The sequence below is a fragment of the Artibeus jamaicensis genome, unplaced genomic scaffold, assembly GCF_021234435.1.
Source record: "Artibeus jamaicensis isolate MK-2021 breed Jamaican fruit bat unplaced genomic scaffold, CSHL_Jam_final contig_1998, whole genome shotgun sequence".
NCBI classification, from domain to species: domain Eukaryota; kingdom Metazoa; phylum Chordata; class Mammalia; order Chiroptera; family Phyllostomidae; genus Artibeus; species Artibeus jamaicensis.
The window spans coordinates 23,984,108-24,128,286 of NW_026521407.1; the positions used below are offsets into that span (position 1 = coordinate 23,984,108).

Sequence of the window (144,179 nt, forward strand, 5' to 3'; positions counted from 1 at the left end):
GAGAGGTGGGACAATGACGATTTAAGAGCCACCTGGTTTGAAATCCCCACTGCTTGACGTTGATTGCCCACTCTGTCCCTTAGCGTCCTCCTCTGAAAAACCGAGATACCGGGAGGCCAGAATGAGATAAAATGTGGGAAGCACTTCTTATCTTCCCATTAAGGTGGTGTTAGTTGTTACTAACCTTTCCCTGCCCCTTGCTTGTCCTGACGAGACGCCGCGGACCAGGCGCTGCACGCGAAACGGGAGGCGCAGCTACCGGCCAGTGAGCCGGGGGTTCTGGGATCCAGACGCCAGCGAGAGGAGAGCCCGCGCGCGGCTGTCAATCAAGGCCGCCCTGGGCGGGGCTGGGCGGCGCTTCCGCCTGCGCTGGGCCACGCCGGGCCGCTCTGCGGCGCCCGGGACAGTAGGGAACCGCGCCCGGACCCGGCGGCCGAGGTGGCGATGGAGCTGAATCCAGAGCTGCTGCTGCAGGAGGCCCGCGAGAACGTGGAGGCAGCGCAGAGCTACCGGCAGGAGCTGGGCCAGAGGCTACAGGGGCTGCGGGAGGCGCAGAGGCAGGTCGGACGGCCGCGCCCGGAGGGGCGCTGTGGGCCCCGGGGAGCCGGCCCCGGGGAGCCGGCCCCGGGGAGCCTGCCCCGCGGGTGGGCGAGGGCCAGGAAGGCTCCGAGGGGTGGTGGTGTCCGAAAACTGAGGGGAGAAGGGAAGAGGCTCTGAAGGTGCAGGGAGACTAAGCAGGCTCTGGGAACGGGTGCGGAAGGTGCGGGAGGTGCGGGAGAGAGGAAGAGACTGTTGGGGGCATCTAGGGGGCGTTCCCTAAATTGTGTTTGGTGGTGGTGTGGAATGGGGGGGGGCGGTCCGAGGTTGGGGAGAATGAGGGACCGGAGCAAAACCCGAGGACGTCACAGACAGTAATGAAGATTAAGGAGAGCTGGGGGAGGTTTTCTTGGGAAACCCTGCTATGGGGATGGAGGCTGATTTTAGAGAGCCTGACGAAAACGTGGGGTGGACACTTTGGGCAGGTAAAGGTGGGGGTAAACTGGGTATTGGAAGGGGAGGATTAGAGAGAGCCTGAGAGAGATCGAGAAGCAGCAGTAGAGTCAACACTAAAATGAATGGGATTAATGCTTGAGAATAGTACTTAATATCTCATGTGATCTTGAATGCATTAAAAAAAAAACCCATTTATCCTAGCCCCGTTCTAGGTAGTTTAGAATTTAAGGTGAAGTTGTGTGGGCAGGTCAGAAGAAGAATAATGATATACTTGAGGGATGGAATGCAAAGGTGTAGGGAAATGGAAAAACAGATTTAAAAAGAGTACTGAAAGAAGAAGCTAAATATACTTTCAAGGGATAGCAGTTATCTGTTCCCCATGGACATGGTTATCAACGATGTAGGAAAACCACATGGTTGCCCTACACCCTGGAACTTATACACAAAAAGATACAGCCCACTCCCAGTGTGTGATAGGACACATAATTCTCCAACTACTGTAAACATAGGTGCTTAATAAGTGCTTTTTTAAAAAAAGATTTTATTTTGTCTTTAGAGGGGAAGGGAAGGAGAGAGGGAGAGAAATATCAATGTGTGGTTGCTTCTCATGTGTCCAGTGCTGAGAACTGGCCTGCAACCCAGGCATGTGCCCTGACTGGGAATCGAACTGCTATTCTTTGGTTCCCAGGCCCGCGCTCAATCCACTGAGCTACGCCAGCCAGGGCTAATAAGTGCTTTTTGAGTGAGTGGAATCATTTGAGTGAGTGGGATTTCATCAATATTAATCTGTGTTGTCATCCTGGTACCTTCTGCGCTGCATAGAATCTGAAAATGTACAACTGGCAGAATAGTGGGCTGACAGCAGTGCCTTTGGCTGGTCTCATCATTAAGGATACTTAGCCTGCTTTAGTTTTATATATTTTAAAATCCTTTAGGTGGGCTACTCGTCATTTATCGCTTAGGAGCAAAACCTAGATGTGGTTTTCTTGATTTAGTGAATGCTTTTTAAGGCCTTCCAATGTCCTTATCTTGATTTCCATTTGAAAACATCTGCATTATTCCTTTTGCTATTTTGAAATAGAGGTTCTAAATCTAGGACATAGTTTAAAAAGAGATTAAAGCATCTCATTATATGACTGATGTTTCCACCAGTTCATACATCAACCTTATGTATGAACAGGACCATTGTTTAACTGCATCAGCAGTTAAGCAGGAGCATTGACACTAAATGACTGAGTTTAGCACCTGGGAGTAGTACTTAGTAGTTTCTGGTGTGATAGTGAATGCATTAAACATTTTTTGTATGGTCCCGTCCTGAAAGGTTTAGTATTCAATTTCCAAACTTATCTTCTTTTAAAAAGATTTTTATATCCAATAATTTAAATACAGGACATACTTTCTGATAATTTAGTGTAGTTTAGTACGGGTCTTTGTTTTGTTTTGTTTTTGAGGCCCATCCTCTCGGAATTGAGACTGAAAACACTAAGAACATCCATCACAGTGTGCCTTTTGATGACATTGCCTTCTGACTAGACTATAATTCTTTTGTAAACTGGAATCTGTTTTGTGCCTCTGCCAGTTACCACGGCGTTTCTCCTCAAAGCTAATTCTGGAGGATTGTATGTTTGGGTTTGTAGAATAAGCCCTCTGTCAACTTGCATTTTAAGGGAGGTCTGTGTTACAAAAATATTATCAAAATAAGCAACTGCTTTTGTTTGGTAGCTAGGATATTTTTACGGTCCCAGTCATTTTCAGAATAACTACATAAAATATATAGCTTTTTAGTTAAAGATTTTTCATGGGGGAAGGATTTGTATATTTCTTTTCTTGCTGATTTTATTTTGGAAGGATGATTAAAAATTTTTTTTGAGATAACTTGCATACTGTATAATTTGTGCCTTTAGCCCTGGCGGGTTGGCACACTTGGTTGGAACATCATCCTGTGCACCGAAAGTTTGTGATTTGATCCCCAGTCAGGTCACATAGGCTGCACATTCAATTCCTGGTCAGACAGGGTGCATACTGGAGGCATACTGGATTGATGTTTCTCTCTCACATTGATTTTTTTTTTCTCTTCCCTTCCTGGCTCTCTAAAATCAATGAACATATCCTCTGGCAAGAGTTGGAAAAAAAATTTTTTATGCCTTAAAATGTAAAAGTCAGCAGTTTTTAGAATATTCACAAAGATATGCAGCCATTATCACCCCCAAAAGAAATCCCTTACCCATTAGCTGTCATGTCTCCAACCCCTGGCAACCAGTAAACTAGTTTCATTCTCTACTTGGATTTGCTTATTCTGGACATTTCATATAAATGGCATCATATACTATGTGGCCCCTTGTGGCTGACTGACTTAGCATAATTGTTTTCAAGGTTCATATATGTGGTAGTGTCTATCAGTACATCTTTCCTTTTTATGGCTGAATGATATTCATTGGGTGGCTAGCCACATTTTATTTATCCATTCATTAATTGATAGACACCAGATTATTTTCACTTTTAGCTCTTATGAATAATGTTGCTAAGATTATTCATGTACAGGTTTTTATGTGAATGTGTTTTCAGTTTTTTAGTACGTATATACTTAGGAATGCTGGGTGGTATGGTAACTGTTTAACTTTTTCAAGGTCTCTTGGCATACGTTTTACCGTTGCTTTTGTTTCTTGCCCTTTATGTAATTTGAAGTTTGTCTCATGAAATTTATCTCATGTTAAGAAATTTGTCTCATGTTAAGAAATCACGTCTATGAAAGTCTAGAAGGAAGAGTAAAAATCCTTTAAGTATGCCGTCAAAAACAACTGCCAGCATGTAGCAGTTTCTCCTCTTGTGGTTAACTTTGTGCTCTACCATCTGTCTTAGAAAAGGAAGTGCTGTGTAGGAATGCAGGGGTAGTCTGTAACTCTTACTGTTTGAATAAAAAACTTGTGAGATGTTCGTTGTCTTCAGGAAATCAGATAATGTTTACAGCTAGTCTGGCCTAACTGGTGTTGAAATTATTAAGGATAGTTCTCTGTAGCTCCCTGGAGTCCTTGGTGCTAAAGTGTAAATACCAAAGAAATTAACTCCCACTCTCTGTAAATACTCATTTGTTCATTCACTCAGTATGTATTTATCGGGTGCCTGCTGCAGGTCAGAGATTCTCCTAGGTCCTAGGAATACTGTGGTCAGGGAAACAGACCACTGCCTTCATGGATTTACTCTTTCCCTTGGTGCTGATCAGTAGACTGTAACCACTAATATCAAAACAGATGAGAAAAAAACCTAAATTCTTATGTATTCATTTTTAGATTTTACTCCCATTGTGTTTTTTATCACTTGTTTATTTCTACAGGTTGGCTTTCCTGCTTCTTGTAAGTAGAGATAGCTGATCCAGATGTCACAGGGTGATGTCAGCTGGCCAGTCAGATACGTACGCCCTACAGAGTGGCATTATCCTGATGACATTGCCACTCTCCGGGTCTCATCCTCAGCTTTGCAGGTCTAGAAACTCCATCCTTGTACATTATTGAAGGGGAATTAGTTTGAGGCATTGGAGGTGCCTACGGTGGGAAATGTTGATATTCTAGACTGCGTACTGTTATATTTCACTTTATAAAATGAATGTGTTGTCCTTCATGGGCCTTTTAGTTGGTGTTGTTCAGTGTCTCTCAGGGCATTGACAAAAACAAGTCTCTGCTCTTTCAGAATAAAGCACCAGATCCTGGTACCTAATCAAGATACTGTTTGGTGAGGACCCTGCCCAACTCTAGCCACTGGTGTCCCTTTGATCCTTGCTACTACAAGGGTGGTGCGTGACCACAGCAGTGGCATCCTCACCTGAAAGCTTGTAAGAATGCAGGAGCTGGGCCCCACCCAGACCTGCTGAATTATAACCTACCCTTTAATGACATTGCTGGGAATAATATGTATGCAGGTTTAAGCTTGAGGTGCACTGTCTTACAGTGTAGCATTATCACTTCGTCAGCTCTCTACTGATTTCTATAATTTAATCTGAACCCCAGGTGTGTTGTCATAAATTGCTGTGGTTTATCTGTAAGATTAAAACATTCTTTGGGCCTGGCTGGTGTAGCTCAGTGGATTGAGCACAGGCCTGTGAACCAAAGGATCAAGGTTTGATTCCCAGTCAGGACACATGCCTGGGTTGCAGGCCAGTTTCCAGTGGGGGATGCAGCCATACATTGATATTTCTCTCCCTCTCTCCTTCCCTTCCCCTCTAAAGATAAATAAATAAAATCTTAAAAAAAACTCAAAAACGTTCTTTGGCATATCATAGGCTTGTTACATAATTATACAATGATATTCAAGTGAATAATTGACAGTCTCAAGCCTGTGTTTTCCTAGAGTGTCTTAATATCTGTAATGTGATTATTTATCTTTCACAGTATTTTGTTTTTAATTTTTAATAGTTGATTTCAGATAATTTCTGTAAGACTTAACTCCTAGTCTTGGTATTCCTAGTGTACAAGACCGGGTTTTCTATAGATTATTCTTCCCACAGGATTTGAAAACACATAGCATACTTGTTAAAGGCTAGGACAGATATAGAACTCAGCAGGAAAAAAAAGTTATTTCAGAGAACCGGGGCAGGAAGTCTTAGTAGCTAAGCAAAGAAAAGAAAGCTATTATTGCTCCTTTTATCTCCTACTTCCCCTTCTGTTACCTATTTTCAAAACAGTGCAGAAATATTTTTGAAATAATTTGTACTGCAGTAGTACTTAAAATGCCCCTATCAGAGTGTCCTAAGAAAAGGTCAAATATAGAGCTGGGGAAAACCAAGAATGGAATAAATAATTTAAAAATAACCCATAATTCTACCAGAGAAAAGCATTATTAATATTTTGGTTATCCTTTTAGACATTATTTTGCAAAATTGAGAGACTACTGTATATGCAGCTTTGTAGCAATTTCTTTCTTTTGGGTAATACTATATCAAAAGCATTTATTACGAAAAATTTCCCATGTACCATCTAATTTTTAACATAGAGGTAAGTTAGAGTACTTTACATAGGAACCTGTGGAGCATCGGTGGGTGGTAGGCTGAAATGCACTGACTTGGGGACACTGGGTACAGGAAGCAAAGCTCTAGAAGCAATACTGAACGACAACCAAGAAAAAGTCTGCACATGTTTGTATACAAAAGACGTGTATTTACATTGGCTTTCCGTCATCTTTTCTTGAATAAGTGTTTTCACAAATTGTCTTTAAACATGACACTGAAAGCTGCTTGTTGAATCCAACACTTACTTGCAGTATAGAAAAGTATATATATATATATATATATATATATATATATATATATATATATGTGTGTGTGTGTGTGAATGAAAACAAACATTCCGAGCCAATAATGTTTTTTAATTTTTTAACTGTTTTTCATTATTCAAGTACAGTTGTCTCCATTTCCCCCCACCACCACTCATCCCACCTCATGAATCAATAATGTTAAGATCAGTGGTGTTAATTAAAAATTGTGTAAATGTCAGTTTTTCTGTATAGCTTCCTTTTCAATAGAAATTGTAATATATGTATAGTTTTGATAAAGAACTAATCTTGTTACTACAAATCTGGTAAATAACATGGCTAATTTATGACCTAAAAAGCCAAACACATGTAAGACAGGCTTCCATTATTGAGAGGAATCAATAAACACTTATGTGTGCAGTTATTTCACTTTGTTAGTATTTGCCTCTATGAGCCACGAGACTTTGAGAAACTTAACTCTCCTGATCCTCACTTTCCTTATCTGTATAATGAGGATAAGGATTGTACCTACTTTACTTGGCTGATGTGGGAATTAAAATGAGAAATGTATTTAAAATGCTTAGTACGATGTCTGGGACATATGAAGTGCTTAATACTCGTATTAATTGTAATAATAATATCACTAAATATTATTGTTATTCAGAGCAGTGTCCCCTGATTCTCTCCTGGTCCCTTCCCCAACAGAATGCTCTTTTTGAGCTCTGATGGCAGATTGTGGCTGTCCCACTTACACAGGAACTTAATACTGCACTTTATCATAGTTACGTGTGCTTGCAACTATCTCCTTTAGCAGGATGACAGTTCTTTTAGGTCAGGCCCATGCCTTATTTATCTTTATAAGTCCAGTTCCGGGAACATACTAGATCTCATTAAATACTGAATGAGTGCCTTCATGAATGTTGTGGGTGTAATTTTGCAGACATTTAAAAAATATTTGTGGTCTTGATTATATGCATCCTATTCATGAATGCAGATAATCAAGAATTAAACATTTAGCCTTGGCTGGTGTAGCTCAGTGGATCGAGCACGGGCCTGTGAACCACACGATCGCGGTTCGATGCCCAGTCAGGGCACATGCCTGGGTCGCAGGCCAGTTCCCAGCGGGGGACACACAGGAGGCAACCATACATTGATGTTTCTCTCCCTCTCTCCTTCCCTTCCCCTCTAAAGAAAAATAAATAAAATCTTAAAAAAAAAAAAGAATTAAACATTTGTTTTATCATATGATTTGGTTATTTGTTGGTCCATAAACTATATCAAAGTGTAAAGGCTTAAAAGCAGTCATTTTATCTGCTTGCTGTTCGAGGGATTGATTGAAGCTCAATCAACCATTTCTCCTAAGTTTGCTGGTTAACACTCAGGTAATTGCAATTAGATGTCAGCTAAGGCTGGCATGTTCAAGATGGAGTGTGAAGCCTTAGTGGTAGCTGGAGTCAGTTGGGATTCTCGTGTGCGGGACCTCAGTGCCATCTCTCTCTCTTCCTCCCTCTCTTCATCCCTCCCATCCTTCCTACTCTCCTCTTCCTTCCACTTGCTCTCTTGAGAAAGGTAGACGTACTTCATATATGGTGACCCAGGACCCCCCAAGGCGCAAAAGCGTAAGTTGCCAGGTTTCCTTAAGGCAGAGGCCTATCCTTTCTAACTGCTTCGGCAGAGGATCAGTTCCACCCTGTAGCTGTGCGTGTGGACTGCCCTGCAGTCACAGGCCCAGCTTCTGTGCTTGGGGAGAGGACTGTATAGGGATGTGAGTACCGAGCTGTGGTTCACTGGGGGTCACTAAAATTAACATGACCTATCATGTAATAAAGATTTTCTTTCTGAAAGGTGTTAAATAAGCATTAGAAAATAGCTTAATCATAAGAGAGGTAAGAAGAAAATGCAGCAGCCCTTATGAGTCCATACATGAGTCAGACCATTAAAATTCTCTGCCACTTTATTAGCTCTGCAATATGGTCAGGTTCATCTCCCTGACTCATACGTTACTCATCTTCAGACGCTTTCTTCGTAGGGTTGTGGTAGAATTTAAGTAAAACCGTTGATGTAAGTACCTGGCACACAGTAGGTATTCAGTAACAATACAGTAGATCTGTATTGTTATTGCTGTAATTATTTTTAATGATTGATGTCTTGGTGTCAGTGCAAAGACAAATAGCTAATGTAGTATATGAATTGAGAAGAAACATTTTGGTTAGCTTCTTCAATTTCAGTTGACTGTTTGTATCTTTGTCTTTTATTTTTGATCATTATGTTCTAATGTTGGCTAATGGTGTTTAAAGCCAGTGTCTAATTTAAAAATTTTTCAGTTTCCTAGTTGCAAAACAATTGGGAAAATAAATTCTTAGATTAAACTTGGAAGATAAAAATTTCTTTTCTTCTGTAAAATCATGAAGATGCATGTTTTAGAGGAGGTAGAGAAGATTCCAGTTACTTAACTTCCTGAAATACACATTCTATTCTCTTCTGTCCTGTCCTAGCTTATCCTTTCTCTTGATATAGCAACTATATAAAAAATATGTTTTGGGGGGATTAAGCAACTACAGTGGAAACTTTGTAAATAAGTATTTTTTAAATTAAAAATTTTTTGTAAGTTTTGATGGTCTGTTATAGTAGAGGTTTTAGTGGGAAATTGATTCAGAATATTACCAATCAAGATAAACAACATATATTAGTTTCCTTTTTGAAACCTTGAGTTGTGCGTCATTTGTATTTGGAAGTCTGCTACAAACCATCTTGGGTTTTTGCCCCAGAATGGCTAGATAGCATTTGGGGCTGAGCGTTGACTACCGCAGGATTCTTCCTGCAAAGACAAGAAATACATGTTACATCAGGAAGTGACTCAATCAATACCTAATTTACAGGTCTACCTGGGAACTCCTTAGGATAGGATCTGTAAGAACTAAACAGCGTGGCTCATGGAAAGACTACCGTCCTTGGAGTCAGATTGTTTCTGGCACTGGGAAGCATTGGGGAAGTTATCTGATGTCTTTTAGCTTCACTTTCTTCAACATAAACCGTACAGACCCACCTCTCAGAGCTGTTATGAAGATTTAATGACCTAACCCTGAGTCCATTGGACCATGATACCACATCAAATAGGAAGAAATTCACTCAGTAGTGAAATCCATTTTTTTTTAAAGCTTCATAAAGCTAACTAAGCAAACATACTTGGTCACATGATTGGCTTGAAAGGTGACCAAGGCTTTAGATTATGAACTGTATCTCAGGGAGAAGAAAATGTTGCCAAAGTTGTATCAAGTTTGAAACAGCAGTGGTTGGGGTTCTATGAACAAAAGGGAACAATTTACACTGAAAGTACAGGGGGTGATTCTGGAAATGGATTCTCCCCGCCCTGGCCTTCTCACAGCTCTGTGTTCACATACTTCCTTTTTTTTCTGAGGTTCTGAAACAAAACAAAACATAGGCCCTGCAACAGCTTGAAGGAGCTTTTGAATTCTTTCTAAAGAGGAAATTGACTTTACCTAACCAATGCACTTCCTGTGTGTGCTGTATCCGTTAAAGAGCGAGATAGGCCCTGGTTGGTATAGTGTTCACTGCAGAATTTCCTCTTGGTGATGGGGGTGTGAACTATATTACAGTGTTCCCGCATGTTGTCCTCGCTCATTTCTGGTATGTGTAAGGTCTGAGTCACCTGGGGATCTTGTTATAAAATTCAGGGTCTGAGTCAGTAGCTCTGGTGGAGCCTGAGATTTTCTGCGTTTCTGACAATATTCCAGGTGATATATCAAAATCATAAGACACTCTCTCCCTGGTTCTTTCAATAAGGTCTTAAAAGCATACACAATGAACTTTATTTTTATTCAACAACATTTATTTGCTTAGTGCTAGAATGTTAGGGCCTTATTCTCAAGGATCTCACAGCCGAGTGATAAACCAAATCAAGCACATTTTGAGTATGGTTTTATTTATTTTGAGAGACAGAGAGAGAGAGAGAGATCTATTTGTTGTTTCACTTATTTATTCATTCACTGGTTGATTTTTGTATGTGACTGACTGGAAATAGAACCTACAACCTTGGTGTGTCAGGGCAATGCTCTAAAAAACTGAGCTACCTGGTCATGGCAAGTATGGGCCCTTTAAAAAACAAAAACAAAACAGTCCTGGCTGGTGTGGCTTAGTGGATTGAGTCCTGATGTGAACCAAAGGGTTGCTGGTTTGATTCCCAGTCAGGGCACATGCCTGGGTTGCAGGCCAGGTCCCGAGTGTGGGATGCATGAGAGGCAACCACACATTGATGTTTCTCTACCCCTCTTTCTCCCTCCCTTCCCTTGTCTCTCAAAATGAATAAGTAAAAACCTTTAAAAAATAAAAAATAAAAAAACAACTTTAACTTAGGTTTTTTTAATAGAAGTTCTTTAGTAACTTTACAGAGATAGTTTAATTATTAACTTAAATAAAGATTTCTCCCTTTGTGATTTAAGAAATTTTATTTTATTTTTTAAAGATTTTATTTATTTATTTTTTAGAGAGAAAGGGAAGGAGAAAAAGAGGGAGAGAAACTTTGTGTAGTTGCCTCTCGTGCGCCCTCTACTGGGGACCATGCCCACAACCCAGGCATATGCCCTGACTGGGAATTGAACTAGTGACCCCTTGCTTCACAGTCCTGCACTCAATCCACTGAGCCACACCAGCCACAGCTATGATTTAAGGAATTTTATTACTGCACACATAGCTTTCATTGTAACTTCCATTAACGTTAAAAGGAGAGAAAAATGTTGCTATAATCTGCCCATCCAAGCCAATCAAAGTGTTTCTTTTTTGGTATTTATTTGTTGTCCTTGGGCAGGGGTGTCTTTTGTTTTTATGTGGTTGTGAACATTTCTGTAAGATAATTTTGTATTCTGCAATTTAAATTTGGTATTAGAGAATAAATAGGAAGTTCTCTAAATTTCCCTATTAACTGTTGAGATATTGTGTTTTATCCATATTTTCATATATCCTTTCTTGGTGGGTTTTTCTTAGATTTCATATGCTCTTGTTAAAATAAAATTAGCAAAAGGGTTAGGGCAGTAAGCATAACGTCATATGAAACTAATAAGGTTTGCAGAGTAAAATATGTGTTTGCTTTAATTCAACTGAGTGTTTGGCTTATAGTTAGAGTTTCCTTTTTTTAAAAAGAGATTTTTATTTATCTTTAGAAGGGAAGAGAAGGAGAGAGGGAGAGAAATATCAGTGTATGGTTGCCTCTCGTGTGTCCCCCACTAGGAACTGGCCTGCAACCCAGGTACATGCCCTGACTGGGAATTGAACCTCCATCCTGTGGTTCACAGGCTGGAGCTCATATCAAGTTTCCTTTTTAAGTGAGAGAAAGTGAATTGTGTGTTATCTGTATTGTTTTAAAAATCTGGTGTCTGTATAGATAACTGGTTTTTCAAAACTTGTGTAACATGTAAAGACTTTCCTGCCCTAGCTCTGAGAACAGTTCTTAATCTGACTCGTGGGCCTCGGGCACTGTTCCTCAAAGTATGAGCTGCAGAATCACAGATGCACTTGTGAGCTGGGCAGGTCTGGGATGGAGCCCTGCACTCTGAGTGGTAACAGGCAGCCTGTGTGATTCCTCTGCAAACCAGCTTTCAGGATTACTGCCCCCAGCAAGCCGAGGTTGGGATATAAGGGAATTTATAACCTCTGAAATTGAATAAATTCATTTAGGGTATGGATTATTCATTTTTCTTGGAAGTGGATCTATAAATCTCTCATTGAGATTTGCAAAGAGGACCATGACTCAAAAAAGATTAAGTCATTGTCCCAGACGTGTGTTTTTCATGAACGTTTTCTGCCTCTTATGAGACTCTTGGGATTTTAAATAAATTCTTAGTTTTCTTTTGGCATAATAAGGGCATTTTATCCATGAATGGGTTTTTTTGTATTGTGGCTTTCTAATCTACCATTTCTTTACTTCTTTTCAGCAAAATGAATTTTAATCCTCTTCTAATTTAAAATTATTTCTTACTGAAATGTACTACTGCCAAGAACTACTTTGTGCAGATAATACTTTCTAACACTTATTTATTGAGAACAACAGTGTGCTGATTGTTTTACTGAGTGCAACGTATGTTATTTTTATTGATTCCTAACAGCAAACCCCAGGAGGTGAGCATTAGTACACTCATTTGAGAAATAAGGAAATTGAGGCATGGAGTGCTTAATCACCTGGACCCTGTGTCAGTCACCAATTGACACAGTTTGGGAATGATGGAACCAGGCTTTGAGCCCATTCTGTCTCACCCAAAGGCCGGTTCTATGCAAGTCCGCAAGTTCATGTCAATGAATCACATTTGGTTTTTCAGTGAATAGAAGATGATGGCTGTGTAGTACTTTGAAATTATTATAGGTGTTGCTTGTGGATTAGCCTTTTGTAGTGATTCTGATTCTCAGTTTTTATATTATTTCTTTTCAGATCAAAGACAGTGCATCACAGACAAGAGATGTCCTCAAGCAGCATTTTAATGATTTAAAGGGAACCCTTGGGAAGCTCCTGGATGAGCGATTGGTGACCCTTTTGCAAGAGGTGGATACCATTGAACAGGAGACCATTAAACCACTAGATGACTGCCAGAAGCTCATAGAGCATGGAGTTAGCACTGCAGAGGACTTGGTCCAAGAAGGTGGGAGTCCAGGGAGCCTATTAAATGTGGCAAATTCAGATTGACACTATGCTGATTTCTCAGGATACCAGCAGGCTTATTGCCATCTGTAGGGTGCTTAGAATGTTCCTACCTTGGGACAGTTTGTAATGTAGAATGATATATATACAGTGGGGTATCCCAGGGTAAGTGCAATTAAAGTCTTAATTATAATCATTTACAAAATAAGGAATAAATGATATTTCTCAAATGGTTCCATGATAGTATCACATACTCTGTTAAAGAGCAATTTAAAAGTAATTTTGAGCTTCAGATATTTTTTGTAGCCCTGGCTGGGTAGCTCAGTTGGTTAAAGCATTGTCCCCATTCACTAGGGTTGTGCGAGTTCAATCCCATGTCAGGGCACATACAAGAACCAACCAATGAATGCATAAATAAGTGGAACAACAAATCTCTTTCGTTGTCTACCACTAACCCTCCTCCCCTCTTGCCCTCTCTCCTTCCCTCCCCCTCCCTCAGGAAAAAAAATTTTTCAGAGTGTACATGGTTTATAGAATTTAATTCCATTATCATTTTTAGTAGGTGAAGAAATACAATTAATGTTTACTTCTGTAATTGTAGTTATATTTTTGTCTTTAGCCAATTATGTTGATTAAACCATGCCCAGATCTTGCCTTGCTACTTGCCCTCCTTTTTCCCTTCCTTCCTTGTTTCCATCCTTCCTTGCATCCTTCCTATGAGCCTTTGTCAGGTACATTAAATAAAATTTCTGTGCTTTATGGTTCACATGTGAGAGGCATACATGCTGAGAGACCTTGTAGGAGCACAGAAGGGAAGTGCTTAACTCTGGAGGAGTGTATGATAGCTTTCTGTAGGAGGAATTCTACAGAGGAGACAAGGAAGAAAAGAGGTAACAGCATGATTGGAAGCAGAAGTAACATCACGAGAGAAGTGAGTGGTGTATGAGGGATATTTTTGAAGTATTTTAGGCAGCAGAGTTACTCAGTCAGATTTACATTTTCAAAAATGATACTGCCCAGTCTGGAGACCAGATTCCAGGTTGTAAGACTGTACGTAAAAGAGACTAATTAGAAAGTTGCAGCAGTAATCCAGATAGTAAATAATGAGGACAGTGACAGGTGAAGAGAAGGTAGAGCTGATTTTAAGATTTTTTTCGGAGATAGCCCTGGCTCAGTGGATTGATGCTGGCCTGTAAACCAAAGGGTGGCCGGTTCGATTCCCAGTGAGAGCACATGCCTGGGTTGCAGGCCAGGTCCCCAGATGTGGGTGTGTGAGAGGCAACCACACATTGATGTTTCTCTCCCTCTCTTTACCCTTCCCTTTCTCTCTCTCTAAAAATAAATATACAAAGTCTTTTTTAAAAAATATTTTTCGGAGATAGAATTATTCATGATTTTACTGATCAATAAGTGTTGATGATTGGTGATTATTTGGATACATGAAATAGGTTGGAGGAGAAAGGAAGGGATTAAGGGTGACCAAAACCAGCCCGATTTTGTGTGTCAATAGATTGTGCTATTTACTGACATAGGAAATGAAGGAGGAGGGGTAGGTTTTGGAGGGCACTTAGGCATTTGGTTTGGGCCATGGTGACTTTGAAGTGCTTAAGATGCCAAGAGGTGGTTGGGAATGGTGAGTATGTTGCTTAGGAGAGAGAGAGAATACCTGGAGATGTCAGTGTGGCATCACTGATGTCAGGTAGTGGCATAGACATCAAGTTTGAATCTAGGGAAACAGGTAAAACCAGCTTGAAAAGAGGAGGCAGCAGGGGTAGAACTCTAAGGCCTGCCAACATTTAAAGGGCAGTTGGGGGAAAAGAGATCCAACGAAGGCAAGTGAATACCATCCATTCTGCAGATTGAATGCTGTCACTGCTATAGGAGAAAAAGTATGCATGGCTCACAAATCTGTCACTCCAAGGGGAGATCAAACGCCGTTTTGGTCCCACTTAGAAGATGGTACTAGTATTATCTTGACATACTAGTTATATTTTAGTCTTCTCTTCAATAAGAAGTGCTTATATGCTTTTGACCATCACAGTGCCTCTGAAAGAATTTTATTTTATTTATTTATTTTTAGAGAGAGGAGAAGGGAGGGAGAAAGAGAGGGAGAGAAACATCAATGTGTGGCTGCCTTTCACGTGCCCCCTACTGAGGACCTGGCCCGCAACCCAGGCATGTGCCCTGTCTGGGACTCAAACCAGCGACCCTTTGGTTTGCAAGCTGGTGCTCAATCCACTGAGCCACACCAGCCAGGGCTGAGGAAATGTTTTTAGCAGAACCACAGAATGTCTTTCCCTGGAGGCTTTGCTTTTGGAAGCAAACCCAGAAGCAGTTCGGCACAGGTCAGGAGTACACTCCATCACCCCGAGGACTGAGAAATGTTTTTAGTTTAGAAAATCCTGTGAGGCACATACATGTTTGTACAGCTTCTGATACTTCAGTTTTTTTTATACTTCAGAAATATTTTAAATCTCAAACTCTTTCCTGTCTTCCCCTCCCAAGGGACAAAGACTTATTTCTAGAAGTTTGAGGATTTTAAGGCCATGTTCAGTGTGTCTCTGTTTTCCCTCTGGTGAGGGAGAAGCTCCTGTTATGTGACCTCAAAAAACTTGAGTAACTCCAGGGTGCATTCAGATGGAAGAGAGTTCTGGTGGTGGTCTTCGGGCTGTGGAAGGACATAGAAGTTGGTCATATATATATATATACACATATATATATATATATTTTTTACCATCTTTATATAGCATTTTCTTTTTCTTATCCTGTTGAGTAATTTCTAATCTAATATATGATACCCTTTTAGGAAAACATGACTGTATCTTTTGGTTTTATGAGATCCCATGTTGGAGTTGGTAGAAGTTTCTGTAGGAGAGATGGAAAAAGTCCCTGGTTCTTCTGCTTTGCATGTAATTCGTTGACAAGCCACAATGCCTCGCATAGAACCAAGTAGACGTTTCTGGTGAGATGTCACCATTATGGACCCCTTTTCCTTTTGAGCTTAACTTTAGCGTCACTTCGAAAATAGTGTCCACTTTTAGTTTGGGGGGAATTTTTCTTTTAAAGAACTTTAAATTTTATTTTTCAATTACAGTTTACATTCAGTATTATTTTGTATTTGTTTAAAGTGTACAGCATAGTGGTTAGATAGTCATATGCTTTACAAAGTGTTTCCCCCGATAAGTCTAGTACGCATCTGGCATCATACATAGTTACTACAATATTTCTGACCTTATTCCCTATGCTGCACTTGACATCTCCAGGATGATTTTGTTAACTGCCAATCTGTATTTCTTAATCTCTTCTTTACCTCTTTACTCTTTGGGAATTTGTGGCATCACTTAAGAATTATTTGCAAGAAAACCAGAGACCTGCCCAGGCATGGGTTGTGTTGATTACTTACAGTGTGGCTGTTGTTCACTGTACTAGACCTGTTATTTCTGATTGTAGGTGAAATTGCCATTCTTGGCGGTATAGGAGAGCAGAATGAAAAACTGTGGAGCTTTACCAAAAAGGCCTCACACATTCAGTTGGACAGGTAAGAGAGTTGGTGCCTTTGGGGCTTATTTGTAAACATTTAGACTATCTGCCTTTTTCCTGCCCCTTGTTAAAGATTCTGATTAAGGGAGATAGACAATGTATTTTTCAGAGTTTCACTGCTCATTGCCAGTTTTATTAATCAAAAACAGTTGCGATTATAATCTTTGGTATAGCATTACTACAGATTTTCTTTAATTCTAATGTGTAAGATAATTGTTAAGTTTTTAAAAATTTGACCATAATATTGACATGGGGTCATATCTCAGTAAAACAGATCCTTTGGTATAAACCTGACAACTGTGACTCTGCCAGCTTTTCATCTTCTTGCTTAGATTTATTTGGGAAGAGAATCTTCGTGTAACGTCTTGCAAAGCCCCCACTGCCTTGACCATTATTCAGTGGGAGCTTCCCCATTCTAGTATGTGACTGATCTAAAATATTCCTTGTATTTTAAACTCAGTTAAAAGTCTCATAAACACATGAACTTTGTTTCCTCAGCTTACCAGAAGTGCCTTTGCTGGTTGATGTGCCTTGTTTATCTGCTCAGTTGGATGACTCGGTTCTTAACATAGTGAAAGACCACATTTTTAAGCACGGGACGGTAGCATCTCGCCCACCAGTACAGATAGAAGAACTGATAGAGAAACCGGGAGGCATCCTCGTGCGGTGGTGTAAGGTAGGAAATTCAGAACTGTAGAGTGGCTTCAACATTATGGATTTGAGACTTGGGGGCCTTAGTTTTTTTTTTTTATTAACTGCCTTTGAATATTTTCTAATCTTCATGGACAAAAATCTCTTTTGCTTTATAATTAAAATAAAGTCACGGGAAACTTGAACTGAGGTAGCTCCTCCAGTTTGAAATAAACAGTTTGAAAGTACTTATTAAAATCCCTGTATCACAACATTGTTTCCCAAACTTAAACTCTTGATGAGTTAACATCGTTCCCATTTCTGCTTATTAGAAAAGTCAAATGATGATAGTGAATATTGGGTATCAACAGACATCCCTGAAATAAAGGTCTGAAGAATGGTTTCTCCGCACTCTCAACGTTGCTGAGATTTTTTTTGTGTTAAATCAGTTATGTAGGTGAGCTACCATATTTTAGATAAAAACTATGTCCACATGAGTCATAGCGTTTTTGGCTGTTTGACAAATGCATCATTCGGAGGTCAGTGCTCAGCTTCTAGAAACTATTTTCTTCAATGGAATTTTTAAAAAATGAAGGCTTAATGTTGAGAAGTATAAACGTTTTCGTTGGTTCAAAACAAGGATTCTTATTCCAATTGTATTCTTTCACCTGTTGGTGGGTCTGCAGTTTCCAGTTTTGTTTTTGTTTGTTTCTGTGTTGTGTTTTTTTTGCTATAAGCATTATTGTTTCCTAGTATACACATGTAAGTTGTTTTTTTTTTGAAGTGTAGACCTACCTGTTAATTATGAGGACTTAGAGTATAAGGTGTGTGCTAGGTAGTGCTAAACCGTTTCCTAAGTGGTTGTACCAGCAGCAGTTCTGAGTTCCTCCACCTCTGCATACTGACCAATATTTGGCATTGTCACACTTTATATTTTTGCCAATATGATATCTCATTGTGGTTTTGGGTTGCATTTTCCATATTATAAATTTGGTTGACTATTTTAATGTATTTTTGGCATCTTATATTTTTTTCTATAGAATGCTTACTCATGCCTTTTGCTCATTTTTCTGTTAGGTGATTGGTGATCTATTAATTTTTAATGGTCCTTTAAATATTCTGGATATTAATTCTTTCTTGGTTATATGAATGATATAGTTTGGGATTCTTATCCTTGAACTTTAAATGTTTTATCTTTGGCATTCTTGTGTAGAAGACCTGCCATTTCATCAAAGAAAGCAGATTTTTTCCCTATCAAACTGGGAAGTTTAAAACACATGGTTCAGTAAAGAAAAGAAGAGAAATAATGGTGCAACATTCTCTACGACTTTAATGAGAATAGCCTATATTGAGCATAGTTAGCACACGGGCTTGCATGCCAGGCCCAAAATGCCCCCTTTCAAAGTTCTTAAACAATAATGCCAAGAGAAGTTATTCTCTGATTTTTACCTAACATGAAGCCTTTCTCCTTAGGTGGATGATGACTTTACAGCCCAAGATTACAGACTCCAGTTCCGTAAATGTTCTTCAAATCATTTTGAAGATGTATATGTGGGCTCCGAAACTGAATTCATAGTGTTACACATAGACCCCAATGTCGATTATCAGTTCAGAGTCTGCGCCCGCGGAGACGGCCGGCAGGAGTGGAGTCCTTGGAGTGTCCCGCAGATGGGCCACTCCACGTTGGTGCCCCACGGTATGCTGTTGCTTCTCACTCTCGAAGCGTCACTGCGCGTAAGAACACTTGTACTCTGTGCCGTAGGCAGCACGCTGGCAACCCTTTTTCCTAAGGGTAAACCCTGAATTGATGAGACCAACACGGGACATGTCTTTCACCCCCTGCTCAAATTATGTCATGTCAATTTTGCAAAATTTTCAGTACTTCTTATCTCCAGATAAGGAGATAAATAGTGCCACATAGGATTAGTAGCATCCCCTAACACCACAGATTTTAAATACTGTAACTGCAGTATTTGATCCAAACCTTCAATATATATCTAGATAGAGGCTTTTTCTCAAAAGTTGTATGCTGTGAAATTGATATCTTCTGTTGAACAGATTTTGATTCATTTGTTAATTAGTTCATAAGTTAGAATAAGCTCAAGCATGATTTTATTAGATAGGCAATAACACTTATTTGATCTTCCATGCCAAAATTGTATAAGAATAAACTAAAAGTTTTTTTTATTTGTAGGATTAACCATGCCTTATCATAGAAGAATCTTTTCTTTTATTGAGATTGCTTATGACTCCTAAGAGTAGTCTCTTCTACTTCCAAGTTTTATTTAATGTGTCTGTGATGATGATAGTCCTGAAAAGATTCTAATAATTGTCATGCCTGTGCTTTTTAAAGAGTGGACAGCTGGCTTTGAGGGGTACAGTCTGAGCAGTCGAAGGAACATAGCACTGCGGAATGATTCGGAATCCACGGGTGTTCTCTACTCCAGCGCTCCCACCTACTTCTGTGGGCAGACATTAACTTTCAGGCAAGTGGATATTAGACTGTCATGTGTAGGCAGTATAATGAAGGGTAGAGCATGTATGAGCTTTGGATTCAAGCTTGTCCCGACGTTATTCCATTATTCATAGGCGGTGGTACCTTGGGGGGATTTCTCTATTTCTCTTTGCTCCATTTTTCTTATACGCGTATGTATTCATAGGCTTACTGTGAAGATCAACTGAGATAATGTGTTTAAAAATGCCTTGTTTATGTTTGATACACAGTACATACTCACGTTTAGATCTTTTCTTCTTGGCACATAAAGGTAAATAGAATACCTCTCAAAAGTCAACCTTAAGAATTCAGAGGCCCAGAATTTTTTTCCTTTGTGGAATCAATAAGAGTGGTCTCTATGAGAGACAACTTATTAAATGCAAACATGCTAAATATGTAATTCTCTGTAAAATAAAACTGAAAACAAATCTCTGTAACCACCAATTAATTTTTATTTCTTTGTCAATTTCTACCTGTATGAGAAAAACTTTATTTTTGTGCTTTCAGGGTGTCTGAGAGATACTCTCTATGGTCATGCTTCTAATTAGCCCTTCCTGGAAACCACAGCCCAGTTTGATTTAGAAAAGTAGAGCTTACCTGATGTTCACCATGCTCACAGTGCAGCAAACTCGCTTCTGAGTGTCAATTCTTGAGTTCATGAGATTTTATTGTGAATGCTTGTCCCAAGTCCCTCTCGTTCTCAGTCCCTGGTCATCTAAGGCATGGACAGTATCCAAATATGTTATCTAAGCAAATGTTGCCGCATTCTTCGCCAGCGAAGGCATTTGAACTGTCAGCAGTTATCAGATATACTTTCTCTCATTTTTGATACTTCCTCTCACCCCTTACATTATAAATAATGATTTAATAATCAGAAAAATACCAACCGAGAAAGAGAAATAAGGAGTCTAGTGGCTAAAGCCTATTAAGTCATTCTCCAAATAATGAGTTTTCTATACTAATGTACTCCTTTGTTTATGTCCCTTCTTTACAAAAATGCTTCCATTAGTGAATCTCCTAAGAACAAGGTACTTCCATGTAACGATAGGGCTTCCTGAGTTGATAGATTTAGGCCAGATATCTCAGACCGTAATAAGAATAATAGCCCTGGCTGGTGTAGCTCAGTGGATTGAGCACAGGCCTGCGAACCAGAGGATCGCGGTTCAATTCCCAGTCAGGGCACATGTCTGGGTTGCAGGCCAGTTCCCAGCAGGGGATGCATGAAAGGCAACCATACATTGACGTTTCTCTCCCTCTCTCCTTCTCCTCTAAAGACAGATAAATAAATAATTTTTTAAAAAAAGAATAATAATCACAGTAATAATCATTGCAATTAATATTTAAAGAGTATTACTATGTGCCAGGTACTGGTCTAAACATTTTACTTGTATTGACTCATTTGATTCTCACAATCACCCAAGGAATTGGGTGCAGTTACTCATTTTAGGGATGAGGATGCCAAGGCACAGGGAAGTCACTGACCCACTGTCACGTAACTCATGAAGGCAAAATTAGGGTTTAAATCCTGGCAGTCTGGCTTCGGAATCTGTGATCTTAACGACTAGTCTGTATTGCTTCTTGTTTGTCTTCCTGGAACAGTAAACATGATTCTAATTAGTGCTGAAATCTGTAGTTTTTCTGCCACTGTAACCTAATTCTTTTACCTTTTTGTCTTCTATGACCTTTATCTGGTGGATGGTGACCTGATGCTCTACTGCTTTTAAATTCTCCCTCTGTGGCTCTGACCAGTGTGGCTGAGTTAGTTGGGCTGATTTGGTCCTGTAGAGCAAAATGTTGCTGGTTCAATTCCCGGTCAGGGCACATGCCTGGATTGTGGGTTTGTTTCCCTCCCTGGTCTGGGTGCGTAGTAGAGACAACTGATCATTGTTTCTCTCTTACGTTGAAGTTTCTCTCTCTCTCTCTCTCTCTCTCTCTCTCTTTCTCCCTCTTTCTCCATCCCTTTCTCTGTCTCTAAAAATAAATAAATAAAATCTTTAAATTCTTCCTCTGTGAACACAGGGAAGGTCTGATAAGATGGCATACTTAGGTTTGTTTCTTAAGTCATTCAGTAAATATTTATTGATTAAATTTAAATCCACTTGCTCTCTGTGGACAGTAGGCTTCAATAAATCATCAGTTCCCCCTGAGACCCTGGACTGGGCCCTGCTTGGCAGGGCAGTGAACTGAAACTTAGTTAAGCTCAGTATTGTCTTAGCCATACCTTTCCATTTTTCTTATTTTTTTTTCTCTGAATGTGGAATGAAAGTGTTTCCTCTCTTTATTTAAAAGCATTTCAAGTATCATCAATTAGGTCAGAAAATGTGAGTTGGGTGGGCACTTCCATGTATGAGGGAGGGACCGATGGGCCTACTTGAATAAAGGTAAACTTTAATCAGTCGTTTGAGAGGTGTTCCTTGTAGTTAAGAGGAAGGTTGTACTCCTGTAGGCACTGCCCTGTTGCTTAGCCCAGTCTGTTTCCTGCTGAAGTTTCTGGAATGCTTGGAGCTGCTGAAGTCAGAGAAGCCAGTTTCTGGCTGGCTCTTCACTGTCTGTAGAGCCCAGTTTCATTTGGTGCCCTGGTCTGCTAGCAGCCCCTCCTTCCAGGCCTCTCCCTGATTTCCTGTCTCAATATTCCTGCTTTCCCTTTCCTTGCTTCTGAGGTTCCCTGCTCTTACTATTTTTAAATCATATTTTTACTTTTTCTTCTCTGTTACCTCTTTTCTTTAAAATAGCTTCCTTTCAAACAGCCTTCCTTAATCCTAATAGCGTAGGAAGTTATTGTCTTCCTTTCACAGATAAAGAAACAAAAGCACAGGGAGACTAGTGAGTGTCAGTATTCAAAGCCTGGCCATCTGGCCCTGAAGTCTGTGCTCGTAACCATTGTGCTACCCTGCCTCTCACAGGTAACATGAGGTGGTAAATCAAGGGGCATTTGGCTGGCTATTTTTATTAACTTTTTCCTTCAAAGAACATAAAAAAATTAATGTTCCATTTATCTATTGTATAACAAACCATCCCTAAACTTAGAGGCTTAAGACAACAGTCATTTATTTTGCTTAGGAAACTACAGTTTGCAGAGCTTGGCAAGTTCAATCGTCCCTGCTTATGTGGTGTTAGCTGGGGTAGTTTGACCAGGGATGGTGCATCTGTTTCCAAGATAGCTCAATCACACGTCTGGCAGGTTGGTTCTGGTTCTTGGTGTCTCTACCTGTAGTCCTCCAGGAGCTTCTTGGGCTTCCCCTCAGCGTGGTGGCTGGGTTCCAACAATGAGCATCCCAAAAGATGGGAAATGGAGACTGTCAGTTCTTAAGATGAGTCTGGAAATTGCCGGTTTCACTTCTACTACATTCTGTTGCTCAGCCAGTCATAGAATCATGATCCCAGGGAAGGGATCCGCACTTCTGATGGGAGAAGTGTTAAAGAATTTGGGGGCTTTAATTTTAGAAATGCCATGATTGCATTTCTTAGAAATGCCAAGATTAAGTAACCTGCCTGAGGTTGTACAGATTGTTCATAGTGATGCTGAGATTCAAATCCTGGTAGTCTAGCCCGGTAGGACTCTGCTTTGACTTAGAGTAAGGCAGGAGGCCATTGAAGGACACTGAGCAAATGAATGACATGATCTGACAAATAAGTCATTTTGGCTGCTCTATGGAAGATAGTCTGTAAAGTGATATGGGTGGGGAGGGAGACCAATTAGAAAGATGTAAAAATAATCTTGGTGGGAGCTAGTGGGGGCTTGGACCAGGGAGAAGCAGTGGGGGTAATGGTAAGTGATCAGAATCCGGATGCATTTGGAAGGAAGAACTAGAATGATTGACCGAAGGATTGGTTGCAGGATGTCAGAAGGAGAGGAGTCAGGTATGGTTGCCAGGGGTTTTAGACTCAGTAACTGTTAGGGTAGAACTGCCATTTACTGAGGGAGAAGGAGCATATTTCTGGGTGAATATTATTTATTCTTTCACAAATTAAATGTACGTTTCCTATTAGACATACAAGGGAAGGTGGGGAGTAAACAGTTGGATGCGTAATTCTGGAGTTCAGTGAAACAGGCCAGGCTGGAGATATTAACTTGAGAATATTTAGCATATAGATAAGTATTTAAAGCTGTGGAACTGGATGAGAAGAGCCAGGAAATAAATGTAGATAAAAGACATAGTTGGGGAGAAAAGGAGGAACCAGCACAGGATTCTGAAGAGGAGTAGCAAATGAGGAGGGAGACAGGAGAAGTGGGAGCATGGGTGGCCTGGGGGCCAGGCAGAGGGCGTGTTCCAGAGAGTGATTGGTTGTGTCAGCTGCCGCAGATCCATCGGTGAAGGAAGGTCCGAGATCGACCTCTGGGTTTTCGAGGCGGTGACGGACACGAGCAGTTTCAGTGGAGTTGCAGAGGCGAAGCCTTTTCCCAGTGGGTTCAAAAGAGAGAAAGGGAACTTCTGGGACCAGTAGACTTGTGGTAGCACCTTAGCGCCGAATTTTTTCACTTTTTGAATTTTTGGAGTAATAACAAGAATACAGGTGAGAGGACCCATAAGTGGTTTTTCAACAAAACTGTGAGGTACAGAAAACTTACATTCCAAATTAGCTGTCAGTACTTCCTAAGCCACAGCTAGGCAGGAAATGCACTGAAGAAATCATTTTGCTGAGGAGAGAAGTGCTGAATGTGGAGGGGCCAGTGTCAGAAGTCTCCAAACACACAGTCCCAGAGCGAGGGGGCCCCGCCCGAAGCCTGTGAGCAGGACTGTGACTGGCAGCGCTCGAGCGCTCTGCGCGAGGAAACAGAAAAGTGGGGAATGCCCAGGGGAGTCCAGAGTGCATCATCTTCGAAAACGAGAGTTGGGTCTGTTGGTGCCAGTGGTCTGTGAAGCAGCCTTTTGAGAAATCACGCCAGGTCTGGCAATAGAAACTCTTGAACCAGATGGGGTTCCGAGTGTCAGGGGAGACATTGCCTCACAAGCGAGTCACGCCGTAAGGCAACGCGTTCCTGCAGCAGTGGGGGACAGCCGTGGAGCCGTACATCTGAAAGTTCCTCTGGTTTCCCACCCACTTCCTTACATCCCTCCCACTGTGACAAGAAAACCCTGTTAATTAATACAAATAACACAAAATGAATGCTTGTAGTTCTGTACAGTGATAGGATAAAAGGAAAACCTTAAAAAGAGAAGTGAATCTTTTCTACAGTTGATGAAAACATAACAGCAAAAATATTAGCAGAAATGAGGAACAAATTGTATTCCGTGTTCTAATATTAATTAAAAAAGAGAAAAGTTTAATGAGTTGACCAAACCGAAGGTTAAGAGCAGTCTTTTAAAAGATCATCCTCACTTCAGGTGCCACCTGCAAGGTCAGGGGTCCCCAGGGCCCACCCTCACTTCTAACTGTGCATACATGGCTTCAAATCTCTGGGAGTCCCACACCACCGTCAGGTTCCTGCAGTTCACTAAAATGATTCACAGAACTTAGGAGAGCAACTACATTTCTGATTAGTTTTTTTTTTTTTTTAAGATTTTATTTATCTTTAGAGGGGAAGGGACAGAGAGAGGGAGACAAACATCAATGTACGGTTGCCTGGGAACTGGCCTGCAGGGAACCAGCCTGCAACCCAGGCTTGTGCCCTGACTGGGAATCGAACTACAACTGTCTGGTTCGCAGGCCCGCGCTCAATCCACTGAGCTACACCAGCCAGGGCTGATTAGTTTTATTATAGCAAGAGGATACAAATCAGAACCCACCAAAGGAAGAGATGCAGAGGGAGAGGTGCAGTCTGGGAAGGTTCCAAACGAGACACTTTCCTTGTTCTCCCGGATGCATGGCCCTCTAGCATGCCATTACATAAAGAGCATTGAAACCAAGGCTGCTCACTCAAACTCTAGTGTCCAGGACTTTTATTGGGAATTTTTAAAAGGATTTTTAAAATTTATTTTTAGAGACAGGGGAAGGGAAGGGGAGAGGAAGAGAAACATCAGTGTGTGGTTGCCGCTTGCGCACACCCTAGTGGGGGCCTGGCCTGCAACCCAGTCATGTGCCCTGACTGGGAATGAACCGGCCACCCTTTGGTTCACAGGCTGGCACTCAGTCCACTGAGCCACACCGGCCAGGGCTACTGGGGAGTTTTTTTTTTATAGAGGCATGGTTGATTAAATCATTCCCTGCTTAACTCAGTGTTCATCTCCCCTGCCCTTCCAGGAGATTGGGCTGAAATTATGTAGCTCAAAGCCTCAAAACTCTAATCACATGATGGATCTTTCTGGGGTGACCTGCTCCCATTCCAAATCAGATTGTTAGCACCAACTATCTAGGGGCCCACCTGAGCACCTCATTAGCATAAAGTATCAGTCTGGTCTGGGGGCCCACCACAAATAGCAAAGATACTCCTATCACTTGGGAAATTCTAGCGGTTTAGAGGTTACTTCCCAGGATCAAGACAAGCCAGATTCTTCATTGCACAATAATGTAACAAATGTCTTCTATCCTCTATTCAGAATTAATATTAGCCTGTTTTAATTTTTCAGGGAAACGAAATATTAGACATATTAGGATAAAATTCATGTATCTTGTGTTCCTTATATCCCCCCCATATATATATTTATCCATATAGTATTTTGTGTGTTTTAAAAATCTTATGAAACATAATTTCAGGCTTAGAAAAATCGCAAGAATAATACAAGGAATTCCAAAACCCTTCACTCAGATTCCTCAATATTATATTTGCTTCATGATTTTCTCTACTTTTTCCTTCCAAATCATTTTCAGTATTTTTTAAATATGTTTTTTTGTTTTAATTTTATTTTTATTAAATGTTTTATTGATTATGACATTACAGTTGTCCCATTTTCCCCCTTCAATCCCCTCCCCCCTGCACACTCCCTCCCCCCTGCACACCCCTCCCCACTATTCCCCCCCTTTAGTTTATGTCCATGTGTCACAAGTTCTTTAGTTTCTACATTTCCCATACTATTCTTGCCCTCCCCCCTGTCTATTTTCTACCTACCATCTATGCTACTTATTCTCTGTAACTTCCTCTCCCTTCTCCTCCTCCCACTCCCCTGTTGCTAACCCGCCCTGTGATCTCCATTTCTATGGTTCTGTTCCTGATGTAGCTGTCCACTTAGTTTGCTATTGTTTTAGGTGTGGTTGTTAATAACTGTGAGTTTGCTGTCCTTCCACTGTTCATCTTTTTTATCTTCTTTTTCTTAGGTAAGTCTCTTTAACATTTCATGTAATAAGGGCTTGGTGATGATGAACTCCTTGAATTTGATCTTATCTGAGAAGCACTTTATCTGTCCTTCCATTCTAAATGAAAACTTTGCTGGATAGAGCAATCTTGGTTGTAAGTCTTTGGATTTCATGACTTGGAATACCTCTTTCCAGTCCCTTCTTACCTGTAAGGTTTCTTTTGAGAAATCTGCTGACAGTCTGATGGGAACTCCTTTGTAGGTGACTGTCCCCTTAGCTCTTGCTGCTTCTAGGATTCTCTCCTTCATTTTAATCTTGGCTAATGTAATGATGATGTGCCTTGGTGTGTTCCTCCTTGGGTTCAACTTCTTTGGGACTCTGAGCTTCTGGACTTCCTGGAAGTCTATTTCCTTTGCCAGATTGGGGAAGTTCTCCTTTATTACTTGTTCAAATAAGTTTTCCACTTGTGGCTGTTCCTCTTCCCTTTCTGGTACCCCTATAATTTGGATGTTGGAAGGTTTAAAGATATCCTGGAGGTTCCTAAGCCTCTCCTCATTTTTTTGAATTCTTGTGTCTTCATCCTTTTCTGTTTGGTCATTTTTTTCTTTATTCTGGTCCACTCCCTTGATTTGAGTTTCAGTTTCCTTTCCATCACTATTGGTTTCCTGGGCATTTCCCTTCATTTCAATTAGTTTAGCCTGCATGTGTTCCTCTAATTTGTGGCTAAAATCAACGAGTTCTGTGAGCATCCTGATCACCAGTGTTTTGAACTGTGCATCCGATATGTTGGCTATCTCTTTGTTGCTTAGAAGTATTGTCTCTGGGGCTTTGAGTTGTTGTTCTGCTTGAGCCATAATGTTTTGGTCTGTTTGCACGTGTTATGTATGAGGTGCAGAGGCTTATGTGTTCACCAGGGTGGGTCTACCCAGTAGCTGGGTTGTGACTGGGGGCAGGGTCAGAGAGGGAGCAGTGGCTCTCTCTCTCGGATTCTGTCCCCTCTGCCATTTCCCACAAGCAAATTGGGCCCTTCTGGTGCTGGTTCCTGAGTGTGTGGGCTTGTATATGTTTTAGGACCCTGTGGGTCTCCCAAAAAAACTCTCCTGTGAGGCTGGGAGCCTCTCCCCGGACCTCAACCCCCAAAAGTTTTTCCAGTTGGTGCTTTTAGGCTTTATTTCCCATCACTGGGGCCCTGGGTTGTGCGGTCTGTCTGATTATTTTTAAACCTGCCTGGTTTATCTGTGTGTGAATGTGTATCCGTGGTCAGCCAGCCACCTTGCGAGCCTTACTAGGTTTTCGTCCTGCACCTTTTCCTGCCTGGATCCCTCTGCACCGGCCACCAACTCTGGCCCCTCTTACCGGTTTGGATGAATGGTTCGTTGTTGTCGGACTTCGGTACAGTTCAGTTTTCTGTCTGTTTTGGTTGTGTTTTTGTTTCTAAATCTTTGTTGTCCTTAAATTTGGTTGTGCGAGGAGGTATAGTGATTCTACCTATGCCTCCATCTTGGCCAGAAGTCTAAAGTCTCATTTTCAGTGTTTTATAAAAACACATTATCATTGATACAATACTAGTATTTAATCTACAGACCTTATCATATTTAATTATTCCAATTAATGTTTTTTATAGAAAAAATGATCTTGCATCATGTGGTGTAATCAGTTTTCATGTCTCTTTGGTCTCTTTTTTTAAATAAAGATTTTATTTATTTATTTTTAGAAAGAGGGGAAGGGAGGGAGAAAGAGAGGGAGAGAAACATTGATGATATGTGAGAGATACATTGGTTGCCTCTCATTTCCCCAAACCTGGGACCCAGCCCACAACCCAGGCATGGGTCCTGACTGGGAATCGAACTGGCGACCTTTTGGCTCACAGGCCAGCACTCAATACACTGAGCCACACCAGCCAGGGCTCTTTAGCCCCCTTTAACCTGGAACAGTGTCTCCATTTCTCTTAATTTTTATGATATGGACAACTTTGAAGAGTGCAGGCCAATTATTTTATAGAATATCCCTCAATTTGAGTTTGTTTAATGTTTCCTAATGATTGGATTCAGGTTATGTGTATTTGACAGGAATATCATAAAAGTAATGTGTTCTTTTTAGTGCACTGGATTCACTAGGATATATACCCAGAAGTGAAATTGCCAAATCATGTGGTAGTTTTTTTTTAATTTTATGGGGAACCCTCATACTGTTTTACATAGCAGCTGCACCATTTTAGATTCCCATCAATAGTGTAGTGCTTTGTTTAGGATTTTTGCATCTGTAGTCATCAGAGTTGTTGGCCTGTATTTAGTTTTCTTTTCTTGTGTCTTTTTGTGATTTTGATTTTAGGGTACTATGGAGCTAATTGGACCTGGCTTTTATGTATGTGTGGGTTATTGGGGAGGTTTCTTTTTTTTAAAATAATGTATTTTATTGATTATGCTATTACAGTTGTCCCCCTTCCCCCCTTTATTCCCCTGTACCCTGCACACCCCCTCCCACCCACATTTCCCCCCCTTTAGTTCATGTCCATGGGTCATAAGTTCGTTAGCTTCTAGATTTCCCACACTACTCTTGCCCTCCCCCGTCTATTTTCTCCCCACCAACTATGCTACTTATTGTCTACCTTCTCCCCCTCTCTCCTCCTCCCACTCCCCTGTTGCTAACCCTCCATGTGATCTCCATTTCTGTGGCTCCGCTCCTGATCTAGCTGTCCTTTTAGTTTGCTTTTGTTCTAGGTGTGGTTGTTAATAACTGTGAGTTTGCTACCCTTTCACTGTTCATCTTTTTTATCTTCTTTTTCTTAGATAAGTCCCTTTAACATTTCATGTAATTAGGGCTTGGTGATGATGAACTCTTTGAACTTGACCTTATCTGAGAAGCACTTTATCTGCCCTTCCATTCTAAATGAAAGCTTTGCTGGATAGAGCAATGTTGGATGTAGGTCTTTGGATTTCATGACTTGGAATACTTCTTTCCCGTCCCTTCTTGCCTGTAAGGTCTCTTTTGAGAAATCCACTGACAGTCTGATGGGGACTCCTTTGTAGGTGACTGTCCCCTTATCTCTTGCTGATTCTAGGATTCTCTCCTTCACTTTAATCTTGGCTAATGTAATTCTGATGTGCTTTGGTGTGTTCCTTCTTGAGTCCAACTTCTTTGGGACTTTTGAGCTTCCTGGACTTCCTGGAAGTCTATTTCCTTTGCCAGATTGGGGAAATTCTCCTTTATTATTTGTTCAGATAAGTTTTCCACTTGTGGCTGTTCCTCTTCCCTTTCTGGTACCCCTATAATTTGGATGTTGGAAGGTTTAAAGATGTCCTGGAGGTTACTAAGCCTCTCCTCATTTTTTTTGAATTCTTGTGTCTTCATCCTTTTCTGTTTGGTCATTTTTTTCTTTATTCTGGTCCACTCCCTTGATTTGAGTTTCAGTTTCCTTTCCATCACTATTGGTTTCCTGTGCATTTCCCTTCATTTCAATTAGTTTAGCCTTCATATGTTCCTCTAATTTGTGGCTAAAATCAACGAGTTCTGTGAGCATCCTGATCACCAGTGTTTTGAACTGTGCATCCGATATGTTGGCTATCTCTTTGTTGCTTAGAAGTATTGTCTCTGGGGCTTTGAGTTGTTGTTCTTCTTGAGCCATAATGTTTTGGTCTGTTTGCACGTGTTATGTATGAGGTGCAGAGGCTTATGTGTTCACCAGGGTGGGTCTACCCAGTAGCTGGGTTGTGACTGGGGGCAGGGTCAGAGAGGGAGCAGTGGCTCTCTCTCTCGGATTCTGTCCCCTCTGCCATTTCCCACAAGCAAATTGGGCCCTTCTGGTGCTGGTTCCCAGGTGTGTGGGCTTGCGTGTGTTCTAGGACCCTGTGGGTGTTTCCAACGAACTCTCCTGTGAGGCTGGGAGTCTCTCCCGGCATTCTTTATAGGTGCTTTTAGGTTTTATTTCCTGGCGCTGGGGCCCTGAGTTGCACAGTCTGTCTCACTGCCCATTTTTGCCTGGTTTATCTGTGTGTGAATGTGTGATCGTGGTCAGCCCCGTACTGCCTGCGCTCCCAGGTCCGGCAGCCACCACCGCCTTTTGCTGCCATTCCTCTCCACCAGCTGCTGACTCCCTCCTCTTACTGGTCTGGAGGAATGTTGTCGGACTTCCTTACAGTTCAGTTTTCTGTCTATTTTGGTTGTGATTTTGTTTCTAAATCTTTGTTGTCCTTAATTTTGGTTGTGCGAGGAGGTACAGTGTTTCCACCTACACCTCCATCTTGGCTGGAAGTCCCTGGGGAGCTTTCTAATTATTGGTTTATTGTACCTTCTAGTTATAAGTCTATTCAGATTTTCTTTTTCTTTTTTTAAAAAATATTTTTATGCATTGATTAATGTTAGAGAGACAGAAAGAGAAAGAGAAACATCAATTGTTGATCCATTTACTTAATGCATACATTGTCTGTTTCTTGTATGTGCTCTGACCAGGGATCGAACCCACAAGCTTGGTGCAGCAGATTGATGCTCTAACCACCTGAGCTCCTTGGCCAGGCAGGTTTCTCTTTCTTTGCTATCAGTCTTGGTAGGTTATATTTGTAGAAATTTATTCATGTTTTTTAGATTATTCAATTTTGGTGTATATTGCTCATAGGAGTCTCTTATAATCCTTCTGAGTTCTTGTAAAGACTCCTCTTTCATTTCTAACTTTATTTGTGTCATTTTTATTTTAGTTAATCCACTAAAAGTTTGTCAGTTTTCTTGATAATTTCAAAAAACCAACTGTTAGTTTTGTTGATTATTTTCTATTCTTTATATCTTTTGCTTAACTTTGGGCTTATCTTGTTCTTTTTCATTCCTTTAGGTGTAAAATCAAGGGGGTTTTTTGTTTGTTTTGAGCTTTCTTTGGATTACGTTTTTTAATGGACAAACACTATTTTTTCAGTCATTTTTAGTTTTCAGTTATAATTGACATACAATATTATATTAGTTTCAGGTGTAGACCCCAGTGATGACATTATAAAGCTTACCAAGTAATCATCCTTGTAAATTTCATTCCTGTTGACACCGTACATCGTAATTCTCTATGCTGTACCTTACATCCCCATGACTAATGAGTAACTACCAGTTTGTACTTCTTACCCCTTTCACCTTTCTCACCCATCCCCCAACTCCTCTCCCATCTGGCAACTATCAGCATGTCCTCTGTATCTAAGAGTCTGTTTCTGTTCTGCTTGTTCGTTTATTTTGATATTTAGATTCAATTGTTTATGATAGATATATATTTACTGCCATTTTATTGCTCACATTTGATCTTTTCCTTCCCCTCTTTCCCCTCTCCTCCTCCCTCTCCACCTCCCTCTCCTCCTCCCCTCCTTCTTCACTCCTTCTTCTTCTCCTTCTTGACCCTTTATCATTTCATGTAATACTGGTTTGGTGGTAGTGAATTCCTTTAGCTTTCTCTTGTCTGGGAAGCTCTCTATCTGTCCTTCGATTCTAAATGATAGGTTTGCTGGGTAGAATAATCTTGGATGTAGGTCCTTGCTTTCATCACTTTGAATATTTCTTGCCACTCCATTCTGGCCTGCCAAGTTTCTGTTGAGAAATCCCCTGACAGTCTTATGGGAACTCCCTGATAGGTAACTAACTACTTTTGAGATTTCTTTGTCTTTAACCTTTTAGATTTTAATTATGATGCATCTTGGTGTGGATTTATCTTGTTTGGGACTCTCTCTGCTTCCTGGACTTCTATGTCTGTTTCCTTTACCAGGTTAGGGGAAGTTTTCTGTCATTATTTTTTCAAATAGGTTTTCAATTTCCTCCACTCTCTCTTCTCCTTCTGGTACCCTCATAATGTGAATGTTGATATGCTTGAAGTTGTCATAGAGGCTCTTACACTATTTCATATTTTTTAATTCTTTTTGCCATTCTGATTGGGTGTTTTATGCTTCATTATGTCCCAAATCACTGAATTGATTCTCAGTGTCATCTACTCTACTTTTGATTTGCTATAAATCATTCTTTATTTCAGTTAGTGTAGCCTTCATTTCTGACTGGCATTCTTTTTTCACACTGTTCAAGTTCTTACCAAGTTCCTTGAGCATCCTTATAATTATTGTTTTGAACTCTGTGTCTGATAGTTGGCTTCTCTCCATTTCATTTAGTTCTTTTTTTTTTAATTTTTAAAAAAGATATATTCATTTTTAGAGAGAAGGGAAGGGAGAGAGAAAGAGAGGGAGAGAAACATCAATGTGTGGTTGCCTCTCATGTGTCCCCCACTGACTGGGGACCTGGCTTGCAACCCAGGCATGTGCCCTGACAGGCAATTGAACTGGCAAACCCTTTGGTTCGCAGTCCACTGAGCTACACCAGCCAGGGCTCATTTAGTTTTTTCTGGAGATTTCTTCTCTTCTTTCATTTGGGACCTGTCTCCACAGTGTTGGCTGCTTCCCTATGTTTTTTTCTATCTGTTAGGTAGAGCTGGTATATCTCTTGGCCTTGGTAGAGTGACCTTGTGTAATAGGTGTCCTGTTGATCCTGGTGGCGCAGCCTCGCCAGTCATCTGAGCCCAGTGCTCTGGATGTGCACCGTGTGAGCTGTGTGCACTGGTCTGTTGTAGTTGAGCCTTGACTGCCATTGGCATCACAGGGAGGGATTGACCCCCATACCAGTTGGCTGTAAGGACCAGCTGCTGTGCAGGAGTCAACCCTATGGATCAGGACTTATTGCTTCACTGGGGCTTTGGCGCTCACCAAGTCTACCCCTTGACTATGTCACTTGTAGGGGTGGTATGGTTGTAATCAGACATGGTCTGGGGCTGTCCACCAGGTGTACCTCCTGCTAGGTGCAAAGTCAGCCACTGCCTTTGCCCTGACTAAGGCTACCTGGCACAAGCTACAGAGCATTCCATAGATGGCTGCTACTTGTGGTGGTCTTGGAGGTGCTCAGGAGAGGCCAGGCTGTGAACCAAGGCTGGTTGCCATTAGTGCCAGGCCTGGGGACACTTAGTAAGAAGTAAGGCATACACAGAGGCCAGATGTTGCTTATTCGAGAAATTTTAGAAAGTCCAAAACATGAGGTAGGATAGGCCCAGACATGCTGAAAATGTTGCATAGCTTCTTACACCTTCAATATTAAAATGGCTGCACAGCCCTGTCTGGTTTGGCTCAGTGGACTGAGTGCCGGCTTACAAACCGAAAAGTAGCCAGTTTGAGTCCCTGACAGGGCACATCCTTGGGTTTCGGGCCAGGTCCCCAGTTGGTGATGTGCAAGAGGCAACCGATCAGTGTTTCTCTCACACATCAGTGTTTCTCTTCCTCTCTGTTTCCTTTCCCCTCTCTCTAAAAAATAAATCTTAAAAAAAATTATAAATATAAAATAAAATGGCTGCACAAAAATTCACCAATTTTGGTAATTTAAAAAAAAATGCACACTGGAGCCCTGGCTGGTGTAGCTCAGTGGATTGAGAGTGGGCCTGTGAACCAGAGTATCTCGGTTCGATTCCCAGTCAGGGCACATGCCTTGGTTGCAGGCCAGTTCCCATCAGGGGACAGACAGAAGGCAACCATACGTTGATATTTTCCTCCCTCTCTCCTTCCCTTCCCCTCTAAAGATAAATTAAAAAAAAATGCACACTGGTATGAGAGTTGTCAGTATAATCTAACAAAATTGTTTTGAATGAAGTTAAAGACAACTGAGCTCTACCAGAGCCATTGTGTGGAAGAACTAAATGAATCTTTGGCCAATCCAGTAGATAAATACAAAATTTTTACAACAGTGCCTGAAATAGTAGGTAATTGTTAGCTATTTTTAAAAAGATGTTATTTATTTATTTTTAGAGAGAGGGGAAGGGAGGGAGAGGGAGGGGAAGTGAAACATCAATGTGTGGTTGCCTCTTGCGCACCCTCTGCTGGGGACCTGGCCTGCAACCCAGGCGTGTGCCCTGACTGGGAATCAAACTGGCAATGCTTTGGTTCACAGGCCAGCACTCAATCCACTGAGCCACACCAGCCAGGGCTGTTAGCTATTATTAATAGCATTTGTGATGAGATTATTATTTTTATGCTTAATAACTGTTATATATTATGTTAAGAAAAGATGGAATGATCTTTCTACATTTGCAGAGTTGAAACTGTGGGACAGCCAGACAGGAGAGACAGCATAGGCGTGTGTGCAGAAAAACAGAATGGATATGACTCTCTACAGCGGGACCAAGCCGTGTGCATTAGTACAAACGGTGAGAAGGCACTGCCATTCTCTTTGAAATATATGAATGACTACAGCAAGATACAAGTCTGTCCCAATAGCACACGTTTATAGCAGGAGATGAGAAAATACGGGTCTTAATGACATATCTACATGGCTGCTCTGTACCCTTTATAAATAATAAATTGTTTAACCCCTTTAACAAATTTTTGTAGTGGAGAGTAGTATCATTTCCATTTCTTAGGGGATGAAAACAGCCCCAGAAAGGTTAAATGACTGGAGGTGGGTGAGCTGGGATTTGCTCTCCAGGGAGTCACCTCTGCGTTCTGTGTGCACAGCTCATCTACATTCACCGTAGATTCGGGCACCAGGGAGAGAGTTCACTTAATTTCTTATGTTTCCCTAGATTGTTTGGTTCCTTACCAATCACGATATCGTGTAATCACGATGATTATACTTTGAAAGTCATGTTAAGACATGTTAACATTTTTGTGTGGGTGGGGCAGTATAGGTAGAACAAGATTCTTCTTTATTCCATGTGAAACAGTCTTGCTATTATTCCGCAGAATGTAATTTTACAATGGAATCAAGTTTCTCTTGGTGCCATCCATATAGGAAATTCATAGTTTCTGTTCTTTTTTTTTTTTAAGCAACCAATGAATGCATAATAAGTGGAACAAGTCAGTGTTTCTCTGTCTCTTCCCCCTCTTCTTCTCTCTCAAATCACTAAATAAGAATTTTTTTAAAAAGGCAAGTCTCATTTTCAAGTGCTGGCGAAAGCAAGTGCAGGCTGTGCCCCTGGGCGCAGCCTGCAGTCTCTGTGCTGAAAGCAGAACCCTCGACCAGACCTCTAACGTACTATTAAAGCTTTAACCTCTTCTTTCTGTCATGAGGATGAGGGTTAATTAAATGAATTATCTTGGACCAGTTGGCATTCCAAAACGTTTTCTTTATTTGAATTAGGAAATTAGCTGTGTTATCAATAATCTAGACTATTTCAGTTCTTAGTTATTGCTACATGTAAATGACTTTTATCTTAACATTCTAGGTGCAGTTTTTGTAAATGGAAAAGAAATGACTAATCAGTTGCCTGCCGTTACCACTGGGTCCACTGTCACATTTGACATTGAAGCTGTGACTCTGGGAACCACCAATAATAATGAAGGCGGAAACTTCAAGCTTCGAGTGACTATTAGCTCAAATAACAGAGAAGTGGTTTTTGATTGGTTACTCGATCAATCTTGTGTCTCTCTCTACTTCGGATGTTCATTTTTCTATCCTGGATGGAAAGTATTGGTGTTCTAGATTTTTGGGTGATTGGCTTTGGTTTACAAGATTTTAATGTAGCTGCTCTCATCCTAATGTGTAACTGAAAAAAACAAAAACAACATCTCAGTTAAGCCACTGGAAGTGGAAATTGTTTATTGGATTTATTTTGGAATATTTTAGCGATAAGGGACTTGCATATTATGGACAAAACCATAATGCAGTCATTTTTATTCATAGCATAGTGTTAATTAAAATATCACAATAAAAATCAAATTGGCTTTTAAAATAGGAGATAAAGCCCCCCACCCTCCAGTTTACTTTGTCAAGTTGGTTTTAGAACAGAAAAATGAATGTAACATTATTTTATTAAGTCTCTGTCTTTTAAGGACCCAAGGCCGTGTAAGAGTTCAGTGTAGAACAACAGGAACGGGCCGGGTGGAGGCCTGGGCTCTGAAACGGACACTTGCTCATGTGCTCTCCACATGAGTGTTGCGTATGTTCTCTGTCTTCAGGTGTGTGTAAGCGGTATTGAATTTTATCTTGTGTTCAATATTCTTAAAGTCCTGAAAGCGTAATAATTTCTGCATCTTTTTTTGTAATTACTGAGGAGATGTCTACCTACAATAGGCAAAATGTTTTCCTTTGTTCTTTTCTTACAATTCGATTCATGATAGGCTAAAGGATTTTACAGGGTAAAACTACTGGTGGGAGTGGCACCATGTCACGTGTGTGTACCATGTACATCCTCAGACCCAGCTGCAGTGCTGTCCAAACGACTGTTTTTAGGGGATGAGCTGCGGTCAGTTTGTCGTCAGTTTCAAACATGGTCTTAGCGAGCCAAGCAAACGTATAGGGTGAATACTTGACCTATTTTTGGCAACTTAAATTTGTGTAAAATATTTATTTGAAGAACTTACTTAATATGTAAAAATGACTATCTTATCTTGCTATATACCAATCTATAGATTTTTTTAATGTGAATTTTTTTTAATTTTTAGCAGTAGAAAAGCAAGTTTGATATTTTTGTAAAATAATTTATTTGGGGACTCAAATTCCCTGTGAGACAATCGACCTTTTTCACTTGCCTTTTTATGTATAAGTGAGTCATCTTTCATTGACGACGTGCTAGAATGTAGCTGCCTGGGAAAACTGTCTGAAACAAAATTAAAAACTGTAAGGTAAATGTGTGTATTTTTTTCTTCTATGATACTTGATGAATCCCATTTTAATCTTTACTTTTAAGTAGAGGGAAAAAAGAGTTTCCTGTGGCTCCAGTCATTTTAATTCAGATATTGTAACTTGTGGAAAGGTACTAATATTCTGTGTATAACCTTACTCACACTGATATTCTCTGGTACTTAGCACAGTGCCTGGCACATAACATGGGCGCAGTAAATGTCTGACTGAATGAATGTAGATGAGTTACTTCCAGAATGTCATCTCATGGCCTTCATTCAGCAAATATTTATTAAACATCTTAATTTCTTCTCCTCCATTAGAAAATGACATCTTAAATTTATACCTATAGAATCTGCCTATTCACAGAAGTGACTTAAACCTAATTATTTTTAGGCAGGTATGGATTTTAATTTTGAACTCTGAAATTAATTTAAATATTGATAGTTTTTCTTGAACTGTGAACAGAAGATTTTCTTAAAAGCCATTCTGTTGAAACAGATAATAGACTTGGTATTCCAAGTCTGTGCACTTGGGGGACAAGAGAGTTTGGGTGATGAAAACAATGATAAGAATTGATATTTATTGTGTAGAAGTGACTTCCGGCCAAGATGGAGGTGTAGGTAGACACATTGTGCCTCCTCGCACAACCAAAAGAAGGACCACAACAAATATAAAAACAAAAAACAACCAGAACTAACAAAATCGAATTGTATGGAAGTCCAACAACCAAGGAGTTGAAGAGACATTCATCCAGACCAGTAGGAGGGGCGGAGCAGGCAGCCAGGCAGAGAGTTGTGGCAAAGCAGTGGCTGGAGGACCAGGCGGACTCACATTCACGTGCAGATAAACCAGGAGGAACAACTGGAGGGTGAGACAGACAGTGCAACCCTTTATTTCCAGCGCTGGGAAATAAAGCTTCAGACCTCTGACTGAAAACATCTGTGGGGGTTGTGCTGGCAGGAGAAACTCCCAGCCTCACAGGAGAGTTCCTTAGACCCAGAGGATCCTAGAACATGCACAAACCTACCCACCGGGGAATTGCACCAGAAGGCCCCAATTTGCTTATGGGTAGTGGTGGAAGTGACTAAAATCTGGCAGAGAGCGGAGCAAGCAGCAGTTTCCTCTTGGACCCCTCCCCCACATATAGTATCACAATGTGGGATGCCAGTTGCCCCACCCTAGTGAACACTTAAGGCTCCGTCCCTTACTATATAACAAGTGTGCTGTGACAAAAAAAAAGTGGCCCAAATGAAAAAACAGATCAAAGCTCCAGAAAAAAATACAACCAAGCGACAGAGAGCCAGCCTATCAGATCAGATGCACAGTTCAAAACACTGGTAATCAGGATGCTCACAAAAATGGTTGAATATAGCTGCAAATTAGAGGACAAAATGAAGGCTATGAAAAGTGAAATAAAGGAAAATATACACGAAATCAACAGTGACAGGAAGGAAACCAGGATTCAGATCACCAATTTGGAGCATAAGAAAAATAAACATTCAACCAAAACAGAATGAAGAAGCAGTAATTCAACCCTGGTGATCAATGGGGTGACATATGTCGCAGCCAGATCGCCCTCACATCCTGAAGAAGCAATAATTCAAAAAAATGAAGACAAGCTTAGGAACCTTCAGGATATCTTTAAACATTCCAACATCCAAATCATAGGGGTACCAGAAGGAGAAGAGGAAGAGCAAGAAAAACTTATTTGAAAACATAATTAAGGAGAACGTCCCCAATATGGCAAAGGATTTAGACTTTCAGGAAGTCCAGAAGCATAGTCACAAAGAAGTTGAACCCGAGGAGGAACACATCAAGGCACATCATAATTACATTACCCAAGATTAAAGGAAAGAATCTTAAAAACAGCAAGGAGAGAGTTACCTACAGAGTTCCCATGACTGTCAGCTGATTTCTCAAAAGAAACTTTGCAGACAAGAAGGGGCTAGAAAGAAGTATTCAAAGTCATGAAAGACAAGGACCTACATCCAAGATTACTCTATCCAGCAAAGCTATCATTTAGAATAAAAGGGCAGATAAAATGCTTCCCAGATAATAAGGTCAAGTTAAAGGAGTTCATCATCACCAAGCCCTTATTACATAAAATGTTAAAGGGACTTATCTAAGAAAAATAAGATAAAAAATATGAACAGTAAAATGACAGGTACTTCATTTTAGGCTACTAAAATTTAGCTAATATTAGGCTACTTCGAGTGGTTTCTGATAAGAAAAAATCTGCTATCATTCTGATTTTCCTTATAGATACGTGTCGTTTTTCTCTGCTTTCTCTGTCTTCAGTTTTTAGACATTTAATATTGTTGTATTTTTACATGGATTTCTTTGGGGTTACCTTGTTGTCAGTTTCTTGAATCTTTATGTCTGTGGCCAAATTTGGGGAGATTACAGCCATTATTTTAAACCCTATTTTTTTTCCTGCTCCATCTGGGACTCCGGTAACATAAAATTTACATCTTTTATTTAGACCCACTGATTCCTTAGGTTCTCTCTTTTTGTCTATTTTCTCTGTGTTGTTCAGATTAGGTTATTTCTGTTCAGTTCTTGCAGTTCCCTGATTCATACCTTTGTCACCTCCATTGTACTTTTGGGCCTATGAGCTTTTTATTTAAAAAAAAAAATTTTTTTTTTGTAATTTTAAATTCTAAAATGTCCATGCAGCTTTTCATTTTCCCATGTTTCAAGTGTGCCCATAATTCCCTAATTGAAACATTTTTACCATGGTGTTATGTCTACTTGACTGGCCTAAGGGATGTTCAGGTAGTTAAACATTTTAATGGGCATGTCTGTATGTTTCTGGGAGAGATTAGCACTTGAACTGATAGACTGAGTAAAGCAGATCGCCCTCCCCAACATGGGTGAGCATCATCCAATCTGCTGAGGGCCTGAATAGGACAAAATGGCAGAGGAAGGTTGAATTCAGTCTCTGCCTCCCTGATGAGCTGGGCCATGCATCTTCTGCACTCCTGGTTTTAGGGCCTTTGGATCTGGACTGGAATCTGCCATTGGCTTTCCTGAGTTCCCACCTTGAAGTCAGATCATGAGATTTCTTGGCTTCCATAATTTTGTACTGGTTCTGTTTCTATGGAGAAAACTAATGCAGCTGCTTTAAAATCTTTGCAGTTAATTCTAATACCTTTGTCATCCAAGTGTTGTTATCCATTGTCTTCATTCAGTTGGAGATCTTTCTGGTTCTTGCTGTGACAAGTGTTTTTCTGTTGAAATGTGGACATTTTTGTGTTTTGAGACTCTGGATCTTATTTACACCTCTGACAGCTGGCTTTTTGACACCACTCTAGCAGAAGATTGAGGGGAGGGGCGCTGCCTCATTACTTCCAAATGGAGGTAATAGAAGTGTCACTTCTACTCAGCCTCCATCAACAAGCAATAGGAGACACTTAAGTTACTGCTGCTGCATTGCTGTGGGAGTTCTGCTTCCCTACATGATCTCCACTGACACTGCATTTTGGGGTTGTCCCAGCACTTTAGGCAGGAAAGTTGATTCCACCAGGCTTTTTCTGAACCACCCCATCTGAAACAAGGAGAGGAGAGAAAGGTCATTACTGCTCGTGAGGATGGAAGTCCAGGATCCTCTGTCACCACAGTGGGTAGGGCTCCTCATCACTGCCTGGTGGAGGTAAAAATTCTGTCTATTTGGCCTCTAAGACAAATTTCTAAAGATGGCGAGTTTGGGCAAAGGTTAAGTGCATTTTAATAGACATGTACTGGAGATTGTACCAATTATTTTCCCACCCAAAAATGTGCTTAAAAACATTTTTACTTTTGTCCCATCTCTTTAGTACTGTATTTTAAATTTAAATTTTTCAGTTACCACCAGAACTGTCGAGTGCCTATTTCCCCATTCCTTGCCAAGTGTTACTAACAAACTTTCTTTAGCGAGCTGAATCTGTTTCTTGATCTTACTCCTTTTTCTGGAAACTTTTTATCTTTGGTCTTTTGTTTCTCCCTTTCTTCTTCTTCCTGTCAGTCTGTGACTATACTCAACCTTCACACTCACTCTCCCCCAAATCTTTCATTGCCTGTTTCCCTCTTGCTGTAACCCCACTGTTCACATATTCTGTGATAAATTTCTTCAGTTCATTTTCTATTTAATAAACTCATTAATACTGTTTCCTATTGCTTAATCTGCTTGAAATTGTCATTTTACTCATTTTGTTATGGGACTGCTTCCTTTTTGGAACTTCTCTTTCTTGGCTTCATCACTCTTAGTGCATTTTCATTCCTCTGTATTGCAATACCATTGAACAGTTTTACCTTCTTAATCACTTCATGACAGGCAGTGTTATACAACATTCTAGTGATCCTATCTGTGTAGAAATTCTCCCCTCCCGAATTCTTAACTGTGGCTCACCTAAAATACATACTGGGTCCTGGCTGGTGGGCTCAGCGAATTGAGCACTGGCCTACAAACCAAAGGGTTGCTGGTTTGATTCCCAGTCAGGGCACATGCCTGGGCTGCGGGCCAGGTCCTCAGTAGGAGGTATGCAAGAGGCAACTACACAGATGTTTGTCCCTTTCTCCCTCCCTTCCCCCTAAAAATAAATAAATCTTAAAAAAAAATTCTGGTTTTCATATCTATGCAGTAAATCTCTAACTACTTCCAGATCTTTACTATGGCATATAAAGCCCTCATGTTAGCAACTACCAGTACCAGCTAAGATCATTAGTACTAAGGTCAGTGAGATAGACTTAGCAGTCTAATGGAAAGGAATCAAGTGCTTAAAAGGAATGCACATGGTGGTGAGCTCTGGGAAAAGAGGTACATTCATCTCAAAAACAAAAACCTGTACAGACAAAATGCTGTTACTAGTAAATAAAGACCTGCTGAACTATGAACTCTTCTGTCAAGTTTTCCCGAACTCAACTTTTACAACTACTGACCTCATAGCATGTAGTATATAATTTTATCACACAGTATCACTTTATAACTATCATTTGTATTCCTCTGTAGTCTGGGCTTTTTGAAAGTCAAGATATTTCTTCACTAAAAAGGAAATGAAAAAAATCAATCCACAATCAAAGATGGGTAACTTTCAATACTGACATAGGTACTACTATAAAGAACGTAACATAACAATTTGAAATTGATGTTACTAAAACTGAAAGCAGGTTTCACATTAAGCTTTTTTCTTAATTTTTTCCTTTTGGCTGAAACAAAAGACATTTATTTCTCAGTTTTGGAGGCTGGGAAGTCCCTTCTAAATTTATTACCTCTGACTGATATATGTACTTCTGGATCCTTACTATGCTAACAAGCCAAAGTTTTAGTGCACACATTAACGATCCATAAAATAAACACAAAACTGAATACAACTTTTATATTATTGAACTTTATGTACAAAATCATTTGATTGCAAATAAACATTTAATGTAAAAACAAACGTTCTTTTAAACTGATTTTTTTTACATCTACTGTACCATTCAAATGCTTTATCATCTTACATGATTTCTTCAAAATCTCTTATCAAGGGTACATATAGAAAAGCATTTTTTTATAAATAGAAACAAAGGGATTTTTCAGCTTTTATTATAAGATGGCATAAAAAGTTTACTCAACAGAAGTAATTTCATTACTATTTGGGGGAGGGAATCACCAACTTTTTGTGCAAACAATGCTAGCCTTCTTTTAAGCATTAAGAGCATAACTGCTTAAGAAATGACATAAGCAATAATTCTACACCTACATCTCCCCTAAAATAATCTATTTTTTTTACATATGTGCACAGCTTTAGCAAATTAAAGCCCGAGAGAAATGCTCAACATCCACTATCCAGAGGCATGGTCAGAGTTTACTGTAACATCATTGGGAGAGCTCACCAATCAAGGAGTCTGTAATGAAAGCTGCAGTTTCCCTCTTTCCTATATTTTTAACACAAAAATCAATAACTAAGAATTTAATACTGGATGACAAATCACATCCACACTATTAAATAGCCTCACAGTTAAACACATCTTAAAGACCAATCAAATCAGTATTTACATTTTATAAATTTCTGAAGACACCATTAGAAAGCTTATATATCCCTTCATTAAACAAAATAGGGAACTGCATCTGATGGTGATGGAATGAAATAAAAAAATTAAAAATACCTGTATTTACAGCAGCATTGTTCCTTTATAAATAAAGAATATGAAAATGCAATTATCTTTAAGGATAATAAAATATTGAGGTGATGTTACTCAACCACAGTGCTTGTTGGAATAAAAATCTATTGGTGTTTGTTAATGTGCCAGTAGTGAAACCACTTTTTGTTGGACAAAATCCAACTGCAAATATGTGCATAAAACACATATAACACAGGGCAAATTATTCAAAACAATTCAAGTCAGCTCATCTGTATTGAATATTCTAATTGTGAAACACATTACAAAGACATCCTTGCAAAGAAAAAATGTTACAACATTTTCTGGTTTTCATAGAACGTTTCTTCCCTTGAATGTGGCATCTTAAAATCTCAAATTTGTTCTTCACTGATTTACAATCCTAATGTGGACAGTTTAATTTTCCATATGATTACCTAAGTGGGGGGGATAAACAGCAAAACATTCAAGTTTAAAAAACATACTGGGTGAGCAATGCACTAAAATTATCCACATAAAAACAAATGGTAAGTAACCTTATAAACCAACATGACATTTTACTGTAGAACGTGAAAGATTAACATCTCAAACAGGCATAAGATGAAGAAGTGCTATTTTAAAATTGTGAAATAAACGTATGCAATGCAAAATACCTTGTGTGTTGTAATTTTCATTTTAAATTGATTAATGATTTCAAAATCAAGGATCAAGTTTTGATTGCAAGTGGTAATGCAACATGTCACAAAAATCTCCAATTTTTAAAAAAGGGTATCTATCACATTTCAATTTTCCCTCCCCACGAAAATGTTTCACAATTACAAAATAGGAGAACAGCCGATCACAATTGCAAAAAACATTAAAATTTAAATATATGAAATTTCTACATTATCAATTTATTTCATAAGACAATTGCTCAAGTTAAAAATACTTTCTTTGAAGTATTGCTTTTCATGCTCAAACAAGAGAATGTTTTAATGACATCAATAAAACTGATACACATGTAATGATGTACAATGAAGTGAAGTAGAACCCTGATACAAATATCCTTGTTGAAATCATTTACTTCATCTAACAATGCCTGTTTGGAACCTATGATTAAAAAACAAAACCCAAACTCTTCCTAGAAGCTGAACTTTCTAGAATGCAATTTCAGTGTTTGTCCATAACACAGGGTTAGGTCTTTTCAGAGTTTTTGTTTTTTGCTCTGTTTTGAAACCCCTGAGACACCATCTGTTTCCAAAGCTTTCTCTTTTGAGTTAATTTCACTAAATCCATTTGCTGTCCCATTTTGTTCTTCGGTGATTTCTTCATTTGCAGGGGAGGCAGATTCTCCTTTTTCTAATTTTTGCTGCATTTCACGGAGCTTGGTAACAGCTTTATCTATTGACATTATGCTAATAAGATTAAAGTCATGCATGCTGACTAGATGAAGCATGAAGTTTCTACATAAATTCTTCTTAATTATTTTCTGTCCATAGTTTTCTACAAACAGCATACAGGCATGATTCATTTGATTGTCAGCAATAAACCTATTTGATAAAAACAACACAAAATATCAATGGTAATACAAAGCATTTCTATCAAATGGAACAGTGATAACCATTATAGAACAGTAAGACTATCCGAATCTAGTGATGATTTAGCAAGAAGTAAAACTATAGTGAAAGTGAGATTCAATAATCTTACCACTTTAAAAAATTGAAAGAGATGTAATATAACCAGAGCTTATTAAGTAGATGTCATTTGTTTTTCCTAATCACATATGGCAGTATTAGAAGTATAAAATATTTTCTCTTGCCAGCACAACTTTCATTAATTCTACACATTTATACTATCCTCTTCATTCTGTCCCTTGATTTTGACAAACTTTCCTATTTCAGAAGCAGTCTTTCTACATTTTCAGTTCATGGTAAATCTCTGAAAAAATGAAGATGTTTCAACAAATAACATAAAAAAGACAACAGTGAGGTTGTGTTGGTGGAAAGTGAGTTGGGGGCATGTACAATGAATAAAATTTGAGAGAACCAAATAGGAGAAAGGCTGCTCAGTTATCCACTGGAACTGAGAGTACAACAGACTCCATAAGGCCTGCCTACAAAAAATTTAAATACCTGAAGTTTACACAACTACCCCCCACTTTATCATGCCGGTATATAATAAACCCCAAGAGTTGTGCTAAAATGTTTAGATCAAAGAATTAAAACAGAACTCAATAAAATATGACTAAAATTTTATCTTGAAACTGACATATCAGGACGAAGGAAAGAGAGATTTAACCCAAGACTCTGCATACATACTTGACTCCTAACTTAGTTCCCCTAACTGGGGAACAGGCAAATATTTTCTATAAAAAGCTACATAGTAAATATTTAATGGTATGCAAGGCATATGTGTGATCTGCCATATTTCATTTATCTTTTTGAGGACCCACTAAACGTGTGAAAATTATTCTTAGATAAAGGCAGTACATGTACACAAAAAAAGGTTATGGGCCATGCACCCAGACATCTTACATACCAATAACTCTTCACTCCCCAAGAGTAAAGAAACAAAAGTGTTCCCTCCCATTTATTTCTCTTATCTATAAATGAAAAAACTCTGGCTCTGGTGCTATAGAAGAGCGCTTTAAATGAGGATCTAATAATAATGAAGGTAGAGAAGAAAATGTGTATTGACAGTAAATAGTTCACATAAGGAAGGAGGCAGATCTGCAGGAAAAACAATGCTTTGGAATATACTGTGGCCACAATGGCATGAGAAATAAGGATTGTTTTACCTTGCCTCCTGTGAAATGGTAATAAATCAGAAAAGCTAGTTACATTTTATTCTGAGTAATTAAGCAATTTTTAAAAATTATGGTAATAACTGTGATAAGTAATTTGCAGGATTTCCAGGAATATAGCACTTGGCATTTTATTTTTGTATTCCCTGGCAATAAAATGAATGAAAATTAAAAACTGGGACATATTAAAAATAAAAATCTGCTGTTAGAGCTTGCACCTTCTTTATACATTCTCTGAGCATCACCATTTTTCTCAATGCAATTATAATACTTTGGATTAGGATAAGATTTAGGACCCATTATATCTAAATAAACAATTTTATATAAGATTCTAACAGACGTAGATTTATAGAATGTGAGGCAGCAAATAGGATATAAAGGAAATGGAATATTTAAATTTAGAAATACCCTACCCATGCTTCATGACATGGAGATTCCATAGTTTCATCACTTCTTTCTCTCCTTCATTAACATCAGAAAATTCCTCAATTTGCTAAAAATAAAAAAATGTTTAAAAAGGAAGAAAAAGAAAAACACCTATTAAATGCAGAATAAATATAATTGGTATTTCTAAGAAAAAATTGTGAGAATGTAAAAAGCAGTTTTTTGTAACTAAAAATACCATAACTTCTTTATACAGCAAAGTGGCAACATTTAATAAAAACTAGTTACCTATAAATAATATGAACACACTATTAAATGACAAAAAGAAAATATGTATTTCCGTTATTTGGTAACTATTTAAATGACACAATTATAAATTGTGGATTCCTAAATTCCTTAATTTAGAAAAAGTTCCTTTACACTAAGTCAAAAAGTTTAATTCATTATTAAACAACAGTTTTCAAACAAAGCAATTTAATCATAAAATTCTAAAATCATTGTCGAAATAATAAAAAAAATAATACTTACTGTAATGGTTTTTTCTCTTAGCCATTCGGGATCCTTTTCATCTTCACTATCTACTTCCATTTCTTGTGGACGAAGAGGTAAACAAGTATCACTATGAAAATACAGACGATTGTGTCCGCTACTGTATGTTCGTTGCTGTTCTACTTCTCCATCTTCAGATTCAAGAAATTCAGACATGCTTGCTTTTGTTCGTTTTGGCCTAATGAAATGTTGATGTAATATTAAGTGACAGGGATAGGACTCATTATATTTCACTCCAAATAGATTACATTCCTTTCTTACAGGTTTGTACCTAGATCTACCTGGAGAATTCTTTAATACCCCAACCACTGCAGCAGTAGTGACATTAACATTTAAAACAGGAAAAAGGTTGTAAGCAGGAAGTAAGAAAACTTCACAGAAGGGAGCTAGGGCTATAAAAGCAGTGTAGCACTCAGAGACCTAGCTGATGCTCCCCTTTGTTCCTCCACTATCCTCAATAAAGCCAGAGAATAGAACTTTTGTTGTATGACCTTTTCACCTACCTGCACACAAGAATGTGTGTGATAGGTGTTCTTTTTACTGGTCCATTGCGACTAAAAGCAAATCCAGGTTGGCGATGAATATCCTGAGGATTTCCTGCATAGGAGCCATCATAACACTCATTGATAGAAACATCTATCCTAGCACCTTTTGGATGATACTGTAACAAAAATGGCAAGGAGTTTAGGAAAAAAAAAGATCAATTATCCTATCCTAAATACCCATCACTCCAAATTTATTTAATTTTAAAAGTGGGTGTGGTTCTTTTTTTTCATCCTTTCTCATTTGAAATCTCATTACTACCATTTGAACAAAGGCATGAAGTACATGTGCAAGATGAGTACTTTTAATTTTTAATGTTTTGTAAATTATAATTAGCCAGACATACCAGCATGGTGAACAGGACGTCAGAGAACTTTGAGTCAAAAAGATCTACGTTAAAATCCTGGCTATGCCATTTTTTGGCTTGATAACTTTTTAAAAATTACTTCTTGTGTGAACAATATGAAAATTACCACTTAATTCAAAAGGTTGGTCTGAGGACTATGTGAGTCAATATAGGTGTGCTATATGTAAACTCTGAATCATTCACTGTAATTCACACAATATAGCAACCCATCAAATGCAGAAATTTAGGTATTCTGTACAAAATACAATTTTTGAAAAATTGTCATAATGTATGTCATTAAGAGAAAATAAAAATTCACTTACAACATAATTGAAGATAAATCTGCTATGACAGAGTTTAAGATGCTTGAGTAAACTATAAAGTTTACGGCAGTTCAGAGTGCACCAAGGGCAATGTAGGTCATCTCTTGCTTCAGTTTGTTGTCTTGTATTGTTGTTATAAAGGAACTTTAAAACAAAAAAAGCAAAACTCTAGCTTATACATCTCAAAATATTTTTTCAATATCACCTTTAAAATTAGTTAAAAGGAAAAACAGAAACATTCTTTTTATTTAACTATCCAAAATATTTTAGATGTAACATGCAAAACAAAAGCATTTCATGATTACTTATAAAAAGGTCAGCTATGTTTACCTGATAAAATATTCTTAATTTTTGTCGGTTTTCACTTGAAGTATCTTTTTCTTTTCTCGTTTGTAGATCTGTAGTCAATGATTCTTTAACAGCTGAAAATACATACTTTTTAATTCAAAAAATTGCTTCTAAGCGAGGTAACATATCTTGTGAAAATAATTAGACATTAAAGGTTTCCACAGAATCCTACTTGTGGTATTTAATACAATTTTCGTTCTCACCCTCAAGGGAACAATCCCCCTTCATCAATATTCCTAATCATATATTTAGGTCTTTATTGGCAGGAGCCATACTTTCCCTTTAAAAGCCACCTCTTATATCCTGAATCATTATTACAGGAACCCCAAATAATTATATGTAGTCACTGTAATGTTTTAATAAGCACTTTGAGGTCAGAGTGTGGTTTTGATTGGTCTTTATATTCCCAATGCAAAGCACTGAGTGGACATCCACCAAGTGTTGGTTCAAGAGAAACTACGTAAAAAATGATTATCAGAATAATTCCAAATGCAAAAGATAATCAATAAGTGGTATATTTATTTACGGATTTAAAATGTTTTTATTTTCCCTGATATAACTATTTTACATGTACGATCTTGTATAAAACGTTTTTTCTTTGTTTCTTTGAAATTCTTTTCACCTATTTAACTGGCTAGCCGCAGGGCATTTTGAGAGGTGCCCAGACCACAATTTACTCGAGAAACCTTTTCTCTGACACAGGCCATTCTTAGTATCTTTTTAACCTGACTCTTATAATGACTTGCATACAATAAATGTACTAGAGCCCTGGCTGGCGTAGCTCAGTGGATTGAACGCGGGCCTGCGAGCAAGAGTATCGTGGTTCGATTCCCAGCCAGGGCACATGGCTGGGTTGCAGGCCAGTTCCCAGCAGGGGATGAATGAGAGGCAACCATAGATTGATATTTCTCTCTCACTCTTTCTCCTTCCCTTCCCCTCTCTCTCTCTCTCAAAAAAAAAAAAAAAAAGATTAACAATCTTTGAAAATAAATAAATAAATAAATAAATAAATAAATAAATAAATAAATGTACACGAGAGGTCTTTCTGCCTTCTTTAAACGGACTGAGACCTGGATGCTCTCAGGTCAAGGACAGTGTTTCTATCAGGCAGATACAATGTGACAGATCAGTGGCCTTAACTCAGCAAAGCTAACTCCATTTGTAAATGTATTCCCTTTTTAAAAAAATTACTCAAAATTTAATCTGGCAAAATTCAGGTTATAATGATCCTCTCTTCCAGCTCTAACATTATAAAAACACTTTGCAATACTGAATTCAGTTCTACAACACATACAAAGTTTTACATGAATTATAAAAAGCTTACGATCCCAAAGCTCTACCAAGGTACCAATTTCAAAATCTAAAAAGTTCTGAAAACCAATAGTTAATTCATGAATCTGAGGCAAATTTGTTAAGTGGTAAAATCTGTCCTAAGTTGATACACACTATCTACAGACCTCGTATGTTGGTGCTATATCATATATGACATATATACTGTATTCTGTATCATGCTTCTAAAATTTTTTAAAAATTCCCAGATACCTCTGACACAAAGGTTTTGGATACAAGATTGTTGATCTGTACTTTAACATAAAACTTAATTTGATGTAAAAGAACCCTAATTTACCATGGGTTCATAATTTGTCTCTCTAAATAAGTCAAGTATTTCCCAAAGAATAATTTTTGGAGCAACAAACAAATTAATCTAAAGTCTAAAGCCCTGTCTCTGAAAAGCATTTTTTTGACAGCAATGTTTTCTTACCAATTGTTTGAGTAGGTTTAACTGAACCAGGCTTGTTTTCTTGATGGAGACTCTCTGAATTTCTAGTGGCAAGAGGCTTGGCAATAGGAGCTGTAGATTTATCATTGGTCTCTCCTGTCCAACGAAGAGTGAACTGTAACGTGGGTCCCTGAGAAAATGTTTCAAATGGAGGCAGCCTCTAAAAAATAAAAAAAACATGTAAAGAGTGAAGGAAGATTCCGTACAGTGAATTGAAAGACACCGCAAAAACATAAAAAACTTATAAATTAATGTGGACTTGATTGAAATCAACAGTTTTTCCTTGAAAATCCAAAGTACTAGAGAGTTCAGATTGTTTTAAAAAGGCAGCCAGTTAACAGCAGTAGCGGAGATGTTGCCATGTGCAAACACTGGCCCTGCATAGCCAGATTTTAATATTTTTTCAAAAGAAGTCAGAAATCCAAGTTCTAATGGAAAATATTACCATTAAAAAACTGTTTATTTACTTTTAGAGAGAGGAGAAGGGAGGAAGAAAAAGAAGGTGAGAAACATCAATATGTGAGAGATACATTGATCAGCTGCCCCTCACATGCCCTCAACTGGGGACCTGCCCTGCAATCCAGGCATGTGCCCCGACCAGGAATCGAACCAGCAAACTTCTGTTCAGAGGCTAGCCCTTAATCCGGAGCCATATTCAGTCCAGAGTCATACCACTCAATCCAGAGAAATATTACCATTTTCATGTTGGTAACCAATTAAAAATGTCTTGCCCCGACTGGTGTGGCTCAGTGGATTGAGCACCAGCCTCTGAACCAAAAGGTCAATGGAAGGTTGGATTCCCAAGTCAGGGAACATGCCTGGGTTGCAGGCCAGGTCCCCCAGTAAGGGGTGCACAACAGGCAACCACATATTGATGTTTCTCTCCCTTTCCCTCCCTCTAAAAATAAATTTTTAAAAAATGTCTTTTAAAACAACAACAATACAACTGTAGTATCCAAACCTGTCAGTTTGCAGACACTGTTAGATGACTAATTAATTCATTACTTTCTTTATAAAGAACAGTTATAACAGTAATTTCCCTAGACTTCTCTTAGCTTCACTGGTGGCTGCCCTTGCTTCTCTTCTTTAGGTTTTGGCACAATGAACTTTATCTTGGCTTTCCTCCTTCACCTCTAACCACTTATAAGACTACTTACTCTTTTCTTGGTCTTCTTAGTTCCCAGCTAACATTTAGCCATGTGTCCCCCCATCTCTCATCCATCCTCCAGGATTTACCTATTATTTGCCAATCCCAGATTGGTTCTCCATTCTTTATACTTGAGTTCTGAACCCATGTATCTCCAACTGTCTCTTGGGACATATGAGCTCCTATTTATTTTACTGCCATACAAGCCTAAACTCCTTCTACATCTTCATTACAAATAATCCTCTTCAAACTAAATTTTAGACTGGAATGAGATAAAAATATGATCGATTACATGAACTAGTTTTGACATAGCCCGTATATAGGAATCTATTTCTTTTTCTTAGATAAAAAACTTATTCCTTTTTTTTAAAGATAATCTTTTCTTAAAAAAAGTTTTTATTCATTTATTTTTAGGAAAAGGGGAAGGGAGAGAGGGAGAGAAACATCAATGTGTGGTTGCCTCTTGCACACCCCCTACCGGGGGCCTGGCCTGCAACCCAGGCATGTGCCGTGACTGGGAATCAAACCCGTGACTATTTGACTCTTAGGCTAGCCCTCAATCCATTGAGCCACAACAACCAGGGCCATATCTAGGAATTTATCTTATAAACATACTTGCAATGCAAACAGATACATGTATAAATATATTCATTACAACATTTCTGGAAATGTAAAAAAAATTTTTTAATTATCCATTAAAATAGGTCTGATTTATGGGACACTTTTATTTAAAACAACATCACAGACTTTTTAAAAAGAAGCAAATCCTTATGATTTGATTGAAAAGGATACCATTTCATATTGCCTCAATTTCTTGGGAAAAACCAACAACCCACATAGATACCATCTTTATTTTCTCATGGATAAACCACACAAACTTTAAATAAGAAATTTAAAACATAAAAATAATAAATAACTGTAGAAAATTCAAACACCATAAATAAGTATAATGAAATAAGAATTACTTGAAATCCTATCACATACAACTTAGTCACTATTATCATCTTTTAGTAATAGTGGAAGTACATAAACAATTACCTAAAATTTGAGTATCATGGAAATTTTGTGAAAGTATTCTTTTTAACGGCTTTTTACAATAATGACTTTCTTCTTTTAAAAAAGATCTTATCTATTTATTCTCAGAGAGAGAAAAGGAGGGAGAAAGAGAGGGAGAGAAACATCAGTGTGTGACTGCCTCTCAATCACCCCCCACTGGGAACCTGGCCCACAACCCAGGCACGTGCCCTGACTAAAAATCGAACCAGCAACCCTTTGGTTTACAGGCTGGAGCTCAATCCACCAGGCCACTGCAGCCAGAGCTAAGGTGTTTCTAATTACTCGGTATTGAACAATTTTAACAAGACTTGTTACTTCTACCTTTTCAGTTACCAGTTACAATCTTGTTACAAAATGGTGGAAGTAAAATGTTAATGACTATATGTATAATTATACAATTTAAAACTTTACTCATATTGTCCATCTGCCCTACAGTAGGGATGTGCCAACTTATACATTAAAGCATTATTTGAGAGTATGTGTCCTCACATACTCAACTATAAACTGTCAATCTTTTATATTTTGTCAAAAGATGTATCTCTGATTTTGTTTGCATGTCTTAGAATACTTTTGAATTTGCTGGCCATTTTGTATTTGTTAAGAACTGCTTGACTGTCCTTTAGCCATTTTTCTAATTAGATTGCTTCCCTTTTTGTTATTGATTTACAAGACTATGTATTCATAATATTAGCTTTTGGTATGTTACAAATACTTTCTGCAGTCCATTTGTTTTTTAATTTCAGGTTTTTATATTTAGAAATAATTCACTAGTCGTTTTTATTATATGATTTCTTAGCTGCTGCATCACACTTTGAAGAGCTTTCCTCATAGAAAGATTATATGAATATTTACCTACATTTTTGGTTCTGTATTGTTAAATTTTACATTTACATGCCTTCTGGAATTTATCAGGTCTAAGTTTATTTCCAGTTGGCTACAGACCAGCCGTCACAATTAATGAATAGTCTTTCTTTCCCGCACAGGTCTAACACGTATTTTATCATGACTAAATCCCAAATGTATATGAAATGATTTCAGAACTATGCTTCAGTGGTGTGCTTGTCTACTCCTATGCTTACACCATACTAGTTAAATACTTTTAACTTTTAGTATGTTCTACCCTCTGGTGAGTAAAGGGTCTCAGAAAACCTTTCCATAATTTTCCTTAATACTATTACATATAGTTCTAGGTTTACTTGAGATTAATTTTAATGCTTAAAAAATCCTTTTAGGAGTTTACTTATGATAGTACACTGACCTAATATATTTAGAAATATGACATTCCATTGAGCCTGCCTATTCAAGAAATGTATGTATGCTTATTTAAATCTTAGAAGAATTTAAGTGTGCTTCATTTAAGTTCTGCAGATTTCTTGATAAATTTATTTCTAGTCATGTTACCTACTGATGCTATGAATGGAATTTAAAATAGCAGTTAACATTTATTGAGCACTTATTTTATGCCAGGCACGGTGCTATTAAACATACTTCATTATTTCATTTAATCCATCAATTCTATGCCTCGTTTTATAGATGAGAAAACTGAGACACAAAGTTAAAGTAACTTGCCAGATGCCACATACCTAGGAGTGAAAACCTAAACTTGGTCTGGCTCCAAGGAGGATGCCTTCCATTAAATATGCTAACTAGATAATTTTTTTTTCCAAGTACAAAAACAAAGGACTCTACTTCCAACATGAATTTGCATTTGGGGAAGAAACCATCAATAAAAAATGGGAGTTCATATCTATAATGTGCTCAACCTTCTAAGCAGTCCATACCTTCCCATCAAGAATAGTCTCCCATGTTGCTCTTTTCTTGCTTATTGGACATTCTTCCATTTCCTGCATGGCTACTTCATACTCCCCATCTAAAAGCTGTAAGCGCCTGTTAGACAAACACATACACTTTAAAGTAACCTGTGTTATTATTGTAAGTACACAAATTCTACATCTTTAGATTTACACTAAAAAGCATTTATTAAATTTATGAACTAGCTTACATACCCAACAAGATTTTAAAATATACCTATACTCCATTCTTGACAAAAGCAATTTTAATGATTTCCACTATTAACTATTACTAGATAATTATTTTATTAAGGTAGCTACTCAGATGTAACTTTAAACATTTAAAGTATAATATACTTAAGGTCTCAAAACTTAGTAAGCTTTAAACATTAAGTATAAAGTATATGTGCAGGCTTTATACTTGCAAAAATGGGAGTGTTACAATACTTGCCTTGGGGGACCACTAAGAATTATGCCTCAGTTATTTTTAACTATTGTAATATTTGAACTAGAGTTCTTGACTTTCATACTTGACCAGTAATCCAATTTATGATTATAGTGACAATTCTAATAACTGTAAGATCCTAGGGGCACCTGGCACATATAGGTGCTCAATAAACATTTCATGAATAAATAAAATATCAGCTGAAGCAAAGAATTACTAAATTATACTCATACCTACAGTATTATTTTAATGTGTATGTACATATATGTGTGCGTGTATATATAGTTTATATTATTTTTCCATACTTTTAAACACTTATAACACTACTACCTAAATATCATTCTTCAGTCATGCTCAATAATTTATCATACACAGCAAGAAGAATCTGGCATCTCTTCATCAGTCTTAGAGAAATCTTTGTTAGGCACTAATAGCTAACATTTATTGAGTGCTTACGATGTGCCAGGCACTGTTTTAAAGATTCTACACAGTTCATTTTATCTTCCTAACAGCTCTATGAAGATGCTATTACTCCAATTTTTCAGAATAGAAAAATGAAGAATAGAGAGATTAAGTAACTTGCCTTAAGATGACAAAGTAGCCAGAGCTAGCAATTAAATCCAGGTAGTCCATCTCCAAGGACTAACTCTTAACACAATGATTTTGAGACTTAACAATTTATGTCTTCATGCTGTACTACTTGAATTTATGCTACTTCAATAGTCTGTCAGAAAAGCTACTTTAACTTAATATTTTAAAAAGTTGATTTTATTACATAGGTAACAGTCATATAATTCTGAATTGTAAAGGAGCTTCCTTCATGCATCTATATAATATTCTATTTTATGGTTGTACATTTGATAGGTTCAATCGAATTTACCCTCCTACCTGTAATGTATGAGGAGGCCCTTTTTCCCCAAAGCCTGATCAATAGTGCTTTATCAAGTTTTTTTGATCTCTGCCAAACTGGTAAGTGAAAAAAAATGACATCTCAGTGTACTTTTATATACAGATGTCTTATCTTTTCATTGTTTAAGAACCGTAATAGTTTCTTTTTTTGTAAACATTTTTATCATATCTCTTGCTTATTTTTCTAAGGGGCTATAGTATTTTTCTTTTCACTTAGTATGATCTCTTTATATTAGAGGAACAAGACATCCAACTACAGTACTAGTTAAAATTAATTTTCCAAACCTGTCATTTTTGACTTGGTTTGTTTTCAAAATTTTTTTATTTTGTTCAATATTTCATACTTTTTCTACACAGCTTTTGAGTTTTGGTTATTCTTTAAAGAGCCTTTAATTTATCCGAGATTAAGAATTTTTACACACCTAACTCCTCAGATCTTGGCTTGCAAATACCACATTTTGCCATGTATAATGCATATTCTGCCCAAATTTTTGAGGGAAAAATAAGGATGCACATTATACATGAGCAGCACTAATTCTGTATCTACATAAATGTTTTAAAGCCTTTTATTTATGCTTATATATTAAAAGTGTAACTCTGGAAAGCAGTAACGATATCTGTATGCAAAATAATATCCTGAAATATAATCAATTGTTTCTAAATATAAACAAAAAACTGAATTAAAAAATTTGAAGATCTTCCCCCCAGAAAGTGTGGGCCAAAAACATGGGTGCACATTATACCCTGGAGTGCATTATACATGGTAAAATACAGTACTTTCCTCTACTAAAAAGATCCAAGACTCCTTGAAGAAATGACCAATTTCAGAACAGAGGTAGAAAAAGGGGAATGTACCTGAGATATTTTACTATTCCAGAAAAAAGGGGAAAACAAAAATAAGTACATACATACATAAATCAAAAGAACACAAGGAACCTGCTTAGAGGGGCTTCTCCTGATCAAATTTAACACAATTTTAGCACTAAAATGAGAGACTACATGAATACATTAAAACAGATTGACTAAAAATGGAATTTGTTAATCCATACTGAAATGGTTTTTAAAGTTAAGGGAAGGAATGCTCTTCTTTACAGGAAACTACCAATAAACATGAAAGAAATGATAGAAGTTGCCAACTGGTAACTGTCATGGAATAATTTATTCAATCAAGAATCCTCAATGGATGCCAAACTGCTGGGTAAAGGGCAGCTGGAGTGAAAAGGACATTTACCCAGTTTCATATCTTACCAAAGAGATTACACATTAATTAACTAAAGGGAAAAGGTGTACTGTTACAATGGACAAATATGGTGATACCATCTTAACCAAGCGATCAAATATTGTGTTTGTGATGTGCAAAGGACACATAACTATTTAGTTCCTTCCCAAAATGTTTACCTAATTTGGATCTATTTATTAAGGAACCAACCACAAGTGCCTAAATTGAGACATTCTGCAAAAGTACGGCCCTATCCTTTAAAACAACAATAACAAAAACTGGACAACCATTCCAATTTCCATGAGAATGAACAGATATACCATCTGACAAGTGGCTACAGATCATAGTCTTCAATGCAGGGGAAAGGGAGAATGAGCTATAAAGGACACTGCTGGAGTCAGTTGGGAAGACAGTTTTGTATTATGTTAAATTCCCTTAACATTATAGGTGTATTGTAGTCTTACGGAGGGCAATATTCTTTTTCTTAGGAGACACATCCTCAAGTATTTAGGGGGAATGAAGTGAGAGTGTTATAATCAAACTTTCAAGTGGTTCACCACACACACACACACACACAAAAAAACAACAAAATATACACTCAAAAATAAAGTCAAATGTGGTAAAATGTTAATGGATGAAACTAGATGAAGGGTATATAGGCATTAGTTACCTACATTGTTCAACTTTTTTGCAGGTTTGGGAGTTTTCAAAAGAAGTTGGGGGAAAATTCTCCCATGGATTTTCTTGGTACGTTTTATCATTAAATAAAAAAGTATTTCCCATATATAAGAAATATGTTCACATATATGTAAAGTATATGTTAAGAGTATGTTAATATCATGTGTAAGGTAATTATATGTAAAGAATTTTAAAAAGAACACAACATAGTTCCCCATGCTGCCTAAGAAATACCCTTTACCAACATCAATGAAGCCCAGTGTGCCACATCCTCACTGCTTTTGTCAGACAAAATTGCTATCTCCTGCTACATTTGTTTTCCATAAATCTTTGATACACATTCAAATTTCTGATTTTAAAAAGACACTATATTTGTTCTGCCAGTAGTAGTATTAAAAAGCATATTCTAAGACAACCTGGTAGAAAAAATCAATGGGTTTATTACCGATCATCTTTGCCTTCCCATTAAAAGCCAATACCTTTTTTTACATGGTGGCTGGTAAATGATATCAAAAAACAATCTCATACTTTTTAAAGAGTGCAAGGAATGTACTAGTGCTACACTTGGCTCTTTCTCCTCTACATGACTGAACTGCATGAAGTACCAGTGAGCAGCCAGGGACAAGAAAAAAGTCATGTAAAGGTTTCACCTGTCAAAGAATGCTTCATTTGCCTATTATCTTCTTCTATGGGCACTACGATGCTTCATTTCCAAATGAAAACTGCCCAGATGATTATAAAACCAAGTGCTCTTTGCTCCTCTGTGTCAAATGCACATGGAGAACCATACAATAATTACACACAATTTTCTTTCTAATTTTAGCAAATATATAATCTCAAATCAGGGCTCACTTCATTCACGTCTCTGTTCAAATATTACCTTCTCTCAGAGATTTTTCTCTATAAAATAACCATCTCTTCTTTTTATTTTTCTTCAAAGCACTCATCACTAAGTGACATCAGTTAATCTAATTTTTTTTGAGGACTGGTGTATGTTTCTTCCACTAAAGTTAAGCTCCATGATGCAAAGATTTTATTGTCTTTTCACTAGAACAGTGTCTGCTAAGTAGCAGACACTCAAAAAACACTTGCCAAATAAATAATCTTAACTGAGCCATTCAAATAGTTCCTCATCTGTGTTTATTGCTTTCTATGTAACAAAGAAAAAACTATTAGTATTTGTTTTTTTCAGTCATAAGAATAAAGAGAAACAAAAGGCAGAGAAATAATATCACCACTACATTCTGCTTCATAATAAAAAGATACCTAGAACCTTATGGGAGCTTCACTTGTCTATCAGCATTACCTGTTTTTATCAAACACTGTCATTTGTGCAACAAATGTCTTTTCCCCATCTTCACGATTTCGTTTTCTTCTAGCTGGAAGTTCTTCATTGACATCTGAATTTGACAAACATTTCTCATGAATCAAATATTCAAGCAAAATGTCCTATTTATGATATGTGATCCCTTAACATACTACATTTATTCCAAATGATGTCCAAATTACACTTAAGTTGCAATTTACTATCCGAACTTGCACTCTTCCATATTGTTTGTGATACTTCTGTCCTTCCTTTTTAACATTCATTGAGTATTAAATGAGTGTTTACACATTGGTACTCCACATTTGTGCAAATGTTACTTTCTGTTCCACATAATCTTGCTAGGCAAGGAGAAAAACAATCCTCCTTATTCATGGTTACTTTTCAAGAACTTCAAAGGATACTTCAAAATTCAAAGATTACTTCTTCCAAGGTGCTTCTCCACTGAACTTCACCTACACCTCTATTAGACCACTCATCATTTTGCTGCAAATATGGCTGACCCTTGAACAATACTGGTTTGAACTGCACAGGTCCACTTATATACCCTGTGTAATTCAAACCCATCAAGTGTATTTTCAATCTGCACTTGGGAATCTGTAGATGCGGAAAGCCAACTTAAGTTACGCATGGATTTTCAACTGCAGGGGTGGGTGAAGTGAGGGTGGATTGGTTCAAGGGCAAACTGTACTTTTTGTATTTGTCTATTTCCATAATCTAGGTTGTGAGCCACTGCTGGATAAAACTGAATGTTTTAATCATTTCTGTATCCCCAGCACCTATATGTTGGTTGAATGATTACCTCAAAGGTGGATTCAGAAATACTGGGGTACACATGACAATCAAATATAAGAAAACATCAGTTGTACAATCTATGTGTAGAATGTGAGACTATACTGGTCTTCAAAAATTCCTTTGACTGTTCTGTATGTAATTTTCCACAATAAAATGTTGGAGGGGGAGGGTAAATTTATTATTTGCTGAGAGACTGATTTGAAATACTAGTCTTTTCCATCAATTTTTTTACTCTATGAAATATGTTTCATCATCTACTAGTGAGATAGGCTCCATCACGTAATAATGAGAGCTTTATAAATTAAATATCTAGTACAGCGTGACAGCCAAAAGTCTAATAGTCAGGCAATCTATCATAAAATTATCTCATTATACTATCAGAGATTTGCAAATAAAAGTCATGCTATTAGAATACATGCATTTTATTTTTTCCTTGGAATAGTAATCTTAAATAAATTATTAAGTAAACTCAAAAAAGAAATAGTACAAAATTATGAATACTATAAAGATATACTGGGTCAATAATTTTCATGAACCACCTTAAACTCCAATGACAAAATCTAGTAAAATTATTAAAATAAAAAAATTACCAATATTTTCATTGGTTTCTCCATTAATCATTCCATTAAACTCTCTTCTTCCCGGACGAGTCACTCTAAATAGCAATGAGTAAGACTTCACCATATGGCTGTTACTAGGTTCAAATTCATTACTGGAAACTGCAAGGGATGGGAAATTTCCAGGTTTTGTTTGATTGAGGTCAGGATTCAAAGGCACCTGCTTTTTACCTGTAGGAACTTGCCTTATTGGACAACTTACATCCTGCAAAAGTAAAGATTATTAAATTATATTTACACATATACATACATATGTATAAGAATTACAATAAAACTTGTAACCACAGTTATAGAAAACATGGTATAGGCCAAGATTACCAAAGGATTTGCTAAAATTCTAACCATAGTTATGAAAATTGTGATGAAACAAAAAGAAAATTTGAAAAAATTACATCATAAGTACAGTTTATGATGAGGATTATAAATGATTGTAAATGAGGATTTCTCTAATATATTGAAAATGATACAATATATCGATATTTAGCTGATGATCATCTAAAAGTTTTAAATTAGAAATATGGAATTAAAATCATGTTTAAAACATTACTATAAATGAATCTTTCAATCATATAAATTAATCTTTTCCCTTAACTTTTCTATTTTAACAAAATAATTGATAACACCATTAGAAATGAAGAGCATAACTCCCACATTGTAAATTCATATATTTAAATATGTTATTTAACAGAGGTGATATTAACTATCTTATGAGTAATATTCTGTAATTACATAACTAGAATTATGCTGAAAGAGCATACTTCAAAAATAAGAAGATGCATACATAAGACCTTTATAACAAGAAAATATAGTACATATTTCATTGTAACTTCTTTTAAAAGTAAATACATGCTTATGGTAAAAATAGAACTTTATTCCATAAGCGTATAAAATGAGATGTCTCCTCTAACCCTCCATCAACTTACACTACAGAGATGACTGATATTAATATATCACCCTTTCCAAGAAAATGCTTATGCTTAATTTTTTTGAAACACCAAAAGGATATAAAAGGCATATTCACAATTTTTTGCCTAAATAAAGATTTATTGAAGAGTTTTCACATGATTGCATGTCAAATATGCAAGGGGTTAAGGGCACGTGGGGAGTGGTATTCGTTAACTTCAAGTTTTTTATATATACTTACTCTGCCATCTCCTGTCACCTTAGTCTACTTCATATCAATGCACAGATTTTAAGCCCTTTACCACCTTACTATGATTTTAGAAGAAAATCAGCCATAGGAACTTCATACAGGTCATTCCTACTCTTAAAATAAGCAAGGACTTGACTTGAGGCTATAAAAAGTATCTTTTGGCTTTTGCAGGTTGTCCAAAAAAATTAATCATTATTACACTTGTTTCTATGATTTCATCCTGTAATAAAAACTTGAAGCAAAGTATTAAGTTGATACCCGATACTGCTGGGCAACAGGATTCTTTTCCTCCAAGAGTAGTTTTACAAAAAGTAATCCCCTTGCCCCAGCCAGTGTGGCTCAGTGGTTGAGTGCCGGCCTACAAACCTAAGGGTTACTGGTTTAATTTCCAGTCAAGGCACATGCCAGGGTTGCAGGCCAGGTCCCCAGTGGGTGGTGCGAGAGAGGCAACCACACGCTGATGTTTCTCTCCCTCTTTTTTCCTTCCCTTCCCCTCTCTTTCAAAATAAATAAAATCTCAAAAAAAAAAAAAAAAAGTAATCCTCTAGGAAAAACTCTCTCTTAGCTCTCATTTAATATTTCAATGGGGATAAGTAACTAAAACATAAGCTAAGACACTGTGGCAGGGAAGTAACTGAATTTATATCTTAAAATGCTAAAAGACTGCTTTTTCCCTTCAATGTCACACTCCTATAGGGGAAGTTTTACACATATACCTATAGCCAGACTAGAAAAAACAAGTAGATCTGGGAGGTTGACAAAAGAGGTTATCAGTTTTATAATTCAGGCACAACATACTTAAAAGCTTTAAAGGTTTAAAAGCAAAGTATATATACATGAACATATTCAACTTAAAAAATTATTCTACTTAATCTACCAATAGCGTTTTATGTTACCTTTCTTTTTTTATGACAAACTTTCACAAGCAGGACTTCCAGAGTAACCGAATTTTGTTCATTTTCTGAGTTTTGTGATGGCTTATCTAAATAGAGAAATCAATATTTTTAAATGTTATCTTTTAAAATATATTAATACAACATTTATTTTCTAAGAAATCTAGAAATTTCAAACAAAAAGACTTCCTATAATGAAGGCTTCTCAGAAGTTTATTCATTCTTTTTCTCTAAAACCAGTTTCGAATGTACAGCAAACTCTGAAAACACTTTTACATATAAAGTCATTTAAATAAACCTTTCACAAGGAAATTACAATTACCTTCTTATATACTGTGATTTTCTTTTGATTCAAATAATGGCTCAATTATTTTAATTAAACTAAAAAAGTTACCAATTATTTCTGCTATAAAGACTTAACAACAATAATAGAAGACTATAATAAAACTGCGTTTGTCTGTATTTGTCCCCGCAAACAGTAATTTCTTGACAAACGCTTCTTGGTGGAAAGCAAAAATAAAAATAGGTCAGGAGAGACAACCACACAAAAAATAAACATAAAATTATTTTTCCTTCTCCCCATATCTATTATTAAAACTACTTTAAGATACATTTAAATTAGTTACTATTACACATTTCATTTTAAATGCAGAGGTATTAAACTAAAAAGGTCTTAGACTAGGACTCATGACCAAAGAGATTAAATATGGATTTAAAAACTAAACGTAAGGGACTGCACAAGACTTGCACCTAGGAAGCCATGAGCAGTGGCAGCTCTTCCTGGGCTAACATTTGGAACCTGTCTCCAAGGCCCCCTTTCCTCTGACTTCCTAGTGAGCCAAAGCAGGCCCACCTAGGCTCTCCTGTTGCTGTGTGTATGCTAAGCTCTTCCTTGTCTCACTGTCCCAGCTGTAATAAATGTACCCTCATATACAAATAATTAAAAAGCAAACATTATAAAAGTTAACTTCAAAAGAAAAAATAGCTATTTTTTTACCTTTCCCTGAAAGTTTCTCTAAAACCTAAATCAGATAGCAGAAATTAAGACATCATTTACTACCTAGAGGAATCTCTTGGTTCACAAAGTTTAAGTATTTTCATTTTAAAATATAGTCTATATTCTCTGTATCAATTAACAAATGCTTTTGCAAATTAGAGTTCCAGAGTACTTATCTATAATTTGTCTGTGAATCCCAAAGCCATTAATAGTTCAAAACTTTAAATAATTATTCATTCATCAAGTTTCAGTAATATGTAGAAGTAATAGATGAATCCATGAACATATATATAAATAATTTTGTTCTGAGATTTTAGACAATTTTTTTCTACTTAGATTCTTCTTAGGGTATGCACACAAAATGCATTTGAATCAGTCTCTTTGAAAGTAATATCCAAAAACAAAGAAAATTTCACTCTTTGAGACAGTATGTAAAGGACCTGGAGAATATTATGCTAAGTGAAATGAGCCAGTGAGAGAAAGACAAATACCATATGATTTCACTCATATGTGGAATCTAATGAATAAACTGAACTAACAGGGAAAATGGAGAGACTCATAGATGGAGAGCAGGCTGACAGCTGGATGGGGTGGAGAGGTAAGGGAGTGAAGGGATTGAGCAAAAAGGAAAAAGGACTCATGGACATGGACAACAGTGTGGTGATTGTTGAGGGGTGGGAGAGTATAAGGGAACTAAACTGTAATGGGAAAAAACCCAATAAAGATTAAATTAAAAAAAAGAGAAAGTTATATCCACATAAAAATACTTTAATATAGAAAAAATAATCCAATGCCTAAAACGCAGTAACAAAAATGCTCCCTGAACATTATTCACCATGAAAACAGCACTCTAATATAAACTGTGTGTTCATTCTAAGCAGTTTCAATTAACTAAACAAAAGTCTCCATTTAAAAACAAAAGAAAATAACCAGGTTTTAGAGATTTTTAAAAAAGATTTTGTTCATTTATTTTGAGAGAGAAGGGAAAGGAGGGAGGAAAAGTGAGGAGAACATCAATGAGTTGCCCCTTGCACATGCCCCAACTGGAGACAGGGCCCACAACCCAGGCATGTGCCCTAACCAGGAATCAAACGGGCGACTTATATACCTTGAATAGCCAAGAAAGGCAAGTGTATCTGCTTCCCCCCAAATTCCACTAATTTGATTATAAAGTGAAATTATTTTCTGGTAACATAAGTATCAATAGAGTTAATTTTCTCATTTACTTTAGTAACATCAAGAAAAAAAAAACTTCAAGTGAATTCAAGTAACTTTTGAGCTTTACAATATTGTCATACAGACATGAAAAAAGCTAAATTAAACTATTTTCCAATTAATTTCAACTACTTAATTCAAGTAAAACTAATTGAACTACATTAACCAAGTAACAATCAATAAATATTATTCAATTAATGTCCATTACTAATTTCAGTGATGAATAATTTATGTTTTAGGTAAGCCCCTGGGAACAAAGGGCTCAGAGACCTACAAAATTCAAATAGTAAGCTTCTATAGTATTAGAGTCCAGGTAACTTTAGAAGTACTACAGAAAAACAAATAATGATGAATTATTAGAAATAATGAGCCCTGGCTGGTGTAGCTCAGTGCACTGAGCACGAGCCTGAGAACCAGAGGATCAAGGTTTGATTCCCAGTCAGGGCACATGCCTGGGTTGCAGGCCAGTTCCTGGTGGGAGACACACAAGAGGCAACCATACGTTGGTATTTCTCTCCCTCTCTCCTTCCCTTCCCCTCTAAAGATAAATGAATAAAATCTTAAAAAAAAAAAAAAAAAGACTCCAGCCCTGGCCACGTAACTCAGTTATTGATTAGAACACTGTCCCAATAAGTCAAGGTTGCAAGTTCAATCTCTGGTCAGGGTGCATAAGAGAAGTAACCAATGAATGCATAAGTAAGTGGAACAACAAGTCAATCTTTCTCCTCTCTCCCTAAAATCAATTTTTAAAAAGGATTCTATAAGATGAATGTTATACTAGCTACTGATAGAGATATGACTAGAGTTCATAATTCTTGTATTAAAAAACCTAATTATCAAGTTGGTCTAAGTAACCATTTTGTTTATTAAACTGTTTCTTACAAAATACCAACCTGACATGTTTCTTCTAAAGGATTTTCATCCTGCCCTGGCTATGTGGCTCAGTGAATTGAGCAATGGCCTGAGAACCTAGAGGTTGTTGGTTTGATTGCCAGTCAGGGCACATGCCTGGGTTACAGGCCAGGCCCCCATTAGGGGGCGTGTGAGGCAACCACACAATGATGTTCCTCTCCCTCTCTTTCTCCTTCCCTTCCCCTCTGTCTAAAAATATATAAACCAAAAGATCTTTTAAAAAAAAAAAAAAGAGCAGACAGCACTGATTAACAATTTCAAAATCCATTCGAAACTTAAAATGGATAGCAGGAAAGCAGTAACACCAAACTATGAGCAATTTTATGTATAACATCTACCTATAATTTTTAAAAGCTTTTAAGTCAGAGTTTCTTAAAATTTATTCCTTTGGGTCCTGACCAGAGTTGCTCAGTTGGTTGAGTGCTGTCCTGCAAACCAAAAGGTCATGGGTTCAATTCTTCATCAGGGCACACGCCTGGGTTGCAGACCTGGTCCCTGGTAGGAGCATGTGTGAGAAGCAACCAACTGATGTTGCTCTCTTGCACATCAATGTTCCTCTCCCCCTCTTTTTCCTTCCCTTTCTCTAAAAACAAATAAGATCTTTGAAAAAAAATTGTTCTTTAGACAACCTGTATTTGAATAATCTTGGTGCTTTATTAAAATGCAGGCTCCTAAGCTACACCAAAATCCTACTAGATCTGACCCTTTGTAGGGCCCAGTTACATATATTTTAAACAAAGTGTCAAAATGTTTTTACAATCACTAAAATTTGAGAACCATTACTTTTTAAAAAGTTGCAAGTTATACCCTCCACAGCCCACTATGAACCACATAAAACAATAAAGGAAAACTGTTGGAGAGGTAAACTAACAAGTTTATCAGAATCAAAACCTTTTCCATTAAATTTCATAAATTTGTACACATACAGTAATTGTCTTTCCATTCACAAAGGTGTTTGTTAGAATGCTAATGTCTATTTTTAAGTACATACCATTTTTGTGGAAGAAACCAGTAAAGGTAAGCTGCAGATGAGCTGACAAGCTAAACAAAACAAAACAAAAAACATTTTATCACTTTAATGTACTATAATAAAAACACCCTAGACTTTAAAATATCACATTAAAATCAAAGCTACTTCAGGTAATTTATAAATATTTGATTTTCTTATTCCTAATTCGATTCAAGCCCACAACTCCATGTTTTCCCTGACATCCAAAATAGTGTCTATGCACAGTAAACAAACAAACAAACCCATAATACAAAGAAATAAAAACACCAAAGGAGTAAGGCAGATGAAAACAGACTGCCAAATGAAAGGACTGGATTAATTTACTGTGCTTTAGTATTGTACCTATAAAATGGGAACAAGTTTTCCTTCCCACCCTTCAAAAAAAATTTTGATAAGGGCTGCTGAATCTATGCAAAATTGTCTAAATATTTTAAAGTTATGGGAATTCAACTGTCTAACAAATGATGCAGAACCTATCACTTTGTACTTCAATCAGAGGAGAAATACACAGTTACAAATCTGCTATACATCTATAATTTACTGTTTCAACATGTCATTTACACTTTTACTTTTGGAACTAACAGAAAGGGAAAAGGAAACATAAATTATAGTGATCTATTTGTTTTGAAAATAACTGCTAACAATGAAAAACCCACCAAGATGTGATAGAACAAACAGAAACATCAACAGGCTTTTGTAGTACCTTTAAAATGCAAAATAAAGCAATCTATTTGTTGAACAGGGGCCATTCATACCTCTCCCAGAAAAGATTCTATAGTGTGGTAAGACACCAGATAGAGGGCTATATAGAACACATGTTGAGGAAAGGGAAACAGTACCAATTTCTTACATAAGAAATGTATGAGTGTACTAAATGAAAGTAAATAGTTAAAGGGCAATAAGGATCCATAAAAGGTATGTTTGTTTATAAAAATGGTGGTGACAACCTAGGCATTCTTAAAAGCAGAGGGGAAGAATTATACAAAGACACTGAGGCAAGACAGTATTAAGGAGCAAGTAATGATCATAAATGGATTATGAAGAGGTTAATTTTTAAACTGCATGGGACTTCTCTTTTTCTTAGATAAATAAGAGGCCAGTGAGATATTTCAACAGAAGATGTGAGGATGCCTCTATGTTCTCACTGAGATAAGCCAGGAAACAATGCTAATGCCTTAGCAGAGTACCTCAGTTGGTTAGACTGTCATCTATCCCCAGATGCCAAGACTTCGAGTTCGATCACTGGTCAGGGCACATACAAGAACCAACCAATGAATGCATACAAAAGTGGAACAACAAATGGCTGCTTCTCTCTCTCTACAATCAATTAAGGGAGGGAGGGAAAAAGAATGACGAGAGAGGTCTCAAAAAGACATTTCTAGAATAGCACCAACAAAAATATGCCAGGATATCATTAAAGGACAAAATGGCTATAAAAGAATCCAAGCAGAGTTAGAAAGCATAAATATGAGGGAAAAAACTAAGAACAACTTGCCCTGCCTGGTGTAGCTCGGTGGATTGAGCATGGGCTGCAAACCAAAGGGTTGCCGGTTTGATTCCCAGTCAAAGCACATGTCTGGGTTGTGAGCCAGGTCCCCAGTGTGGGGCACGTGAGAGTCAACCACACATTGATACTTCTCTCCCTCTTTCTCCCTCCCTTCTCCTCGCTCTAAAAATAAAATCTTTAAAAAAGAAAGTAACAACTTAAATATAATAAAATAAAAATGGCATACAATGGAATTCTTGAAAACAGGTCCCTTACTTTTTGAAATAAATTTTAAAAGTACATCAGGCCCTCGCTCAGTTGGTTGCAGCACTGTCCAGTAAACAGAAGTTTGTGGGTTTGATTCCCAATCAGGGTACATACCCAGGTTGTCGTTTTCTCCGGTCGGGGTACATAAAAGAGACAATTAATGTTTCTCTCCCTCCCATCCCCTCTTCTCTAAAATCAGTGAGCATGTCCTCGATTGAGGTGGAAAATTTTAAATAAAAACAAATAAAAGTACATTAGGAATGGGGACAGTTGGCTCTAAGAGGCATGAGGCCATTTTTAGGGTTACACTCATTGTTAATATAATGAGAACAGTTTGTATGACATCAATGTAACCTGGCAGCCAGGAAGAGCAGACTGGAATGTAAATGTGTGAACAAGGACGACTTCACCATACTATTCAGTGCGGGTGTTTGATGCCGTTAAGACAGCATGTGTACTGTGTAGCCACTGCATTCAAAATGACTGAGCATGCAGAGCAATGAATTTGCATCAAATTTTGCATTAAGATTGAACATTCTTCTATGGGAACTATTTGGATGACTCAGGTGGCCACAGCTATGGGTACTTGGTCATTGGTGGCTTCATCATGACAACACGCCTGCACATGGATCATGTCTCATGCAGCTTTTTTGTGAAACATCAAATCACCCAGTTGACTCAGCTCCCCTACAGCCCAGATTTAGTGCCTTGTGACTTCTGGCTTTACCCAAAACTAAAATCACCTTTAAAGGAAAGAGATTTCAGACCATCAGTGAGGTTTAGAATAATACTATGGGGCAGCTGATGGCAACTGGGAGACCTGGGTTAGGTCCCAAGGTGCCTACTTTGAAGGGGACTGAGGTATCATTGTCCTCTGTACAATGTTTCTTATATCTTCTTCGATAAAGTATCTTTCACGTTACATAGCTGGATACCTTTTGGACAGATTTCGTGCATTTGTCAAAACCAAAATATATACCAAAAAGAATAAATTTGACTGCATATAATTCATACATTTTTTTTAAAAAAGTACATTGAGGAGATGACTGTAAAGAAACCCAAAAGAATTTTTCCAAGTGATGAAAATGTTCTATATTCTGATTGTGATTATGAATATGCAAGTATGTAATTGTCAAATTTCAAACCATATGTTTAAGGTGAATATATTTTATTGATTATACCAAAAGTTGATTTTTTTCTATTTTTACCTGTTTTTAAAAGATAGGGGAAGAGAAGAAGAGGAAAACATCGATGTGACAGAATTTTTTTTTATTATGCCATTACAGTTGTTCTATTTCCCCCCTTCATTCCCCTCCACCCTACCCCCTGTCCCCACCATTACCCCCCCTTTAGTTTATGACCATGTGTCTCAAGTTCTTTAGATTCTATATTTCCCATACTATTCTTGCCCCCCATCTATTTTCTCCCTGCCATCTATGCTACTTATTTTCTGTACCTTCTCCCCCCTTCTCCTCCTCCCACTCCCCTGTTGATAACCCTCCTTGAGATCTTCATTTCTATGTTTCCACTCCTGATCTAGCTGTCCTTTTAGTTTGCTTTAGTTTTAGGTGTGGTTGTTAATAACTGACTTTGCTGTCCTTTCATTGTTCATGTTTTTTTAACTTCTTTTTCTTAGGTAAGTCCCTTTAACGTTTCATATAATAAGGGCTTGGTGATGATGAGCTCCTTGAATTTGATCTTATCTGAGAAGCACTTTATCTGTCCTTCCATTCTAAATGAAAGCTTTGCTGGATAGAGCAATCTTGGATATAGGTCTTTGGATTTCATGACTTGGAATACCTCTTTCCAGCCCCTTCTTGCCTGTAAGGTCTCTTTTGAGAAATCCACTGACAGTCTGATGGTCCGGGACTCCTTTGTAGGTGACTGTCCCCTTATCTCTTGCTGCTTCTAGGATTCTCTCCTTCATTTTAATCTTGGCTAATGTAATGATGATGTGCCTTGGTGTGTTTCTTCTTGGGTCCAACTTCTTTGGGACTCTCTGAGCTTCCTGGATTTCCTGGAAGTCTATTTCCTTTGCCAGAACGGGGAAGTTCTCCTTTATTCTTTGTTCAAATAAGTTTTCCACTGGTGGCTGTTCCTTTCCCCCTTCTGGTACCCCTATAATTCAGATGTTGGAGTGTTTAAAGATGTCCTGGAGGTTCCTAAGACTCTCCTCATATTTTTGAATTCTTGCTTCTTGACTCTTTTCTGTTTGGCCATTATTTGCTTTCTTCTGGTCCACTCCAATGATTTGAGTCCCAGTTTCCTTTTCATCACTATTGGTTTCCTGTGCAATTCCATTCATTTCAACTAGTTCCGCCTTCATATATTTGTCTAATTTGTGGCTATAATCAACCAGTTCTGTGAGGATCCTGATCACCAGTGTTTTAAACTGTGTGTCTGAGAGTTTTGCTATTTCTTCATCGCTTAGATTTATAGGCTCTGGGGCTTTCAGTTCTTCTTGAGCCATTTTTGGTCTGCTCGCTCCTGTTAAGTGTGAGGAGCGGACCCTTGAACTCCCAGGTCGCTGGGTTGTGATGCTGTATGTGGGGGTGTGGTCAGAGCAGGAAAATCCGCCCCCCCCAAGCTGTTTTGCGCCCGCTGGGTGAGGAGCATAACCTTAGGTGGTTCACCAGGGCCGGGCCACTCAGAGTCGCTGGGTTATGACGCTGTATGTGGATGCGGGGTCAGAGCGGGGAAATGGTGGTGCCCTCCACTGCTGCTTGCTGTGGGGACCCGCTGGGACCCGGTCCAATTGCCCGCACCCTCACTTGTCTATCCGAGCATGAAAGCACGACCACAGTCAACCCATAGCCCAGGTCCCTTGCTGTTTCCCCGAGGTCACTGGGTCTCTCACTAGGTCCAACCCTGTGCCTGGATTCTGCACGCCTGAGTCCATCTGACCGAATTTTCCTGTGCTACCCCGCTCCGCCAGCTGCTGGTTTCGCACCTTACAGGTCAGGCTGAAGAATTTGTTGTTAACGGACTTCCGAAAAGTTCAATTTTCTGTGTTCTGGCTGTGTTTTCTGTTTCTAATATTTAGTTGTCTTTAAACTTGGTTGTGTGAGAAGGCATGGCGTCTCCACCTATGCCTCCATCTTGGAGGAAGTCCAGAAATTTCAATTGGCTGCCTCTCACACATCTTCAACTGGGAACCTGGCCTGCAACCCAGGCATGTGCCTTGACTGGGAATTGAACCAGTGACCTTTCAGTGTGCAGGCCAGCACTCAATCTACTGAGCTACACCAGCCAGGGCATATAAGTTATTTTTTTTTAAAGTGTCCCTGTCATTTACAAAACCCATATGCTATTTTAATTACTAAAAGATATCTAGCATTTTCCTATGAAATTAGTTCCATAAATAACACCTTACAAAGCAGAATTAGCAAGTCCAAAACATCGCTAAAATACAGAGAGGAATATTCTATAACTCTCACATGCTGGAAAATATGTTAGTCACAACCAACCTATCTTGCTCTTAGCTGCTTAAATTAAACCTATATACTAAGGCCTGGTTAATCTTTTTAGAAACATCATTTTGTATGTCTCACTCTTTTCTTCAAATTTTCTCATGACTATCCAACTACCAAATCTTCAGTCTTACTGCTGTCTATAATATGGCTCCCATTTCTTTTTATCTGCACTAAAGCCTGATATAGGAAAATAGGTTATAATGATAAAATAGACTATGAAAATAGAAGATTAATTAGAGACAGAAAATCCAGTCTTGAATTTTGGGTCTTTATTAGCTGTGACATGGTATCTATAAAATGAGAAAATGACCTCTTAGCATTGAGGCTTGCATAAAACCTCTTCTGCAAAGCAACCATCCCCAAACTTAATGACCAAAAGCCTTATTTCCTTGATAAGCACTTGAATTTATCACTTTTTTTTGTCACTGTTTTTTTCACACAGGTTCTCTTTCAACAATCATTTTATTATATTGGTGACCCTAGAACCTGAGAATCTTACAGAGAGGCACTCAACAAATGCTCTTCATGAGAATAATGATATCCTCCTAGGGTAATAAGATTTTTAAGGTCAGTATAATTACTACTATACTATAGTACTTAGTATTACTTATATTGTTTTTATAGGTAATGTGATTCCAACTTCCAACTTTGAAATGCCAGAAACATCTTGCATTGATCTACCCCAGAAAATATTTTATCAGTGTCATTCAAAATGTGGTTTGCAAACTGAGATATCACTGGGAAAACTTACCATTCCACCACAAGAAACTAAAAATAAGACTTCAATATACCGTTGTTTCTTTGAGAAAAGAAACTCTGAATTTAAACTACCCAATTAAAAAATAACTCTGGGAGTGTAATTTACTATGCACATTTTCTCCTCCTCAGTAAACTCTCATATGTACCTAGAATAAAAGTAACAGTGAGGCCTAGTTGATACTTTCACAGCTGGTTTCATGCAAGGAAAAAGCCAGTTTTCCTCTCCTTCCTTATTCACCCTCTTCCCTTTCTAATGGCTACTACAGTCACATTTTAATTGGTTAATCTGGATTAGAAAAAGGCAAGGAAAAGGTGCTTGTAGGACTGTTTGGGCATATTTAGTTTTAGGCTGCACAGGACCTAGCTTGGGTGATCAGTATTAAGGTATCAGATAAGAATTTGGTTCATCTTTGTGCCGTTTCCTAACCATATCTTCTGAGGAAGCAAGCAATAGGAAACTAGATGAGAAATTTGAATTCCGGGATAAGATTCCAAGCACAAGCATCTGATAATTCTAAAGCAGTCTGTAGAATGAGGTTACAATACATTTAACTTTATAAGAGATTAATATTTTGAGATGAGATTCATGTAGGAAACTCAAATTTTAAGAAGAGCCCAAAAAGAAAAGAACAGCCAAATCCCACAGAAGGACCAAAGTTTTTATGCTAGAAAAAGACCAAGACTAGTTAGTGACTCTAGTTTGTACACATGATAGTGGCAGGTATAAGGTTTCAATTCTAGGGTCAAGACTGTATTACCTTAGTAACAGGACGAGCTTGATGATAAACTATTTGGCAAGATGTTAGTTACCCAACTTTTCTTATATATTTAATACTATGATGTATGAAGCCAAGGAATTGGTGAATGATCCAAAACCCATTATTTTGATATCTGGTATTTCTTTTGAGGTTCAGATACAAAGCTAGGAACTCTTTGTAGTGAGAAGATAAAGTTGAATGAATGGGAGGAAATCCATTCCATATAAATCAGTCATATTCTATAAGTATTATAGACAAAACATAAAAGAATTATTGTCAACCCCAAATATTATATAAGAAAGGAATATTTTGAAAATTTGTTCTTAAACAGTTAGATTTTAAGAAGATATGCTCAGTGGTGGTTAATAAGGCACCTTCAGAAACAGGTATATAAAGCAAAATTTATAGCCCAAGTTCTGAAAAACAAACAACTAAAACTCAAGCATGAAGTGCTTTCAAATCAACTCAAAACACGCTGATTTGAAAACAACTTCAGAATGTGTAGTCAAAAAAGGATTTGTAAAAACAAAAAAAGAGAGAGAGAAAGAAAAAGAAGGAAAACATTAGATCTTATTAATGGTGGGAAAGACATACAGTCAACTTAAGGAGTAGCTTGATGTTTTAAAAATGCAGCTAAATCTCTAAAAGACAAGGGTAGAGAAGCACCATTAACATGATGTATTTAAAATAACTTATGGCAGCCCTGGCTGGTGTAGCTCAATGGATTGAGCACGGGCTTGAGAACCAAACAATTGAGGTTCCATTCCCAGTTAGGGCATATGCCTGGGTTGTAGGCCAGTTCCCAGCAGGAGACGCACGAGAAGCAACCATACATTGATATTTCTCTCCCTCTCTCCTTCCCTTTCCCTCTAAAGATAAATAAATAAAATCTTAAAAAAATAAAATAACTTATGGCTTTCTTAGGATAAAGACCAATATCTTTAAACAGCCTACCAGGCTCTGCGTGATCTAGCCAAGGCCATCTGCTCCAGCCTCATCTAATGCCACTCTCCGTCAGCCACTATGGCCTCTAATGACATATGTGTAATATTCCCTTTATGAGAACCAGTTCTCTGCTCACACTCTTGCCCCATTTTACTCCTGTTATCTTTCAAATCTCAGTTCATTTTTTAAAAAAAACACCCTCCTTGACCATCACTACTCCCAAGACCAACATCTCAAACAAGAGCTGGTTCTCCTGCTTTAAACACTCATTTTCTTTCTCAGCACTTATTTTATATATCCCCTATGATTCAGTAAAGTGTTTGGGACATGGGTACACTAAGTAAATGGGAATTCCAGAAAAAAATAGACGGTGCCTTGTTATAGTATGAAAACATGCTTAGAAAAGGAAGATTACTAATTCTAAAGCTTAGGTTGTAGTAACAACTACAAAAAGGCACTTTACCTTATTAACCTACTAAAAACAGAGGCTTAAAAATATCCCTAGTAAAAGTTGTAGTGCAGCTATCTTTTGAGGGGACTCCTCCGGCTACTAACATTGGACCAGGAATGAAAGATGATGATTAAGGGGAAAAGAAAGGAGACATTCTGTTTCTCATTTGGCCCCAGAAAATTCTTTTGAAAGCAACTCCAAATTGAAAATATTTTCAAGCTGACCTTTCAGGTGATAGAGATGCACTTAGAAGTCAGGAGTTATGAGTAATAATTCTAAAACTGATAGGACTGATAGAACAACAGACCCCTAGGAATCCTACTAGGAGAGAAAACTACAAAAATACCAGAGATTTACTCCAATAAGCCATAGTGCTTGGCCAAAACACAAAATAAACCCACAATACAATGGAGTGTCAGAAACGAGCGAGAGAGAATAGGTTATAAGGCATTAAAATATATATATACATATATAAAATATAATCACACAAAAAACGCAAGTAGAAACATCAATAAAAATTTGGGAGACTAGGTAAGACCACTATAAATTTCTGAAATTTTCTCACTGCGGTGGAGTTTTCAGAAGCCATTTTTTAAGAAAAGGAACAATCTTCATATATGGTAGGCTTTGAATTGAATTTTGAGATAACAGATGACAATTCTGGTCTATTGTCTTGAATTGACTGACACCGTAAAGAACTAAAAACCATGAAATGTCTGTTTTTTTTTTCCCTATCTAACTTTCTGACATTATCTGTCACCACTAAGACAACTATAGAGTAGAAATTACATAAAAAATCCTGGAGCACCAACTTCATTTTGAACAGATAATGCTGGGAATTTGATTTGGTTTGTAAGTCACTACAAGTATATCATAAGTAGGCCAGGCATTTGATTATAATTTTCAGGCTGTAATACTATGGTATTTTTATGAATCTTGATATTAAGATTTCATAAAATCTTTGCAGTTTTTTGGGGAGTGGAGCTATTAGAACTTTGGAAGTACTGAAAGAACATAAATTACAGTAGAAGACTCCCAGACTACAGCTGTTGAACAGATTCAAGATCCAAATAAACTAAATAAGATCTGTACATCTACAATGGTACAGAATAAAAATATAGGTAGCAGAGATGCCTTTTGGGATATGATTTAGGATTTTAACTTCTGGTTAATTAATGTCATGGAACAACAAAGATTTATTTTGTTCTCTTGAAAGAGAATCTGACCAATGATTTTTTAAGCAAAGTTTTATACTGCTGGCATTACATATTGGTGTCTAGGAAACATCTTACAATCCTATGTGATAAGTTAGTAGACAATGACATTATGCCTAATTTGAGATAAATATACTGAAGTCATTTAATAATATGTATAAGGCTTTGGAGGTAAACTTAAAGCAATTTCCAAATTCAATTTAGTGTCTCTGGAGCACCACTGAGACATTTATAAGCATCATTGGGGAGGTTGAAGCTTCAAGCTCTTAATGCAGTAAATCCTTGGCCTAAAGTGCCTTAGTGGGCATTAAGCATGGTCAGTTCCAACAAAGAGTTAGGTTTTAGAAAATAAAAGCTCTTGGGGGACTAAAATGTCCAACTCACTGGTCCCAGCTGGATCCTAAAAATTGAAAAAGTTGTTTTTCAAAATTACAAGCAAGAATTCTATTCAAATCTCTGATGTTTGTATGAGTTGGTTAACAGTACCTATTATAGTACTGGTCTACTACTGAACCCACTGGGTCAAAAGGAACAACATTAATGAGTGATTATTAAGAAAGAACTAACTGTATGTCCTGTCTCCTTCATAGCACACCCTTTAAGGCAAGCTCTGTAATAGTTATCAAAAACAATGTCACAAAGAGATAGTGGTAGGGTTTAGCAGTGATGAAGGTAGAACTTTGATAGGGAAGGTGAAGGGTTAAATTTTCTTCTTGGTTCATTCTTCCCTCTCACATGAACCATGAATGACCTGGAGGGCAAACTATTAAGGTATTCAGGAGAAAAGAGGTAGGGAGGTAAGAATGCAGCTTACACTTTAAGTTAAAAAGGCCCTGAGGATCCTAAGAGCTCTGTCCAGGGTAAGTGACCAGAAGAGGATCTGGCATTGATATTCAAGAAAAAATAGTGTGCATTCACTGGGAATATTCTCGGTCTTGTATTGTAAGGTACTCCTTGGTCAGGAATAGATGAAAGATCTTTGATCTAAGCTTCTAGAACAGACTATCAAAGCTTATTTACAAGTCAGGATTGCCAAGATACAGATATAGAAATTACACTTCAGTCCTACAAAACTGCAGGATATAAAATTTTTAAAAATGTGTTCTTACAATTCAAGTAAGAAAATAACTTAATTCAAAAGCCAAACTTTAAATATAAGCATCTACAAAAATGACATCTTACACCAGTCACTAAAATGAGAGACTATAAATGAAGCATCATTAAGTCAGGATATAGCCTATCTAAACTGGTAATATATTATTTAAAACTTCAAAAGAAAAATCCATTGTGGTAATTTTTCAACTCCAATGAATAAATACCACCTAAGTTCCTGTTTCCCTTTAGAACAGTATTCAACTTTATTTAAATTTATATACCAAAGAATAAATAGAAGCATACTGTTTAGGAATGGAAGTATACTGTCTGGCCTAGGCAGGTATTAGGCTAGTTAGGACATCTAAGAAATTAGTTCTGAGCCCTGGCTGGTGTAGCTCAGTGGATTGAGCGCGGGCCTGTGAACCAGACAATCACGGTTTGATTCCCAGTCAGGGCACATGCCAGGGTTGCAGGCCGGTTCCCTGCAGGCCAGTTCCAACAGGGGATGCACGAAAGGCAACCATACATTGATGTTTCTCTTCCTCTTTCCTTCCCTTCCCCTCTAAAGATAAATAAATAAAATCTTTAAAAAAGAAAAAAAAAAAAGGAATCAGTTCTGGATATCCCATTTGAAAACATATAATAGAGTATCACATTTGAAAACATACAATAAGTAGATTCTTCCCAAAGGGTCAAACTTCAAATACAAAGTAAAGTTAGGAATATTTTGCCTGAAAGATATAAATAAGCGGAAAGATAAAATGGAAAATAGGGACCTGGCTGGGTTGCTCAGTTGGTTTGAGCATCATCCCAATCCAACGACACTGCAGATATGATCCCTGGTCAGGGCATATACAAGAATCAACCAATGAATTCATAAATAAGTGGAACAACAAATAGATGTCTCTATCTCACTCTTCCTTCCTCTCTCCCTCTAAAATCAACCAAATAATTTTTTGTAAAAATAGGAAAAAAGAGAGCCTCTCTCAGATGCGAAGATGATTACTTAGAAGAGGTATGATGTGAAGCACCTGGCAGAGCACCTAGCATATAGTAAGTACACCGTAAATATGGGTCTCCATCCCTCCTTAGGTGAGGTAGTAAGATTAACAACAACTGCAAAAGTTACAGAAACTTGTATACAAAACGTAAGAAAGTGGTAAGAGAGATAACTATGAACACAGCTGCTTTAGAAAACAGCTGAGTTCCCAGCACAGGAGGTATTCCAGATGAGGCTTAAAAAATCTTTGCCAGGAATAGTATAGTGGAAATAATTCGACTTGTGTAGGAGTTTGGAGCAAGTGACCTCTAAACTTCCTTCTAACTCCTTATAATATTAAGGTGATCACTAGGGAAATGATCACTACCATTTTCCTCTTCCTCAAGTATGTTACTTAATGTACACTGATAGATCATCTTACCTATGAGATTCTTGCTCTCCTTTCATTTTCTCTACTTTTGATAACATATCATCAACTTTAAATGTTTTCCTGGAAGAAACAGATAAACAAAATAATCACTTCTCAACTGGGAAAAACAAACAGATTATACTTTAATGTCACTATAATAGGCAAGTTGGAAATCTGATTTTTATTATTATTTTTAGTAAGATAAATTATGGACGGTTAGCCATAACAATGAATACTACAAAGACAGTGTATTTATTAATACAGCAGACAAGCCTTCAAGTCCCATCTGAAATGCTAATTTTTCCATGAAATCTTTTGTAATTATTCCTAAACCAGAGTGATTTCTCCTTACGTATGACACTTGGTTTATATTTATTTTAACATTTCCCAAATATGAAACATATATAAATATTTTATTTCTCCTGCTATATTATAAGCTCCTGATGGGCAGAGATTGTTTTTTCCAAGTCACATAATACTTGGCATAGTGCCTTATACTTGGTAGGTATTCAAGCATCTGTCAGACTGAGCCAAACAAATGCAAATTATGAATATTTTGAAACATTCATCCTTTTATTAAGTAACCTGACAAGTATGTGTTAGCACTATCACATAAAATATTCCACTAAAAAATCTAGAGTTAACAAAACATCCTCAAACATTATTAGCAATGGCTAAAGTTAAACATTATGTCATATTAAAGAGATGGTTGTCATTATCATGAAAAAATTTTGAAGTTTAGGGGACATACCCATCAAATCATATTATTAGCTTTTAACTTAATAAGTTTAAGCAAGAGTAATTTTTTCCCACAAACTTGAAATTTAAATGAAGAATAACACTCTGTGCCCTGGCTGGTGTGGTTCAGTGGACTGAATACCAGCCTGCGAACCAGGAGGTCACTGATTGGGTTTCTGGTCAGAGCGCATGCCTGGGTTGTGGGCCAGGTCCCTGGTTAGGGGTGTATGAGAGGCAACTGGTTAACCTATCTCTTGTACATTGATGTTTCTTTCCATCTCTCTCTCTCTAAAAATAAATAAATAAAATCTTTAAAAAACCCCAAAACCCTGCCAAGTAATGTAAGAGTGACTGGATCCTAAAATAAGCCTCATCTTAGTTCTTAAGTTGGTCTTCTATAAATGTTCTAGAGATTAGGGACTGAAAATCTAGGTCCACATATGTTAACTGGAAACAAATATTTCTCTTTATATATTCATATACTCTCTTCAAATTTAGGACTTGAAATGCTTAATGTAGTCCAATTACTTTGTAAAGCTTGAATTCAGATATTAGAAATTACTAATATTTTCATTCTTCAAAACCAGTTATTGTACTCAATTGCTATAACTAAAATTATCAGCAGAAAAATGCTAATGTAAATGTGTTGCAGTAAAAAACTGATAGGAAGAGCAGAATTGACATAGTCTATATTTCAGGTAAATAAATACCCCCCATTAACAAAAGATCTTTTTTAAAAAAGCTTCTCTCTTTACCTCTAGTTACTAAAAACTTCAATAATAAAGTTTCATCCAATAGAGCATAGTAAGAAGTACTTTATAAGGCAGGGCAATACATTTTCAATCTCCACAGATAAGAGAGAAGAAAGAAGAAAAATATAAGAATCCTTTAGGCTAGTCACTACTAAAACTTTTAAGAATAATGTTTATCTTTATGTAATGATTAAGAAGAAATGCTGTCTGTTGGAAGTAAAGATAACACTAAGTCACAAGGTTTATCTCTTCCAAAACTATGGAGTTCTGCAAAGAAGAACTGAATATTAACAAGTGTTTGAAATAGGTAAGATCATAAAGACAACCCATCTCTTCTTAGGAAAAAAAAAAACAAAACACATAAGCAACTATATAAAAGCAGCCCCATCAGTCAACACCAAGTATTTCTGTTCTTTAGAAAGGTACCACTACTATAGCTCAGATTAAGGAGAATATTTTTAAAATCAAGAAACTTTAGAAAATTTTCTTGGGGGAATTAAAAAAGTTTACATAAAACTATAAAATGAATTCAATGTAAGATGTCCTTCTCTTCACCAGTATTTCCATTTTGTCAGTATAGTGTTAACCTATAGAATTTAAATACATCTATGAAGTGAGACTAAAGTACAAGGCTAGTTCCAAAAACATTTTGAGCAAAGGGGCAGTACTAAAAGCAAATTTATACAGGAAGATCCAAACACAGTTCAAACAAAGACCACAATTACTGATCTCAACACCACCCTCGAAGCCACCAACAACTTTGAATGGGGCAGGATTCACTTGAAGATATAAATTGTGGTATATTTGTTAAAAATCAGTTTTAATGCCTTATATAGGCCAGAGATATAACAAAAGAATTAAGTGATTCCTAACGCACTTTTTTGTATGGAAATACACTAAATGGAATTTATGTTTCTCGGCTGGTAAACTGCTTTGAAACTTGCCCAAAAGGTAAGTTTTTTTTTTTTTTTACTAAAAGGGCAATAAATTAAGAAAATTAATTTCTACTATCAAGCTTTTAATATCGCCTCCACCCATTGGTAGGTAACAGAAACATATGTAACAATGAAACAAATAGTCTAATAAGCACACATGATGGGAAAATGATGAACTTAGGCTTTAAATGGATATATTGTTTTTATCCATTTATGGTTTAACTCAAATTATTTTGGAAAAAAAAATGCTTTTAAATATAGATCTGGCAGCATCCTAGATAACTCAGCTAATCTTCCATATTAAAAATACTATAGGAAAAAGTTAACCACTATTTAATCCAGCCTACTATCTGTTTTACACAGCCTACAATCTGAAAATGGTTTCTACTGATAAACATTTGCAACTGATTTGTAACAAAGACTAACTCTAAACCCCAACTAAGCAAATGTTATCTCCCCTAACCCCACAAAAATAAAAGAATCCCACATTGCTCACCAGAGTTGGCCTGTATTTCAAAACACTGTACTCAATTCAAAACATTTTGAATTTCAACAATAAAAAAATAAAAATCTGTGGACATTTGGTGTTCTTCTTTTTGTGTAAGTACTACATGCTCCCACCCTGGCTGGTGTGGCTCAGTGGATTGAGTGTAGGCCTTCGAACCAAAAGGTCGCTGGATCAATCCCTAGTCATGGCATATGTCTGGATTGCAGGCCAGAACCCCAGGTAGGGGTGAGTAAGAGGCAACCAATGGATGTATCGCTCACATATCAATATTTCTCTCTAAAAATCAGTAAATAAACTTAAAAAAAATCTTAAAAAAAAGGTACTACATCCTATCTAATTTCCTCAACTCTGCCTCCTAGACCCACTATTTGGTCCTTTACAAGGAAAGTTTGCTGAACTCAGGCATAAGTCAAATCATGAAGTCGACAGGTAAAGATCTTTCAATTCTGTTGCCTGATCGACCACCCTCTTCCCAATTATTTAGGTGTGTAGCAAATTTCACCTATTAAACCTATTAAATGCAATTCTCTCTTCAGAAACATTACCAGAAGACAAATAGTTTTAACAATTCAATCCTTCAAAATCCACCTAGATGAATCTACAAAGCTAAAGCATGTCTTGCTATAGAAAACATGATGCATACTTAGGAACCAGTAGAAGTCTTCAAAGGAATTTAGTTTAAAAGTCTATTTAGATAAGATTAATTGCTTTACCAAGTCAAGATGACGACACCAAATGCCTAGTAAAAAAGTTCTTTCCTTTCAAGTTGTTCACTTGATTTGCTCAATAAATAACCCTGCATGTAAAACATGAAACTAGCATTCCTTATTACATATGGTTAAATGTTACAAGCAAATATATGCTCTGACAAGTCTAGACTTCACTTTAAGACTAAATGATTATGACTTCTTGTTCTTTAAGAACATTCATCCCACTGACTTAAAAATATTTCCCCTTTAGTAAGACCACCACCAAATACATGAGAGTTTTTTAACCTATTACAGAAGCAAATTCTTTACTGTTAGGACACATAAGAATACTAAAAAATCAACTATTAAGTCCATGTATCAAAGATAGTTCAAGCCCTCTGATAAGTATTTAAATCCTCAACTTCTACCAAACTTGAAAATAACATGTAGCACAGAGTGAAAACAGAAGTCAGTGAAATCACTTCATTCACTTCATTATTAAATCATTTCTATTAGGAAAAAAATGATAATAAACTGAGATTTACAAAAATGATACTATTAAAATGATCATTCTGCAAACAATTCAACCTGCCATTCTTTCACCTAAGTTTTCATATTTAATTCTTAATTAAAAAGAATAAAACAAAACTTTAACATAGTTTGATTAACTTGAAATAAGATTCATAAAATGTACCTTTTGATGTTTGTTCTGGAGTTTCGATGAGACATGTAAGTGAGAGTTCTGTGCAAAAATATTGGCTATAAAAAAATTAAATATATTAAAATTAAGTAAGTAAAATTCTAAGAAAAAAATAATTGATATACTTTGTTGATGACTTACCGCTATAAGATTTCGAGTTCGAAGAAATCTATAGATCTGCGTTGGTTCTAAGTAACAGAAAACAAAATCCAAATGTTATCTAAACTTATTTATTACTCAAGTTGTCAAGAAAAATACCAGCCCGTGTTATAACCGATATAAACTAATTTCCTATTATGAAAACATTTACTAAATACTAAATATTTACATCAAGAAAAGTGATATGCACACTAAGATCCAAAGACAGTGGATCTATGGTATATTCTCAAAATTCATCTACGTGTATTTTAAACATAAGATGCTCCATAATCTTGCTCTTAAGCCTTTCATTTCCAAGGCAGGTACTTTTTAAAGATTTATTTACTGGTTAGAGAGGAAGGGAGCGGGAAAGAGACAGAAATGTCAATGTGTGAGAGATACAATGATCTGTTACCTCTGGTTGGCCCCCAACCAGAGACCAGGTCCACAACCCAGGCATGTGCCCTGACTGGGAATCAAACCTGCGCCTCTCAATTTGAAGGCAGATGCTCAATCTACTCAGCCACATCAGCCAGGGCTAGAGTAGGCACTTTTTAAACTAGTCTGTAGGCAGAACTGGAGAGAAGTAGCTACATTCAGTTAATTTAACTAATTTAAACTATTTAGAACCCATCTCCTTCCAAAAAGTAGCTGAAATGAGGTAGCTGAATTCAGCAAAAGAACTATTTATTGATGCCAAATAAAAATGCAGTTTCCACTTTTCCACTGGTCTTTTACAAATGTAGTCAGCCAAAATGGAATAAAATTATTTCCTACATCTCCTAATACAGATATGATGGAAGTCAGTAATACTGAAAGTCATGAGACATAAACTGTAAATTTTTAAATGAATATTTACAGTTCCAGTTCCAAGTTTTCATCAATTTTGTTCAATGTAAATATTATCTCAACATATAGATACTACCAACACATATTTTTAAAGTGATTCCCAAAATCTTTTAAATGCTGAGTTTAGTTAAAATTTAACTTGTTATAAAGGGTTTGTGTTAGAGATAAATATTTTATATACAACACCAACATATCAGTTCCATTACTGATCTAATAGTACAATGTTGCATTTCTTTAAAGCAGTATCAAAATGAGTTAAATGATATTATTAAATACATCAAAGTATTTAAACTTTTCTGAAACTAAGGTCAGCATCAGGGAAGAATCTAGTTTTGTGGCCAAATCTAGTTCTTAATGACAGTTCAATTCTCCATGGTAAACTCAACAGAAAACAAAATAACTCAAACTTTCTTGGAGGACTGGTCTTCTCATAACACTTAGAAATAATTTTTAAAATGCCCACTTAATCGAAGTTAGTTTAGTTTTGTTCCAAATAAACCAAAATGTGAAATATTTTAAAAGGGGTACAAATGTGCACGTTATCATTACTGTGCTCCAGTTCTCCATCGTATTTCCCATTTAAATCCTCTCCAGATTTCTGTACTGTGTATTAAGCAAAACTAAAAATGTGAATCTCTCTCAAGTAGGTTCAATATTTGTTTCAATAAAACTGAAATTCCTTGTATTAAATTCCAATTAGAATTTCATGAAGCACTAATCAGAGAATGAAAGAAGGGTATTACACAATGTAATACGTCTTTCCAAGCACAGCTGATACCATGCCTTTAACATATGCCACGGAAAAATTGTAAATAAAGACATTCAGGGATTGAGCCGAGTTTATTCAAGTTTCTCTAAGATATTTAGTATAAAAGATCATTTAGATTATAACAGCCACACAAAAGCAAAAAGGAAAGCAATCAACATATAACAGTAATTGAAGAACCGTTGAAATGACTAATAATCACGATGGTTTTTCAAAATAAATTCTATTGTTTGTTTCAGACACCTTGTCCCCTTTTCAAATTAAGTCGCAGTTTTGCCCTCGAAACAGACCTTAGAACAGAAATTGAAATAAGGAAATGTTCCGAAATAAGGCAAGTGCAACCGGCAGATTTCCGACCTTGTTTCAAAGTTAGGTAAAATGCTTAAACACTACCTGTCTCAGTTTGTGTATCCACGAAATGGGCGGGTAGAATTGAAAGGTTTAAAGCATCAAAAGGTGCCATGTTAACGTGCAGCACAAGGTAGAGCGAGGGCATTTCAGACTAATGACAATTTTGTCGATTTCACCGCATTCTTCTCTTCGGAGGCTCAATTCGCTCCGCAAAACCTCCCACCGAAACCCTTGTACGTCTGGAGTACGAAAGGCGTGAAAAAAATCAAGAACTAGTCTCGGGGTCTGACTGCCGCTCGGAGCCCGTGCAGATCCGCAGCCCAGCTGGAACCTCATCTGAAAGAAGCCCGCTCTTCACGTGAGGCCCCACCGCCTAACCTCTTGTGCGAATCCTGGGGGAGTCGGGACCCTCACCTGGACTTCCCACTGCACTTTCCCCAGAGGCCCCGGACTTCGGGGCCCCTCGGGCCACAATCCCTAAGGGAAGAACAGCTCCCTCACCAATTTCTCCCTCCACTCCCAAACCAAGTCGACTCCCGGGGAGGAAGGGGGCCCCGCACGAGTGTCCCGATCCCCCAACGCTGGAAGAGAGGCTATTTCTGCCCTCAAAGCTTCAAACGTACTCACTCTCAAAGGCCTGGAGGAAAAGCTCGTGGTCAGCCTGGACGTGCTCCATTTTCGGCTTCTTCACCGGTAACACCGCAGCCCCCGCCGCTGCCGCCGCCGCCGCGGAGGAGGAGGAGGAGGCCGAGTAACTGCCGCCGCCTCCACAGCCCCCGCCGCCGGATTTGCCGCCCGACGCCGCCGCCGCCGCCACCGCCGCAGCCGAACCCCCGAAGCCGCCTCCCCCGGACCCCGCGCTGGGCCCCGAGCCGCCCCCTCCCCCACCACCGTGCTTCTGAGGCGCCATCGCGGTTCCTGCCTCCTCCCCCGCCAGCTACCCGCCGGCGGCCCCGGAGAGTAAGCGCCTGTAATACCAACCGCTCGCCCCAGCAGGCTCCGGCGGACCGAGGGGGGAAGGAGGAGAGAGGGGAGGAGAGGGGAAGGGAAGGGAGGAGGAGAGGAGGGAAGGAGGGAGGAAAAAAAAAAGTGTCTCCTCCTGAGAGCCCTGCTCCGCTCCGGAGGCCGCTCACCCTAGCCTGGCCTGGCTCCGCCTACCTCCCCCGCCCGGAGTTCTGATTGGCCGGCGGGAGCGCGCGCCGCCCGGCAGCCCTGCCCGTTGGCCCGCGGATTGCCCCGTCAGTCACGCGGAGGCGCTTCTCGCGGAGGCGCGGCTTGGTTGGCCCGTGCGCGCTGCCGACCTCGGCCCGGCCGCCTCTTTGAACTGAATTCGCGGGAAAATTAGGGGTCGGAGCGGCCTTCCTGCTGGCCCCGGTGCATTGTGGGGAGAGAGAGACCCGGCGAGCGGCTTAGGGAGCTGTTTCTCGCCTTTTGAGCGTCGTCAGTCGCCGCCCCCAGGGGGTACAGGACCCCTGAAGAGAGGCGGGCGTCTGAGGAACTGGGAGTGAGGAGTCAGTTAAATGAACTGAGATCCATTACTGATCATTAAGTCTCTAACTTCATAGGAAGGGGCCTAGCCGGGGGTTGGTCGGGTCGCTTCTCTTGAGGGGCTCCCGGGGTGTGGATCGATTCCCCTGTCCCCTAGTCACCACGTGTCTCAAGCCACCCATGGCCGAATCCCACCCAGCAAAGCCCTTGGGAAGCCTAGGGGCAGCCAAAGGGTTGTGGCTGCTGCTCTTGGACGCGACCAGGCTCTGCCAAAGGGAGCGATTTATATAGAACAGGAATGTCCTAAAAAGGGAGGAAGACCATTTTCCGTGGGTGCCGTGAGGCTTCAGGATCGTTACTGAGAGAGGTTGTGGCTTCTCAACGTGTCGGAATCAAAACCTAGGTTTTTATTCCCACCCCCAGTCACCACTCCAGACACCAAAGGAGTGGTCAGAGGGATAACCTGGATGATTTCTTAGAAGTACTTCACCCTTCTTGAGAATCTATTAAGTTTGCGGCTCAAAAACTTGAGAGGGAATCCTATATTTTGCGGATATTTCCTTAAAAGATAGGTGAACAGGTCTCCAGTTTCTGGTACAGACAGGTTTGGAGTTGAGCTACTACACTCAAAGAATTGAATTTTAGGTTGAGCAGAATGATCTCTAAGGATGTTTTTCCCATTCAAATCCTGTGATGATCTAATATTACATTAAAGTGAAACATTATCTTCCAAAACCCCAATCTATAAATACAGAACCATTTCATACTGTCAGTAACATTTTTCAAACGTTTGCTTTAAGTCTTTAGACTTAGCTTCAAAACACTACAAGTGTCTTTGGAATGGTTATTTAAACACCTAAAATACTGATTTTATCACTGCATTTGCTACTTACGCAAGTGAACTCTACAAATGATGCATTTAATGTAACATTTGGCATTTCAAGAACACATCTGAAAATGGGTAAACCTGTTGCTGATTTTTAACTACAGCCCGTATTTTTCAACAGACAAAAAGTTCAGAATGCTCTTTTTTATATTATTTGTACATACTATCTGTACTGTTTTTTGTCCCCCCCCCAAAAAAAAAGGGGTTTTCTTTCTTTTTTAGATTTCTGGGGAAAAACCCCTCTGATTTAATGTCACCCAATAGAGGCTTGTGGGGTTTTAGATCTTGTTACACTGCGGGTCTTTAGCTTTACTGGGTTAGGAAGTAAAGTTTCATACATTTAGTCAGGGTCTGGAGAATCAAATTACAGTAAGCAGATCACAAAATACCAAGTTATAAACCAGAATGCTAGTTTATTAATTAACAATAAAATAACAACTAGCAAAATTACCAGTGCTCATATCATTTATACAAGGTCCTCCCTTTTGAAAGGAGTGTGGAGAAACGGGCAATCAAAGAAAAAGACCAAGTTACAGGTTATCATAAACCTTTAATGAACAGAGAAATGGAGCGAAGGCAGTTGGGATGTTCTTACAAGGTAACCCTTTAAGAATGCCCAGGTAGTGTTCCAGGCTTCAGTGGGGGCATCTTTTAGATGTACAATAGCTAACCAACTGGTCATGGGAAAGCCAACTGTGTGATGGGAAGGGCATAGAAGCCAGTTCTCACTTTTTGTATTCTCCTTTGTCTAGAATGTATGGAGAGCACTTAAAAAAACAACAACAAAACAAACCATATTACCTCAGACCTAATTGAGGTGTTGTCTTAATTATATTGCAGTCTTCTTAATCACATTTTGTTCTGTAGGTAAAACATTTGCAGATCATCTCAGGGTTGGTCACTTTTGTAGCCAGCTTATTTATTTTGTGTTGTTATGTCTAAGTTTGGCATGGCAACTGTTTTTTGAGACTTGTGGCACCAATTCACAAGTCTGCTACCTCATGCTGAATTTGAATTGCTTTCTAGGGTTTTGTTTGTTTTTGCCTTCGTGCTGTATCTGGAATCGATAAACTCCTAAAAAGCAAAGACCATGCTTCTTTGCTTTTATATTTCCTAGCACAGAACTGTATTTGTGTGTTCAAGGGAAGAAGAATAGAATCGTTTTACATACATTTATATTATCTTACTTTGCCATAATGATCTCATGAAACTGGCATTATTTCATTTAACAAATGAAAAAATAGCCTCAGAGAGCTTAAGTGACTTGCTCATTTAGCGGCAGAATTGTGACTTGGATCCAGGTTTTTAAACTCCAATTTCCGTGCACTATTGCAATCAGAATAAAGTTATCCTTAGTACCTCAAGTTGACTGTTTCTAAAGGTTTGTTTTAAAAATGAGGAACACCTTGCTTCTCTTTTAAGAAAAGCATTTTGTGTTCCAATTGTGCACTCTTTTATTAGTGCTGCAACTTTGCCTTCCACGGGCTTCTGTGGTGGGAATTTTTATATTTCTTGTGGCATGGAACCCTTCAGCACTCTGATGAAGACTGTGGACCCCCTTTTAAAAAAAGTACAAATATGAAATTTATTAGGTTATAAAGGAAGTCAATTACAATAAAATATCATTACCAAAACAGCAAAAAATAAAGTTATGATGTAGTAATAGAAGTGCTTTTTAAAAATTTATTGATGAGAGAGAGGGAAACATCAACTTGTTGTTCCACTTATTTATGCACTCATTGATTGATTCCTTTACATGTCCTGACTGGGGATTGAACCCACAACTTTGGTATAACAGGCCAGGACCTAGGTGCTTCTTTTTTTGGGAAAAAAAAAACACCTTATTTATATTTGGAAAGGGGATAGCTGGGAGAAAGAGAGGGAGAAAAAACATCCATGTGTAAAGATAAACATTGATCAACTGGCCGCCTCTTGCATGCCCCCAACTGGGGACCTGGCCTGCAACCCAGGCATGTGCCCTGACTGGGAATCAAACCTGCAGCCTTTTGGTCCACAGGCCAGTGTTTGATCCACTGAGCCCCACTAGCCAGGGCAGGTGTTTCTCTTTGAATGTATCAAAGAAGATCTAGCAGCAGGCCAGTCTAATAACTATCATAATTTCAAAGTGGTGATGAGTACAAATAATATTTTGAGATACCTGCAAGAACTGTAACTTGATATGGACATACCTGTAATTTCTCTTGGAAATAAAGCCACAGGCCCTGCTAACACTACTGTGATTTGCCACCTATGTTAATAGTTGAAGGAAATGCTAAATTTCAGTTGGAGGTTACTATAAATAAGTATTTAATTTTTTTCTCATCTTAGTTCATGCACTCCCTGAATTGAGTTCAAGTTAAAAACCACTGCATTATATCACCAAGTCTTTTTCTTTCTACTTCACTGAGAGCTCTTGGGGGCGGGGATAGTGGGTGATTTGTCTTAGTAACTGAGGTGTCTATCACTGTGCTTGGCATAGAACAGGGCCTCATCTGATGAATTTGGAAGAATAGGGATACCAGTGCATCAGTATAAATAACGATAATAATTATTGAGTGCTTACTATGTGCCAGGCAGGCAGTATTTTAGCGGTTTTATCTCATTCAGTCCTCACACAACCGCCTGACGTAGCTGTTATTGTCCCCATTTCATAGATGAAGAAATGAAGGCAAGATTTGTTAAGCAACATGCACCAGGTAAGTGTAAGAGCTGGAATTCTAACCCAGACAATCTGTCTCTAGAGCCCTCACTCTTGACCACAATGCTATGGAACTAAAGAGTTTTTGAGACATAAGATGTTGTACATGTTTCTAGGTCAAGGAAGATCAGTAAGTAGTGCTTCTGATGTGCTGGAATGAATAACTAGTATTGAATGAATTTACTGAAAAAATGTAGATATCAATATTTTTTTTTTTACTTATACAGTGTCTTTCTGTCCTCTATCTACTCCTATCACTGGAAGATTGAGGTCTGAGTCTATTACCATAAGCCAACAAATGCTATATCAGAAAAAAAACATGTTTAAATCTTGCTTCCAGGAAATTAAAGAGTTGTTTTTGCTGATAAATTCTGAGAGAAATAAAATCAAACTTGATTTTACAAAAGGAATGGCCTCCAAAGTAAAAATAGTAATAACCTTCCTAATAAAAGTTAGTGTAAAGGAACAATTTTAACAATTCTATTTGCAATTTAAAATCAAAAGTTTACATACTTTTGTTTCCTTTGTTTAGAAAAGAAAAACATGAGACCCATAGAACATTCACTGTGTATCATGGGGTTTTGTAATAAACCACTGATGTGTGTGTGTGTGTGTGTGTGTGTGTTTATCTAGAGTTAACTAGATACAATAGGCATGGTAGTTAGAACCCCTGGGACAAGAAGAAACTTGACACTAATAATCTGAGGGAGAAAAAGCCACCTGAGACAAATTGGAAATGCCTAAACCTGAATTTTTGGAGGCCTATGTCTGGGGACAGCGACTATGCCCATTTTCCAAAGTGTGGGGCAAGTTGTTTTAGGTTTAATTTTAAGCAAAAATCAGAAATGACTTAAAATTTATTGAGCATCCTATCCATACCACGATCATGAACAGTAATGTTACTATTGTTAACCTCTCGCACGCGTAATTGAATCTCAAGGAGATTAAATAGCTCTCTCACCATCCAACAGCTTAGGGGGAAGATTTGAGATTTGAACCAAGTTACAGGGGACTGAGATACCCACGTGTTTTTCCAGTACAACAAGGATATCCAAATTGTCACCTTGGAAGCCCCAGCATTTCAAGAAGCTACTTCAGGTAAATGGAGAAGCTGCAATATGGTGGGCTCTGCATCCCTATTCAATCAGAGTTGTTCTGCTTTATAATTTGTTTGAAGATAATAGCTCTACTTGCTAAAAAATATTTTTTTAAAAACAAACATATTATACTCTGTTGCCTTCCCAGACCTGTTAATGAGAAGCAAGGTGCTAAAATGGCACTAATAATGTATTCCAAGCTATCCACATTTCGAAATTTGACAACATTAAAAACAGACCTATACTGAGAGTAATAGAAATTGCTCTGTTTCATAGTAATGAAAAACAGATGAAAAGAATCAGTCTCTGTATATCCCCGCATGTCCTGCCCAGAAATAAAAAATCTGTCTTAATGTTGTTAACCTCTTATCTTTGTGTGAACTTGCTATTTCCAAAGTAAATGTTTCCTTGATTTTTTTGAGGTAAAAAGAGCATTACTATGTTTCTGTCCTTCATATATCATGTCAACATAACTATTATACCACTTCCATAATACTGGATTTTCACTTAAATTTTATAAACTCGTCTTCATTTCACCTTCATAATTGTTCATTACTACTGTTAATTGGAGCAAATTAAGAGATTCAGGCCTTTATTTTTAGCTACTACTTATTTTTACAAATATTACTATTTCCATATGATTTTTGTTTGAAGGATATATTTAGCAATTACTGGTTAGAAGTTAATTTATCATATAGAAATAAATTGTATAGCTAGGGGAAACTTAGATAGTATCCAATTTAAGCCTCTTCATATGCACCTGAGGAAATTGAGCTCTGGAGTTTAAAGTAATTTACCAAGATGTCACAGGAGGTTAAGTACATACTGGAAGAGAATCTGTAGGGGTGGACACTTATGGAAGAGTTGTCTTTTAACTTACCAATACAGTGTTTTGTGGAATGTTTCATGTGCTTCATACAAAAAGTACCCTCATTCACCTTACTCTACCCAGGATTTTATTTTGGCTTGCGCATTGCTCAGTGGAAAAAGTTCCTGAGGAAACTTAGCTGTTATTCCTGAACAAACTATTTTTTCCTTCATACTCATGGCTTCCTATCTCTTAACTATAACCTTTAGGAAGGTTTTTTTCTTCAGTCTACAGTGGTTTGAAATTTGCTGTGAATCCATTAAAAGGCATTCCCAATCCATGTTCCCTGAAATTCTTGGCATAGAGCCTTCTAACAGTAACTTATTCATGTCACTAGTTTGAGAAAGTTGCAACCTTTATGGTTGAGCTGAATAAGAGAAGTGTCCTGAAGAGACCACAGAATGATTTAGCAGCTGTTTTTGATAGAACAATACTATCAAAAACTATCTTAGTATAAAACAATACTATCAATACTGTCTTGCCAGTAGGATAGTTTGTACTCCATGTGCCTGGAAGAAATTCCTTGAGATTACAAAAGCATTCAACGGTAGAATTCGGAATTCTGTTCCCATTTTCTGTCACAGAGGCACTGTAAAGAGAGAGAATGATCGGAGGAGTAGGACTTCTATTTTATATCAAGATAAGTTTCTGTACTTTTAGTGTATCAGGATCAAATTGACACAGAGACCAAGGAATTTTAATTTGTGGTGGGACTCTCTTCAGAGAGCACTCTTTGAAGAGGGTTCTCTTAATAGGAGAGAAATGCTTCTGGTTCTACGTCCACTCTTAAAATCGATTTCTTCTTCATGTTATACTTTGCAACAAACTCAGAAGAAAGCATATCATTCTATAAATCAAGAATTGACTTGGTCATTAACTCACAGTATGAATTTGAGAAAGTTATTTAACTTCTCTGCTCTCAGTTTACTCAGATATAAAATTAAGGGTTGATTTAGACCAGTGATTTTTGACCATAACAGACTCCGTGGAAGTTGACAGTGGGTCATATATAATTTGGGAAATCATATTTAGCATTATAATTTTATTGTTAGAAAACAAAAACAGTTATTTGTTGTTTTTTATACTGCAATGACTAAAAATAAAGTTCTTTTTCAGTGGATATATAAAAAGATAGATGGTCTTCCACATATCAGTATTTTTAAGGCACATCTACCTAGAGACATGGTTTTCAAGGGTAGGAGAATAGGACTTTTTAAAAAACCAAATTAGACATTGAGAAAAAAAGATCAAGAAACACTGATCTGGGTTATTGTTAAAAGTTATCAAAGTTATTTAATTCTAAGAAAATCACAGAAGTCACTTCCAGTGTACTATACCAAAGTTAAATTCATACTGTTTCTTTTCTATAAAATTATAAAGCTTGAGTTCCATTTTTGGTTCCTGAGTGATCAGTTAACAAAAGGCAGCCCTGGCTTGTGTGGCTCAGTGGATTGAGTGCTGGCCTGTGTAACCAAAAGGTCACAGGATCAATTCCCAGTCAGGGCACAGAACTGGGTTGTGAGCCAGGTCCCCAGTTGGGGGCGTGCAGGAGACAACCACACACTGGTGTTTCTTTCCCTTTCTTTCTCCTTCCCTTCCCCTCTCTCTCTTTCCCTTAAAAAAAAAAAAAAGGTAAATGAAGTTATCTTTTCTCTAATGGAGCAGGAAAAGGTTATAAATTCAACTCAAAACATGCCAAATGATGTAGAAAAGTGCCAGTAAGAAGGTTGAAAAAGAAAAAAAAAAGGTTTAACTGCACAATATTTAGGATGGGAAATAAAATTAAAAAGGAAATCTTAGATTCCACTTATCATACAAGAATCTAAAAATTCCCTTTCACAAATGAAGATAAAAAATATCTGAAAAATACTGAGAGTACAAAAATATCTGAGCAGTCGAATTACCTACAGACAGGCATATTAAAAAATCAACTTGTTAGGCCTTTTACTGATATTCCGTAATTTATTCAACCAATATCCCACTAATTTTGCATTGCACTATGGTAAGAGGGAAAAAAAGGCCTGTATAATTTCTGGTGTTTTTGTTTGTTTTCTTTGGTAATTGGTTGATTTTTTCTCAGGGCCTAAAACAGTCCATTATTATTATTTTTTAATATATCTATTGATTATGCCATTACAGTTGTCCTATTTCCTCCCCCTTCATTCCCCTCCACCCTGCACACCCCTCCCCCACCATTCCTTCACTTTAGTTTATGTCCACATGTCTCAAGTTCTTTAGATTCTATATTTTCCATACTATTCTTGCCCTCCCCCTATCTATTTTTTACCTACTGTCTATGCTACTTATTCTCTGTACCTTCTCCCCCCTTCTCCTCCCACCCCCTGTTGCTAACCCTCCATGTGATCATCATTTCTATGGTTCCTCTCCTGATCTAGCTGTCCTCTTAGTTTGCTTTTGTTTTAGGTGTGGTTGTTAATAACTCTGAGTTTGCTGTCCTTTCACTGTTCATATTTTTTATCTTCTTTTTCTTAGATAAGTCCCTTTAACATTTCATATAATAAGGGCTTGGTGATGATGAACTCCTTGAACTTAATCTTATCTGAGAAGCACTTTATCTGCCCTTCCATTCTAAATGAAAGCTTTCCTGGATAGAGCAATGTTGGATGTAGGTCTTTGAATTTTATGAGTTGGAATATCTCTTTCCAGCCCCTTCTTGCCTGTAAGGTCTCTTTTGAGAAATCAGCTGACAGTCTGATTGGATTTCCTTTGTAGGTGACTGTCCCCTTATCTCTTGCTGCTTGTAGGATTCAGTCCATTATTTTTAATGTGCCATGAATGTTTAAATAATATGTATGTTTTCTGTTGGGAACAAAATTAACTTGTCTATATCTATCTATCCTGTCCACCTGTCATTCAGAAGAGCACTTTGTTTTTAGTCCTCTTTAGTCTCCTGTGGTCTGTGACCTGTGACAATTTCTCAGATTTTCCTTGTTTGTGATGACCCTGACAGTTTTAAAGAGTACTGGTCATGTATTTTTTATAGAAAGTTCCTTAATTTTGGGTTTTCTGATGTTTTTCTAATAGCTGAGTGGGGTTATGAATGTCACAAGGAAGAGCACAAAAGTAAAGTGGAATTCTCATCACATCATATCCACATGCTATCAACACGGTTGTCACTGATGATGTTATCCTTAATCATTAATTTAAGATTTAATTGGCTTCTCCACTGTAAAGTTACTTTTTCACCCCTCTTCATACTACTCTTTGGAAGCAAGTCCCCAAGTGTAGCCCACACTCAGGTGTGGTGATTGGTGACTGTAGCAGTGAAGTATGTTCCACCGCCTTGATGCGTGAGTATCTATGTAAATAATTTCCAATTTTTCTGTACAAGGGATTTTTTTCTCCTTCCTCATTTCTGTATTTATTCAATCATTTATTTATATGGATTCATAGATATTTATTTGATACTTTGAGCTATATTCGATATTATGTTCTTTATTTCTTTGATTAAATTGTTCCTGCTTTGGCAATTAGGAGATCTTTTAGTGGGCTCCTCTGTTCCCTTAACATGGCCCCATTATTGTTTTTTTTTCCTTTGAACAATTTCTTACTTTCTGGTACTATAAGAAGTGCCAGTCTCATCTTGTATATTGCCTACCCCAGTCCTAGATCATCCATTTCTCCAGGAAGACATGGTTCTTTTTACTATGGTAAAAGTGATAGAGAAACAAGGATGTGAGAGCTGGATGGGCTCACTGCTGCTGAGGTGTCACTACTGTTTCTAGGCCCTCTCAGTAGACAGAGCCAGGAAATGTGTGTATGTATACAAACACGTGCATCTGTACAAATCTATAATTCTGAATCTATGCATTCCTATCTATTGATATTTTAAGCTAAATATGAGTTTGTACTGGTGTCTCTGACTCCAATCCTCTTTGTTTTCTAATGAGAGGAGTCATATTCTTTTCAATCTATCTCACTCTTTCCTAAGCACTTAGTCCAAGGAGCCCCAGTTGGTGCTGTTAATACAGTTACTCATGTGTTTAACAAGTGTCACCAACATCTTAACGAGAAAGAACTAATTTTGTTTTCTCAGGGACCTTGAAATGTTAGTTAGGGAGGACAGAGATGACAACCAAATACCTGAGTAAAAGGAAGGGAGAAACTCTTTGTTGCCCTTCCCAGCAAACGCTGGTGAGAGAAAGAGACAATGGGAGTAGCAAGTGGGTTGAAGTTCTGCTTATCAGTAATGCCTCCCCTTTACCGGCAGAGCTCACTCTCCAGACTGGGGACTTCCTCTGGGCTTAAATGTGAGTCCCCTTATAAGCGGCATGTTTCAGGTTTCTTACTTCAGGAGCTTCTGGAAAGTTACAATATCAATTCTATTTTTATCATTCTGGTTATGTTGCTTATATATTCAATTAAAGCAGAGTTCCTTTTTTCCTCAATTAGAAGATACTTTTAATTTCTTGGAAATCTTAAAACTTAAATTTAAGTGTGAGCAGAAGGGAAACAGAATATATTGTGAACAGATAAAATGAGTTCACCATAAAACTCCCAGAGTTGGGGAACTTGTTTTATTCTGGGCCACATGTTTCCTGACATTGTGAATTCAGGAGTGTTTCAGAGAGAATGATGGCACATAACTCAGAGTTTGGAGAGCCATGAATCTTGAAAACTTTTTAAGTACCTCCAGCTCTAAGCTACTGACTCCTGTTTCAAATAATACTATGATAGAGCCTTTTAAAAATTAATAAATATCGCTAATTTCTGAGGTAAAGGCTTTGTAAAATCAGAGTCCTTTCTACCTTCTTTTTCTCCTTTATTTTTTATTGTTTACACTATTACAATCATTCCCACTTTTTCCCCCTTTGCTCATCTCCACCCAGACCTTGCCTCCCTTTCCCTCAGTCTGTATCTCCACACCTTTGTCTATGTCCATGGGTTATACATATATGTGCATTGACTAAGCCCTTCACCTTCTTTCGTCTAGTCCCCACCTGGCTCCTCTCCTCTTACAGCTGTCAGTCTGTTCCATGTTTCTATGCTTCTGACTCTATTTTGTCCTTTAGTTTATTTTGTTCATTAGATTCCACATATAATTGAGATCATATGGTGTTTGTTTTTCACTGATCTTGGCTTACTTTACTTAGCATAATAATCTCCAGGTCCATCCATGCTGTAGCAAAAGAGTTCCTTCTTTTTTACAGCAGTGTAGTATTTCATTGTGTAAATGTACCACAGCTTTTTAATCCATTCATTTACTGATGAGCACTTGGGCTTTTTCCAGATCTTGGCTATTGTAAATAATGCAAACTATGAACATAGGGGTGTGTATATTATTTTGAGTTGGTGTTTTGGGATTCTTAGGATATATCCTCAGAAGTAGAATTGCTGGGTCAAAAGGCTTTCCATTTTTAATTTTTTGAGAAAACTCCCTACTGTTTTTCTCAGTGTCTACACTAGTTTGTATTCCCACCAACAGTGTAATGGAATTCCCTTTCTTCCACATTCTCACCAGCACTTCTTGTTTGTTGATTTATTGATGGTAGCCATTCTGGCAGGTGTGAGGTGATATCTCATTTCAGTCTTAATTTGCATCCTCTGATGATTAATGATGCTGAGCATTTTATAAATGTCTATTCAGGTCATTAGCTCATTTTTTAATTGGATTGTTTGTCTTTATGGTGTTGAGTTGTGTATAAGTTCTTTATATATTTAGGAAATTAAACCCTTATCAGATGTATCAGTGGCAAATATGTTCTCCCATACAGTTGGTTCCCTCTTCATTTTGATCATGGTTTCTTTAGCTGTGCAGAAGCTTTTTAATAATGATGTTCTGTTTGTTTATTTTTCCTTTGTTTCCCTTGGCCTACTTGAAACTGGAAAAGCCAGTATTCATGCTGCCTATCACCTACCAGACCCAATAAGCAGAGATAGGGAGGGACTGAATCTTTATGGGTGCTTTATTCAGATCATCAGCAGTGTGAAAAGACAGAGAGTTTATACCCTAACAAACCATCTTCAATTCCATTTTAAACTGACCCTTTTTATAAGGAGAAGAAAAGTGTAGGTAAGGGAATTGGAATTCAGGGAAAAAAGTTAATCAGATAAAAAGCTGAAGCATTCCTTCATTTGTGTCCTGAGCAGTGGATGTCTCGCCCTGGAGTACAATGGCTCAGATACCATCTTGATTGCTTGCAGTCCTCCTGAGGCACAAGGCACAAAGGTAGGCTGCTTATGGTTTCCCAGAGGCAAGATGGGTCATACCTTCAGTTCCTGAAACAATATTGATTATTAGGGTTATTAGCTATTATCTGAAACTAAAATTTTTTCAGCATTTGAGTCCCCTATCATAATGAAACTGGAAAAGTCAGTGTTCATGTTGCCTGTCACTACCAGAACCAATAAGTAGAGATGAGGGTTGAATCTCTATGGGCACTTTATTCAAATGCCGATGATCTGAGGAGATGGTGGGTTATGTACGCTCAAAAACTGTCTTAACATCTCACATGAAGCCAATCTTTTTAAGGGAGAAGGAAAGGGTAGGTAAGGAGTTAGGAAAAAGGTTGATCAGATAAAATTTGCCGTCCAACTAGATCTTCCTAGTATTTCTTTATCTGCATCACTATGATCCCTGCCTAGAACACAATGGCTCAAATACCATCTCTATCACTGCAGATCCCCCCTGGGTCACAAAGGTTGAATTGCTCATTTACCTAGTGGAGTCTCATAGGTCATGCATTCCAGTTCCTGGAATAGCAGCTTTCCACATGCATTAATCACTTACCCTACCAACTGAAGATAAAATCTTTAACTCTTGAGTTCTCTATCATCACAAGATAAATCAAAAAAATATTGCTATCTGAAATATCTGAAATTTTACTGCCTATGTTTTCCTTTAGGATTTTTTTCATTTTTTAAAAGATTTTATTTATTTTTAGAGAGAGGGGAAGGGAAAGAGAAAGAGAGGGATAGAAACATCAATGTGCAATTGCTTCTCACATGCCCCCCCCCCCCCGGGGACCTGGCCTGCAACCCAGGCATGTACCCTGACTGGGAATCAAACCAGCGACCTTCTGATTTGCAGGCCCGTGCTCAATCCACCTAGCTACACCAGCCAGGGTGGAATTTTTTCATTTTTTATTGTATTTTTTCCTTTAACGTTTATCTCCCTTATGCCATCTTTTACCTCCACTCTCTACCCTTCCCCCTTCTTCTAGGATTTTTTATGGTTTCGTGACTTACATTTAAGTCTTTTATCCATTTTGAGTTTACTTTTGTATATGGTGTAAATTGGTGGTCTGGTTTCATTTTTCCTTTCTAGCTTCTTACTTTGTCTTTTTATTACTGGCCACCCTGCTGGCTCTTCAGTCACACTAATTTCAGCATTATTTCACGAACATTTCTGTACTAAAAATATTTTATTTATTTACTTTTAGAGAAAGGGGGAGGGAAAAGAGAGGGAAAGAAACATTGATGTGAGAGAGAAATATCTATCAGTTATCTCTCCCATGTCACCCAACCAGGGACTGAACCCGCAAATCCAGGCCTGTGCCCTGACTGGGAATCAAACTGACAACCTTACATTTTCTGGGTCGATGCCCAACCAGCTGAGCTACACTGGTCAAGGCTGCATTTTTTTACTATGTTTGGAATGCCTTCCCACATTCCCTCATCAAAGTTTTACATATTCATCCCTTCATCTCGGATGTCATCTCTGACATGAAAATATTTCACAATCTTCCCAGATCAAATAAATCCCCCATAGTGTATGTACTTGTCTACCCTACTAGCTAATGTCTAATTCATCTGTGTGTCTCTAAAACCTGTAATGGAATGGACAGACATTCAATAAGTGTTTGTTGAACTAATTGACAGAAGAATGAACATGCTGACATAAAGTTGCTTCAATGGGGCTTGGTGGATATCAGAGCTTCCCCCTAGATAACTGAAGTATTCAAGGAAAAGATACACTGAAGTGGGAGGCAAATCACCTAGTTTCTCTAATCTCAGCTCAGCCAACATCCACATAGCTTTGGAAAAGTCACTTCAACTTTCTGGGTCTTTTTCTTTTCATAATCATAAGCGTCTATGAGGTCAATTTTTCTCAGCCTGGAATTATAGCCTTAAATATTTTTGGTCAGAAAAAGCTGTGTGATACTCTGATAAGATGATTGCTATTCCTGTGAAATACGATTTCTGGGTCCCTTACAGCTCAGTAGCTACTTTCAAGTACATTTTATCCACTGCCACATATTCTCTTACTTTCATGTTTGTTTCACATTATTTTCATGACATTTTTCCTACTCATACTTGTAAATATACTCCAGAAACTTAGCAGCAATATTTTAATATTCCTACCTTTCCCATACATTAATAGCTTAAAGAAATTCTTTATTAGTTCAGTCTAAAATATTTGCACTTAACTGAATGAACCAGCAGTTTATTCTGGGGACAACTATCATAGCTTAAAAAGAAAGTAGACCAGCAGTCTTCAAAATAAACATTGCATTTTACCTTTAGGGCTTGTGATGAAAGATGTATATAATGCTCTATAAAAAAAACCCCCCGCTAGTAGATCTAGAAGACCAGGAAAGACATGCTAAGTTTGTTCTCGGCAGATACCCCAGATTGAATTAGTAATTTTTCTAGGCATGACTATAGTACCTTGTGCATACTTTTTTTACAGTACTTATCACTGTCAATAGTATGTATTTAAGTTTTCACTTTTCTTACTATCCTGTGAGTATCTCAAAGAAAGAAAATGTGCATTATTCATCCTTGTATCTCCAGCCTCTTGTTTAAGACTTGATCAATATTTGTTTAATAATTAAGAGAGGTGGAATCCGAATTGAGCTTTGACCATTGGGTTGATGTTTTCAGTAGTTAGAGAAACAATAAAGAATTTTATTATTGGAGCGATGTGATCAAAACTGCATTTAGAAGATTACTCTGATTTCATTTTATTATGTTAGAGACCATGATTTTTATTTTGAAGCAGTAGTTTGCCGGAGCTGGCTCATACCAGCTTGCAAGAGCCAATTGTTGAATTTGCAGTAATTTTGCAATTAAATGTATTACATTAAAAATAAAAATAATACTAAAAAGCCACTGCTTCCAAATTATTTTGCTACATTTTATTATCACCTATGCTCTTGAGTTTATTTGTTTTTTGTATCTATATGGTAGAAATCCTAATATAGCGATAATACTACTGTGTATCTCTTCCTAACTCTGCATTCAGTGATGTAATGTTGGTAGCTTGAAATCAGCCATGGGGGAAATATTTACACTATAGAAATGGACAAACACTACTAACCTAAGTTTTTCCCCCTTTGGGAAAGTTAGTTGTTAGACATTTACTAGCACACTATTGTTTAGAAGCCAAAAATGACAAAGGGGCAGTTTTGAAAAGTTTGGTAAACAGAGTTGAGGGAATTTGCAGACAGTAGGAAAAAAGAGATGAAAAGTGGGATAGAAAAGATGAGAAAATTGGATTTACTTGGAGTTTCCAATATACAAATGACAAGTATGTGAAAAAGTAAGAACAGAGAAAATGGATGGGGATGGAGTGAGGCAGAGTGTGTGTGTGTGTGTGTGTGTGTGTGTGTGTGTGTGTGTGTGTGTGTAGAGGGGAGAGGTCTAAGGAGTAATGAAAGAAATTTCCCAGAACTGAAGGGAGTTTCTAAGTCGAAAGGTCCCTGGTGTGTCTAACACAATGGATGAAAAGATTCACATCGAGGCATATTATGGTGTATTTCAAAACATTGAAGTTAGGAGATAAAGCTTCCAGAAAAATAATAAATATAGGGTAATACACAAAGTCATATGGATCATACAGAAATAAGAATTTCATTAAGCTTCTCAGCAAAAACATTGAAACCCAGGAAACCATTCACATTTCTAAGGAAAAATGAATTCTAGCCTAGACTTATAAACCCAAATTATTACATCAGCCAACTGAGGAGGTCAAATAAAGATCTCAAGAAAAATTTACCTCCTTTCCCCTCTTTCTCAGGAAGCTACTGGAAGATGCACTGTACTAAAGGGAGGGACAAAAACAAGGCAAGGAGTCCGGGAGCACAGGGCACTCACATAAAGAAGCCAGAACTTCCAGGACTGGAATGGAGAAGGAAAATCCCAAAACATCAGCTGTGCAGTTAGTTGGCTTAGTGAGTGACTGTTAAGATTGGAACGGGAGGAATATTTTTTAGAAAAAAACAAAAATAGATGTGTTACCTGATGAGTTTGAATAAATGGGGATCTACAGTTTTGGCAGAACAGTTGGAAAAAATTAATAAATACACAGAAATCTTAGTTGAGACAGTGATTAACTGGAGGAAAAGGGGAAAAACTTGGTAAGAAAGGAAATATTACACAGACTCACTGTGAAAAGTATTGTCAAATTCATAACGTGTAATTAAAAATTGATTTAGCCCACAGCTGTGATGACAGGGGAAGAAGGGGGAGATAAAGTGTGTGTGGAGCGGAGGGCACAGTTGATGAAAGGCCTACAAGAACCTACAACGCTTAGTGGGAAACACCCCCACTCCCCAAACAAAGGGCATTTCCCTCCAAAACTGCTCAAGTCTTGAACACCCTCAGCCTGATGGACTTGCAAAAAGGTGGTCAGAAGGGAAGACTGGGAGGGGTTGGTGGAGCAGTCTCTGTGAAACAAGGTTGCAGTGCTGTGCACAGCTCCCAGCGCCCCGAGGCCCGAGCAGGGGGTGCTCCCCTCAACTCCGAGCCTTCAGGGGGTGTTGCTCCAGCTGGGACACCGGAAGCCCTGGTGCCCTGGCTTGTTTGCCGCAGGGAATCAGTGCCGGGGGCAGGACAGTGGCCCGCTGGCGGGCAGGAGAAGGGTGGGCTGGGGCTGCAGGCCAGGACCAGGCTGGAGGGGAGGTGAGAGCCCTTTCCGCGGGCGCTTGCGGCCGCCCTGTCGGGGGCCAGAGGGGAACATCCAGTAGCTACCGCTGCCCAGGTCGGGGGCGGGGATGGCGCCCACTCCGGTACTCTTCCGGGCTCCGAGCCCCAGAGCCCCTGAGCCTCGGGGCTAAACCACACTCTCGCCCTGCGGCGGCTCACGGCCTCCCTGACCTCCGGCCCGCCACCCTCGGTCAGGGCCCTCATCTCAGACCCTGGACTCGATCCCAGGCTCTGACCCTTGTCCGGACCTTGCCCGTTAACCCTCGTCCCCTGTCCCCAGATCTTCGCGCTCAGACCCCATAGCTGCAAGGTCGATCTGAGTTGGGGCCGGTTCGCACAGTACGCTCTCGGCCCCGCACGCAGCGCTAGTGGCTGCAGACACGCTCCGAGTGAGCAACGAGAGGGCGTGGGACCGAGCGCACCACCTGGGCAGGGGGGTGACCCCTACGTGAAGGAACAGAGGGAGTTGGCCGCAGAGTGGCGTTTCGGATATGTCATGGTTAAAGCCGCTCCACACACCGGTCACACGTGTTATTCAGAAATATGGTGGTAAACCAGGACCCACAGTTTAAAAGCTCCCGCGAATGCAAAGGAGAACTATAACAGGGGAGAGGGGGCGGGTGGGTTAGGGGAATGTGTTTTTCTTTACAAGTTGTAGAGTAAGTACTGTTTGGCTTTTAAAATCAGTGAATTAAAAAAAGTAAAAAGAACTGTGAATGACCCTTCCTAGCCCTGAAGCCTAGATTTCCCCCCACTTCCTAGCCGTGAGATCTTGGGCAAGTCTCTTCACTCTTTGGACCGGCAGTTTGATCTTTTCGTTAAACGAAACTTCACCCACCCACAGAGTTGCTGTAAGGATTAGTGACAAGGTAGGCAAAAATGCTTTGTCAGAGCCTGTGATGAGCACAAACTAGTTGTTCAATGAAGCTTATGAATGAAGTTATTTTAGGATGAATAAAAGGTTTTGTAGCCAAAAGCGGCCTCTTGCCCACAATACCTGTGTGCTGAAGGGCTGGAGTGGATGGGATCCAATTTGAATGTGGGGTTTTGAGCAGACCAAGGCTGTAAAGGAGAGGGCCATAATAGAGCTGCTTGTGTGAACAACTTGAGGTCTTTTTAAATGGTAATTTGTACCTGGACAGCTCCCAGGTTACAGAGGCTTGGGTAGGATGGGGAGGAAAGGGAGCAGGATTTGCGAAAGAGACAGAATATGCCCTATTTATTACGGATATCTTATTAGCAAACACACACTTTAGGGAGTGAAATTATTTACTTTACAAAAAGTGTTCCTCAGAGGAAAAACAGATCACAAGTCCATTAAGACAGAATCTTCTTTGGTGTTTAAAAATAACAATGTATTAAATAAAAGCTGAGGTATTTTCAGCAGTTGCTGTGACGTGTCAATCAGATCTTAAGAAAAGGAAATTTTTATTTTATTATCCCAACTAACCCCCAAAAGATGCTCCAGCTGGGATATGCCTTTGTTGTATTACTCAACAACACAGCAAGGTATAAGGTCCCCATTCCACTTCTCAATGTGTGAATGGTTGGGTGGGCAATCCTCCAAGTTTTTTGTTTTGTTTTGTTTTTTGCTCATAACACACACATACACAGGTTTTAAATGTATTATAGAATAATTACTATTCTGCAAGTTGCCTTTTTTAGATTTAACAACATATTGGCCTATTTCCATTTCATATAAATACACTCCTCATTCTTTTTAATCGTTGCATATTATACCATTGTATGGATGTACTTTAGTTTATTTAACCACTTCCCTGATAGACAATTTAGGATCGTTCCAATCTTTTGCTCTTACAAACATTGCTTCAGTGACCATCCTTATACATATGTGTTTGTGCACTTTTGTTAGTATTTCTGTAGATTTGTATATGTCAGAGTAGTTGGGCCTTAATGCATGTACATATAGAATGTTGGCAGATACTGCCAAAATGTACTCAAAATAAAGCTGGTGGTCTAAATCGTTATGGCCCACTGCCCTGCCAGCAAAGGAGTGAGTGCATTTTAAAATAGCTGGCTTCCTCTGTGGTGGCAGCGGCTGTGCGGACCCATAGAGAGGGCTACTCATGGAGAAGGAGAAAGGAAGATTGTGACCGGATCTTTGAAGCAGAAAGCCCTTTTCCTTAGGTGCTTTGTGTTAACTCAAGCCAATGTTATTCACTAAAATGTACCAGGGGAACTTTAGATTTGCGGCTCTCTTGTGGTTCATAAATTGTCACTATTAAAAGAATATGGCATTTGAATTTCTAACAGTATATGTTACTTTTGTAATAAAATAAATAAGTGAGTGTTAAAAGTGACCAAATAATAATCCGTTGCTGTAAATCCAGGGTTTCAAATTTGCTTAAGCGGGGTCCATCCACACTGTAAGTAGATTCCAGCTTACCTTAGGAGTATGACTTTAAGAGAAACCAAATGGCTCCAGAGAGAACATTCCTCCCTGTGCTTCTTAATAAATGTTCAAAGCTCCAAGGGTCAATGGCCTACAGCTTTGAAGAACATCTCAAATGTTTCATTTGGTAGAAAATATAAAACCGCAATACCCTCACTCTTCTACATATGACAGCAACTATATGAACCAAGAATGGTATTTTAGTTAGGAATAGGGTTGAAAGAACAGACACACTCTATTCTAAGATACCTCAAGCAATTCGACTTTATTATAAATTGGCACAGAGGGCAAGAAGGGGCACAGAGCTTCACAAGACCTGGATTCAGAACAGTACAAAATGGGGCCCGGATTGCAGGAGTTTGTGGACTCCAGGGTGCTCTTATTAATGTGATTCAGTGGCTCTCCATTTTTTCTTGTGGACTATGTTCCTCCCCAACCCCTTTCCTCTTTTCTATATTTCAATTTCTACTGACTCATAGTTTATACTTCCTTACAACTTTGCATTGCCAAGCTCTTCAAGCTCGATCTCTAACACGTGGATTCTCTTTGGTTTTAACTCATGTTGCCATCATGTAATTCTCTTTTTTCTTTTTTAATTCAGAGCCCAAAGAGGGAAAATTAATTTTGTTCAGTCCATCTTTTTATGCCATGGTAGGCTACAGGCTTTTGGCCAGCCAATGGACTGGTTGTCTTGAGTCGCGATCTTACCTGTGGTCCGACCCACAGTGGCAGGATCAGGTGGCAAGGTGAAATCAGCTGTGGAGAGAACAGTTTCCTTTAGGACGCATTCTGAGCATATTAAACACTATGAGTGATTCTTATAATAGGTGGTACACATAACATAGAGTTGTTTCTTTTCAGTGAATATTTATTGAGTACCTAGTGTTTTTCAATGCTAGGTTCTAGGGACTTAAGTGGTAAAGAAAGTATTAGTTTTCTCTCTCATGGACATCACCTTATTATGAAGGGTAATCATATAGGGTGAAGAAATAAATTACAATACAAACTAAGTAGTACAACTATACCAAATATTCATTCATTTATTCAATACATGTGTAATGGGCACCTACCACGTGCCTAATTCTGGAGGTTGAGCAGCAAACAATTTCAGCTCAGCGGAGCTTATGTTTCACTGTATGTGTGGAAAGATGAACACTATGTTAGTAACATGGAGGGGAAAAAAGCAAGAATATAGACTGAGGATAGTTGAGGGGAGGTAAATATGAAGGCCTTCCTGAGAGAGGGATATTTGAGAAAGGTCTGATGGAGGTGAGAGAATGAGCCATAAATGTACCCGGGGAAGAGAATTCCAGGCAGAGACACTAGCCAGTGCAAAGGTCCTGTGTTGCTGTGTGGGGGGGAACCAAGGAGGCTAAGGCATCTGGAAGGTAGGGAGAGCGGGAAAGAAGGTCAGAGAGGAAAGGGAGTGGCAGGGCACCAGATGGGATGGTGCTGTGTAGGCAAGTGAGAGGTTTTAGTTTTTACTCCGAGTCAAGAAGCCATGGCAGGGCTTTGAAGAGCATGGGATGTGGTCTGACACATTATAACAATAACTTTGGCTGCTGTTAAATGAAGACAACTGTAAACAACAGACACCTGTTTATATATAAAATCTAAAGAACAAAATATACAAACAAAACTGAAATAAGACTCATAGACACAGAGAACAGACTGATGGTTGCCAGAGGAGAGGGGTGTTGGGAGACTCAGTGAACGTGGTGAAAAGATTAAGAAGTACAAATTAGTAGTTATATAGTCATGGGGAGGTAAACTACAGCATAGGAAGTATAGTCAAGAATTTGTATAACTATTTACGGTGCCTGGTGGGTACTGAAAATGGCGGGGGAACACTTTGTAAAGTATATGATTGTCTAACCATTATGCTGTATACCTGAAACTAATACAAAACAATGTTGAGTGTAGAGTGTAATTGAAAAATAAAAAATAGGACTTATGATTCATAAGTCAATATACATAGACTAAACAGAATGGTGGCTTACATATACATATGAATGCTACCTTTTACTAACAGTAAAATGACTTTTCTAAGGTCTTTCACATAATTAGTAAACAATAGAACAGATCTCAGCTATGAAATATTATAATATACTATATGTAACACCAGCTCACAAATGATATTGAATAACTATCATAACTTTCACCATGGAAAAGAAAAAGCATAGACTCGAACGGCCAGTGTGAAAGCGAGGAGCCCAGGTGGAGGCTATAGCAATAACCCAGGTGAGAGAAAACGGTCGCTTTCACTAGGATCACGACAGGAGCAGTGATGGGGAGGAGTCGCCTTCTGGCTGTATTTTGTGGACGATTGCCCACAAATTAGATGTGGAGCTGGGGCAACTCATATACTTTTGGCCTGAGAAACCGAAAAAAAAAAAACAACACAATTGCCATTAACCAAGATGGAGAAGATTATATACAGCAAGAGCAGATTTTGAGAGAGAACATCAGCAGCCTGATTTTGGACATACTAATTTGAAATGCCTTTAAAAGTTCCAAGTGCAGATGCTGAGTAGGCGGTTGGATACACTGGCATGAGTGGTGTTCAGCAGACAGTTATGGACTGGTGCTATGCATTTGGAAGCCATGTAGATCTGTGCTGTCCAATGTGGTAGCCACTAGCCACATGCGGCAACTTAAATTTAAATCAGTTAAATGGAATCAAAAATTCATTTTCTCATGTGCTCTAGCCAGGGCACATTTCAAGTACTTTAATAGCCGCCTGGGGCTTGTGGCTACTGTATCAGAAAGTGCAGACACAACACATTGCTGTCATCACAGAAAGTTCCATCGGACAGCTCTGCGAAAGGTCATGGGCCTGAGAAGATCACCTAGAAATGAAGAAAATTAGTGAGAAGGAAAAAGAGATTTTAAGACTGAGCCCTTTATAGAAATGTATATAAGTACACAAGTTAGTGGTGGTGGTGGGGTGGTGGGGTGGTGGGGTGGTGGGGTGTTACAGGCAGGCTTCCTGTTTGTTTGTTTGTTTGTTTGTTTTTTTCCATGAACTAAATTTGCCAAGTGAATAAGGGGACAAAAGACATTCCAGGCACAGGGAATAGTGTGTGTAAAATAACATGGGATGGTTGGGGAACTATAAGAAAGTTGGCATTACTGGAGCAAGGCCATATTATTTTTGTGGAGTTATACACACACACACACACACACACACACACACACACACGCCACAACACCAAACTTCTTTGCTTAAACGATTTTGGACTGACCATGTGATGCTAAGGCTAATCAGTCCACGTCTAATTGGAGGGCAGCATGAGAAGGGGAAAAAGAATTTTTCCCTGTCACTTGTGAATGGGAGTGGGTGTGGGAATTACATTTAGAGAAATGGGTATTACCTCACAACGGATACTACCTAGTTCTTTCAGTGATGAAAATTAACTGTGATATTTATTTTCAATTTTTTGAAGCTTTGTTCAATAAAGACCTGAAAGGTATTTACGCAGGACTGGGTTTCTATCTGGATTGGAGGCAAGCTGAAAAAAAGTTGATGTAGTTAATCAGCTATGGCTTTGATGAAATGTATTCATACACAAACAATCGCCAGGCCAATCATTTCAGAACATGTTTTTTTCAAGATGTCAGTTTGTTTTAATAGTAGGTTGTTATCCCCAATCTACCATATTCTTGTTTTCTTTTCTTTTTCTTTTTTTTTTTTTGAGTTTGCAAAAAGCAATAACTTAAGCCACAGGAAAAAACCCACAAAAATGCTTTTTGCCAATTAAAAGAAACTCTTTCCATTTACATGTGTTTGAACTGGAATAACCTAAAAGAGTTTTTAAAGATTTCATTAGAATAAAAAAAAACTTTAAAAAGTAGACTCTACTAGAATCTCACATTGTCATTCTGTGCTCCCGCAGTTAAAGACCATGCCATTATTTCCATTATACTTACCTCCTAATTTTCGGGGCTTATTAGCCTGGCTGTAAAAACTTGCTCCAGTTGAAATTTGGCAAGCTGACAAGGCTGTGTGCCAGAAGTAATTTACTATCCATTGTGGTTGGCAAAGTAAAAGAAGCTATATATAATAGAAAAAGAAATGAAAAGTCCCTGGTTCCAAATATTTTAATGTGTATAATGTGTGTCACCTCAAACTTTTCAGCTTTTGTTGTTAGCAATGTGAGATAACATGAAAGGTTTGAAAAGTACAGATGCTTTACATTCGCATCCAACAGCGGGCTCAGATGTTCTTAGGCATCAAAGACTGGTCTGTGTCTATCACTTCTGCTCTGACTTTGAAGTCTACCAGAGTTCTCTATGTGGGACAAGCAGACAGGGTGCTTCAGCAAGGTAGGGGGATGGGATTCCAGGTGAATTAGCATTGAAATTGCTTTACCAAATAATAATAATAAAAATAAAAAATAATAAAGGATACGCATTTCTTTGTCTGTTTTTAACCACTGAGCTGTCTGAGAACTTAATCTTCAGATATGACAATGAATAATAGTTAAAGACAAGTTCAAGTTATTTAGAAGTTTACATTTAAGTACTTTGAAGGCAAGAACAGGAGTTTTTACTTGATTTGCAAACATCTGGCTACTGCTCATCTGTCACACTAAGAGGCTGCCTCAGGACCCTAACTGAGACCCTCTCTGCTGTTTCCTAAACTGGGTCATGAACATCACGTGGGGTGTCTCTGCATCATGGGGTGAGCAGGATACATCTTTCTGAGATTAATCTTACTTGATGAACTGGAAACCTAATAATTTATATTAAAACAAATACTAATACATTGTGGACAATGATGCAAAATTTGCATGAAGTCTTTTGGAGAGGGAGGAGGCTTTGGTCATTTGGTCATTGTCATCTTTGGTCATTTGGTTCAATGTTTTGACCCTGCCACACAAATAGAGCCCTCGAACGAAATGATATCCTCAAAAAGTGGGTCTGGTCATTAATTTTTTCCTCCTAAATTGAAGTATAACTTTCATAATGTGCACAAATCCTAAGAATGTATCTCAATGGATAGATTTTTGCATATGTGTACAACCATAAAATAATCACCCAGATCAAGTACAGAACATTTCCAGCTCACAGAATGCCCCCTTGGGCTCCCTCCCAGTCGTATCTGCTCATTAATCTGCCATTTATGGTGAATTTTAAAGGTCAGATAAAAGACTAAAAGGAATCTCAAGCTTTACAAGGAGTACTTTAGAGCTCCACACTCAAGAGAACCTCTTCTCTGGCCCCAAGGCTCCTAACTGAAGATGAGCTCAGCTAAGCCTTCTGAGACCCGGAGGGCTTTATTCAAACACAGTTTCTTCTGCTGTATTGGGCTTTCACTAGTAGGTGCTTTTTACCTCTTCAAGGGCTCCTTCATGGGTTGATATTTAAAAATATTTGTGGTAGCAGGTTAGCTAATATATAAAGAACTAGAACAATGCTCTTTGTAGCTGGGCAATGTAAATCTTAGATAAGTAATAGCTTATTATGAGATGCAGAAGAGACAAAGAAGTCTTTACTATTATCATTATAATAATTCTTAGAGCAAGATAACAAACAAGCTAAATTTGAAAATAAATTAGGAGAGTATTTATAGTTGCGTTGATTAAAAATCATATTTATCTATCAAATTTGCCTTTAAATGAAAGATAATCTTTCAGAGCTTTTTGACTCCCTTGTACCTACAGAAATTTATGAAGTGCCTTTTCTTATTCTGTCATCCATTTATTAGATGTTTATTATATTCTAGACATTGTTCTAAGCTCCCCGGCTATCCAGTGAACAAAATAACAATTCCCTGTCCACATGAAGCTTACTGGTGGCACTCCCACTCTTACTGTTAACGTAAGCCACAGGCATTTTTCTATCATAAAGAAATTTCATCTTCGTTTTACTTCCATGATTTCCTTCCACTTCCCTAGTGTCTTAAAGCTGAGGGAATTAAGAAATTATGAAGCTCACCCTGGCTGGTGTGGCTCAGTGGATTGAGTGCTGGGCTGTGAACCAAACGGTGGGTGGTTCCATTTCCCGTCAGGGCACATGCTTCCATTGCTGGTCAGGCTCCCCCAATTGGGGTAGTGCAAGAGGCAACCACACACTGATGTTTTTCTCCCTCTATTTCTCCCCAGTTTCCCCTCTTTCTAAAAAATAAATGAAATCTTTTTAAAAAGACCCTGTTTCATTAAAAAAAGAAAGAAAGAAATGATGAAGCCCAAGTCAACCTTTGCTTCAATTCTGACACCAGTGGGGTAAAACGTGAAAGGGGAAAAAAAAAAAAGAGTACAGAGGTGGAACGTGGTTAATGCCGAGCCTATCCTCCTATTATAAATCACACAGAGGATCAAGATGCTAATGTGAATCCTGAAATAAACAGGTCTAGCCAGAACTCCTGCTTTGGTTCTTTACCATCTTAAAAAAGAACTAAGCCATGTAGTTATTTTGAGTTTAGTAATTACACCAGCAATGTCACTTCCAAGCTGGGTTGTGTGAGGTTCTTTTAGAAATGCTAAGTTGTTCTGGTTAAGGTTTATTGATTCATTCTGGCAACTTACAAACGTTTCAATACCGAAATCTTTTCCAAAAAAAAGTTTCTGATATCCACCCAGGGATATGAGTGTTGAAAGATCTTGTCCAATACAGCAAGGACAATCATTTAAATAATAAAAATATCTCCCCATTTAAAAATTAATCAGCCAATTATTGGTTCTAATTGAAAAAGCAGTTATCACACTGGTTTACCACATCTAGTGGAAAGCAGATTGGTCAGTTTTTACACTTCCTACATTTTCATTACTGACTTTTTTTTTTGAAATGTTTTCTTATACAGGGGTGGACAAAAGTAGGTTTACAGTTGTATATGAAACAGGGTTTATTCTTATATTATTGTTTATTAATTATTGTATTATTTTCCATATGAACAATGGTAAACTCACTTTTGCCCACCCTGTACTATAATACCCTCTATCTATTCTTCTTTGCTTTTTGGGGGGGGAGAGGGGTGGTTCTTGTTTTTTTTTTTTTAGGTTATAATGCAATTTTATTTATTTATTTTTAGTTTTTTTTTTAATTTAGTTATTTTTCAAGTACAGGTTTTTGTCTATTTCTCCCAAGAGGGGTGGTTCTTGGTTTTGGAAAGCAAGGATGTGAGAAGCCAGCCGAATAAAGGAGACAATTTTTCTGCAAAAAATGCCTTTTCACGTCTTCCCCAGGTAACTCTTACAGACCTGCAGCCGCATTTTCCTAACTCCGCCCAGGTCTAGCCTCGCGCCGATTTACCCCCGCCCCGCCCTTCCACTCCAGTCCCCGGGAGCCCTCGGGCGGGGGAGGGGCCCTCGAGTGGGGGAGGGGCCCTCGGGTGAGGGAGGGCCCCTCGCTGCAGTACCACAGTCAGTCACAGGGTGGAGACAGCGGCCACCCGTGCGGGAGGGCCGTCTCCAACGACGGAAGCGGAAGAGGTGGAACCTGCAGCCCACGTTACGCCCCCACGTGCGAGCGTTGGGGCTGGGTCTCCCGAGTAGACGGTGGACTATTCCAGTGTCTGTTGGAGGTTCTCTCGTTTGTGTTCTAGAGTTTGGACCTCATGGCGGAGATAATTCAGGAACGCATCGAGGATAGACTCCCCGAATTGGAACAGCTGAAGCGCGTTGGACTGTTCAGTCACGCGGAGATTAAGTGAGCTGAGAAAGGAAGGGCTGGGGAGGGCAGAGAGGAGGTTTGCGGCGAATGTGAGTGTGGCGGGGGCGGGGATGGGGAGCATTTGAGCTGTGTTTATTTTTCTCATGCGGCGGAAGTTCATTTCTAATTTGTATGATGTCTAGAATTAATTTCTTTTCGTTGCAAAGTCATCTGTCCCACCAAACATATTGACAGCTAGCTCTTCCTGGAGCCAGGTCTTGGGACTATGAAGGTGGTAAAACCAGGATCCCTTCCCATCAGGAGCTAACTGCCTTGTGTATGATGGGGATGACAGACGGGTTAAACGTGTTGATTACAGTGCGGTGTACTACTCTCAGTTGATTATAGTGGAGTGTATACTCTAGAGATGCAGAAGGGCCAAGGGAGCCCCGGAGGTGTAGATAAATCTAACGAGGCTTGAAGATGGGGACTATTTACTTCACTTTCGTATTCTGTCCCAGGGCTTGGCCAGCAATATCTGGCACAAAGTTGGCATTCAGTAACTTGTTAAAATTAAGTTTAGTGGTTTTAAATGGTTTTCTGCGACTATTTCTAAATTTTACAATGACTGAATGTAGTTATGTGACTGTGGGATCCTTGAATGTTGTTAATGAAACGCAACATATCAGTGTGGACTCTTAATAAGGGCTCAGTAAATGTTATTGTTATAATTAACTAGAGACAGTTATTGGTCTTGGATATGTTGTATTAAGTTCCCCTAATATGCACATGTTGTGTGTTCATTCCTTATCTAAATACAGTGAATCTTCTTCCGTAAGTCTTGTAGAGATGATAAATCTAGGTAGAGACAATGTGGAGTTTTTATTTTATTTATTTATTTTTTGAACTCTGCATGTTGGGAACTCTGAAGCAAGAGTAATTTAGGAATTTGTTAAAATTTAAGTGAGCTGAGCCCTGGCTGGTGTAGCTCAGTGGATTGAGCGGGGGCCTGTGAACCAAACAACTTCCATTGGATTCCCAGTCAGGGCACATGCCTGGGCTGCAGGCCAGTTCCCAGCAGGGGACCCACCAGAGGCAACCATACACTGATATTTCTCTCCCTCTCTACTTCCCTTCCCCTCTAAAGATAAATAAATAAAATCTTAAGAAAATTATATAAAAAAATTAAGTGAGCTGAATTTGGAGGAAAAGAAATCTTTATTAAATCTACATATAAATAATGTAAAGTATTTAAGATTATTTGCCTTGCTGGTGGGTCTGTTAATGGTTCTGGCGATTGAGTAAGGTGATTTTCATGGGTGTTTTAAAGTATATACTGATGCCCTTAAGAACACTGAAGTAGTCCTGGAAGAGAATACTTGGTTATGAAGAATAGTTATTTGGGAATTATATGTTTTGGTAAATATGTTTTAAATATATTAAAAATTAAGAAACTAAACAAAATCTCCGAAGTTACTTAAATTTTGTTCTTTTCAAGAGTTACATTTTAAGTGGCTTTCTCCTCAGGGCTATCATTAAGAAAGCTTCAGATCTAGAATACAGAATACAGCGAAGAGCTCTTTGTAAGGAAGACTTTATCAATTATGCTCAAGTAAGTGAATAATTTCATTACCTTTTAATCTCACAGATTTTAAATTAATAATTTATTAATTTAAATTAAATTAATAATTAAATTAATAATTAATTAATACTGGCCAGCTTGATGTCAATTTTCAGCAGATTTCTAGAACTGATGATTAGAAAGGTAACTTCCGAACAAAACCCGGTGATTTAGGAATAGCATCACTGCGCTAAGGCTTTATAGTTCTTGACAAACTGAATTTTTTTTTTCTCTTCTTTTGTGGGGATAGTGGGTCAGAGACTGCCAAAGACACATAGTGTCAGGGTTTCAGCAAGGGATTTGACAAACCATCTTGTGTTGGGGGAAGAAAAGAGTGAATTGGATGATAATAGCTGGTTGGAAAGTTAATACTTGTGTGTCTGTAAGTCTGTCAGCTTAGACAGAAGTATGCTGCAAGATTCTTCAGTCCTGTAAATGAGTGGAAGATTTGAGTGAAAATGAAATATACATGCTAGAACTGTTTTCATATGGGAGAGAATAATTTGTATGTTGGATAACAAAATCAGGATTCAGAAAGAACCCTATAGCAAGATGAAATGTTCTAAGACTAGAGGTTCTGAGCTTAAATTAAAAACTAGCAATATGCGAGGCCTGGCTAAGAGTCTTGTGTTTGGGAGAGGTCCTAGGGCTCATAGTAGATCGCTTATTCAAAATGAGCATATTATGTCAACAAAATATAATCTAGTTGATCACATTAACAAAAGTGTAGAGTGTTGGGTGAGTTAGCTGAGCACAGGACATTGCAAACAGGAAGCACTAGGAAAATGCTGGTTTGGAAAAAGGTGTTTTGCACTTATCAGACCATGTCTGGCACACTGTGTTAGGCTCAACACCACGTTTTAAGAAGACTTTGAGAGGTTGCTTGGAAGGCAGCCAGGATGGAAACCTCGTTCTGGGAGGAATTATGGAAGAAAACAGAGGTGTTTAACCTTAAAGATACTTAAGAAGTGGCAAATCATTTCACTCTTCAAGTATTTAAGAGCTAAGAGCTATTAGATTGATTTTAGTTCTCTTTTGCAAGATTTTACTTATTTATTTTTAGAGAGAGGGGAAAGGAAGGAGAAAGAGGAGAGAAACATCAATGTGTGGTTGCCTTTCACACGTATCCCATTGGGGACCTGGCCTGCAACTGAGGGATGTGCCTTGACTGGGAATAGAACTGGTGACTCCCTGGTTCTCAGGCCCACACTCAATCCACTGAGCCACACCAGCCAGGGCTTATTTGTTTAGTTTTAAAAGAGCATAACTGAAATGAGATAAAAATTACAAATAAGCACTCTCCTATACATATTACCCTCCCTCCCCACCAGCACACAACCATATAAATTTGCTATGAGTTGGGAGTGGCATTTTAAAACGAGTTTCTGGTTATCCACCTTAAAAAAAAATAGACTAGGTCCCTTCCTCACATAATACACAAAAATAAATTCCTGCTAGATTGGCAAGCTAAATGTGTGGAGAACCTTTTCAATCTGCAAAAACAATGAAAGAATGACTTCTGGTAGGGAAAGATTTCCAAAATGAGACTGAAAGCATATGCTATGAAGAGAAAAATTATTTGACTGTATTAAAAGTAAAAATTTCTGTGCAGACAAGACACCTTAAATAATGTAAAAAGACAAGCCACAAACTGGGAGAAAATATTTGGAACACATGTAATTAAGATTTAGATTATATAAAGAACTACAAATCAAGAAGAAAATGACAAAAAACTAGGAAGAAAATGAAAAGAACTGGAAAAATATGAACATGAAATTTCCAAAGAGGAAATAATCATTTGTTGATAAGTTTATGAAAAATATTAGCCTCTTTAGTAATCAGGTAAATATAGACTAAAACCAGGGTACAGTACTACTTTGTATCCATCATATTAGCAAGTGCTTTTAAAGACTGATACAGTAAGTATATAATTGCTATAACCACTTTGGACAGCAATTTGGTAATATTCCATAAAGTTGAAAGTAACATCTACTCTGTGATCTAGCAATTTGATTCTTTCAGCCATAGAATAAATATTGAGTACCTGCTCTGTATGTGGCACTGATTCCATCCAGTGCGGGTACAAGAATAAATTAACCAGACAGAAGTTACCACTTTGAGGAGCTTACATATTAGTGGTGAATGTCAGTTTACACCCTGGAAAAATATCTAGATATGTCCACAAGAAGATATGTACAAGAATATTAATTGTAACTTTTTGTAATGGAAAAATTGGAAACAAATATACATCACTAGAAAGGATAGGTAAATTGTACATTGATACAATGAAATACTATATAGCAGTTAAAAGGAATGGACTTCAAATTTCATAAGTCCATAGGAATATATCTAATGTCAGCGCTGAGTAAAAATATATTGTGATGGGTATAGTATGATACCATTTATGTAAAGTTTGAAAGCATTCAAGACAGCATTTTAATAAAGTCCAAAGTCATTGGGAGTGATAAACAGTCAGATCAAGATAGTCATTTCCTCTGTGGAGGGAGCAGAGTGGAATCAGATATGCTACATAGGGGGGCCTTCACTCTTATTTGAATGTCTTCTTTATAAGTAAGATTTGAAGCATATATAGTAAACATAGACTTTGATGTAGCTGTGCAGTAGCTAGCTGCATGGGTGTTTCATGTTCTTGAAATATTTCATAAAAATTTTAAAATGAAGCATGTAATCTTTGAGGTTCTGAGCTTTCAGCCTCTAGTAATCTTTAAGCCAAGGCTTAGCGAGAGATTGTGTGGTAGTGGGTTTTAGAGCGCCTTAGACGCTCTAAGTGGTCTTTGAGAGGTGAGAAGAGAGTGCCAGTTAGGCATCCGGTTTCAGCTGGTACAAACCTATTACATGTTTTATTAGCTTGTGCATCAACCAAACTTTTGAGAAGGTTAATTACTAAAAGTTTAAATACACTGTGAGGGACTAGAAAATTAGACTGATGTTATAAACCTTATGTCTTATGGTTTTAGTAAAATGTTTTCTTTGTAGCTAAGGTGTTTATATGCTTGCTGATATATGTATTTTTGAATTTTGCAACTGCAAGGCAAATTTTCAGTGAATGATAGACATTTGCTGTAGATTATGCTTCTTTATAGCAAGTTATCTTCTGTTTTATGTGCTTTATTTTATGATTTTAACTAAATGTATTTCCTCTACATGTAAAAGGACATGATTTTCCTTGTTTTTCTCTTTTTTTTGTATGGTTTTCTTCCATAGTATGAAATTAACCTTTTGGAGCTGATCCAGAAGAGGAGAGCTGTGAGTAGATGATTTTCTGGGAGTTATATAGAATGAAATAGCGTGGCTGTATGGCTAGAACTTGGGTGTGGGAAGCAGGTGGCATTGGTAAATTGCATGCTGGTGTACTCATAATGGATATTTGTAATTATTTGTTTCTTTGTTAATACTGTTTAATGATCAAGTAGGAATGCTGCTTTGGATAAATGTGATTAAGCTGAGGCTTTGTTTCTGATGTTCCTTTTTAGCGCATTGGGTACTCATTTAAGAAGGAGGAGATTGAGAGTTCCATCATCCACCGGGTGCAAGGCATCTTCCGACGCGCTTCAGCAAAGTGGAAAGTGAGTGGCCAGTGCTTCCTTAACTGTAAAAGATGTGAAGATATGTGTTATACCTATTATGACTTGGATATTCAAATGTATTGTATATTCTTAAGTGTCTCGATTCTTGTTCTAATGATGGTATCATTACTTGAAACCACTTATCAAACTATTAAGAAAATTGATCTTATTATCTTATAGTTGTTCTGTGAGGATGGTGCTGAAAACAGTGGATTTGATACATAATTAAGGATCAGAAAACTGTCTGGGATTCATTTGTGTATATCTCTGAAGTATACCAAGGACTTGACTGTGGAAGATAAATGGTTAGAGTAGGGGCAGTACCTCAGTAACTTGATTTTCTTCACATTGGGCTCTGGGACTGGGACATATTATATGGGAAGTACTTTGGATTCCTGGGAGTGACAAATTTTGGGTTGTTGTCCTTGATTGAGGCCATGTAAAAACTACATTGAACAAACTGGATATTTGACAGATTTTGTGGTGGAGCATGGTTAGGTAGGAGTAGGGAACAGACTGAGTGAATCTCTTAACTGAGTTAAGAGATTTAGATTTAAGGCCTAATAGGCTGAGGGGCATTGTAACACAGTAGGTTTTCTGAAATCTGCTTCTGTTTCAAAGGTGTATTAGGTATAAAGTTCAAACTCAGAGAGCTTACTACATTTTTTTCTTGCAGGATGATGTTCAACTTTGGCTATCCTATGTGGTCTTTTGTAAGAAGTGGGTGAGTATTTGGGCAGCTATGTCTTACCCCTTCTTTCCTTCCTTTGGTTAGTTGGCCTTTGAAGCCCCGTGCTTCATTGCTGAATTCCGTGTTTTCTGCAAAGGTTTAGGGTTAACAAATGGAGAAAGAACCCAAGGAGGCTGACCGTCAGAGGAACGACATTTCACATCCGAATGACTCGGGGGCTTCACTTCAGTTGAAAAGAAAAGATCTTTATGTGTATTTTGTTCATTAAAGTTGAAAACTTTTTTGATATTTAGAATGTTTTATGTAGTGAGGTTTAGGTAGAAGAAAACTCTGAAGGTCTGTATTTGTTTATATGTCCCTGGCAGTAGCAGATCTTGCCCCATTGGATTTTAGCGTTGGAAATGGTACAGGAAAGATCACTTAGAAGGAGAAGTAGTAACAGTGATTTTGCTGTGTAGGAAGTATAATTTTTCTTCCTCTTTTCAGGCTACCAAACCTCAACTTAGCAAGGTGTTCTCTGCCATGTTGGCCATTCATTCAAACAAGCCAGGTATGGTAAAATCCTTGTCAGTTCTTTTTCTACCTTTTATGTAGACTCACACTGCTTTGGAATTTATTTTGCCTGATAAACCTAAAAACTTATTTTGTGAACCTGAGCTTAGGCACTTGGCCTCAGCAGATCTGGTTCCTGAATAGCTGCCCCTTGGTCATCCCTGCCCACGGAGCACTAGTTACTGTGTCAGGGACTACATCTATGGGCAAGTGGAACTGTGTTCCTTTTTTACTTAATGGTAAAAGAAACTCTTTGGTCCTTGGGAGGACATTCTGTGTGAAGGCAGTCATTTTTAAGAGATTTCAGACACTTACAGGGACAGGGGGAAAGATTACTATGGATTTTACAAGAGTGCCTGGCCCAGAGCAGGCGCTCATGTTTCGTAGGAGAAAGACTTCTCTTGTGTGTGCTGTGTGCATGGCGCCTGACTTGACAGTGGAGGTGCTCCAGCACCTTTTCTCAAGTATGAGCCTCAGCCAGACATTTTACAAGACACAAGATTCATAGGCTACATTTGGCCCCAGTTTATTCAGAAGAATACAGCAGGACAGCTTTTGGTGCATTTCTTCAGTAGAATACTCTTAGCAGTTTGGAGGCTGGTAACAGTTCAGGTGTGAGGGAAATAGTGAGTAGAGGAGCCACTCTGCTCAGAAGATAGGCATAGCGTCCAGGGGTCCCAGGAAGGACCGTGCTCAATTTCAGGAATCACGTGCCCAAGAAAGCCCAAAGCGGTAGCTCTCTGCCATTTATAGTCCTCCTAGTCCAGACGTGGTTTCCAATCAATAGTCATTTTACCAAAAAAAAATCTTGCCTGGTAACATAGCTCATCTTCATTGAGTCTAGGGAGATGGTTATAATGCTAACTCAAGGTTAATCTCTAATGTAGAAGGACAAAAGTTTGTTTTTTTTTTAAGTTTTTATTTCCAGAGGGCATGATAAAAATTTACTTTTAAAATTATGAGCCATTGAAAAAATTCTGAACTGCTTTCAATATAGAGAAAAGAACAAAATAATTTTATTTCCTTGATTCTAAGATGCACAATTTTTCCGCCATTTTAACACTTAAAATTTGCATGTGACTTAAATGCTGTTGACCTTTAGATCTGATGAAACAGGAAGAGGCACGTAAGTCCTCTCAGATGTTAACATTTACGTATTTCCTTTAGGATACTCTGTAATTTTAGATAAAGTAACAGTACTTTACAGATAACTATCATGAACTCCTCCCCATTTCCTCCCCCTTTTGATAGGATTAAGAAATTCTTTTAAGTAGTAAAATTGGAACATTAGTCTTTTTTTTTTGCCAGAGTTAATTAATTTATTAAGACGCAGTCTGATGTTTTTCATTTATAGCTTTGTGGATTATGGCAGCCAAGTGGGAGATGGAAGATCGCTTGTCTTCAGAAAGTGCAAGACAACTCTTTCTTCGAGCTCTGCGCTTTCACCCGCAGTGTCCAAAGCTGTATCAGGAAGTAAGTGTATAGTGTATGTATATAACACGCCAGAGCAATCTCTCAGTTTGGTCCTTTGGAGACACATATTCTTTAAGTGAAGAAAGGCTTCACATGATGGAGGCCAGGAATTAGCAGGGAGCTGCTGTGGCAAGGGCGCCAGGAAGGTATTTTTTGGCCAGGAGTAGGTTTTCACCATGCGCATCTTCCAGGTTCTTCGTGAGAGATTAAAACTCGTACCTGACCATTATGGTTGGGAGGCATGGGGAACTGGGCCTTTCCTTTTTTAAATTGGAGGGCCAGGGCGCAGCCATCCTTATACCTTTGTTCTTATTACCGCCCCCCCTTCCTTCCCTCCTTCCTTCCAACCATTAGAACCCCCCTTTTAGCTTCTCTTCCCCTTGTTCCCCCATTTTCTTCTCTATCTCTTGAGATAGAAACTTCCTTCCCCTTTTGGTAGACTCATTTCTCCTTGGAGGGGTACACTAGGATATTTATGGCCATACTTTTGCTGAAAGAAAACCAAACAGATGCTGGAAATGCACCCTTTTCTGAGTTATTTGTCAGGATGAGGGAGAAATTGCCAGTCTTCAAATAGCAATTCAGCCTGTGTGCTGAGGGGGAAAAGGTGCGGGTTTTCGTGCTCATTGGTATCGTAGCTGTCCCACCCGTGTTTTGGGGCTTGTAGTAATTTAATGATGTTTTATGTTGTTGTCTTGCATCCCTTTGTTTTTTCATATGCTGTTAGACGTTCCTTTGGTGCCTTTACTATTCTCATGGAGAAACCGTTGTGAGACTCCATCCTACTGCTGTTAGAGGGTGGTTGAATGCTGTTACTATTTTGCATTTTTTGGGCGGCTTTCATAAATGCTCATATTTGTATTTTCCAAAATGGTAATAGATTTATTGCTTATTCATATCCAAACAAATTAGAATTTGTTTACTATTAGTTAAGAAGAACAGTTCTATGAAAAAGTAACAGAAACTGTACTGATATCACCCTGTCACAGATATTTAAAACAGATTTTATTTCTGAAAAGGGAGATTCTATTACAGATTATTGTGTTCTGTATTCTTACCTAATATACCATGAATATAGGTCCATGTTTGTACATACTGATCTATATTGGTGGTGGTCAAACTTTTTGGTCCTCTTTCTATCTTAAATTAGTAAGGACCCCAAAGGTCTTCTCTTTATATGTATTTTATCTACCAGATTCTATTTTATTGAACACTAAAACCAAGATATCTAAAAATATTGATTTAAAAACACACGATACGTTAATATAAAGTAGTTACATTTAAATGAAAATAGCTCTTCTAAAACAAAGTTTAAAAAGAAGAATGGCATTATTACACATTTTTGTTAATCCTTTGAATATCTGACTTAATAGAGGACAGTGGATTATTGATCTCCTTTTGTTAAAATTATTATTTATTGATTTGAGAGAGATATTGATTTTTTTATTCCCCTTATTCATGTGTTCATTGGTTCTTCTTGTATGTGCTCTGACCAGAGATCAAACCTACAATCTTGGCGTATCAGGACAGTATTCTAACCAACCTTGCTACTTGGCCAGGGCCTCAGATCTCTTTTTGCATTCAGTGTGGGTAATAGGACCCATTATATAGCCTCTGAAAAACTTAAAACTCTTTTTTTCTTTTAGTTTACGGGATTTCGGCCATTTTATTTTATTTTTATTTTTAAAATTATTTATTTATTTATCCTTAGAAGGGAAGGGATAGAGAGAGGGAGAGAAATATCAATTTTGCCTCTCATGTGTCCCCTGCTGGGAACTGGCCCCTGCTAGGAACTGGCCTGCAACCCAGGCATTTGCCCTGACTGGGAATCGAACCACAATCTTTTGGTTCGCAGGCCCGTTCTCAATCCACTGAGCTATACCAGCCAGGGCAAAACTTGAAACTCTTAATAGAATAAGAGCAAAGGCAAGTAACATGTTAGTATTATTATGAAAATAATTTTGGCCTTGCAGACCAGACCCCCTGAGGGGTTTAAAGGACCCCTCGGTAGTCTGAAGTCACATTTTGAGAAACTCTGATGAATATTATCTGTTCTAAAAGTCACAACAATACGGTGTGCTTTTTTTCTGTGCAGAATTTTTCACATAGTGGTAATGGTGTTGTAGGTAAAATTTTTTTTTCTTTTTAAAGATTTTTTAAATTTAATTATTCTTCAACTACAGTATTCCGCCTTTTACTCCCATCCCAGCCCACCTCCCTTGTAGGTAAAATTTTGTAGCCAGCTTTTTTGTTTTTAGTCCCCACCCAAGGACATGCTTATTGATTTTTAGAGAGAGGGGAAGGAAGGAAGAGAGGGAGAGAAACGTGGGTGAGAGGGAGGTGCCTGGGTCAGGTGCCTCTCATACGTGCCCCAGCTAAGGACTGAACCCACAATGTAGATAGGTGCCCCCACCGGGAATCAAACCTCTGAGGCTTCGGTTCGTGGGACGATGCTCCAACCAACTGAGCCATACCAGCCAGGGCTAACTGTTTTTAAAAATCTTGTCATTTAATATGTCTTGCAATGTAGAATTCAAAATATTAAAAATTTTGGATAAGTCAACTTTATAGTACATGTTAATTGTGCATTATTTTTCTCTTTATATACCTGATATTACATATTTACCATTGATTTTTACTTCAGAATAATTATAGATTCCTAGGAAGCTATGAAGTAATATAGTGAGGTCCTGCGTATCATGTACGCAGTTTTCCCTGATAGTTACGTTTTATAAAATTACAGTATAATATCAAAGCCAGGACATTAACATTGCTACAGTGTGCGCACAGTTCTGTTTTTTCCCCACGTGCGTGCGTGGGTTTATGTAGCCACTGCAGTCAAAATACAGAACTTTTCCACGATCATAGAGACCTGCCCTCTTGTCATGGTCAGCTAGTTTCGTAATAAATACACCACTCTCCCCAAATTTTTTCACATCTAGTAATCATGGGTAAAAAAAAAAAAAAAGGCATCTTATGTGTTTCTAACTTAAAAAAATTCTCTCCCAAGCTCCTCAGTTCATGTTTTCCCTTCTGTAGTACTTCAGGATGGAGCTGATGCATGCTGAGAAATTGAGGAAGGAAAAGCAAGAATTTGAAAAAGCCAAAATGGATGTGGTAAGATCCTAATGTACTGTCACTTGTGTTTTGAACCTGCTTAAGAGTAAGAGAAAGTCTTTGGAATGTGTTTTTCTTTCTAATTTAATGCCATATTTTGAGACTTAACGATGAGTCTAGATATGACTTCATAAAATGGGCTTAGAAATAAAAATGGAATTTTGTGCTTTAAAAATAGACATTGGACTAATGGGAGTGGTCCTCAAAATTATTACTGATGGAATGGCCAAGTGCTACTCTTTAATACTTTATGATTTCATGGGGTGGTGTATTAATGGGTTGAAGGTGCTCAAGAAAGGTGGTGAACTGTGTGGTTTCTAGCCTCCTATATAATGTAATTTTTCATGTGACAATAATTTTTTAAAAGTTTTAGAATGTTAGTACAGAAAAAGGAACTTGGCTATTATCTGTTACTGTGGCTCCCAGCTCTGAAACTTTTTATATAAATAAAGCCATGCACAGCAGGGTCCACAGGGCATGTGAAAGTCGGGCTATTCTGGTCTGAATGGAGAGTGAGACCTTAAGCGGAGTGATCCTGCCACCACTCCAGGAACCTGAGAGAACAGAGTTCCAGGATCAGTGGTTGCGTTCAGCCACTCACTTTGCAAGTGAGGAAACTGGCCCCGAGAGAGACGTGATTGCCAGAGGTCCTGTGGCAGGGTAGGCTAGGACTGTCCCTTTCTATCCTGGTGCTTTTTCTACTTGCACTGCTTGCTAAGTTCTGTCCAATACGGCACTCTCTAGGAACATCTTGATTATCCTGAAGAAATCCTTACGGGCGAGTTGGCACGGATCATCTACAAAAATTCTGTAAGCATAATTAAAGGTAGGTATCTTTTGAAAATTTATTCATGGTGGGAAAGCCAGACAATCTATTATGATGAGGAAGACCTTTAGCTAATTATGAAAATTTCTGTTAGAAATTAGGTTAGAATGTGTATAAAACTTCGATTGTAGGAATGAGGCCCTGTTTCTGTCAGAAGGCTTATTGCCCCTTAGGGTATACTTGAACATCGCAGTAAGTTTTTACTTAGTACTTAGTTCGTATGGAGAGTTGAAAAGAAGTACATGATTTAATACATTCCTTTATGCCCTTAGGTTTAGAATAAAAGCTACAAGTACTTATGAATACTCCAAAATATTAGTAATGGCTTCGTTGGTGTAATGGCACTATGGGTGATGTTTTTGTCCTTTGTCCTATTTCTCAACCAAAAACAAACTACAGTACATCAAGAAGGTGGTACTTTCAGTAAAGTTATACCTCAGAGCATAGATGGCAAACACAAGGCCCATGGGCCTCTACCTCGTTTTATCTGGCTTGGCACCTTGTTTCTACCCAGTGGCAGCGCTGAGCTCCTTGCCCCTAGGTAAGGAGTTAGTTACCTTTATACAGCCCTAAAATTACATTGGGCCCTTTGAAGGCAACCGCAAGGCTGATGTGGCACCTGGTGAAAATGAGTTTGAAGATCTGCTCCTGTACCAATATGCCAAGGATATGGAGAAAGCAAGCCAGGAATTTCAGCCACAGTGGAGATATAGGTAGAAATGCTTTACTCCCTTGGACAACCAAAAGAAGGACAACAACAAATTTAAAGACAAAATATAACTAAAACTGCCAGATACTCAAACTTCATGGAAGTCTGACCACCAAGGAGTTAAACATTCATCCAGACTGGTGATGTGCAGAGATGGGCAGCTGAGGCGGAGAGGATGCATAACCAAGGAGGTGCCTGGTGGACCAGTTGGTTCCCCATTTGTGGGCTGATAAGCTGGAAAGAACCATTGTGAATTGAGACAGAGCGCAGAACCCAGGGTTTCATCGTGGGAAACTACAGACTCCGAACCTCTGGATGTAAAAATCTGCGGGAGTTGTGGCAGTGGGAGAAACTCGGGATCACAGGACAGTTTGTGGGAGAGGCCCGCAGCGTCCTGGAACGTACACAGACCCACCCACGTGCGAATCAGCACCTGACAGGCCACAGTCTGCTCGTGGGAAGTGAGGGAAACGATGGAAAGTGGGGCCAGAGCAGAGCCAGCAGTGGCGTCGTTTCCCCTCCAACCCCTCCCCACAGACAGCGCCACAGCCCAGCAAAGAGGGCTGCCCCACCCTGGTGAATGCCTACGGCTCCACCCCTTACAGCATAACAGAGGTGCCAAGACAAAGAGGTATGGCCCAAATGAGAGAACAGGTCAAAATTCGAGAAGAACTAAGTGACAAGGAGATAGACAACCTATCAGATGCACAGTTCAAAACACTGGTGATCAGGATGCTCACAGAACTGGTTGAGTATGGTCACAAAATGAAGGAAGAAATGAAGGTTATACGAAGTGAAATAAAGGAAAATATACAGGGGAACAAAAGTGAAGGGAAGAAAACTGGGACTCAAAACAAGGATTTCAAACAAAACGAAGAAGTAAACATCCAACTGGAACAGAATGAAGAAACAAGAATTCAAACAAATGAGAGGCTGAGAAAGCTCTGGGACAACTTTAAATGCTCCAACATCCAAATCCTAAGGGTGCCAGAAGGAGAAGAGGAAGAGCAAGAAAGTGAAAACTTATTTGAACAAATAATAAAGAAAAACTTCCCCAATCTGGTGAAGGAAATAAGCTACCAGGAAGTCCAGGAAGCCCAGAGAGTTCCAAAAAAATTGGACCCAAGGAGGAACACACCATAATTAAGACACAAAACTAAGACATATCATAAATTGCCCAGGATTAAATATAAGGAGAGAATCTTAAAAGCAGCAAAAGAAAAGGAGACAACCTACAAAGGAGATCCCATAACACTATCAGCTGATTTCTCAAAAGAAACCTTACAGGCAAGAAGGGGCTGGAAAGAGGTATTCCAAGTCATGAAATCCAAAGACCTACATCCAAGATTGCTCTATCCAGCAAAGCTTTCATTTAGAATGGAAGGGCAGATAAAGTGCTTCTCAGATAAGGTCAAGTTAAAGAAGTTATCATCACCAAGCCCTTATTATATGAAATGTTAAAGGGACTTATCTAAGAAAAAGAAGATAAAAAATATGAACAGTAAAATGACAACAAACTCACAACTATCAACAACTGAACCTAAGAAACAAAAACAAAAACTAAGCAAACAACTAGAACAGGAATAGAATCACAGAAATGGAGTCACATGGAGGATTATCAGTGGGGAGGGGGTGAATGAGGGGAAAAGGTTCAGGGAATAAGAAGCATAATAAGCACAAAATAGACAGGGGGAGATTAAAAATAGTATAGGAAATGGAGAAGCCAAAGAACTTACATATACAACCAGTGGACATGAACTAGGTGGTAGGGGGCAATGCTGGAGGGTGGTGGGGTGCAGGGAGGAGGGGGATAAAGGAGATAACAAAATTGGGGGAAAAAAGAAAAAAATGAGTTCGACACCCCTGCTTTAGAGACTTTCCTACCCTCCCTTTAAAATTTTAGGTGCAGAGTTTCATGTGTCACTGCTTTCAATTGCACAGCTATTTGACTTTGCCAAAGACCTGCAAAGAGAAATTTATGAAGAGTAAGTAAAATAGTGGAAGGCGAATGTGGTTGTTTCTTGCTTGTGGTAAAGGTTTGAGGTTGGATATTTAGAAAGTGGGACAGAAGATACACTAAATCCTTGGAGGAAAGCTAAGTTTTAGGACCATTGTATCATAAATTTTATTAAAAAATATATTCTTGGAAAAGTTGACTCATTACTGGCTTTCCTTGGAAAATAGTTAGTACATCCTATAGCTTTTATAAAAATCTATATTTCTGCTTTGTTGGCATGTCTTTTGTCCATAAAATAAGAGTGGTACTTATGAGCGTTTGAGTGCTGCAGGTGATTTTGTACTTTAATGTCTGATTACACAGTGTGACAATTAGTTGCAGCCTAGCTGTGGGTCTTCACTCTTAGGTAGTACCCCTTACTTTCACAGGAGATAACATAGAACTTGGGTCATGACATCTTCAGGGAGTTGGTAGAGGATTAGGTGGTTGCTTTTTCTCTGCCGTTAGTATAGAAATGCAGAGCCCGGCCCTAACAAGGTTCTCCAGGGCTCAAGGAGGATTGTCTTGTCACACCTCCCTGCTGATTTGACTTGAGAGTTAATAGTCGTGAATGATTCCTGAAACATTCTGAAACCTAATAGATGTGTGACAGCTCTGATCCACAGACAGAATATATACAGTGTGTGTGATGATAACTGAAGAGCCTATTTACGGTAATGGAGTTGTTAAAGGGGGTCCTGGGTACATGTTTAGAGCCCAGGGAACTGTCTCTCTGTCTGGTACCCTGATTTAGTCTCACATCATAGGAGTCATGCCAGTGAACTCTGTTTTTCAGCCTTCAGGCTATGCACACAGATGACCCCCTTACTTGGGATTATGTGGCACGGCGAGAATTGGAGATTGAGTCGCAGCCAGGGGGAGAGCCGCCTGTGACTAAACAAGCCAAAGCAGAGGAGGTGGGCCGGAGGGAGGAGCGGTGCTGTGCTGTGTACGAAGAGGCGGTAACGGCTCTCCCTACAGGTAAAGCATGGTGTGGGGTAGAATAATAGTGCTCATGAATGTGAAACTGAGGCTCCCGTTCCCATGACCGAAACAGATTTCAGGACCTCTGGTAGTTTACAGAGCGCCTGTCTGGCTTTCCAGCTTGCTCTTTCTCTCGTGGTGAAAGATGGACCTTTTATGACCTTCCTTGACAGTAGTGGATATATGGGTTCATTTGTGGGGAATGATACCATATTTTGCTGTGTCTAATGTCCACTTTTTGCCCACATTTTTGAGGGAAAAGTAAGGATGTGCATTATTATATGTGGCTAGTGCTAATTCCGTATCTATATAAATACTTTAAATTCTTTTATTTATGCTTATGCGTTAAAAGTGTGAGTCTAGAAAGCAATAACAGTATCTGTATGTTCAAAAATAAATGCTAAAGTTCCCTTGAATAACCGAATTAAAAAAATTAAAATGAAAGATTCTTTTCCTGAAAGTTTGGGTCAAAAATGTGGGTGTTTATTAATTATACATGAGAGTGCATTATAAATGGAAAATTATGGTACTTAGGAACATTGTTTAATTGTAATTTCTTATATACCTTTTGATTATAGATTTATTTTCTAACTTTGTAATATTGGAGTGTTGAGGTAGATGGGATATATAACATGGATAGGCTCTTAATTTTTATATTTATGTCATTACTCCATTGTTTTATCCCCAGTATTTGAGATGGTTTATTGGCTGTAATCAGAATAACATTTTTATTTTTTTACCAGATTAGTTTAATCTCTTCTTCAGAGGAGTTTTCCCTTCAGAGACAAGATGTAGGATGATGGTTAAACTAAAAGAGTCGGTGGTCTGATCGGTGTAATCTTTCTGACTTTTTCAGAGGCCATGTGGAAGTGTTACCTCAGCTTTTGCTTGGAAAGGTTTGCGAAGAAGACAAATAGTCAGTCCCTCAGAAGGAAGGTAAGGACATGGGTGTAGTGGCTGACCAGAGAATGACTGTCTTGTGAAAGAAGAAGGACAGACTTTTGGGGCTTGGTTCAGCTTCGAAGAACTTTATGCTCAGTTCCTCTTTCTCCTTGAGTGACCTGTCATCCTGGAGGTCTGAGTCTGCTTTGCCCTGGCACTGGCCACCAGGTCGCGCTTACTGGCCCGTGCTTGGAGCAGCTGTCCCACTCACCCGATCACCAGTGGAACTGCCTCGGCCCCTTCTCTCGGTCCTCAGGAAGGTGCAGAACTGCACTGGTTCCTGTCAGAGGCCAAAGACCTCTTCTGGGGTCTTTGTAATGACCTGAGGCATTTTTCTGATTTCAGAGGCTGGAAAGAACCACGACTGCGTTCAGGAAGGCGCATGAACTTAAACTTCTCCCAGAATTTCTATATAAGCAGTGGGTAAGGACATGAACACTTTCACTGTCAATTACATGAACTTAATTCCAGTTGGTCCATCCTGGTGGCATGTGTTTCTATATATCTGTACAGTTATGACTAAGGCCGTTTGGAAGTTTGGTGTGATAGCTGTAGAAAGTACTGACATTTGGCTGTCAGTAGTATTTGATATCTGTCCGAAATGAAATCTGTACCACTAAAGGGAAGAATGTTATATAGCGGAAACACTCAGACCAAGGAGGCACTATTTGGCTTTATTTTGTTTGTCCACCCTTCCATCTTTTATTGGACATCCCTTTCCTGAGCTATAGATCTATAGGCCTGGCCCAGCCCTGGCTGGTGTGGCTCAGTGATTGAGCACTGGCCTGTGAACCAAAGGGTTACTGGTTCGATTCCCAGTCAGGGCACATGCATGGGTTGTTGGCCAAGTCCCCAGTAGAGGGCGTGGAAGAGGCAACCACAGGTTGATGTTTCTCTTTCTCTTTTTCCTTCCTTCTCCTCTCTAAAAAATAAATAAATAAAATCTTAAAAAAAAAATGCCTGGCCCAGATTAACCATTGGTACAGTAAAAACTCGTTTGATGTGTTCCCTGTGTTTCAGAAGCTGACATTCTAGTAAGAGGCATATTAACCCAACCCTACCCTGGTGTGGGGAAGGATTGTTATAGAGACCAGAGGAATGTCCTGTGGGATACATAGTTCTAGGTTGGGTTTTGCCACTTAAGAGCTAGGTGACTTGGTTAAATCACTTACTTTGCTGAGTTTGTTTACTTGATTTTAAAATAGTGGTAGTGAGCCTTGTTTTTGCCATGTCACAGAGTTTTTCAGAGCATAACCTGGGATAATGAATGTGTTAGTGTATTTAAATACCTTTGTAGGGCAAAAAAGGGGAAAATCTTTTTTTTTAAGATTTTATTTATTTAGTTGCAGAGAAAGGAGAAGAAAGGGAGAAAGGGAGGGAGAGAAACATTGATGTGCGAGAGATACATCGATGGGTTGCCTCTTGCACACCCCACACTGGAGACCTGGCCTGCAATCCGGGCAGATGCCCTGACTTGGAATCAAACTGGCGACCTTTGGGGTCACAGGCCAGCACTCAATCTACTGCGCCACAGCAGCCAGGGCCAGGACAAAAATCTTTGTATTTGTCTAGTGCCTCTAACTTGTTTAACTCCTGATTCATATCAGCATGCAATTTTTATATAATTACAATGAATCTTTTGCCATTTTGTATTCTATTTTACATTAACATTTAAAAATATTTTTTAGCCTGGAACAATGTGGCTCACTTGGCTGGGCATCATTCTGTAAAGCAAAAGGTTGCTGATTCGTTTCCTGGTCAGGGCATATGTCTGGGTTGTGGGTTTAGTCCCTGGTCAGGCACATCTGAGAAGCAACTGAGTGATGTTTCTCTCATATCAACGTTACTCTCCCTCTCTTTCTCCCTCCCTTCCTTTCTCTCTACAAATAAAATCTTAAAAAAAAACTAAAATATTTCTTACATATGCTTATATAATGCATATCCTGTAGACTAGCCTGTTCTATGACACCACTCCTGAGGCACCCTCCTTCCGCTGTGGCATCTGTCTGGCAAAAATCCCAGACCCGGGTGAGTTCAGCGGCCCCCGTTGGAGTTACAGAGTGCTGGCAGGACAGTCACACCCTGTATATCCGGATGCGCTTTGCTTTAGTATTGTCCTGGCAGTCATGCTCTCTGTCCATTATGGCTTACTTTGCCTTTCAGCACTCTGGCTAGTTCAACCATCCTCTGCTCTCCAAATCTCTCACGTTGCCCTTCCGAACCCTACCGTCTAATCACTAATTTGGTGACCTTGCCTTTAATGATAGTCTGTCAACTGCTGCCACTGAGCTTAATAAGCTTTGCTGATTTTTACGTTCATCCTTTCTCCATATTGTCACAGAGTGATCTTTTAAAATTGAGTATCAGATTATTCTGTTGTTTTTCACTGTCCTTCAGACCAAGCTGCCCAGTCTCATTCATTTGGCCCCTGCCTGTATTTCCAGCCTCATGTACCAGGTTCTCCAGTTTACATTCTACCCCTCTAGCCATTCTGACCTTGGATTTCCTTTTGTATCCAGGCTGTCTGTCATCCTCAGCCTCTTGCACGGGCAGGTTAGGTTCTCTGCTTCACCTGACTAATGCCTGCTCTTTCTTAAGTCTGAATGGTGCTTCCTTTTTTGGAGTCCTTTCTCATCACTGCCGTAGACCTTGTTGGGTGCTCTTGCTTTGTACTCCGGCAGCATATGATGCCTTTTCTGTCACGCCAGATGTCAGACTGCTGGAGGCTCTGTGGGTGGTAGAGGATGTACCTGATGTTCTCATCATTGAATTAACATAGTGTGCAGTAAAAATGCTTGTTGAATGAATGGATTATACACTGTATTTATTTGATGTTTCACAAATTTATAATTGGGATTAGGTTTTTTTCCTATTAAAATACTGTGGATACAAGCATTTTGAACAGATAAGATTATCTTCTGTTCATGTACTTGTTGGGTCATATTTGTTAAAATATCCCCAAGTGTAAGTTACGAATACTTCACTGACTCTTGTTACATAATGTCATTATATTTCAGAGAAATCTTACCCGTTTGTAGCATGCCACCTCTGTTTGAATGAATAAACTTTGTTTTCTTACCATCCCACAAATACTGGTTTTATCTTTACTGATTTATATATTCTGTTTAGTGGGTATGGGTCCTATTATGCTGTAGGAAGCTATTTTATTAAAAACTTAACTTCCACCGTAAATTATTTAGGCCCTCTACTTTTTACCTCTTCCCTATTTTTTGTTACCCTTTGGAAGCAGGAGCAGGGAATGGCGGAGGATTCCAAATTGGTCACTTTGTGCATGCTTGACAGCCATGGAGAAAGGCTGTCGAAATTACTGCCTCATTTGTCCCCCATTACGTAGATAAATGTAGCTTTCAGTAGTTAATTTCCCAGCGATCCCATGTCTTACCTAGACTGAGCTGTTGCTGCATCAAGACTTCCTCCAGGAGGCCCTGCAGGTGGCAGTAGCCGGGACTGAACTGTTCAGAGACTCTGTGACAATGTGGCAGGTGAAACTGCAGGTGCTGGTTAAAGCAAAGAGCCCGGATATAGCCATGCTTTTTGAAGAAGCCTTCGGGTGCCTCAAACCCCAGGTCCGTGAGTTGGGTCTTTCATGTTTCATTCTACTTGGGAAAGCTTTTAAGGCTTCAGCCAAAGCGTATTTGGAGTGTACTTGTCTGATGAGAGCTGACCCTAGAGTGCATTTGCACTGATGATTAAGGGTCAAGAGTAGAAGAATTTACTTCCATTTAATGGCCTATTTCTAGCTCTTTATTTGAAAATTGACTAAATTATGTAAAATTTTATATTCCATCTAGATAGCTTACAAATGAGAAATACTAATAGAATATTTTCACTTGCTTCCATAGCTGAACTTAAGCCTGATTTTTAAACACATATGTATTCCTGAACTTTAAAGTTAAAAAGACTAAACCCTAAAGCTTTGCAGTGAATCTTATATTAGTTTGAAAAAAAGTATTCCAGAAGTTAAAAGTGGGAAAAAAAATCTTAGTTATTTTACTGCTAATTTGTGTGTGCCTTGGAGACAGACAGGAGTGAAGATCAGATAGTTCCACCTGGATAGTGTCGTGGGTCCTAAACAGCAGAGTCGTTAGCGGGGTAGCTAAGGGTTGTTAATGGCTTAGTTAACTAACACGTAAGTGATGATAATAACTGTAGGCAGCATTGCCCAACATAAGGGAGCTAGAATTAGCAGGACTTGGTCAGAAGGCTGTGTTCTGGTGCGTCGTTGCTGTTGGGCACCGAGGATTCTGTCACAGTGGGGACAGACCATGGATGATCTGTATCTTATGCATTGATAAGACGCATAAGATACATCTTAGGAGGAACTCACCTTAGGAGGAACCTGTCTTTCTAGTGGCTAGTTTTCAGAGTGTAAGTGCTACGTTGTCATTTTCCAACTATTCTTTTTGGGAGCAGGTCTGTCTGCCGTTGTGGATCTCTTGGGCAGAGTGGAGTGAAGGTGCCAAAAGCCAGGAAGACACTGAAGCCATCTATAAGGTATAGGCGCAATGTTCTGAGTCTCGTAGTGTGTGGGGATGGGCAGGCAGGTCTGCTGGCTTTAGGCTGACTTGGGTAGCATCTGTCCCTAATGCACTAGTAATTGAGCAGCTTGGGGTGATTCTGGGAACATTTGTTCTGATATTTATAAATTTCCTCACACTCCTTGTGCATTTTTTCTTTTAAATTGTAGAAAGCTCTCTTAGCTGTTAAGGGTGCTGACTCCGTCACTCTGAAGGATAAGTACCTGGATTGGGCTTACCGAAGTGGTGGCTACAAAAAGGCCAGAGCTGTGTTTAAAAGGTACCCACGTATGTTCATAACTGTTACCAGTCTGTCCACTCTGTACTCCGCTCCTCATACCCCTCATACCCAGCTTATACGTGTCACCAGTGGTATCTGAGGAAGTAATCCAAGATATTTTTTCAGGAAATTTTCTTTTCTTTTTTGGACCAGTAAAAGCAGTTCATACCTATTGTGGAAATTTTTAAAAAAAGAGATGACTAATAATTCATTGTAATCCTATCATTGAGGAAAAACCATGTTGATATGTGAGATTATACTGCAATCACATTTTCTTTATCAATTCTGTTGGTGAACATTAAGACTGGCCTTTTCCCTACCAGTAATAATTCTTCATAAGCATCATTTATTGAAATTGCTGTATGATATACTTCGCTTTAGATATCTCATAACTTATGTGGCGCAGTAATACTGCTTTGATGAACATTTCTGCACAAGTACTCATCCATATTGGAAATTATTTCCCTAGAATATTTTCTTAGAAGTAGAATTATTGGTCTCCTTCAAAAGACCTTGAGATGTAGTTGAAGAGGGAAAACTTAGGATTCTGAAAGTGAGAAAGAACAGGAAGAAAACCAGATAGGAAAGACTTTGGGTGGTGAAGAATGTCCTTGGAGACTGAAAGCACTGAGAGTGACTGGTGGTCAAGGCCAGTCCTTGTGTTGAATTGTGGGCAAGCCTTAATCCATGTTTTGGGGAGGCACTGGCATAGGCATTTATGTTCATGGGATGCCAGAAGCTTTCTGTCACAGTGGAAGATAACAGTTGCCCCCTCCTTTTTTAGTTTACAGGAAAGCCGTCCATTTTCAGTTGATTTTTTCAGGAAAATGATCCAATTTGAAAAGGAGCAAGTAAGTGTTCTGTCTATGCATTTCTTGTCTGTGAAAAAGGATTGGTGGTTACTAATTTGTGGCAGCATTTTGCTGTTTAAAAAGCTCTCATAATAGAATATAAATTTTTAATCCCTTTGTCTAGTTCCTTTTTTTATGGAGATGGTTTAGGAGTAATCTCTACTTGGTAATCAAGCAGAGAAAAGAAAGTGCCTGTCTGGAAAACAGAAAACTTGGATGTCACCTCTTATAGGAAGCCCGCCCTGCCTGGCCGGGTGAGGCACTGCCTCCTTCCTGCCTCCACAGCATCCTGCCTGTTTCTTTGGTTGGGTTGTGAGGTAAAGGGGAGGCGCTCAGTAACTGGCTTCTGTAACAGAACATGCGAGTGAGGAAAAATACATGAAATCCAATTGTATTTGTAATCGCATCATACGCACTACCAGCTGTGTTTGTTTTTACTTTTATTGTTTTCTTTTAATTTTTTGTTTACTTTTATACTGTTTTATTTCCAACTTCTGTGCTGTATATGGAGGTTCTCTCTTTCTCTTTTAACATTTTGTTGTAAACAAATTTTTGTGTTTTCACATGGTTATACTTTTTAAAAATTTTATCTATTTCTTGACAGAAGGGGAGGGAATGAGAAAGAGCAAGGGAAACATCAGTGTGTGGTTGCCTCTTGTGCACCCACTGGACATGGAGACCTGGCCTGCAACCCAGGCATGTGCCCTGACTGGGAATTGACCTGGTGACCCTTTGTTTTGCAGGCTGGCGCTCAGTCCACTGAGCCACACCAGACCGGGCTCATTTTTTAATGGTTGTAGCCTTATTCTTAAACCCATAATTTTCCCAATTATTTCATTACATATAGGTTGTTTCCAGATTTTTGCTAATGAAAACAGTGTTGTTAGCATTTTGTTTATATAGCATTTTTTTTCTTTTGATTATTTTCTTGAGATAAATTTCTAGGCCTGTAGAAACTAGTTTTTTTGTGGTCGTTTATTGCCAGATAGTTCTCCAAAAGGATTTACTTATTTATAGTGATAATCACACCTGCTCCAAGTATTCAGTTTTGCTTTTTCTTATTTATTTTGGTATTTTGATTGGTATTTATAATTTTTACTTGAATTTTAAAAAGTTAGAGGTTAAACTGCTACTTTCACAGTTTTGATCATTTTGCAGGTCAGTTTTCTGTTCTTGTCATATAGCATAAGAGATCGCATAGAATAATAATTAATAGCGAGGCTTTGGGTTGATAATGTATAGTTACGTGCCTTGGGCAAGTCACTTGATCCTAGGCCTGAGCATCCTTGAGCATCCGTAAAGGAGGTCATAGCACTTTTCAGGGGTGTGGGGGTTATAAGGAAGGCCAAGAGGATGTTGGATAGGAAGGGGTCTGCTCAGTGCCACGCACATTGTGAGAGCCCTTACACAAAGTGTAATTCTGATTTTCATGCACGCGTAAGGTAATGAGGTGGAATGGACTTTGTGTAAAATAATACAGTGTCAGTGAAGAGAAATTTGAATGAGGAACTAGTTACTTGACCACACAAAAAGATTTCTAAACTGAAGATGTTAATCTGCTTTAAAAATGAAAAAGAGAATACACTTAAGTGGAAGTAGAGATAAAAAATTGAGATTCATTGATTGTGAAGACAGTGTCAGCTATTTGGTTAGGCATGTAATTAATCAGCGTTTTAATTTAATCCTTGCAGTTACTCTGAGATATCATTATCCTTATTTTATGGGTTTGGAAGCTTTTAAGCTCCGAGGGTTTAAAAATTTCCTGAAGTTATATATATAACCAGTGTTTATATATACTTTGCCATGATATAAAAAGTCTTCGGGTAGATGTAGCTAATATGTGCTAGAGCCCAGGTATTCAAAAGAGAGAAATCCCTAGCTATAGGGAGTAGAACAGTCTCCATTTATTTATTTCAATCCTACTCCTCCCTCAGGGCTTTCAGATACACTTTTTCATGAAACTGCCCATGTTTCTCTAACGGAGAATTAATTAGGCTTTTTATATGCTACCAAAGTAAAGTGCTTTTTATCACTGTGTAGCTTTTATTTCACTCCGGACGTAGATGCACAGGACTTTTCTCCAGGTAAAGCTGAAAGCCAGGCTGTGCTCATCTTAAACCACACCCTCCCCTCCTTGAAATACCTAATAGACGGTAGCTGCCTAACTGTGTGCTTGAAATGAGTTTGTGACATTACGAATTAAGGTTTTTGAGGCAAGATTGTCTGATTATTTTTGTTAGGAATCCTGCAAGATGGTGAACTTAAGAGAATATTATGAGAGGGCTTTGAGAGAGTTTGGATCTGTAGATTCTGGTAAGTAAACTTAAGTTATAGACACACAAGTCTGTTTGCATTTGTGGTCTGTAACCTATCAGCACGGTTAGAAGAGTGTTTCTTAACTTTTTTGGGTCATGGTCATCTTTGAAAATAAAACGTGCATTTTCCCCTTGCCTCTTCCCTCACTTGGGCATGAATACTTGCAGATATAATTTTACTTATAATTTCAAGTTCACAAATTCAAGAGTCCATGGGTCTTCTATAAACTCTGGATTAGAGAAAGATTTGCTTGGTTTGGTTCTCTTTAAAAAATGTATTTGTAAGGGGAAGGTTAATAACTAGGTCAGAACAAAAAGGAGTGGGAGTTATGGTGAAGGGGTGGTGAGTGTCATGCTAATCCACACTAGTTGTCATTGGCTGCAGCCACATTGTCCTCATTTATAGGACTTGCAGAACATACTTTTGGGCGTAGGTGTGTCATGTAGCATCTGACACATATAGTTGTTCAACTCCCATTTAAAAAAATACATTAGTTCTTAAGAGGTTTCAACAGACCTTCTGATGGAATGCATGAAAAGGTCATTTTTACTAACCCAGACAAGTTTTGGTACCGAGGTAATAGTGAACTCATTGAGGTCAATTTCACCTTGAAAGAGACTCAACAAAATCCTACCTCTAAAATATTTAGTATAGTTGAGTTTGTCAAATATATAGACTGTCATGATTAAAGTGAAGTTTTATACTTAAAAAATAGCTTTGATACACTTTAGTATAAAGGTGATGAGGGTATTGTTTCACATAGGGTTCTATGGAAATAAAAAGAAGTTTCTTAGAAATCTGTGTTGAAATTAAATAATTAGGTTTACCCAATAGAGCATCATCAGTTATCTAATTGTATGTTTATAGTAATTTTTGGGTTCCCTTTAAAGATCTTTGGATGGATTACATAAAAGAAGAATTGAACCACCCCCTGGGTAGACCTGAGAACTGCGGACAGATACATTGGCGAGCCATGAAAATGTTGCAGGGAGAGTCGGCAGATGTGTTTATAGCTAAACATGCTCTGCATCAAGCTGGCCATTTGTGAAAAGAGGAAGACCACGGCTGACTTGGCAAAATAGTGTTGTGAGCCCTCTGGGCACTTTCAGGTTATGAGTTCATCTGCCATTTGCAGACAAGATTTTGTGACATGTTCTAATTTTGTTACTGTGTTAATCTTTAATTCCAGAAAAAGAGAACTGCTGTTCAGTGGCCAAAGGCTGCTTGTTGAGCTGGATCTACTGTAGGTGCTAAATGTTTCCTAAAATTTGTGGAAATTGTGCAGCTGAATTTCTTTTATTACTCCTGGTCAAGGATGAATGCCTCTAATCTAGACCTAGGGGCCAGCTGAAATGGAGGAGAAAGTATGGTTGTTTGTTTATTCTCTCTTTGTTACAAAAGTATACCTGGTGTGCATTTGTTGTAGAAAATATGGGGAGGATAGAATAATGAAAAAATAAAAGTATCCTGTAATGTCATCTAGAGTTAAACTCAGTAACTTGGTTTTCTTGATCAGAATTGGATTTATCCTCTTAGATCATTTATTCATTCACTGCATGGCCATCATAAGCAGGAAAGAAGAGAAGTTCTCTGGGATGGAGTTATGGGTTAGAGGAACACAGCTGGATGTCCTGAGAGCTGGCTGAAGCAGCAGAGAAGGATGCTGGGTACTGGGGCCAAAGTTGTCCTTTAAGAAGAAAGACATTGTAAAAGTGTCTTCTGTCTCTGGGACTGATCTACAGAGAAATGTTTACAGCTGGAATGAAACTGGAAGAGTCAGCATATGTGCTACGTCTCAGTACCAGAACCCATAGGTAGAGACAAGGATTGAATCTTCATGGGCGCTTTATTTATATGCTGGTTATCTGAGAAGATACTGGGTTACTACCCTAAAAAGTGTCTTCATATTTTACCTCAACCTGACCTTTCTATAGGGAGAAGAAAAGGATAGGTAAGGAGTTAGGGAAAAGGTTAAACAGATCAGAGTTGCAGACCAGGGGCAATTTTCTTAGTATTTCTTTGTCTACTGATCAACAGTTCTTTATCTGCATCATGGACATTCACTGCCTGGAACACCAGGGCTCAGATATCTCATCTCTTACAGACCCCCTGGGGCACAAAGGTTGAGTTGCTCGGCAACCTCCTGGAGTCTTATAGGTCATGCATTCTGGTTCCTGGAATAACAACTTTCCATGTGTGTCAGTCACTTAAGCCTATCAACTACAACTGAATCGAAAACTCAGTTCCCCTATCAGAAGGCCTGACAGCCAAAGAAGGGCAGGGATAGGGAGTAGTTTAGAGCTGCTGAGAAGGGCTTCAGAGGCATTGGCAGAGGATGGTTTGGAGCAGAGAAGGGCATTCTGGGAGCAGGGGAGGCAGTTTGAATTTTGTATACTTTGACTTAATGTTATGAGAAGCATTCAGTACAGTTATGTTTCACTTAATGTTAATTTTTCATTTTAAAATAGCCTTAAGAACATTTCCCTCGGAGCATTCCAGTGTGTAGATGAGCCGTGACTGACTTTATTAATCTATGATTGGACCTTGTCATTTCTAATTTTTTTTATAAATGTTGATGAAGATTCTTGTAAATCTTTGTTTATATCCGTGGTTATTTTTTTTAGGAGATTGACATCTGACAGAAGTATTGGATTAAAGGACACAACTTATTAAAGGAATGTTGATGTATATAGTGTCAACTTGCAATGTATGAAAATGCTGTTGAGCAATGTATGAAAGTGTGAGCACCTTTAGCTGCAGTGGATGTTTTAAATTGTCATTTTAATAGGAGAAAAAATAATACTGTTTTCACGTGCATTTCTTTGACATTAACGAAGTTCGTGTATTTTTCTTGGTTCTCTTGTTTTTCATGTTTTTTGACAGTTTCTTAAAACTTTTTTCTTACTAATTTATAGGGGTATTTTAATATATTAAGAATTTACTCTTTAGGTTGTCATTATTACAAATAATTGGCCCGAGATGCCTTTATTTTCTTTTGTCTGTGCGATTTTTACTGTTGATAACCCCTGTTCTTGCTGAGCACAGCTCAGATTTTTTTCCCCCAAAACCATTTGCGTCCATTTTTCTCTCTGCTGATTTGTGATAATAACTTGATATTAAATTCCTATGAATATTAGAGTCTGTTTTAGGTCATTTTTATTTTGAACTTTTGTCCTCGAAATATTTACTTTTCATTTGTTTTAAAATATGAAAAAGTTTCCTCTTTCTGATTAATTCCAGGGATGGTTGTCATTCTAAATCTGCACACAGCATTTTTATTTCAGTGAGGGGACACGTGCTGCAGGAGAGAGAGGAGAGCCGAGGGTGGAGGTCAGTGTCAGGACCCCATTCCCACTATGCTGTGTCTGGTTCTCACCACTGCAGGTTATGCAAAGGCATCTTGGTGGCCCACCTCAGGCTGCACTGTTAGCTGCGGTAGTTTCTAGCTCATATGGCAATTCAAATTGATTAAAATTAATTCAGTTTTTCATTTACACTATCAACATTTCAAGTGTTTAATAGCCATATGTTTACCGTATAGAACTGCACAGATAATAGAATTTTTATTCTTACTGCTGCAGAAGATTCTATTGGACAGAGTTGACCTATAGATAAATTAGGTTGGGAGAAGCTGACTCACAGGTCGGAGCAGAGCACACATTAAGTACCTGTCACATGCTCTTCCCTGTGGGGAAGTGCACGGAGGAAAAAGGAAAAAGGAACATTAGGTACCAACTGTTACACCAGTTTTTTCAAATATCTCACATAGTTTTCAGGCAACACGTACTTTGAAGGAGGTGAAGGACTAGGTTCTGTAATCTCCCAAAGATTGTATTATCGTGGTCTGGTGAGCCAGCTCACAGCTTTCCTGCTACTTAAATGTTAACATGCTTATCACACCTTGAGGCGGTTTGTTAACTTAGGCAGGGCGGGCAGGGAAAGGCAGTGAGTGAAGCATGTTCTTGCCTATCTTCTGCCACCTTCAGGTTGTAGAGGGCCAGACCCAAGCAATTAAAAGATCTTTTCCCAGGGCAGACTACAGTCAGCACAGTCCTAAAGGCTACTATGACCAAGTGTCGTCATGTGTTCAGCACATTGTCGGAGTTTTTTTTTTTTTTTTTTTTTTTAATCATCTGCCCTGGTTTCTAATGGACTAACTTTAAGAACTACCATTAAGGTGGAGAATCACAGGGGTCCTGTGTTGTCTCATCTGTCTATGGATTACAGTTCAATTCTAGCATGTGTTCTAGAGAAATCTGTAAAGTCAAAAGTGAAATGTGGTTCGAGCTACACTTGCATTAAAAGTTTTTACAGCTCACATGTATACATTATTAAGTGGACCCGGGTAACAGGAATGGAAGGTTTTGAAGCTGGATAGCGATGACATTCATCATTCCAGACTCAGTTGCCCAGCCCGGTGACTAAGGACCTGAGCTACAAAAAATCAGATTGGGACTGGTAGATGGGCTTTCGCGGTTGGGGGCGCCCTGCCCCTCCTGCACCGCCCCGCCTCTCCTCCTCGTGACCACGTGTCCCGCCCCCTCCGCCCAGAGCACCTCTGGCTGATTGGCCCCTCCGCAGCGTATCCTCGGGCTTGCAGCCAGGCCGTGCATCACGTGGCCGTGGCCGAGCAGCGTCCAGGGCGCGAGGGAGCGGAGCCGCGGGCTGCCGGGCATGGACCCGCAGACCTCCCGGGCCGTGGCGCTTGGGGCTGCGGAGCCGCCTCGGGGTCCGTCCCTGCCGAGCGCGCGGGAGGCGCCCCCAAGCCCGGAGGTGAGCACCGCGTGAGCCGGGCAAGGCCATCACCTGCAGTGGGGGTGGGAAGTTGCGGGGGCGCCTCGGAGCTGGGGGAAGCGCCTCGGGCCACCCGGAGACCGTTGAAACCGCCAGGCCGAAGGGCTGCGGGGTGCGGGCCTTTAGGGCGGGGCACCACAGAAGGGTGGATAAGCGCTCGGGGTCGGGAAGGAAGGCTTTGGCCCCTGGGCGCCACTGCGTACTTGCTAGATGGGAGGTGATGCAGGGGACCCAGGGCTGGGGGCGGCTGCCGGGTGGGAATGGGGGTGGGGGTGGGGGGGGGGGTTAGGACCTGGGCCAGGTGGGGGTGGTGAGGAGAGAGACTTTTCCTAAAGGACCTGTGACCACTGGTGGGCATGCTCAGCTAGCCCTGAGCACCAGATGAGGTCTCCGGCCTTCTCTTCTCAATAAAACCCGCAGGCCCGGTTTGACGCAGGGTTTCCAGAAACTTGTTTTCATTGGCGTGCCGGGCAGCTCCTGATTTTTTAAAAGTCCATTATTAACGTCATACATAACCTGCCCTTGTTTGCAGTCACTAATTTCTGCTAGACGATGTCCTCCTTGAGGGTAGAAATCCTCTGTGTACTGCTGTTAACCTGGCGCTTAGCGTAGTGCCTGGCATAGTAGACATGCTTATTAATTGGTCGGAGGAATGGCAGGCTTGTTCAAGTATCAAAGATAGTACTAACCAAAGTAAGAGATTTCTCTAACCAAAGTAAGAGAAATGTAGTGATAGACTTATAAAGAAAATTGCTTTGGAGCACAGATATGATGAGACTAAGGTTGTTAGGACATAGTAGGAAGGGATGTGCGCTTCCTCTCAAGGTGAGAGGGTGGCGATGCCTGTGGCGATGCGGAGATGAGGGAGTGCGGGGCAAATGCCGGGGAACTTGGGCTGCAGAGCCGAGAGAGCACTGTGCTCAACAGGTTGCTGGCTGTGAGTTATCACTGCCATGGGTAATTTTGTGCTCCCGCAGTAAAGGCGAAGATTTTTGAGGAGCGCAGTAACTAACACTGCAGGGCTAGGCAGGATGAGTGAGTGGGGAGGCAGTTATGGGGTTATGGCAGTGGTGGAAGTGAGAGGTCTCACCAGCTGGCCCTCAGTAGTGACTGAGGGTTGTTACTGACTGTAGGGGGAGGAGTTGATGTTTTAAATCTAGGTGTGACTAGATCATGAGCTAATTGGGACAGGTGCCAAATGCAATGTAGATGTAGGGGCAAAGAAGGTGGGTTTATCTATTTTTTTTAAAGATTTTTAAAATTTATTTTTAGAGAGGGGAAAGGAAGAAGAAAGGGAGAGAAACATCGGTATGCGGTTGCCTCCCACGTGCCCCCTACTGGGGACCTGGGCTGAAACCCAGGCATGTGCCCTGACTGGGAATTGAACCTGTGACCCTTTGGTGTGCTGGCCTGCACTTAATCCACTGAGTCACAGCAGCCAGGGCAGAAGGTGGGTTTAGATTCAACAAACAAGACATTCCTTCTACGTGCTAGGTGTTCTCATAAACGTTTTGTCATCTTAAGCCCCCTGCGAGGTCGGAACAATCATCCTCAGTTTCCAGAGAAGGAAACCCAGACAGTGGTTGAAGTGACGTGTGCCGGGTCCCAGGCTGAACGAAGGGCAGAGCCGAGACTGAAGTGAGGTCTTCTCGTGCAGCTGTGAACGTGTCTTATTCTGTTTAGTAGGAGGTCTTAGAGGTGGCAGGACTTAGGGAACTTCAGAGTGGTGAGAGCGGAGAGGACAAAAGATTCCCTTAGCATCACTGAGAAACTAAAGCTCTCTCACCCCTGTCTATCAGTCAGGAGACAGAGAATTTGATACAGTTGTTAATTAGATAAGAAATTGTCAAGCAGCTGAAAAGTTAAAAGTGAACACAGAGGTAGCAACTGTAGGAAACAGCTACCAATCTTTGGGCTGAGGGAACAAAGGGATGAGGTTGGAATGGTTAAAATTTACAAGCTCAGAGGAGGGGCTTTGCAGAGCTGAAGTTCCAGCCTCTCAGGAGGGGGCACCACCCCAGTTAGTG

General features: G+C 38.6%; 4 protein-coding genes across 6 annotated transcripts in view; 3 read left to right on the forward strand and 1 right to left on the reverse strand.

Annotated features, from left to right (window-relative positions):
- Positions 1 to 358: 358 nt before the first annotated feature.
- CRLF3 (cytokine receptor like factor 3) lies at positions 359 to 42,745 on the forward strand. Its single transcript, XM_037146816.2, has 8 exons — positions 359 to 561; positions 12,674 to 12,881; positions 16,331 to 16,418; positions 16,919 to 17,096; positions 18,524 to 18,746; positions 19,404 to 19,536; positions 34,799 to 34,911; positions 35,929 to 42,745. Exons 1-8 carry the CDS (start codon positions 445 to 447, stop codon positions 36,183 to 36,185), a joined length of 1,317 nt encoding a protein of 438 aa, XP_037002711.2. The 5' UTR covers positions 359 to 444; the 3' UTR covers positions 36,186 to 42,745.
- SUZ12 (SUZ12 polycomb repressive complex 2 subunit) lies at positions 42,704 to 86,088 on the reverse strand. 3 transcript variants are annotated; one of them, XM_037146797.2, is made up of 17 exons: positions 85,924 to 86,088; positions 85,570 to 85,656; positions 82,980 to 83,026; positions 82,833 to 82,897; positions 78,529 to 78,597; positions 66,642 to 66,691; positions 62,530 to 62,615; positions 60,454 to 60,685; positions 59,051 to 59,144; positions 54,485 to 54,590; positions 50,483 to 50,660; positions 48,703 to 48,794; positions 48,373 to 48,516; positions 47,664 to 47,821; positions 47,140 to 47,338; positions 46,641 to 46,720; positions 42,705 to 44,974 (listed from the first exon to the last, which is right to left on the reverse strand). In XM_037146797.2, the coding sequence occupies exons 2-17, from the start codon at positions 85,616 to 85,618 to the stop codon at positions 44,629 to 44,631; spliced, it is 1,995 nt and encodes a 664-aa protein (XP_037002692.1). In that variant the 5' UTR covers positions 85,619 to 85,656; positions 85,924 to 86,088; the 3' UTR covers positions 42,705 to 44,628. The 3 variants fall into 3 exon arrangements, with proteins under 3 accessions (XP_037002690.2, XP_037002691.2, XP_037002692.1); XM_037146795.2 differs by having other exon boundaries at positions 42,704 to 44,974; positions 85,570 to 86,088; XM_037146796.2 differs by lacking the exon at positions 78,529 to 78,597 and having other exon boundaries at positions 42,704 to 44,974; positions 85,570 to 86,088.
- Positions 86,089 to 112,737: 26,649 nt separating this feature from the next.
- UTP6 (UTP6 small subunit processome component) lies at positions 112,738 to 141,441 on the forward strand. The gene is made up of 19 exons (XM_053657061.1): positions 112,738 to 112,932; positions 114,403 to 114,487; positions 117,722 to 117,763; positions 117,991 to 118,083; positions 118,760 to 118,807; positions 119,261 to 119,324; positions 120,681 to 120,799; positions 123,839 to 123,916; positions 124,661 to 124,742; positions 127,355 to 127,436; positions 128,244 to 128,428; positions 129,288 to 129,367; positions 129,719 to 129,796; positions 132,781 to 132,960; positions 133,808 to 133,888; positions 134,082 to 134,191; positions 134,976 to 135,042; positions 137,283 to 137,355; positions 138,249 to 141,441. Exons 1-19 carry the CDS (start codon positions 112,841 to 112,843, stop codon positions 138,404 to 138,406), a joined length of 1,797 nt encoding a protein of 598 aa, XP_053513036.1. The 5' UTR covers positions 112,738 to 112,840; the 3' UTR covers positions 138,407 to 141,441.
- A 524-nt stretch (positions 141,442 to 141,965) lies between these two features.
- COPRS (coordinator of PRMT5 and differentiation stimulator) overlaps positions 141,966 to 144,179 on the forward strand; it is a 5,795-nt gene continuing 3,581 nt past the window's right edge. The window contains exon 1 of the mRNA XM_037146823.2: positions 141,966 to 142,131. Coding sequence (XP_037002718.2) covers positions 142,033 to 142,131 — 99 coding nt within the window. The 5' untranslated portion in view covers positions 141,966 to 142,032. The remainder of the gene's footprint in view (positions 142,132 to 144,179) is intronic.

Coding starts and splice junctions, on each gene's coding strand:
- SUZ12 (XM_037146795.2), bottom strand. CDS start 85,852: ATGGCGCCTCAGAAGCACGGTGGTGGGGGAGGGGGCGGCTCGGGGCCC. Junction 83,027..85,569: donor TTTCCTCCAGGCCTTTGAGA/GTGAGTACGTTT, acceptor TCTGTTACTTAG/AACCAACGCAGATCTATAGA. Junction 78,598..82,832: donor TCCAGAACAAACATCAAAAG/GTACATTTTATG, acceptor TGTTTCTTCCAG/GAAAACATTTAAAGTTGATG.
- UTP6 (XM_053657061.1), top strand. CDS start 112,841: ATGGCGGAGATAATTCAGGAACGCATCGAGGATAGACTCCCCGAATTG. Junction 114,488..117,721: donor ACTTTATCAATTATGCTCAA/GTAAGTGAATAA, acceptor TTTCTTCCATAG/TATGAAATTAACCTTTTGGA. Junction 133,889..134,081: donor ACACTGAAGCCATCTATAAG/GTATAGGCGCAA, acceptor TTTAAATTGTAG/AAAGCTCTCTTAGCTGTTAA.
- CRLF3 (XM_037146816.2), top strand. CDS start 445: ATGGAGCTGAATCCAGAGCTGCTGCTGCAGGAGGCCCGCGAGAACGTG. Junction 12,882..16,330: donor AGAGGACTTGGTCCAAGAAG/GTGGGAGTCCAG, acceptor TTCTGATTGTAG/GTGAAATTGCCATTCTTGGC. Junction 34,912..35,928: donor CGTGTGCATTAGTACAAACG/GTGAGAAGGCAC, acceptor TTAACATTCTAG/GTGCAGTTTTTGTAAATGGA.